At 43.5% G+C, this 122,775-nt stretch overlaps 4 protein-coding genes across 6 annotated transcripts; 3 read left to right on the plus strand and 1 right to left on the minus strand.

Annotated features, from left to right (window-relative positions):
* Positions 1-9,114: 9,114 nt before the first annotated feature.
* Positions 9,115-25,506, minus strand: LOC115794630 (NACHT, LRR and PYD domains-containing protein 12-like). Its single transcript, XM_030750239.1, has 9 exons — positions 25,457-25,506; positions 14,470-14,803; positions 14,198-14,365; positions 13,856-14,011; positions 11,815-13,672; positions 11,457-11,630; positions 10,795-10,968; positions 9,924-9,970; positions 9,115-9,734 (listed from the first exon to the last, which is right to left on the minus strand). The coding sequence occupies exons 2-9, from the start codon at positions 14,759-14,761 to the stop codon at positions 9,187-9,189; spliced, it is 3,417 nt and encodes a 1,138-aa protein (XP_030606099.1). The 5' UTR covers positions 14,762-14,803; positions 25,457-25,506; the 3' UTR covers positions 9,115-9,186.
* Positions 25,507-56,481: 30,975 nt separating this feature from the next.
* Positions 56,482-87,936, plus strand: adam15 (ADAM metallopeptidase domain 15). Of its 3 annotated transcripts, XM_030750187.1 has the most exons (26): positions 56,482-57,087; positions 59,240-59,331; positions 69,402-69,478; positions 70,019-70,097; positions 70,189-70,265; positions 73,361-73,637; positions 74,584-74,649; positions 75,131-75,202; positions 75,292-75,461; positions 75,538-75,622; positions 75,985-76,133; positions 76,588-76,765; positions 76,953-77,045; positions 77,142-77,337; positions 77,679-77,787; positions 77,908-78,103; positions 78,386-78,463; positions 79,357-79,468; positions 79,554-79,707; positions 79,903-79,956; positions 81,169-81,277; positions 82,165-82,233; positions 83,707-83,775; positions 85,242-85,307; positions 85,793-85,947; positions 87,282-87,936. In XM_030750187.1, exons 1-26 carry the CDS (start codon positions 56,919-56,921, stop codon positions 87,346-87,348), a joined length of 3,018 nt encoding a protein of 1,005 aa, XP_030606047.1. In that variant the 5' UTR covers positions 56,482-56,918; the 3' UTR covers positions 87,349-87,936. The 3 variants fall into 3 exon arrangements, with proteins under 3 accessions (XP_030606047.1, XP_030606048.1, XP_030606050.1); XM_030750188.1 differs by lacking the exon at positions 79,903-79,956; XM_030750190.1 differs by lacking the exons at positions 79,903-79,956; positions 82,165-82,233; positions 83,707-83,775; positions 85,242-85,307.
* A 4,961-nt stretch (positions 87,937-92,897) lies between these two features.
* LOC115794500 (semaphorin-4B-like) lies at positions 92,898-110,971 on the plus strand. Its single transcript, XM_030750046.1, has 14 exons — positions 92,898-93,079; positions 100,729-100,889; positions 100,992-101,054; positions 101,328-101,426; positions 101,642-101,732; positions 102,898-103,017; positions 104,394-104,521; positions 104,608-104,786; positions 106,815-106,950; positions 107,266-107,455; positions 107,701-107,816; positions 108,109-108,272; positions 109,132-109,202; positions 109,337-110,971. The coding sequence occupies exons 1-14, from the start codon at positions 92,989-92,991 to the stop codon at positions 110,065-110,067; spliced, it is 2,340 nt and encodes a 779-aa protein (XP_030605906.1). The 5' UTR covers positions 92,898-92,988; the 3' UTR covers positions 110,068-110,971.
* A 5,474-nt stretch (positions 110,972-116,445) lies between these two features.
* Positions 116,446-121,205, plus strand: LOC115794470 (membrane-spanning 4-domains subfamily A member 4A). Its single transcript, XM_030750000.1, has 7 exons — positions 116,446-116,541; positions 118,241-118,481; positions 118,778-118,879; positions 118,972-119,028; positions 119,725-119,910; positions 120,032-120,151; positions 120,561-121,205. The coding sequence occupies exons 2-7, from the start codon at positions 118,278-118,280 to the stop codon at positions 120,645-120,647; spliced, it is 756 nt and encodes a 251-aa protein (XP_030605860.1). The 5' UTR covers positions 116,446-116,541; positions 118,241-118,277; the 3' UTR covers positions 120,648-121,205.
* The last annotated feature ends 1,570 nt before the right edge of the window (positions 121,206-122,775 follow it).

Here is a 122,775-nt window from a genome sequence, read left to right on the forward strand (position 1 = left end):
GTTGAAATCATACACAATCATACTGTTTTATTTTATTTTGTTATTCCGGCTGCAGAGAGGATCCTGCCAGTCCACAGCAAACACCTGATGACTAATGGGGGTCCTCAAGTAGAAGTGGTGACACTACAATTACATATTTTTCCCCAAAGCATGTCTAAATGCAAAAGGGATTTATATTTTAACAATGTCTTTGTTTGCAATGGGCTTTATATGTTATTTTCTCTGTAATTAACCATGGGCAGTTGGTTGTAAAATCTTAGCCACTGTTGTTCCATTTTTTTCTTTTTTTTAAGGGGGGGGGGGTGAAGTTCTGGCAACAACAGCTGCCACTGTTTGAATGCAATGTTGATTTTTACAATAAGATACCGTTATGTATCACACAGTTGTATTCTGTTTGTCATCAACGACTGTAATTAGGTTTAAAGTATATCATTTGTATTTGGAATTGTTTACCATAAATGGTTTTAAATTGTCACCATATTATATACAGTAAAATACAGGCAACCACAGCAGCCAGTATTTTACCGCGAACCCAGTTTACAGTGTTTTACTGTGAACCTGATTTACGGTATTTTGCCGTGAACCTGTTAACGGTATTTACTGTAGAACAGTTTACAGTTAAGTAAACTGGGGGACTGCGACGACTCCTGTCGTTTTTCTTTTTTTTTTTATAATTGTTGAAAATTTTAATAAATATATATATATTAAAAATAATAATAAAAAAAGAATCCAGAACACCAGGAAGTTATCACAGCCTTTACCACTCACACTGAAAATACAGGGCTGTTCTGGGCAGGTGAGCTGGCTCACCTCTGGCCTCGATGTCCTCCGTCACCTGCTGGTGCACCTGATCCAGAATCCAGAACACCAGGAAGTCCAGCGCCACCAGCAGGCTGCCTACAGTCAGGTGACTGAAGACTGAAACCAAGCCCACCATCACCGCCTGCCGCTCTGTCTGTCAGCTGAAATGACACTGCAGGAGAGGCGCTTCAGTTAACTTCAATTACCTTTAGATCACTTTGTTACTAATGGTTACATTAATTGATCCACAAATCACTACTAAATCACTACACGCCGACATAACAGTCATCATCACGGAGTGAAGATCATATGAGATACTCAGCAAACATCTGGATGTTTGTAATTCATGATTTCAGTGGCAAATGACCCCTTGACCCCCTAAAAATGCTTTCTGCTTTACATGTGCAGAAAACCTGAGAGGAAATCTTCATGAAACACAACCAAGCCATTAAAATGCAGTGGTTTTATAAATGAAAATAAATGAGCTCATCACTGACGTGAACAGGTGCCACGTGCACATTTAAAGGTTATTTCACCAAATAAAACAGACGGGACAGTTTTATTCAGTGCAGTGGATCATAGTGAGTGACACTAAGAAAGTAAATGACCAGTAATGCAGCATCGTGGACGCCTCACAATATCCAAATGACACAAACACAAACCTATCAGAATATCTTTAATCTCACATCGTGTGACTTCCACGTGTTCCTGACCAACAGACGCAGTGATGGACAGTAATGCCAGGATTACCTCACGAGTGCTCACAGTGGGTTTACCTGAACAGTGCGGGGCATCACAGGTGACCGTGTTCAACTTTTTGTGATTGTGTGAGTGCAGACTGCAGACTGGTCATCAGCCTCATTTCTAACATGTGGGTGAAGTTGAGTCTATTTGAACCCACAGACTGTATTTACAAAAGATGGACACAGCCACCATCATCCCCAATGCACTGCTGGGATTCTTGTTTTTGTGGGGAACACTGAGAAAGGCTGGTGAAAAACAAAGTTCTCTTAAATGAAACTGAATGCTGTTTCTCTCTGCACGTTCTAAGTGTCTGACTTGTTTGTTTGCTGCTGTTTGTTTCAGGATTTATCAGGTTATTTTAGCTTCTGCTCAGGTCCAGGTCACTTTTCATTGTCACTAATTCAGGTCTCTGTGAGGAGTTCAGACCTGCCTCCTCATTCCTCCTCTCACGCTTTCATTCTGCAGATTCTTCAGATGCCTCTCTGCTCCGTGACCTTTCACCCGCAGCAGAAGCTGTTCTTCCTCTTTGCCCATCTCACCGAAACAGCACGCCTTCACTCTGAGAGCAGGAGTGGGCGGGTAAAAACACCCTGCCCTCGGGCACAGGGCTCCTGATCCTCGTGTTGTCAGAGTTTACATCATCTTTACGAGGCTGGCTGTTGCTTGTCTGTGTGTGTGTGTGTGTGTGTGTGTGTGTGTGTGTGTGTGTGTGTGTGTGTGTGTGTGTGTGTGTGTGTGTGTGTGTGTGTGTGTGTGTGTGTGTGTGTGTGTGTGACTGAATACAAAAATGCTGCAAGAGGCAGAACTCACCAAAATACATAAAGATAAAGATGGTGATGATGAATCTGTGCTTTCAGTGGCTTGGTTCTTGTTTGTTCCTTACTGCTGATTGGCTGTTTTCAGCTTACTCTGCAGGCTGAGTGCCTGCTGATACCAGAGCTGCAGGATGACTGACAGCCAGAAAAGTGAAGGTGCTGCACCTTTAAGGCCTTTTCAGAGGGGATACTCAATGCTGCCCTTCCCAGCTTCCTCACCATTTCACAGTAATGATATTTGCCATGTGTGAAGCTGCACAGAGCACCACATGGTGTGTACAATTCAATTCAAGTAAATTCAGTTTTATTTATATAGCACCAAATCACAAATAACAGTCACCTCAAGGTGCTTTATGTTGTAGGTAAAGACCCTACAATAATTACAGAGAAAACCCAACAGTCAAAATGACCCCCTATAAGCAAGCATTTGGCAACAGTGGGAAGGAAAAACTCCCTTTTACCAGGAAGAAACCTCCAGCAGAGCCAGGATCAGGGAGGGGCAGCCACCTGCTGTGACCGGTTGGGGCTGAGGGGAGAGAGACAGGACAAAAGCAACACTGTGGAAGAGAGCCAGAGATTAATAATAACTGATGAGAGTGGGGTATAAACAGAGTGAAAAAGAAATGAATGAAGAAAAAACACAGTGGGAACTTCCCAGCCACCTAGACCCACTGCAGCGTAAGTAAGGGAGGGTTCAGGGTTAGGCCACTTGATTCTTTGGGCTGGACTCACCCAAGTGAATCAAATAATCCTCCTTTGTCAGACTCCACCTGCATCTCACAGCCACCAATAGATTCCAGTCCCATTTTAAAGATCCACAGTCCAATTAGGAGCTTGGAGGGGTGGTGCTGGCATAAGGCAAATGTTTTGGTTTGTTCTTATTCACAGGCTTTGTCTCAATCATCCAGAACTACTGGACTCTGAAGCAGACTCAGAAACCAAGAAGGGGTCAGAGATTCCTGAAAGAGGAGGAGGAAAGGGCTGGAGGAGGTTTCCAGGAAGCTTTGAACAGAGAAACAATGACAGGACACGTGGATGAAGAGCTGAAGCTAAATGACGCAAGGCAAGGGCAGGAAATCTGAAACTCACTGTGTTACTGAGTGGACGACTGAACCAGTCCTTAAACACGCAGGTGATGATGAGATGGGGGGAAGTCACCCAGAGAAGACCCGCTTCCAGAGAAGGTGAGACCGGCCCATTCACTCGAAGAGGAGACAGAAAAGGAGGGGTAGATCAGGAGAGAGGAGGAAGGAGGAAAGGCAGGTGATGCTGTGGCAGGTTTATCAGTCAGCTATCAGCAAGTAAAATGTCAGGAACATGCTTCAACTCAAACTCAGTGTTTCATAGAAGTTTATTTCTGTTTCAGATGGACTTCTATCATCTCTCAGCTTTGTCCTTTTTGGATATTTCTTCATATGCATTTTCTTCCAAATGTTACCAAACGTGGAGCTCTTTCTCTTTGCATTGCATGCTGCTGCATTATGACTGCATTTGTGATATAATAAGAGCTGGTAGTGACAGGCAGACGGGGCACAGGCTGTTCAGTACTTCAGGCTCAGTGTGACCTTCAGACAGCCTGCAGAGTTACACTCATCAAACCCGCTCACTCTGTTATTGGTGTTCAGCAGCTGGAAGCACATCCTCTGCGCTCCTGCCTTTTTCCTTTTAGATTAGTCACATTCAGATCATAACAATTTAAACACAACAGCCTTAATTTAACTTGAGTGCTGCAGCTCCAAACTGCTGCGTGTTTATTCACTTCATTTCTTCATGTTTCATTGAGCTGCAGGAAATGTTAGAAGTAATTATCTGATCTTATATTTGCTTGATCATTTTTACAAAATGACATGCGGACATCCTTCCAATAAAAATTCAACTTGAAGAAAAAAAAAGACTTCCAGGTTGCTGAAAAACTGAGCGTACTGTACAATATGCAGATCACATGGACTCATCCAGCCATCCAGTATAGCTACAGAGCTACAGCTTTATAAAGAGACAGTTTAAGGCAGTACCTACAGAAACTCTCCAACACACCACCGCAGGAACATTTTCATATTGCAGTAAATGTTGGAAGTAGTTTCTCCTTTTTTCTGTCCTCTCTCCAGAAAAATGGGACCTGTAGTTCAAAGAACTCGGGTTCTTTAGGGTTCTATCAGCTCCTATGAAAAAGCTGCTTTTCCAGCATAAGAGGAACTTACGAGAGTAAGTGTAAGCTTATTGCTCAAAGACGTGAAAGCAGTTTCAGCGGTGACTGAAGACAATGTTTACATGAGGGCCTTGTAATTGTAAAGAATGGCTTCACCTTTAACGATCTCTTCCAGGTCTTTCTTGGGGGAAAAAAAGTTTTGCAAACGTCTGTCATGCAAGTACTCGAGCTGCAGTTTGAGCTCCTCCCTCAGCGGGTCACATACAGTTTCATGGAAACCTTCACTTTACTGCACATTATCTCTCAGTCCTGATGCAGTTTTCCAGTTTTCCATAACATTAACCGTACCTTTATCCATCCATTTTCTTCCACTTATCTTTGTCAGGTTGGAGCCCCCCGAGAGTTGTGATACACACTTGCAGACTGAGATACGCACACACAAAGAGTTTTGCTACAATAACTGCCCCACATTCATCTATCACAGCCACAGGACAGAATGCGCCCTCTGGTGTGCACACAGATACAGTACAGTGTTTTTCACTGCACACATTAAACCCCAGATCAGAAGATGGTTTGGCAGCAAACTGGAGAAAGACATTAATGTAGTGCTGATAAGAAGCTGTGAGCACCAGCAGAAGCTTCTCACCAGATGCTCACAGAACAGTGATCTGACCATTGGTGGTCGTGAGGATTTCAGAGTTACTAATAATGGACAGAAATGCTAATTATCAACTAGTAAAAATTACCTTGTAGGAAAGTATATCAGCATAATACTCTGTACTCACTGAGTGGAACTGTTACACATACAGTTCAGATCATCAAACAATTTTAATATTAGACAAATATGACCTGAGTAAATACAAAATGCAGGTTTTAAATAATGATTTCATTTATTAGTCCCCCTTGGGACTCCAGAGAATCACAATGAGAGCCGTCATCCACACATGGAGAATACCTGGAACACAGGGGAACCTTCCTAGGAGTGGCCAGCTACCAAAATGACTCCAAGAGCGTATCAACAACTCATCCAGGAGGTCACAGAAGAACCCAGAACAACATTTAAAGAACTGAAGGCCTGGCTTATTTAAGGTCAGAGTTCATGAGTTAACAATAAGAAAGAGACTGGGCAAAAATGGCCTCCATGGGAGAGTCCAAAGGAGAAAACCACTCCTGACCAACAAGAACACAAGGGCTCGTCTCACATTTGCCAACAAACATCTGGATGATCCCCAAAACATTGGGAAAGTAATCTGTGGACTGACGAGACAAAAGCTGAATTCTCTGAAAGGTTTGAGTCCCGTTACATCTGCATAAACTAACACAGCATTTCACGAAAACATCATCACACCAACAGTCAAACATGGTGCTGGTAGTGTGATGGTCTGGGGCTGCTGTGCTGCTTTAGCACGACTTGCTGTAACTGATGGAACCATGAACTCTGCTCTCCACCAGAAAATCCTGAAGGAGAACGACTCACCATCAGTTCGTGTCCTGAAGCTCACTTGGGTTACGCAGCAGGACAAAGATCCAAAACACATCAGCAGGTCCACCTCTGAAAGGCTCAGAAAAACAAACTGAAGGTTTTGGAGCGGCCAAGTCAAAGTCCAAAAACAAGAAAACAATCCACCCACATCCTCACCAGTATGTGGGGGAGGTGCAGAGCTGAAAAAATATAAACCTGTAAAAAAAGAATTAACGGTTTTCACACTGCAGAACTTCAATATTCATATTTATTGCATCTAATAGTATATGACGTTTCAAGCATACCTGCTTTTCACCAGATAATGAAACACAGCGCCATCTGAAGTCAAAGTCCGGACTTAAATCAGACTGAGATGTTTTGGCATGATCTTAAACAGGCCGTTCATGCTGGAAAATGCTGCAATGTGGCGGAATTCAAACAATTCTGTAAAGAAGAGACAAAATTCCTCCACAGTGGCTTGAAAGTCTCACTGCCATTTACTGCAAATGCTTGATCACAGTTCTTGTTGCCAGTGGCGGCGCTCAGGTTATCACCTAATATTAAAATTTGTTTGAGGATCTGAAACATCTAAGCGTGAAAAAACAGTTAAAAAAAGACATCAGGAAGGGGCCAGAGACTTGGACCAGCTGTGTAACTAATACACAGTGAGACAAAAAAAAAAAAAACAGCTTGGCACAATAATAATGTAGCCACACAGTCACAGTGACTGGAGACCAAAATGATTGCGACTGAGCCATAACACAGTGTCAGTCTACAAAAGGAGCACTGTTGGTTTGAATGAGCAGAATGGCCTGGGGTAAGAATAAAAATAACTTTGCTGATTCCAGCTGGAAATTCATATGTTTGACAAAGCTCATCTGCTATTTGTACAAGAACTGAAAAGCCTGATGGCTGTGGGTCTCTCTCTGTTTTAAAGCAGAGACAGGAGTCGTCCAGCACTGATGTTTTTCTGCTCCATAAGGATGTTCTAAAGTGGGAGATCAGAGTTATTCAGGATGGCTTCCAGTCAGGTGGCAGGAGACAGAAACATGATTGAAATCTCCTGAAATTGTGAAGCGTGCTCTGGATGTTTGGTCTGTATCCTAGTTCACTTTCATGAGAATTTCACATGGAGTTTCGGCTGTTGCCTTGGGTGGAATGTAAACAAGTATTATTATGATATGACTGAATTCTCTTATTACATAATATGGTCACAAACAAACTGCCAGTAATTCAGTATCAGGGCAACACATCTTCTCCTTAACAGTGGTTTAAAAACAAAGCCAGATCCCCACCTTTTTTCTTGGCACTAGCTTTAGCATCTCTTTCTGACTGTATGAGGGTGAAACCAGGTAGAGCCACATTAGAGTCTGAGCTGTTTGGATTCAACCATGTTTCAGTAATACATGTGTACTGCACTCATTCTTCACCAACATCTCCAGCTCATCACTTTTGTTGGGCAGAGAGTTGATGACTGTTGGCAGAAAGTTCTTATATCTCCACTTCCAAGCTTTCATCTTTGCACCAGCACTGCAACCGCAAAACACCTCTTTATTTCACCTGGAATCGAGTGGGATCTTCCAAATTTGCTCCATTTCAGTGAAAAAAAGCTCTTCTCTTGACTAAACTCTTCTCCCCACAGAAGTATCCATCAGTACTTGATAAAAACAATACCAACAAAAGGTGAAAATACAACATAAATAAGGTTTAATCAAGTCCACACTCATTAATTAATTCAACCTAAGTTTACATTCACACAAAGTTTTTAGAAGCAACTATTTTCTTGCACCCTTTATCACCGTTATCTGTATAACAAAGGGAACACTGTCACTGTTGCCCAGTGTCTCAGTTTTTCCAGTTTCTTAGCAGCCCTAAAATTATTGGTGATTCAGGTGCACGTTTTTCTGTCATGTGGTCAAATAATAAATGATTTTAGGTTTAGTTTTAGATTTTAGTTTTGGCTTTGTTTTTGTTGAAACCAAAGTGCATGTGATTGTGTATAAAATTACATTTCTGCAAAGTACATTTATGACACACATGCTACCAATTAGCAATAGCCAGCTTAACACCAGTTGATCAGCAGCATTGTGAGTAGTAAGTCCACAAAAAGAGACACTCATGCAGTATTGTGCAGTACATTTATTTCTCTTCTGTGATGGCAGCAAAGAAAATCTGTGAGAACAACATGGGGATCAGCAACATTCATCACGAGGGCTTGGAAACATCCAATTAGCACAAGGAGATTAAAACTAAAATGATCCACAAACTGTAATAATATCAGAAACTGTATATACAAGAAAACACTCACTTCAGAAAATAAAATAATTTCAGAGCACGCATCACATTTGATCCTTGTTACGATCATGCATCCATCATAGAGTGTGCATGTAATAGTTAGAAACCACTTACAGGCATAGCATAATATACATATATATATATTATTACCTTAAACATACATTTTTGTAGTTAAAAAGCTCTCTGAATCCTCAGAGGAGAACTGTACTATATATGTACCAGTCTATTTATCATTTACCATAAACCCTGATTCAATAGATTAGCTAACGGCTAATACAGACAGAACTGACTTCAGCATGGATCCACAGGTTCTTCTACACTTTCTGAGCAGAACAGCACAAACTCACGATGCTGGAGTTGCATCCAAACTCTTGGCAAACACTTCATTACAACCCTTCTTACACTTAACATTGCCTGTTAATGCTGTCATGCAATGATGACATCATAACAGGCAACCTACTGGAGGATGAGCTCATCACTGAGTCTGAGAGTAGGACCACCAGGGCAGAGGTCAAATGTGGTTCCTGGAGTCCCCCAGGCAGATGGTACTCACAATCAGCGTGAAAAAGTCCACACTGGTCTCCATGGTAACACCAGAGTCCACAAGTACATCGGTCAATGCTGCTGCTCATGAGAACGAAGACAGACTGTGTCCAGAAGTTAAGCAGGAAGTTATTTATCAGCTTGATGCGGCTTTTTTCAAGAGTCTGATGTACAAAAACAAACACACCCACAAGTAAAAAAAAAAAAAAGCACATGTTCACAGACACCTCATTAAGAAATAAAGAAAAGAACAAACCTATACATTCAGCTATACATACATGTACTGATATGATGTCAAAGTGGGAAGTCAAACATCAGCCTTAATGCATGAAAAACAGTTGATTTTCAGTGTTTTTCTACATAAGGGGAGACGCTTCCTTCTACAGAGAACTCAGAAACACAGAAGAACCATATGACAATGTACAGAATCCAAATCCAGGATAAAGGGGCTCAGTGAACGTGGTTTTGAAGGTGTGGAGGAGAGTCTTTGAGCCAGAGCAGATTCTGTAGTAGGACAGAGTGCCAGCAGGCCAGTCCAAATACACTCCTGCTCTGTTTGAGACAGAGGAGAAGGAGGAGGAGGAGATGTCTTTTCCTATGTTGTTGTGCCACACAGAGTAATGATCAACATCAGAGCACATCAGACTCCATGACTGATTATTGCATCCAAACTTGCAGTCAACACTATCTCCTCTCCTTCTGATTCCTCTGTAACTCACTGCTAAATCAACCACTCCTCTCCACTCAACCTCCCAGTAAACGCGACCAGTCAGACCATATTTACAGAGCAGCTGAAGACAGGTATCAAACCTGTCTGCATGAGTGGGATATGGCTGCTGCAATGCCAGTGCTGTCACCTTCCTGTTGTTGTCAGTCAGTTTGAGGTTTCTGTTTGCTGTGTTTGTGTCCACTGTGAGTTCACAGAAATCTGATGGTGAGAAGAAACAACATCTGATGATTTATTGACAGACTGAAGAAAAACTTCACAACGATTTATTGTTGTCTTTAGTCAAATTCAGAATTACCTGCAGAAACACAAGCGAGTTAGAGTTAGAGTTAAACTACTTTAACATCTGTTGCCTTGTTTTCATGAATCAAAGTGAACACACACACTTACACTTCTTCAGACCAGGTTTCAGCCTCTGTTCTCCACCATGTTCCAGCCTGGAGGAAGAAACAGTCTGAATCAACCTTCAGAAGCTTTTTTCATCCTTCAATCATATCCACTGTTCAGGTTGGTTATATATCATCATATAAATGAGGAGTCTTCTTCACACACTAAGGTTAATTATGGAGTTCCACAGGGTTCTGTGCTAGGACTAATTCTATTTACACTATACATGCTTCCCTTATGCAGTATTATTAGAAAGCATTACATCAATTTTCATTGTTATGCAGATGATACCCAGCTTTATCTATCCATGAAGCCAGATGACACACAAATTAGCTGAACTGCAAGAATGTCTTAAAGACATAAAGGCCTGGATGACTTCTAATTTCCTGCTTCTAAATTCAGATAAAGCTGAACTTATTGTACTTGACCCTACAAACCTTAGAAACATGGTGTCTAAAAAGCACATATTAAACAAATATGTAGTATGACTGCTTTCTTGCATTTGTGCAAGAAAAATTAATGAAAAAATTAGAAAAAACAATTTTTGTCTCAGAGTGATGCTGGAAAGCTAATTCATCCATTTATTACTTCTGGACTGGACTATTGTAATTAATTACTATCAGGCTGTCCTAAAAGCTGCTTACAGCTTACATTAAATAGTCACAAACAATACATTAAAATCTCAGATCTTAATCAAACCTGATAGCAAGATCGAACATATGATTTGTCTTTGATCCAAGAGTTGCCAAAGACTCGATCTAAAGCTTCACTGTTAGAGACAGTAACTATTAGCAGCAGTGCTGCTGGAACAGACTGTGAACCAACAGTCAGTGTGACACAGAAACAGTATGTGAGCCTCGTTGTATGCTCTTACCTGAGAGTTTTAAGTTTCCAGTGTTGATGCTCCACTCCAGCAGAAAGCAGCTTGGTTCCTGTGTCTCCTGGATGGTTGTAGCTCAGGTCCAGCTCACTCAGATGGTAGGGGTTGGCTCTCAAAGCTGAGGCCAGAGAAGTACAGCCCTTTCCTGAGACCATACAGCCTGACAGACTGGGCAGGTGCACACAGACACATACAAACACACATGCAGAAAGAGAGAGAGAGAAATGTACAATAGGAATCAAGTGTTCAGACTGAGGGGTTTACCACCTGTTCTAGAGCAGGATATGTTCAGTGTTTCACAATAAAGTAATAAAGACTTTCTCCTGAAGGAATGTATGTTATGTAAACTGTTGCATTTTACATTAAACATATGAACAAAGCTATCCATGATGCTCAAACTGTATGAATCATGTTGTCACTGGAACTTGTATGTATTCATTTGGGGATGCAGAAAAATAAGAAACAATCTGTTTCATGTTTAGTTCTAATTTACTGGCAAATCTCCTCATGTCGGTGATTTTGTGTGTGTGTGTGTGTGTGTGTGTGTGTGTGTGTGTGTGTGTGTGTGTGTGTGTGTGTGTGTGTGTGTGTGTGTGTGTGATGGTGATGGATGGGGGTGGGGTGGGGGTGGGGGGTGTCAAATGATCTGGGCTTACTTGAGTCTTTCCAGTCTACAGTGTGGAGTCCCCAGCCCAACAGACAGCAGCCTCACTCCTGAATCCTGCAGGTCATTGTTACTCAGGTCCAGCTCTGTCAACATGGATGACTGAGAGCTGAGAACTGAGGACAGAGCACTACAGCTTCTCTTTGACAGATTACAGCCACTCAGCCTAGAGGGGAGTAGGTGATAAGCACAGTGATCCACATGGAGCAATGATAGCAGCAACTACTGTACAATTTTTTTTTTTTAACCAACTTATCAATATGGTGATAACTCATATGACTATCTAAAGACTGAGAATGAGTTAGTTGAAAAAATTCCTACATGTGTGATACAGTTATCTGTGCACCTACAGAGTTTTACTGGCTTCTTTCATTATTGGCACCAGCCTCAGAAAGGCATCCTCTGAAGCAAAAACTGAGTACTTCTTCAGGTCAAACACATCCAGATCTTCTTCAGATGAAAGTAAGATGAAGACCAAAGCTGACCAATGAGCAGGAGACAGTTTATCTGTGGAGAGACTTCCTGATCTCAGGGACTGTTGGATCTCCTCCACTAGAGAACAGTCATTTAGTTCATTCAGACAGTGGAACAGATTGACGCTTCTCTCTGGAGACAGATTCTCACTGATCTTCTTCTTGATGTACTGGGTTGTTTTCTGATTGGCCAGTAAGTTGCTGTCTGTCTTGATCAATAGGTTGTGTAGTTTGTACTGGTTGGTCTGCACTGAAAGACCCAGGAGGAAGCGAAGGAACAAGTCCAGGTGTCCATTTGGACTCTGTAAGGCCCTGTCAATGGAGATCCTGTGGATCTTCTTAGAAGATGTTTTGCTTAAAAGCAGTCGAAGGTTTTTCAGTGACAGTGGTGGTGAAGGCATCACATTTTTGTTGCTGTTAATAAATGACATCCTTACATAAAGAGCAGCCAGAAACTCCTGAACACTCAGATGGACAAAGCTGAACATCTTATCTTTCCCTTTCCTTCCTCGTTCTTCTCTGAAGATCTTTGTGAACACTCCTGAGCACACTGAGGCATCATTGAAATCAATGTTGCTCTCACTCAGATCTTTCTCATAGAAGATCAGGTTGCCCTTTTCTAGCTGATGAAAAGCCAGTTTTGCTAATGACTTAATGTATTGAATGCTGTTCTCTGGGCCATCGTTCTCTTTTGTCTGATCAATATGAGACACCAGGAACTCTGTGTACATCTCAGTGAGGGTCTTAGGCAGCTCTCCACCCTCTCTGGTTTTCAGCACATCCTCAAGAACTGAAGCAGTGATCCAGCAGAAGACTGGGATGTTGCACATGATGAAGAGACTTCGTGATGTCTTGATGTGGGAGACAATCCTGTTGGCCTGTTCCTCATCTTTGAATCTTTTCTTGAAATACTCCTCCTTCCAGGGGTCAGTGAACCCTCTGACCTCTGTTATATTGCTGACAAACTCTCGAGGAATCTGATTGGCTGCTGCAGGCCGTGTGGTTATCCAGATGTGAGCAGAGTGTAGCAGATTTCCATTGATGAGTTCCCTCAGCAGGACAACCGTTTCTGTTGACTTTGTTACATCAGCAGAACGATTGTCGTCAGCATAAAAGTCGAGATGAAGACGGCTCTCATCCAGTCCATCAAACACAAACAGAAGTTTGAATTTGCTCTTGTCATAGTCGGTGTTTTCTGATGACTCCAAAGCTGTAAAGATGTAATTAAGAGCCTCCTCTGTGATGCCTGCAGTTTCTGGGATACATTCATGAATGAGCGCTGCCAAACTGAACTTTTCTCCCTTCAGCGGATTCAGCTGACGGAAGGTGAACGGGAAAATCAGATGCACATCTTGGTTGGATCTTTTTTCGGCCCAGTCCAACACAAACTTCTGGACAAGGAAGGTTTTTCCAATTCCTGCGATTCCATTGGTCAGCACCGTTTTAATGTTTTTGTCTTCTTCAGAAGGATGTTTGAACAAGTCTGTGGGTTGGATGGGTTTCTCTGCTCCTGTTGGCTTCCATGCCTTCTCAAATGTTTGGACCTCGTGCTGTGTGTGGATGTGTATGTCACTCCTGGCTGTGATGTACAGCTCTGTGTAGATATCAGCCAGATGCTGTGTATCTTTTGCCCACTCTTCTTCTTCTGCACCCAAAAACTTATCCTGGAAGTTTGATTGAAGCATCTGTTGGTAAAATGTGATAGGATGCGGCTCTGGTACTGGAACTGTAAGATCTATGTCAAAATTGAAGGATAAAAAGACAAAAATGTGAAGTGTATGTCTACAGATATCAAAAGTATACAACTGGAACCAAAATTACTCAGTCTCCTTTACATATTCAATTTACTGGCATAAATTACTATGATTCAGCTGTTTGTAGCCAATCATAAAGCTAGCAATCCTGACAAAAGTTTTACCGTCAGTCTCAGAAGTAGGAGCCTCAGTCTTAGAGAAGAAAAGTCCTTTCTTTTTTTTAATCTTCCCAATACTGCCGTCATCCCCTTTCTTCTTCTTAGTCTTCTCACCATCGTCATCTTCCCCTTTCTTCTTCTTAGTCTTCTCACCATCATCATCTTCCCCTTTCTTTTTCTTAGTCTTCTCACCATCGTCATCTTCCCCTTTCTTTTTCTTAGTCTTCTCACCAACGTCATCTTCCCCTTTCTTTTTCTTAGTCTTCTCACCATTGTCATCTTCCCCTCTCTTCTTCTTAGTCTGCTCACCATCGTCATCTTCCCCTTTCTTTTTCTTAGTATTCTCACCATCGTCATCATTCCCTCTCTTCTTTGAAGTCTTCCCATCATCGTCATCATCCTCTCTCTTCTTCTTAGTCTTCTCCCTATCATCATCATCCCCTCTCTTCTCCAAAGTCTTGCCACCATCGTCATTATCCCCTCTCTTCTTTGGAGTCTTCCCACCATTGCCATGCACTGATAGACAAGCAGAGATTATGGGTGTTAAAGTGATAAAACCTGCACTCTGTTAGACTTTGTCATACTGCGATACCCTCATGTTTGTCTCTTCTGTGACTGACCTTCTGTTATTGAATTTTTGGCAGGCAAACTCTGAAGCAGGTCATTTCTGTTGATCTTCTCTAAAATCACCTTGGTGACCTCCACAGCTCCTGCAACTTCGTAGGTTTGCATCATCAGGTCCACAGTTTCCAGTCGCTTTGACATTTCCAGTCGGCTCTTCCTGATGACAGGTCGGCCCCGAAGGACATCGCCCTGGTGCAGGAACCACTTGAATTTACTAAAATCTTCATCTCCCAAATCTTCTAGGGTGTTTAACAGGTCCCCAGACATCATGTCAGAGAATATTGTCATCTGTTGCGGAGTAGCTGTGTTATTGGTCTCTTATTGGCTTACCTGTCAAATATGAAATTAGTTTGTAAATTATCAGTTGTTCATGTTTAACACAACTAAGTTCATTCTTTACATTGTTTGTTATCATTCCTGAAACTCTTTTGTATTTATTTCCTCCATTTTACAGAGGCCTGCATATATATTCATTCCTGTGAAATATTTTGCCTATAAAAGTATCTTAATTTATTTTCATTTTATTTCATTTGGAATAAAACGGCATTATGATGTTATAGCTATCTGTGTGTATTGGAATGAGTTGATGGAGAGTCTGTTGGCTCTGTTGTTTCTTTCGCCAGAAACTCGCATACCCAAGATGGTCACCATGAACTCCTAATTATATCATCAGTGTGGTCCTTCATGCAGATGTTTGATGGCAGTTCACCAGTGAAACTGATAATGTCCACATGGTTTGGCTTGAGGAGAAAAGATTGGGGTTGCTATGGTGCTGAAGGGTGTCCGTTCAATCCCCAACTCCTCCAGTCTCACATCAAAGTAACCTTGGGCAGGATACTGAACCCCAAGTTGCCCCAAATGTGAAGGCTTATTTAACACTAGGATGTCAGACCCACAGCTTTTGCAGCTGGCACAAGCTGGCTCAGATGGTGGCAGAGCAGCGAAAGCATCTTGAGGCATTGCAGGCCCAGGCCGAGTGGCACACTCAGGTATTAGAAAACTTGGTGGATCTGGCTGGGTCCATGGCTCAACAGCCACCACTGCCCCTGACCCATCTATCACACTGCACAAGATGGGGAAGGCAGATGTCCTGCAGCCCTTCTTGGACATGTTCAAGGCCACTTCAGAGGAGACCAAGTGGGCACTGTGGCTGCTGCCCCTGTTGTCCAGCGAGGCTCAGAAAGTAGCACTAAGCTTACTTGTGGGGCAGCTTCAGCCACATCTGCCCAGCAGTGTTAGATGCATGGGTTTCTTCCTGGAGGACTACTGCCGGTTCCCATATGGAGACAGGAGATCGGCCATTTGCCTACACCCAGAGGCTCAAAGACTGAGCCTCTGGTCCAGCCAGATGGCTACAGCTGAGGCTGTCAGAGATGCGGATGCTGGAGCTGGTGGTTCTGGAGTAATTTGTTGAGGGGTTCCCACTGAGAATGATGGAGTGGGTTTGCTGCCAATGGCTGGTGAGCCTAAAGGAAGCAGTCATGTTTGCAGAGGACCATCTGGTGGCACGGCTAAAGGAACTGCTGGCGAGCTCCCAGCAGGTGGCGGGAAGCTGGTGTTCTGGTAAGATGCCAAGGGGGTACATACCAGGCTATGCAGAGGCCTTGGTCCACCAAACCTTGGTTTGGCAGAATGGGTGGAGATTTTGTGTGTACATGGTGACATTTACAAATATTCCATGGTGCCACTTGAAATTAAACATAAGGACAAAACATACAGATTTAAGACTGCAAGTAGCCCCGCATTTCACACCACTTAATTCTTGGGATAGATTGCCCTGGGTTCCACAGCATGTAGCAGTAGCAGTGTGTATGGGTATGTGAGCAGTAGTTTATGGGCGCAGCTGACTTTTTAACATGATTTTTAACGTAACTTAATTGATTTTTAATGTAATCTTAAGTAACTTAATTTTTTTATTTATTTATTTATTTTTAATCGTGATTCTAAATTTTAACATGTGGGAATTTTTGCATCAATATGGCTTATATTAGGCCGATAGTCCTTCTTCTCCTCATCTTGATGATGACCTGTCACTTTTTGAGAGGTCTCTGTGGACATTCTCAGTTTCGTCAGTATAGTCGAAAGTCCCTTTTGGTTTTCTGGAACCCCGATGTCGGAGATGTTAAGCTCATGGCGGCCTTACCTGAAAAAATTCTTCGGCATGATTTCACCACGATGAACAAGAACTGGAGATCTAAACCAACAGCGGTTATATTAATAAGAACTGGTGTTGTAACACGGTGGTAAGGGAATCGCTGTGTTCTCCTGATGTTGAACTTTTATTTGTCTCTAGGTGTCCTTTTTATTTACCAAGAGAATTCCCACAGATATTTGTTTTTCTTGTGTACCCGAGGGCTAATATGGAAGTCACCAATGGGAGCATAGTGGAGACGGTACACAGACTGCAAAAAATTAGGCTTTTCAGGGAGCTTTTAGGACAGCATGATAATGAATTACAATACCAAATTTCATAATTCTAGGAGTAACTAAATTATTTGAGCTCCATGAAAATTTTCGTTTGATTATGTAGGGGGCGCTATTGCAGGAATTGCCATTGTTTCTCTATTTATGGATGCAGACTGGGACTCTACATGACTTATTAAAGTTTGTGACAAATCGGGCAAAGCATGCAGGAGTGATGACAGAAAAGGTGAGGGTAAATTAGGCCAAAACGAAGGCCCTTCTGAGAATACCGTTTAATATTCTATAAAACCATGAATAACTTTTGATGCCCTACTTGTGTAGATCATGCTGAGTGATTTTGGTGTCTGTAGGTATAACGCTCTAGGAGGAGACGTTTCAAAAACAGTGTGCATAATCGCCGACTTGACAAAGGGCAAAGTTTGGGCGAAGATGGCTGACTTCCTGTTTGTTGTGTGGGGGTGCTCCAAGAGGATTTTTTGTTTGTCTTGACATGATCTGTGTGTGACGTCAATTTTGTGGTTCTACCACAAAATTTACCTTGGCTTCTCCCATAGGAGGCCGAAAAATTGGCTTATCAAAAGCTGCACTGACGTCCAGCACAGAGATGAGTCTGTATTATCTTCCTGGCGGCTGGTCACATGGGATAAGGGAAAATTCTGGATTGAATTATATTCGGGTATACAGGGGATGTAAACTAGTGCTGTGCGTCCTGTCTGGAATGTCAGTTACTAAAACAGCCGGACAAACCAAGAGTGTCTTTGCACCTGTTACCAGGCAGGTGCGCAGACATTTTGGGGGGGCGGGTGCTCAAGCCAAAAAAAAAAGGGCCAAAATTATTCATAAAATAAACACACACACACACACAGTATGATATTTAATTTATATATTTATTTTTGTTAACACAGTCAATACACATCTAATCAAGAAACTCAAATTATCAAATTGCATAAATAAATGAAAACTACCTGACATTGTCCTGCAAAATGTTTGTGGTCATGTTTTCATCAGGCTTTCTTCAGACTAGTGAACTTGTCTAATTTGTAAAACAGTAAAACTGTCTTTAAATTCTCTGTCTGCTGCAGTTTGCCCCCCTTCATTACAAACGTCAGTAAACAGCTGAACAAGGCTTTGAAATCGCGTATTTTATGACCCATGAGTACAAAACATGTATTTAATTTTGCACCAAACAACGTGAGGGATTGCACAAACACTGTCATTACCTGTCTCATGTTTATTTTGAAATATTGATGAATGAAGGGGGGGCGAAAGGGCTCCAGCAGAAAGGGCACTTTTCTCAAAAGGTCAGGCGCTTGAGTACCACTAGGGGTCTATCTAGATAGATAGATAGTGTTTTATTTGTCACATGCACAGTTATACACAGTACAATGCACAGTGAAATGTATTTTGTACCTGCAACCATATATACACACACATATAAATAAGAAGAATAAAAATAAAAAAAGTAATTCACACTATACACTATACTCTATATACTATACACTATACACACTTTTATAAAATATAATATTTACATTGTGCAATAATGGTCCAGTTAGGGCTCAGAGTTGAGCAGACGGATGGCTTGTGGGTAAAAACTCTTCTTCAACCTTTCAGTCTTAGTCCTCAGGCAGCGGTAACGCCGGCCTGATGGGAGCAGGGAGAAGAGAGAGTGTCTGGGGTGGCTGGGCTGTTTTAGGATCTTCATGGCCCTCAGCCTGCACTGCTTGGTGTAAATGTCCTGCAGGTTGGGGAGGGTGGTTCTGATGGTCCGTTCAGCTGAACGAACCACCCTTTTTAGGGCCATGAAGTCCTGCTTGGTGCAGTTTCCCATCCAGGTGGTGATGCTCCCACGCATGATGCTCTCGATGGTGCAGGTGTAAAAGTTCCTGAGCACCTTGAGTGGGAGCTTGAAGTCTCTCAGCCGCCTGAGGAGGTAGAGACGCTGTCTGGCCTTCTTCACAGTGATGTTTATGTGATGAGTCCAGGACAGGTCCTGTGAGATGGTCACTCCCAGGTATTTGAAAGTGTCTACTCTTTCCACCTCAGCACCACTGATGACAAGTGGATGGTAGTCCCTCTGCTGCTTCCTGCTGAAGTCCACGATCAGTTCCTTCGTTTTGCTGACGTTGAGCAGGAGGTGGTTCTCCTGGCACCAGTTCTCCAGGCGGGAGACCTCTCTCCTGTAGGCTGTCTCCTCATTGTGAGAGATTAGTCCCACAACAGCAGTGTCGTCAGCAAACTTGATGATGACGTTGGACTCTGACGTGGCCTCGCAGTCATGGGTGTACAGTGAGTACAGCAGAGGGCTGAGCACACAGCCTTGGGGGGATCCAGTGTTGAGGGTGAGGGAGGATGAGGTGAGGTGACCCACTCGTACCACCTGTGGTCTGCTGGTCAGGAAGCTGTGAACCCACCTGCACAGGGATGGGCCCAGGCCCAGGTCCAGCAGCTTAGAGACCAGCCTGGAGGGAACTATGGTGTTGAATGCTGAGCTGTAATCTACAAACAGCACTCTCACATAGTTCCCCTTACCAGTGTCTATGTGTGAAAGGGACTTGTGGAGGAGGAAGGATATGGTGTCATCTGTGGATCTGTCTGGCCGGTATGCAAACTGTAGTGGGTCGAGGGTGGTGGGCAGTGAGGAGGTGATGAATGTCTTGATGAGTCTCTCAAAACACTTCATCACCACAGAGGTGAGCGCTATGGGCCTGAAGTCATTGGGGCTGCTGGGGTGTGGTTTCTTTGGGACAGGGACTATGATGGACTTTTTAAAGCAGGTGGGAATCACACACAGTTTCAGTGAGAGGTTGAATATCAGTGTAAACACAGGTGCCAGCTGGTCAGCGCAGGTCTTAAGGACACGTCCACTAATACCGTCTGGTCCAGCCGCTTTCCTGGTGTTTACACGTCTAAACGCCCTCCTCACGTCGCGCTCCGTCACAGTGAGTGTCTCCGCCCCTCCGGCCGGGAGCGCAGCGGGCTGTCGGCTTCCCGACTCAAAGCGCGCAAAGAAGATGTTGAGTTGTCTGTGTAGATTCTCAGTTGTGCTGAATTCATCGGATTACCACAACAAAATTACTACACTCCTCAGTGACAACAATACTTATGAGGTCTTGAGACGTGATCCCACAAGCAACTACAAGAAAAAAGTTGTTTGCTGCCTGCAACAACTTGAAAAGGAAAAAGCCATTGACCGCCCCACTTACTACCGCCTGTACCCTGGAGAAGCCACTCCATGCATTTATGGACTCCCAAAGATCCACAAAGAAGGAGTCCCACTTCGACCCATTATCAGCAGTATAAACTCGGTCACCTACAACATTTCCAAACACCTCGCCACCATCTTATCACCACTTGTTGGCATCACACCCCACCACATTGAAAACTCTACAGATTTTACTAACAAGGTCCAGAATCTTGTACTGGATCCAGATGAAACCATGGTGTCCTTTGATGTGGTTTCACTTTTCACTTGCATACCTACAACTGAGGCAGTGGAGACCGTCAGAAGACGACTACAGGAAGACGATTCCTTACTGAACAGAACCAGCTTCACCCCAGATCAGATTTGTGCACTTTTAGATCTCTGCCTTACCACAACATATTTTAAATACAATGATGGATTCTACAGACAGAAGCATGGATGTGCCATGGGCTCCCCAGTGTCTCCCATTGTAGCCAACCTTTACATGGAGGAAGTGGAAAGTAAAGCTCTTGGTTCTTTCAAAGGGACGGCACCTAGCCACTGGTACAGATATGTAGATGACACCTGGGTCAAAATCAAAACCCGAGAAGTAGAAGCCTTCACTCGTCACATTAACTCAGTGGATAAATACATACGTTTTACCAGGGAGGACACCAGAGATAACAAGTTACCATTCCTGGACTGTGCGGTGCTTATCGAGGAAGATGGAAGCCTCAACATTGAAGTTTACCGGAAGCCCACACACACAGACCAGTATCTCCTCTTTGACTCCCACCACCCTCTGGAACACAAACTTGGGGTGATCAGGACCCTACAACACCGTGCGGAAAGTGTTCCCTCTAAGGCAGAAGGGAAGCATAAGGAACACACACACATTGAGAAAGCCCTCAAAACATGCGGTTACCCCAACTGGGCCTTCATCAAATCAGCTAAGATGCACAGGAATGAAGGCCAAACACAAACTACAGAGAATGGGAAGGACAAGAGGAACAACATTGTCATCCCATATGTGTCAGGCTTGTCAGAGAAACTCAGAAGAATTTTCTCCAAGCATGACATCTCAGTATACTTCAAACCAAGTCACACCCTAAGACAAAAACTGGTTCATCCCAAGGACAAACCCGCCAAACACAAGATCAGCGATGTAGTGTATGCTGTTCAGTGCAGTGAAGAGTGCTCGGACCTCTACATTGGTGAAACCAAACAGCCTCTTCACAAACGAATGGCACAACATAGAAGAGCCACTTCGACAGGACAAGATTCAGCAGTACATCTGCATCTGAAGGAAAAAGGGCACTCTTTTGAGGATGCCAATGTCCACATTTTGGACAGGGAAAACAGATGGTTTGAAAGAGGAGTGAAAGAAGCCATCTATGTCCACTGTGAACAACCATCATTGAACAGAGGAGGTGGATTACGTCACCAACTTTCCCCCGCTTACAGTGCTGTCCTGAGCTCCCTTCCCAGACGTCTCAACCCCCATTCACACCTTTGTTCCAGTGACCTCAATAGGCCACAGGAAACAATGGAGCGGAGTCCTAAGTTGGTTTCAACTGAAACCACTGATTAAATATGACCCACGCCCCCTTCACACCTGGGCACATGTGTTCAAGCACATGATCAATAGAGGGTCATAACCACCTCCAGGGGACTACGCCCACAGGGGTTTAAATACCTGGGTCTCTCCACCATTTGGTTGAGAACTGAAGAAGCCTTTCGGATGAGAGGTGAAACGTCTTCAAGAAACAAAAAGAAGTCCAGTCGCCTTTTTTCAAGCTCCAGAGACCAAGATGTTGAGTTCATCAGCCAGAGAAGCGTCGGCACTCACCGGGTGTGTGTGTGGTGCTTTGTAGTCCGTGATGGTGCGTAGTCCCTGCCACAGTCCCCTGGGGTCAGACTGTTGTAGTTGCTGTTCCAGTCTGCGGCCGTAGCGATGTTTTGCCTCTTTCACCGCTCTGCGGACGTTGTATGATGCAACCTTGTAGTCCTCCATGTTCCCAGAGGCGAGGCCGGAGTTGTAGGCAACGGTGCGGGACCTCAGGCGTCGCGGACAGATTTATCCACCCACGGCTTCTGGTTGGGAAAAGTCCTGATGGTCCTCCTAAGTGAAGTGTCTTCAACAACTTTCCCAATAAATCCCACAACAGTTTCCGTAAACTCCTCGATGTCTCCGCCCGCGCTGCTGCGAAACATGTCCCAGTCGGTTGAATCCAACGCACCCTGCAGAGCGGCCTCTGTTTGATCAGACCACCGTGTCACTTCTCTCACAGCAGGGGGTTCCTGCCTGAGCCGTTGTTTGTATTTCGGCATGAGAAGGACAGCGGTGTGGTCAGACTTCCCAAAAGGCGGAAGAGGCTTTGCTTTGTAGCCCTCTTTGAATGGAGAATAGCAGTGGTCTAGGGTCCTCTCTCCTCTGGTGGGGCAGTCGATGTGTTGAATCAATTCCGGTATCACCTTTTTCAAGTTTGCACTGTTAAAGTCCCCGGCTACGATGAGAGCCGCATCACGCTGGTTAGCCTGATAGGTGGAAATAGCCTCATGTAGCTCGGATAGTGCAGTGTTTGTGTCCGCCTGAGGTGGAATATAGACGGCACTGAAGATGACCGACGTAAACTCGCGGGGCAGGTAGTGGGGACGGCATTTCAGGGTTAGGAGCTCCAGGTTAGGTGAACATGATTGTTTCAGAGGGACAACATTCCTACTGTCACACCAGTTGTTATTAATCATTAGGCACACACCTCCTCCTCTTGATTTTCCAGACTCACTCGTTCTGTCCGTGCGATGAACACTGAAGAACTCCGACGGCTGTACGGCGTGGTCCGGTATGAGGGGAGTCAGCCATGTCTCCGTGAGACAGATGATGTTGCAGTCCCTTATGTCCCTCTGAAACTGTATCCTGGCCCTGAGTTCGTCCAGCTTGTTATCCAGTGACTGGACATTAGCCAACAGGATGCTCGGCAGTGGCGTTTGGTGTGCTCTGCGCCTCAGCCTCTCTCTTACGCCGGCTCTTTTCCCTCGGGGCCTTGTCCGTGACCTGGGGGCACCGCGCCGTCCTTTGTTTGAGCTGGCCCACTGGAAACGCTGGATCTCCTGAGGCCAAGTCGGGTCGGGAGAAAAAGGTGTCAGAATACAGCCAGAGTGCTGTATTCTGATATTAAAAAGAGTCTGTCTGTCATACGTGATATGACACAGAGCAGGCGGAATTATAAAGTCCAAAATTAGAGCTAAACCTAATATATACAAACAAAGCGTAGGAGCAGGTACGACGGCTGCTGACCTCACCGGCGCCATCTTGAAAAGATGTGCACGTGCACGTGCCTGCCTGATAACATTAATTGAGGTCCCATTTAAGCGCATTGGCATGGACCTAATCGGTTCATTTGATATCATTTTGTTTTAGCATTAGTGGATTATGTAACATGAAGCAGTGCATTTCTGCAAAGATTGTGGCGCAGGAACTTTTTCAGGTCATCTACAGAACCGGTGTCCTGAAAGAGCTGCAGACTGATCAGGGAACTATGTTCATACCTCGCACATTAAAGGAGCTGCATGAATTATTGGGCGTTAATTCTATTCGAACGAGCGTATACCGCCCCCAGACCGACGGGCTGGTGGAGCGCCTGCGGTTATCATGGGAGACTCAGACATTCCTGTATACCTTCCTTGGTCCAGCTCAAAACTGTGCATCAAGTGGCAAGGACCATTTGTGGTCACACGATGAGTTGATTATGATACACTGATAGTGTAATAAAAGACAAACTTTATGACGGAATCATAACTTTGCCATACTTCACAAAACAGCTTTTTCTGCTTCTAGCCATAACTGTTCCCGTTTCTGCAGCACGGCTCTGTTAAATATTGTGTTTATATTATTCTGCATTTTAACTTCTGCCGAGTTGGATTTAAAGAACAAAGCATATTATGATATTGCAATCAATCCAGCCCCAACAATCTATCTTACATGGTAAAATATCTTTCTGTGGTTCATTTTTTATGATGTGAAAAACGGCTCATTTATGAAGTTTCTAAAAGTATTCAATAATAACTACACCATGTGAAGGCCTATTCTTCCTTATTAAACATCTGGTAAAATGTTGCATTTCAGTGATTTTCACTTTCTGTAAAATAAAGAAATTTAAATTTAATTGTCCTCCGACTGCCCATCGGGAGCGCCGGATCTCACGGTGGTCTGAGGGTCGTCTTAGCCTCCCGTGAAAATTCAAGCTGGTCAGCAAACAGTTCACGGACCGCGCAAAATCCAGGCGCGACTCTGAGTCCCACACTGTGCGCTCCTCTTCAGTGCGCACGCCAAACACGAACAGAAATGCGCGCATGCTGCCTCTCTCCAGGCAAGGCGGGCAGCATGAGGCAGGTAATATTGGACATGTCAGGAGTGTAAAAACTGCAGACTTTGAACTCAGAAAAACTCATAATATTTGAAAATTTAAATTTGCTGTTCACACATTAGAATAGAATAGAATAGAATAGAATGCCTTTATTGTCATTATACAGGATGTACAAGTACAGCCGTGGTTACAGATGCTCTCCTCCTTCCTGCACCTGCATTTTCAGTGTGACTCACTTGTTAATTCCAAATTAATTTGATAAATAGTAATATTTGTTTCTTTACAAAATCTCTGCATCACTATAATAAAATTACATTGAATGACTTGCTTGCTGATTTGGTTCTGTGCAGTGGGACAGCTCCAGCCAGCAGCTGGGGTTAGTCTGCAGAGCCCTGCCCTGATCTACTGTCTGAGTTTCTGCAGTGGCTCTGTGGCTAAATGAGCACATTTCTATTGAAACAATGTGACTGTTTCCATCACAGAGCGTCACACTGATGTGCTGCACTCTTTCACACAGAAATGAAATAAAACCACAACACACAGCAGATCCAAAACTGCAATAAATTCACATCAACTGAGAGAAAAAAACAGAAACTATAGTTAGAAAATCATAATATAATGAATTAAAATGGCTGCAGCCCTGATATGCATTTAGCCAGCCTTTGAAAATTCTAATATCACTTTGATTTCAGGTCCATAAATGATAACGCTTTAATGAGAATGCTGATGTGAGTCTATGATGTGGTGCTTCACAGACTGACTGTCTATAGAAGGAGGCTCTGGGGCCAGACTGCTAATACATCTGCAGCTAATTTAAGAAAATACAAATGAATGAAACACTCAAAGTGAAGCATATGATTGTTTTTTAAGATGTAATGATGATGCCGTTATGTTCAGAGCCTGGATGTATGAAGACACGGTGAACAGAGTGAAGCACGTCAACGTCCACAGTTCATTCTTTAAAACCAGCTTCAGCAGCATTGACAGTTCACAAACATCTGTACTCACCAGTGTTTGCAGCAACACCTGATGGACACCTGAATCTCTGCCTCTCCTTGCAGGTGTGTCAGCGTTTCAGGGCCTGAGATCAGAGAGGAAAGGTTTCCACTGTAAACTTCCTTTTCTCTGTCCAACAAATGCAGTCTGATCAGAGCTGCTGTCGAATCAGCAGTTAAGTGTAATTTCATCCATCCTATTATCTTCCATCTGCACTCACCCGCATTCCTGAGAAAGGAGGGATCAGTTTAAAGTCCCTCTCAACGTGTCCCATTATTGTCAACTGAAAATCTGCTGTGACATATTTCATACGAAAAACGTTGGAAGTTTGTATCTGGTTTCCGCCTCTCGCTGCACCGTCCTCAGACACACTCGTGCTGCTCTGTTTGTGATGTAGTTACTTACAGGCTCGGGTTCCCACACGTGGATCGAGCCACAAAGCCTTAGACTTTGAATTTTTCTTAATATAGGACTCCATATCCATATCAGAGAAACCAGCTGCTAATGTGAAGGTGGAGGATCTGAATCCAATATTTAGTGTGTGCTGCGTTGATCTGAAATGGTTCCACAGCCAAAGAGCAAAGGTTAGGACCCAGTCGCAGCTCAAGACTCACATTCTGGTTTCTTACTGCATTTCCTGTCAGATTTCTGCATGCAGAAGAGTTAGAAACAGGTGTTTTTTAGTGTGTGTCGTTTGGTGCCTGTAAACCTTTATTATTCTAGAGGGACTGATGGGAACAGGTCCTTTACCTCATTATGAGAGTCTAAATCCCTCTGATCAGCTTCCACAGGGCCTGAAAATAACCAAAGCATTTCCACTAACCCAGACTCGTTACGCTCCATGTGACAATAAACTCATTCACAAACCACATGTTCACACAAATCTGTGCTTTACGTACACATTTTCAGTTCAGAGTCAGTTTAGAAACCAGAGAAACATTGCGCCCACTGGACCCCCCCAGGTAAGTTATTGGCAGATTTTATATTAGTTTTCATTTTTATATGAAGTCTAAAAGCTTCTTTCAGCTGCTCCTCTTATTCATAATATTTATATTAAGTTTAACACTGTATAGAAGTGAGATAAATACAGCCTGTAAATGCAGAGTGCAGCCTCTCAGCTCCCTGTATATCACAGCTATCAGAGAGAAAACTGGCAAAGTTTCAGAGAAATGTGCCAACCTTGCAACGAACACTTTCCCTGGAAGCAGACAGACGGGTCAGAACCGGTTTACAGCCGGGAGGCAGGAGTGGCCAGAAGACGTTGTTCCTCAGGCTTAAAGCTGTGGATAAGGTGCTTTGGTAGCAGGTTTTACTGCCCAGACAATTAATACGAAAACAATAATGACTGTTGTCAGCTTTAGGCCCCGTTTACACGAAGCCGTTTTCACTGGAAATGGTGTCGTTTTGATGCGTTTCAGCCTTTCGTTTACACGATAGCATTTCAGAAACAATCCGCGTTTACACGATGACACGTGAAACGATGAAAACGATGTAGTTCCCATGTCAGGCCACAAGTTGGCGTTGGTTTTCTCTTTGCAAAGTTTGTTTATGCAAGATGCGCATGCGTGGAGTGACAGTAGGTAGAGCGGCAAATTGTTCTTTACTTACAAAACGACTAATGTGAGGGGTTTTGTGTGGACTGACGATGAGGTTGGATCGCTGGTGCACACAACGCTGAATTACAAAACGGTAAAAACACAAGAAAAGCATAAGAAGCACTCGTGAATCCGCGAGTACTGTTTATCAATTTGCGCGTGCGCGAAGAACTGTGGCCGTTGCAACCATAGTGCGCATGTGCGAGTCGAGCGTTTTCAAATCACCCCAGTTTCAAGTGTTTACACGAGAACGCAAGCCGGTGTGTTTCTGAAACGCTCCACTCTGGACCCCGTTTCCGAAACACATCATTTTCACTCCGTTGTCGTGTAAACGCAAGGCCGAAACGCATCAAAAAGACGCCGTTTCAAAATGAAAAAGGTCTCGTGTAAACGGCACCTCAAAAACACGTTTCACCTCTGACACACATGAAAAACATGCAGCTCAACATTAAATTACAACTCAAAATGTACAACACCCATTCCCTTTCAAAAGACTTGCCACCTTCTGATTTTACTGGGAAAAAAATTCCAGGTTAAGGATCCACTATTTAACAGGATTTATGCAAAATTTCAGGTCCCTGCTGTGATCAGTTTACAACAAAAAAAGGGATGAAGGTAGAGTTGTATTTAGACGTGTTTCTGGCATTTTCTGAGGGTCCGCTGTGTATAAAAGTGGTGGAGCTCGATGTGCTCCTGTGGCTCAGTGAGCATGGACTCTGAGGAGTGGAGCTCAGACTGATGAATGCTGAAGGAGGTGTGATCCGTGGCAGCAGCTTTGGTGGAGTTTGCAGATCAGGGCTGAGATCTGATCTCACGACTATTGTTGAAATCCGTCCTGAATGTTGTAACGGCACCGTGCATACATCCGATCTTCTAGGCCAGAAAAATGTCTCACTGGGCTTTGGTTCAGTCTGAAATGAATGAAAGCAGATGCTGTAGATACAGTGACTTGCAAAAGTATTCATACCCCTTGAACTTTTCCATATTTTGTCACATTACAACCACAAACATAAATATATTTCACTGGAATTTAATGTGAAAGACCAACACAAAGTGGTATACAGTTGTGAAGTGGAACGAAAATTATACATGATTCAAAACATTTTTTACAAATAAAAAACTGAAAAGTGCGGTGTGCAAAAGTATTCAGCTGTAGCAGTCCCTCATACCCAAGAAAACATGGAGAGCTTTGACGGGTGCAGTGGATTCACATTTACCGTATTTTTCGGACTATACGTCGCTCCGGAGTATAGGTCGCACCAGCCAAAAAATGCATAATAAAGAAGAAAAAAACATATATAGGTCGCACTGGACTATAAGTCGCACTTTTTATGGGGGGGGGGGGTTGATAGAATCCGAGACCCAGAGCAGAAATTCCATCTTGAACGGCAATTTAAAATAATAATTAAAGAACAGGACGAACACGGTTACGCCTACGTTATGCTAACGTAACACATTCAGCTACATGACGCACAACGAAAACGTGTTCGGTATGTTAACGTAACGTTAAGTTATTCAGATAACCATAGCATAAAGAACATACTAACAAGTTAACCAAACCATCAATCCATTGAATTCTTCATCCTCGGTGTCACTTCTAAACAATTCCGTACACTCCGTAGACGAAGCGCCGCTTCCTCTTCTGTGTCGCGTTAGTCAGACTCGTCGTCAGCTGCAGTTCCAATTATTCCAGCCTTTCTGAATCCCAACAGGATGGTTTGTCACTGAAGCCCATGTTTTCTTGATCCATCCAATGACTTCCAGGAAAGTTGGGTGGCGCATTCTCCCAGTTGCCGTTAAGCTGTGCTCTCCATCCATCATCCACTGCGCCCACAGGTTACGCAAGACTGCCTTAAAGCTGCAGTTCACGGAGATGTCAAGTGGCTGGAGTATTTTGGTTCATGTGTTATAAATGTCACATATACGTCGCTCCGGAGTATAGGTCGCACCCCCAGCCAAACTATGAAAAAAAGTGCAACTTATACTCCGGAAAATACGGTACTTCATTCAAAACCAAATACTGCTGGAGTGCACCAAATACACCGTGAAAACTAAAAGAAAACATAAAATACATTTAATTAGGTGCCTTTGATTGACTCAGAAAATGAATACATTAAGTGCAAACTTTGTGAACTAATACAACTCTAAACATGTACCTCGCTCCGCTGTCCAAGGGCTGCAAGGTGATCAAGCTAAAGTTCCTGCTGTGCTGCTACGAGTCCTCCTTGAGCTGCTTTCTGACAAATGTGCGCTACCAGTTCCGATTCACAAACGCTCAAGATCAGACATTTAAACCATGTAGGTACACAAATCAGCAACCACATCTTGACTTTAAATACTGCTGTTATACCACAAGTTACTTTGGAAGATAAATGACCCATACAATTTAAGGAATAGCATTTACCTGCAAATGGGACTTTTTATGGTTTTCTTTAAACAATGGCTTTCTTTCTTCACATTTGTGCAGTGCATGACTAATAGTTGTCCTGTGCACAGATTCCCCCACCTGAGCTGTGGATCTCTGCATTTGGTCCAGAGTCACCATGGGCCTCTTGGCTGCATCTCTGATCAGTGCTCTCCTTGTTCGGCCTGTAAGTTTAGGTGGACGGCCTTGTCTTGGTAGGTTTACAGTTGTGCCATACTCTTTCCATTTCTGGATAATGGATTGAACAGTGCTCCATGAGATCTTCAAAGCTTGGGAAATCTTTTTATAGCTTAAGCCTACTTTAAACCTCTGAATGCAATTGGTTGCACTCAGAGAAAAGGGGGCTGAATACTTTTGCACACCGCACTTTTCAGTTTTTTATTTGTAAAAAATGTTTTGAATCATGTATAATTTTCTTTCCACTTCACAATGGTATGCCACTTTGTGTTAGTCTTTCACATTGAATTCCAGTGAAATATATTGATGTTTGTGGTTGTAATGTGACAAAATATGGAAAAATTCAAGAGGTATGAATACTTTTGCAAGCCACTTTGTGTGGGTATACACACATACATACACACACACACACACACACACACACACACACACACACACACACACACACACACACACTGCTCAAAAAATAAAGGGAACACTCAAATAACACATCCTAGATCTGAATGAATGAAATATTCTCATTGAATTCTTTGTTCTGTACAAAGTTGAATGTGCTGACAACAAAATCACACAAAAATCATCAATGGAAATCAAATTTATTAACCAATGGAGGCTTGGATTTGGAGTCACACAGAAAATTAAAGTGGAAAAACACACTACAGGCTGATCCAACTTTGATGTAATGTCCTTAAAACAAGTCAAAATGAGGCTCAGTATTGTGTGTGGCCTCCACGTGCCTGTATGACCTCCTTACAATGCCTGGGCATGCTCCTGATGAGGTGGCGGATGGTCTCCCGAGGGATCTCCTCCCAGACCTGGACTAAAGCATCCGCCAACTCCTGGACAGTCTGTGGTGCAACGTGACGTTTGTGGATGGAGCGAGACATGATGTCCCAGATGTGCTCAATCGGATTCAGGTCTGGGGAACGGGTGGGCCAGTGCATAGCTTCAATGCCTTCATCTTGCAGGAACTGCTGACACACTCCAGCCACATGAGGTCTAGCATTGTCCTGCATTAGGAGGAACCCAGGGCCAACCGCACCAGCATATGGACCATGCGGCCCTCCAAAGAAATGCCACCCCACACCATTACTGACCCACTGCCAAACCGGTCGTGCTGAAGGATGTTGCAGGTAGCAGATGGCTCTCCATGCCATCTCCAGACTCTGTCACGTCTGTCACATGTGCTCAGTGTGAACCTGCTTTCATCTGTGAAGAGCACAGGGCGCCAGTGGCGAATTTACCAATCCTGGTGTTCTCTGGCAAATGCCAAGCATCCTGCACGGTGTTGGGCTGTGAGCACAACCCCCATCTGTGGACGTCAGGCCCTCATACCATCCTCACGGAGTCGGTTTCTAACCGTTTGTGCAGACACATGCACATTCGTGGCCTGCTGGAGGTCATTTTACAGGGCTCTGGCAGTGCTCCTCCTGTTCTTCCTTGCACAAAGGCGGAGGTAGCGGTCCTGCTGTTGGGTTGTTGCCCTCCTACGGCCTCCTCCATGTCTCCTGGTGTACTGGCCTGTCTCCTGGTACTGCCTCCAGCCTCTGGACACTACGCTGACAGACACAGCAAACCTTCTTGCCACAGCTCGCATTGATGTGCCATCCTGGATGAGCTGCACTACCTGAGCCACTTGTGTGGGTTGTAGAGTTCGTCTCATGCTACCACGAGTGTGAAAGCACCACCAACATTCAAAAGTGACCAAAACATCAGCCAGAAAGCATAGGTACTGAGAAGTGGTCTGTGGTGCCCACCTGCAGAACCACTCCTTTATTGCGTGTGTCTTGCTAATTGCCAATAATTTCCACCTGTTGTCTATTCCATTTGCACAACAGCATGTGAAATTGATTGTCAATCAGTGTTGCTTCCTAAGTGGACAGTTTGATTTCACAGAAGTTTGATTTACTTGGAGTTATATTGTGTTGTTTAAGTGTTCCCTTTATTTTTTTGAGCAGTGTATTAAACTACAGTTTGAAGTGATGTAGAAATGGTGTTTGGTAATACAGTGTTTTGTCCACCAGAGAGCACTCGCTGGTTGATTCTGTCAGAATTGGGGTCAGAAATGAAATATTGGCTGCCTTGCTAATTATGATTAGCAAGTCAACAAGTAGGTTAAAAACTGAAAGTGATGTTTAAAACATTTAGCAGTTTTAAAAAAATTCTAAATTATCTAAAACCAGAGGTGGGAAGTAACGAAGTACAAATACTTCGTTACTGTACTTAAGTAGATTTTTCAGGTATCTGTACTTTACTTGAGTATTTATTTTTCTGACTACTTTTTACTTTTACTCCCTACATTTTTACACAAGTATCTGTACTTTTTACTTCTTACATTTTCAAACAGACTCGTTACTTTTTAACGTCAGAGAGATGTGGGGATATTCGCCATCCCTGCGCAGCAGCACTTGCGTTTTACTTAGGTTACACAGTGAACTTTATACGACTAACTTAGCATAAGAGAAACACTCGACAACATTTTCTCCATTGGCTGGCATTCTTCACACACACTATGGACTCAGCCGTTTATTCAAAAAAAAAAAAAAAAAACATATGTAAAACTAGTGGTGCGCATGGGGAACTGCAAGGACACTGACGTCATCACGTCTTGCATGTCTAATTGGATGCTGATAAACATGGCTTTGCCCTATTAACAAAATATGCCTAACACTCCCACTCAAAAACATGTTTACAGCTCTCTCTACTGTAAAGTGGAAAACAAAACATTTCACATACTGACAGTTCAAAAAAAAACTAATTAAAAGAAAAAACATTCTTCTTCATTACGTTATTTGCACTGTCAGCTTCCATTACTTTCCAAACAAATAACCCATGAATTTTTCAAATTTGACCTTTGACACTGGTTTGGTAAATACATCAGCTATCATATCTGCAGTAGGACAGTAAACAACATTGATTTTCCCCTCTGTGTGTGCAGACCGTACAAAGTGATATTTTATATCCACATGTTTGCTTCTCTGCCTGCATACTGGGTTCTTCGATAATGCTATTGCCCCCTGGTTATCCTTATAAATTTTGACTGGTAGATGTTTGTTATTACCATCCATCCCTTTCAGTAATTGAACAAGGTACATGCTCTCCTGAGTAGCGGCTGCTAGAGCCATGTACTCTGCTTCACAGCTAGATAGCGCCACTGTTGGCTGCTTCCTGCTTTTCCATGAGATTACTGCACCGGTCTCAGCTAAGCTGAAACAATATCCAGTGGTGCTTCTCCTGTCATTTTTGTCAGCTGCCCAATCAGCGTCACTATACGCCTCAAGCTGTAGGTTTTTGTCACATTTCCTGTAGTGTAATTCCTGATCCATAGTACCCTTTAAGTACCTCAGTAAATGTTTTGCAGCAGTCCAATGCTGTTGCTTTGGCTCTGCCAAGTGTTGTGATAGTTTGCTAACTATCCAACTTAAGTCGGGCCTAGTACATGTCATAATGTATACCAAGCTACCCACTATCTCTCTGTAGCCTGATGAATCAATTACATCACCATCATTGTCAAAATGTAATTTTTGCTCAGATGGGGTGGCTCTCGGTTTGCATTCACACATTCCAAATCTGGCTAACATTTTCTCAATGTGTCTCTTCTGTGTCATTTTGATTTCTCCATCACTGTAGTTAAAATCAATACCTAGGAAGTGTTTAAGTGGACCCATATCTTTCATCTTAAACCTTCTCTTCAGCATTTCTTTCACATCTCTCAATATGGTGTTGTCACTGGCTGCTATGATTAAGTCATCAACCCACACTAACAGCATGACTTTCTCATTCCCAGATTCCCTGGTGTAGACACAATGATCAGCATCATTTTGCACAAAACCATTCCCTGTAAGGTGATCATGCACTAACATATTCCAGTTGCGACCGGACTGTTTTAACCCATACAATGACTTGTTGAGTTTACACACAAGATTTTCTCCTGTTTTTGACTTGACCTCAAAACCTTCGGGTTGCTCCATATATACCTCACAGTCCATGGGAGCATGCAAGTAAGCAGTCTTTACATCCATTTGGTGAAGGATAAGATCCTCCTGCACGGCAACCTGCATCAATGCTCGGACTGAGGTCATATTGGCAGTGGGTGAAAATGTCTCTTTGTAGTCAATCCCTTCCACCTGACCGTACCCCTTTGCCACATATCTGGCTTTACAAGTCTCAGACCCATCTGGACTTTCTTTTACTGCATATACCCAGCGACCTCCCACTGCTTGTTTACCCCGTGGCAGTGGTGTCAATGTGAAAGTTTTATTCTCAGTTAAGGATTGCATCTCTTCTTTCATCGCATCGCTCCACAGTTTTGATTTTCCTGAATTCATTGCCTCACTAAACGTTTTAGGTACACCATAGGTCACTCTGTAGAAATAATCCAAATTTTCTGTTTCATCACACTCTGCCTTACATTGATACTCTTTTAGGTAATCAGGAGCCTTTCTCTCCCTCACAGGATACCTCTGTTCTACCTGCTCATTCTCTGTACCATCTGTCTGGGTTGGACCTGCCTCAGTTGTCTCCACACTAGGCTCTCTAGTCTCCTCAGACTGTCCCTGATCCTGACTCTCTACCTTTGGTGTTGCATCTCCATAGCTCTCTGTATCATCCTCCAAATCATAACTGGTCTGTGTCTGGCTATCTGCACTGCTTTTAGTGATTGCTTTCACCAGTCTATGTTTTAGGACTTTTCCTGTGTCCGGATAGTAGATGTTGTAAGCTGGGCTATACTTATCGTAGCCTACAAAGATTCCTTTGTCACTCCTAGCATCCAGCTTCTTTTTATCCTGCTTATACGCGTAACATTCAGATCCGAATACCTTCATGTTAGACAGGTTGGGTGCTTTCCCTGTAAAAACATAGTAAGGTGTCTGCTCTAGACGCTTACTGTAACACCTGTTGCGAATCTGAGCTGCTGTTTGCACTGCGTATGTCCACAACTGCTTTGGGAGTTTACTCTCCAACAGCATGCATCTTGCCATCTCGAATAAGGTTCTCCATCCTCTTTCGGCCGTTCCGTTCTGATGGGGTGAGTAGGGTGCACTTGTCTCGTGCCTTATCCGATTACTCCTAAGTAAGGACTGGAACTCTTGCCCTGTAAATTCCGTTCCGTTATCACTCCTTATACACTTAATCTTTCCATATGGAGCTACATCAGCCATGAATTTTTCTGTAGCTTGCGCTGCATAGCTTTTTGCCTTCAGAAAGTATGGAAAAATCATCCCACTGTAATCGTCTGTAAATGCTATTGCATACTTGTACCCATCTTTATCTGCTGGTTCTATTGGGCCGCACAAGTCTGTGTGCACTAGCTCAAGTATGGATGTTGCCTTTGCATCTGCCTGTCTGTTTCTGCTTTGTGTGAATTTGCCCTGCGTGCATATTTCACAATTTTGGTTTGACTTATTTTTGCCCTTAATAGACATCCCTTCAACAACACTCTCTAACTTTACAATGTCATCAAAATTACAATGACCTAGTATTTTGTGCCACGTTTGCATATCATGACAACCATACACTTCATCAATGTTTTCACTTTCAACTGTGCTAAGGTAATACAGCCTACCATACACATCCATTTTGAACTTTGTACCGTCCCTGTTTACCAGCCAGTCATCGCCGTCTTTGAATCGGATCTCTGCGCCGTTGCCTGTCGCTGCCTTGACGGAAAAGATGTTCTGCGGGAACGATGGGATGTAGAGCGCCCGCTTGAGTCTCGTTCTCACTCGTCGCCCCTCGCTGTCCAGCAAGTAGACCTCGGCGTCTCCCCTCATCTTCGCCATGCCGCTCACCTTGGTTCCGTCGGCCAGCTCGATCATGTGGTCCTCTGGTCTGAAGCTCTTGTCCACCGTTTTGAACTTGGTGGCGTCGTTGATCATGTGCGATGTGGCTCCGCAGTCGACCATGAGCCCTTTCTTGTTTTCTCCTTGCACTCGACAGTCACTCATCTTAAAGAAAAATGACGACTGTGCATCTGTCGGTTCATCCGCTTTCTTGAGTTGGTCACGGCCTCGGCCGCGTCCGCGCCTTTTTCCACGCTGTGGTGTGTCCCATGCTCGATCCTCTCTCCTCTGTTGCACGTCGTTGGGGCATGCTCGGGCCATGTGTCCTCGTTTCCCGCACGCGTAGCACTCCACCTCGGCCATGTCCACCTTCTTTCCTCGGCCTCTGCCGCGCGCTTTCGTTGCCCCGCTTGTTCTCATCACATTGTCCTCGGTCACGTCTCCTATTCCATATTTCTCTGTACTTTCATAACTGCGTAGTTTACTTTTAAACTCGCCAAAAGTCACGGCTTCATCTGACTGTGTCACGTGCACAACGAATGGTTTGTAGGACTCTGGTAGCCCTTTCACCACCATTGCAATCATAAGTCCATCACTAATTTGTTCGTCTGCTCTCCTTAATGACGTGAAAATAGTCTCTGCTCGAATTATGTATTCGGTAATTGTCTCATCGCTAACTTTACAGAGTGAGGACAGTTCACAGTAAAGACTCACGACCCGTGGTTTGTCTTTGCCAACGTAATGCTTTCGCAGAATCTCCAGCGCCTTTCTTCCGTCTCGTTCAGCCTCTCTCATGACTAACGATAAACTTTTGTTGTCCAATACTTGCACAAGTTCGGCGTAAGCCTCACCATTCTTTGCCTCGTCCTCGGCGAGAGCTACTTCGTCCTCCTCGTCGATTTCAGGCGTCTCTGTAATGGTTTCCCTGAGATTACGAAGCTCCATGTGCGCGAGGAACCTTGCTTCCCAAAGTTCGTAACTTTTCTCTTCGCCGTCGAACAAAAGTCTGCTCCACCTGTGCCCCAAGTGACTGGGCCCATAACCTGTGGGGATATTCGCCATCCCTGCGCAGCAGCACTTGCGTTTTACTTAGGTTACACAGTGAACTTTATACGACTAACTTAGCATAAGAGAAACACTCGACAACATTTTCTCAGTTGGCTGGCATTCTTCACACACACTATGGACTCAGCCGTTTATTCAAAAAAAAAAAAAACATATGTAAAACTAGTGGTGCGCATGGGGAACTGCAAGGACACTGACGTCATCACGTCTTGCATGTCTAATTGGATGCTGATAAACATGGCTTTGCCCTATTAACAAAATATGCCTAACAAGAGAAGTTTGCATTTCCGGTCAGTGCACCGTCAAACATAAAAAGATCTGAGCCTAAATGGAGGAATAATAACATTTAAGAGACAATCGTACTGCATATCCTCCATCACAGGGGCTTATCTCGTACAACGGGATTAAATACGCAAACCCATATAATTAATGTATCATTTATAGCGCTATAATCGGGCCGGACCGAGTCCGTAAGTTGCGCTGCGGCACATAAACAGCTTAGCTAGCGCTACTGAAGAGGAGCGAGCATGAAGGGAGTAACATGTGGCAGGTAAATGCAACGTTTCTAAATGCTCAACAAATATCAGCAAACACACAAAGTGTGTGCAGTTTGTCACACAGTGTGTCTACTAGCTAAAAGAAGAGCTGCTGTATTTCAGGGAGAGCAAAGAGAGAGAAGTTCACTCAGAGATGGAGAAAGAGGACAGGAGAGGAAGAAGAGAGGTTAGAATTAAAGGTAAGGACTGGAAAACAAACTGAAGTATGCTGACTTTGTGTAATTCAAAGATTCTATGAAAATGCTGCAGTTTAGTGTTTAATAAATAGGTTAGTTTGTTGTACTGTATTTACAGTAAAGCTCTGTGTTGGTGCACAGAGGCTGTGTTGATGGTCAGAGTTACAGGTTACATCAGTGCAGCAAAGATAAGTTTGAATCAAAGCTGCTGATGCTGAGATTCATTCACTGAATCCAGCATTTCTGCAGCCTGTATGCTGTCAGTGTAGGGGATGGAGATCAGCTCAGATAGCTGTGAAATACTGGGTTACATCTTTGTGAGTTCACTTCATCCACACAGAGCAGTAAACCTCAGAGCAGCAGCAGCAGGTCAGCTGATCACAGCCTGCACACCAACATCATTTACTGCAGCTACAATAGAAAGCTGTGATTCTTCTCCCCATGCAGAGCCACTACAGCTGATCTTAGGGTTCCTCCACCTTCTGAATCCCACTGTAACCCCTGAGTATCCTCATGTTTGTGTTTAGGTGGAGGCACAGTCACCCTCTACTATGAAGGACACAGAGAATAGAGCTGTGTTTAAATTCCCTTTAACAGTTTGTGTCCTACATAACAGATTCAAGCTGAGTGCATTCATTAGAATTAAAATTTAGATTGGAATAACATTTGTATTCTCATGTACTATTTTATATTATTACAATAATATATAACGAGGTTCGGTTTGTTTTACACAAAAATAGCAGGTAGAAACATCCTCCAAAGAACTACTTTTACTTTCTTACTTTGAGTACATTTCAGAGCCTGTACTTTTTTACTTTTACTTAAGTAGAGAAGTTGAACCAGTACTTCGACTTTTACTAAAGTATTTTTTAACATAAGTACTTGTACTTCTACTTAAGTACAGAATGTCAGTACTTTTGCCACCTCTGTCTAAAACTATCAGGGTGAATATGAAGAAACAACAGCTATGATGCTATGTTGTGTTGTTACAATGAAACTGAAGTAGGGTTGGGCTGTACTTTGGCGTAATACCACTTTGAACCACAAGGTGACAGTGAGTCAGCGTACAACACATTTATCAGTTACTGTTGTTAGCTTGGCTTTAGTTTGACATTTTTATTGACTTCCTCTTAATATAATGCTCAGCTGACTTATTCTGGTAGCATGAACAGCAAAAACTGTGCAGTAATTTTTCTAATGAAAACATCAGATTGGTTGAAAGATGTCTTTCAAGATAAAGTTTAGAAATACGAAACAGTTTCGGAATCCCCGGAATCACACGGGGAGAACATGCAAACTGCACAGAGAGAGGCCCGGGCAGTTTGGCCCAGACCTTCTAGATGTAATTGTAGCTGTGAGGCAGTAGTGCCAACCACCACACCACTGTGCTGCCTGTTTGTTTTTCACAAAACGTCAATTTAATTTTGATGAGATTTAAACATCAGTACTCTGAATGGGAAAGTGTGCTAACAGGCTAAAAGATGAAATTTCCTTACACATGAAAGACAGATTATTCAGTGTTTCAGGGTAGTTAATCCTGCTGTTATGGAACTTAGAGTCTTTTTTTTTTTTTTTAACTGAATCCCACAAAATGATATCATATGATATGTTGAATCCATCCATCCATCCATCCATTTTCTTCCGCTTATCCGGGGCCGGGTCGCGGGGGCAGAAGCCTAAGCAGAGAAGCCCAAGCTTCCCTCTCCCCAGCCACCTCCTCCAGCTCATCCGGAGGGACCCCAAGGCGTTCCCAGGCCAGCCGAGATACATAATCTCTCCAGCGTGTCCTGGGTCTACCACGGGGCCTCTTCCCGGTGGGACATGCCCGGAACACCTCACCCAGGAGGCGGCCAGGAGGCATCCTAATCAGATGCCCGAGCCACCTCAACTGGCTCCTTTCGATGTGGAGGAGCAGCGGCTCTACTCTGAGCCCCTCCCGGATGGCCGCACTCCTTACCTTATCTCTAAGGGAGAGGCCAGCCACCCTTCGAAGGAAACTCATTTCTGCCGTTTGTATTCGCGATCTTATTCTTTCGGTCACTACCCAAAGCTCGTGACCATAGGTGAGGGTAGGAACGTAGATCGACCGGTAAATCGAGAGCTTCGCTTTTACGCTAAGCTCCCTCTTCACCACGACGGACCGGTGCAGCGTCCGCATCACTGCAGAAGCAGCCCCAATCCGCCTGTCGATCTCCCGTTCCCTTCGCCCATCACTCGTGAACAAGACCCCGAGATACTTAAACTCCTCCACTTGAGGCAAGAACTCGTTCCTGAGCCGGAGATGGCACTCCACCCTTTTCCGGCTGAGGACCATGGCCTCAGACTTAGAGGTGCTGATTCTCATGCCAGCCGCTTCACACTCGGCTGCGAACCGTTCCACTGCGAGCTGGAGGCCCCCCCCTGATGAAGCCAACAGAACCGCATCATCTGCAAAAAGCAGAGATGAGACTCTGAGGCCACCAAGGAAGAAGCCTTCCGCCACCTGGCTACGCCTAGAAATTCTGTCCATAAAAATTATGAACAGAATCGGTGACAAAGGGCAGCCCTGACGGAGTCCAACACCCACAGGAAACAAATCCGACTTATTACCGGCTATACGGACCAAGCTCTCACTGTGGTTGTACAAGGACTGAATGGCCCGCAACAATGGGCCAGACACCCCATACTCCCGCAGAACCTCCCAAAGAACACCCCGAGGAACACGGTCGAATGCCTTCTCCAAGTCCACAAAGCACATGTAGACTGGTTGGGCAAACTCCCACGCACACTCGAATATCCTTGAGAGGATAAAGAGCTGGTCCAGCGTTCCACGACCAGGACGAAAACCGCATTGTTCCTCCTGAATCCGAGGTTCGACTAACGGACGCACCCTCCTTTCCAGCACCCTGGCATAGACCTTACCGGGGAGGCTGAGGAGTGTGATCCCCCGAAAGTTGGAGCACACCCTCCGGTCTCCCTTCTTAAAGATGGGGACCACCACCCCGGTCTGCCAATCCAATGGCACTGCCCCAGATCTCCACGCGATGTTGCAGAGGCGTGTCAACCAAGACAGCCCTACAACATCCAGAGCCTTCAGGAACTCAGGGCGAATCTCGTCCACCCCAGGGGCTCTGCCACCAAGGAGTTGTTTAACTACCTCAGTGACCTCACCCCCAGTGATGGTCAAGTCATCCCCGTCATCCCCAGACTCTGCTTCCACTACAGAAGGCGTGTCAGTGGGATTCAGAAGGTCCTCGAAGTATTCCTTCCACCGTCCGACTATAGCCTCAGTTGAAGTCAGCAGCACCCCCCCCGCACTATAAACAGTGTGAGTGAAGCACTGCTTTCCCCTCCTGAGTCGCCTGACGGTTTGCCAGAATCGCTTCGATGCCGTCCGAAAGTCTTTTTCCATAGCCTCACCGAACTCCTCCCACACCCGAGTTTTTGCTTTGGCCACTACCCGAGCTGCATTCCGCTTGGCCTGTCGATACCTGTCAGCTGCCTCCGGAGTCCCACAGGCTAACCAAGCCCGATAGGACTCTTTCTTCAGCTTGATGGCTCCCTTCACCTCCGGTGACCACCATCTGGTTCGGGGGTTACCACCACGACAGGCACCAACCACCTTGCAGCCACAGCTCTGAGCAGCAGCCTCAACAATGGAGGTGCGGAACATGGTCCATTCGGACTCAATGTCCTCAGCCTCCCTCGGAATGCTGTCGAAGTTCTGCCGGAGGTGGGAGTTGAAGATCTCCCGGACTGGGGCTTCTGCCAGGCGTTCCCAGCGCACCCTCACAATACGTTTAGGTGTGCCAGGTCTGTCCAGCATCTTCCCCCGCCACCTGATCCAACTCACCACCAGGTGGTGATCAGTTGACAGCTCAGCTCCTCTCTTCACCCGAGTGTCCAGAACATACGGCCGCAGATCTGATGATACGATTACAAAATCGATCATCGACCTGCGACCTAGGGTGTCCTGGTGCCATGTGCACTTATGGACATCCTTGTGTTCGAACACGGTGTTTGTTATGGACAAACTGTGGTTTGCACAGAAGTCCAATAACAAAACACCATTCGGGTTCAGATCGGGCAGGCCGTTCCTCCCAATCACGCCCCTCCAGGTCTCACTGTCATTGCCCACGTGAGCGTTGAAGTCTCCCAGCAAGACTATGGAGTCACCAGATGGAGCACTCTCCAGCACCCCACCCAGCAACTCCAAAAAGGGTGGGTACGCTGAACTGTCATTCGGCGCATAAGCGCAAACAACAGTCAGGACCCATTCCCCAGCCCGAAGGCGCAGGGAAACTACCCTCTCGTCCACCGGTGAAAACTCCGACGTACAGGCAGCAAGCCGGGGGGATACAAGAATACCCACCCCAGCTCGCCGCCTCTCACCGAGGGCAACTCCAGACTGGAACAGAGTCCAGCCCTTCTCCAGGAGACTGGTTCCAGAGCCCAGGCCATGCGTTGAGGTGAGCCCAACTATGTCTAGCTGGTATCTCTCAACCTCACGCACTCACACACATCGAATATGTTGAATCTTCTATGGTAAATATACTGCAAAGGCAGCTGTTGTGATGCCGAGCTTCAGTTCTGCTTCTCCTCTTGTCAGTGATGACTCCATGGTGCAGGGAGAACATTCCCATGGAGGGAAACTTCGAGCAGTTCTTTGATCAGCTGAACGTTTCTGTCGACCAGCTGTCCAGAGTTTAGAGCAGGGGTAGGGAACTCCAGGCCTCGAGAGCCGGTGTCCTGCAGGTTTTAGATGTGTCCCTGATCCAGCACACCTGACTCAAATGACTGAATTACCTCCTCAGTCTGCAGTCAAGTTCTCCAGAGTCCTGCTAATGACTTCTATATGTGGCTCTATAGGCTCTCGAGGCCTGGAGTTCCCTACCCCTGGTTTAGAGCCAAGCTCGCTGTAGAGGTCAGACCTACACCTCCCATCCTCTAACACCACCCACAGGACAAACTCAGAGTTCGGTAAAATGTCACCTGTGTAACATCTCGCAGGAGGAGGAGTAGCAGCTGGTGCTGGGCGGAGCTCCGCTGGACCAGAAGTTCACCGACGCTTTTAAAACATCCTTCCAGAAACTGACGTCAACCTTGGGGTGGGTGCTGGATATCCTGCAGCTGCTCCTCTCCTTTATCTTCATCACCATCTTCACCCAGTAAGCACCTCACATTCATCAATATCTTTGTCACATTGGGAGTCACGCCTTTATCTCCACCTTCTTGTCTCCTCTGCAGGGCGTTTGGGTACCTCAGACAGTACAGGAGGGACATTTTCTTTGACGTCTACATCACCACCTACTTCAGACAGATTGATGCCCGCAGACGGAAAGCGGTATCATCCTCATCCACATCATCCTCATCATCCTCACTTTTATACATTTCACGGTCTGACCATCTCATGATATCCTGCGTTGCGTTTAGGGGAAGCGCTTCCTGCTGCCTCTGAAGAAATCAGAGAGAAACGAGCTGATCGACCCCCGCAGTCTGAAAATGTACCCCGAAGAGGTCACACAAGTGGTGCGTTCAAGAGCAATGTGGAGAATCTTGGTTCATGTTAGCAGTATTTATTCATGTATTCAGATTGAAGTCACACAGTGCTTTAGAGAAAATAATCCCAGATATGTTTAGAATTGGTCCAATAAGAGCGCTGCACTCTCAGAAACAGGGGCACAGTAACAGCTGATTTCTGTCCCTACAGGTGCAATCTGCTGGGGCTAATTATTGGACCTTGAGGTCAGGGGCATAGGAATGAGTTTCCTATTGGGGGGACACATATCGGAAACCTGACAGATCCATAAATACTCTGAGAAAAGCATTAAAAAATGCTATTTGATCTTTACTTTCTTTTTTTCAAATGTTTCTTAGAAAAATAGTGTTGTGTACACTTATATGATTGGATGTATAATTTACATATGTATATGTAATTGTAGGACGTGGGCAAACTGGCTTGAGCACAGATAAATGTTACCAATGCACAGATAATTCTTACCAGTGCATACTGACCAATGCACAGATAAATGTCACCAGTGCAACAGATAAATGTCACCAGTGCAACAGATAAATGTTACCAGTGCACAGAGAAATGTTACCAATACACAGATAAATCTTACCAGTGCATACTGACCAATGCACAGATAAATGTCACCAGTGCACAGATAAATGTCACCAGTGCAACAGATAAATGTTACCAGTGCAACAGATAAATGTTACCAATGCACAGATAATTCTTACCAGTGCATACTGACCAATGCACAGATAAATGTCACCAGTGCACAGATAAATGTCACCAGTGCAACAGATAAATGTTACCAGTACACAGATAAATGTTACCAGTACACAGATAAATCGTCCCCTTAGAATTATAAGGTTCTGACATTTTTGACGAAACTGAGTTATTGTCATATACTTATTTGCTGACCACTTATGAACAATATGTAAGAGATTTTTTTTCAAATATATATATTTTTGGGCATTTTATTCACAAAATAATAAGGTTCTATCTGCAAAATCAAGCTTTATCTTGGTACTATAAGGTTCTATCTGTGAACCAATAGGCACTTGAAATGATCACAAGAGAGCCAATCAGGCTGCTTCTTTTTTGTAATGTTGGTGCCCAATGTCAAGCAAAGGAGCAGAGGAGATGCTAGAGAAAATGTTTCATGGTAAGCTGGGGCTGTTTAGATGTAAGGTGCAGTTTCAGGACACAGTCCGTGTGTGTGTGTGTGTGTGTTGGCAGATGTCAGGTGTGTTTCAGGTGTTGACAGTCTCTCTGCTGTCCGCTGTTCTGCTGACTGTCGACTTCTCTCTGTTCCCCGTCCTGGACATCATCAGCAGACACACCTTCACCCAGTTCAATGTCACCCGTAAACACACACACACGCACACTCGTATACACCGCTCCAGTCTTAAATCCCATTCACAGGACATCTGTGATTTCAGCATTAGCTCTGAGTGAGTTTGGAGCTGCTGCTGAACCAGCAGTTAAAGCAGGGTGATGCCTGTAAAGTGTGTTGATTATGTGTGATGTGAGCTACACACAGATTCTGCTGTGGGAGGATTTTTTCAAAATGAAAGAGCTGAAAAAATAAGCAAATTACAAAAAAGCACGTATGTTACTTATGAAGGCACTGACCTGTATTAAGTCAAAGTATGTTATCAGTGGAATTGTTGACAACATTTTCAGACTCTGTGAAATCACATAATTGGAACAGAACATATTCTGTTTTATTTTTGTCATCAGACTGGAAAATGGGCATTATTTCTGATTTTGAATATATATTTTTAAACCCTCAAAGCAACCACACCTCAAAGGAAGAGATGATAGTGGTGGTGACATTTCATAAAATGTGTGAGGCGAATAAAGTAAAACATCAGTTTGACATCAGAGTGTATGTACCCCCCCTCCAAGCTCTATGCTGAGGTCTACGTGAGCTGTGTGTGTTTTGTTCTGCTGATGGTGCTCAGCTCCCTTCAGGTTTACGCCAGCCGCCTCTGACGGGTCATCGTGGCCTTCTACAACCCCGAGGTACACACACGTGCACTGCAACACAAAAATACATTCATACAATCCATCTTTTCTGAGAATAAATCAAATGTGTCATATAAATGAAGTAACATGTCATCTGCAAACAATGAGGAATATTTACATTTTTATATGGTTAAATATGAGGAAACTTTATCACAACAGTGTACTAATATTTTATATATGGATGTTATAATGTTAGAGCAAAGCAACAGATGTGTAGTATGTTTAAGGCAGCATCATCCAGGTTTCTGGGTAATTCCTCTCGAGTTTGTCCACATACGTTTGACCCTGAGAGGGTGTTTGCCGCCCCCACCCTCCTCCTTCACTGCCACACTCACATAAATACACTCTTTCTTCTGTGATATTAAGTCAAATACATCGTGTAGATGTAGTAAAATGCCATCTGCATGCAAAGACATGAAATGAACCAGCGGTGAATATCAAAGCTCTTCCCTTGTCTTTGTGTGTGCGTCCATTTCCTCGCCTCTTTTGTTCCAGCTTTATTATTTCCTTCTGTCGTCACCGCTCTGCTTGTTGCGTTTGGTCATAACTGATCACAGAAAAACAAACAGACAGAGATTCAACTCGAGCGTGTGCACCAGCCGGCTCTTTGTCACAATAGTACTGTTTGTAGTGACAATACCAGTACTTGTAGTGTTTAATAGTAAACAGAGGAACACACAACGAGTCTTTGTTTTGGTTTGAGCCCACATTGGTCGCTGTGATGTCACTTCCTCTCCTGAACTGATGAAGAAGGAAACGGCTCAAACTCATTAGCACACACACACACACACAAACATTGTTTAAACCTGGAGAGCTGCTGTAAATCTGATCTGAGAGCAGATTAGTGTAAGAGCATTACAGCTGAGCAGCACTGACAGGCTGAGCTGTGGCCGAGAGACCTTACGGCAGGCAGAGAGAGAGAGAGTGAATGAATGAAAGAGGAGGTTTAGATACACACGTGTTCATATTCAGCACTCTGCAGTCCAGCATTAGCTGCTGATGGGGACAAATTTATAATGGTAACTCACTCAGCACCTGATCAGCCTGTGAGAAGGTATTCACCCTGTTAATCCAAGGAAGATACAGCTGTGATTTGGGGGGGGGGGGGGGGGGGGGCACGGGTCCATAAAAATGAAAAGCTTTATTTGATTTAAATTTGGCTCTCTTCCCATTTGAGTTTGTCCTCTCAGGCTGCTCCAGACAGCTTCCAGGGAGCTGCTAGTTTTTACTTTGCTTCCTGGAGGTCTTCTGACCACAGACCTCAAACCTGTATATACCTAGGTTAAAGAAGCTAACTGCACTCCACGAGCACCTGGCAACACAAAAGAAAAATTAGCTGCTAAAGCCTAGGACACACCCTGAATGACCAACTGACCAACCTGTGCACCACCTGGATTGAAAGCCTGGAATTCCTACAATTGCACAAGATCAACTAGGAATGTGGGCGATTAGACAACTAATTGTCACTATTCAGTAACAGAAGTACTAGTCGGTTAGCCTAATTATTAAGGTTTTAATTGATATCCAGTACCGGTAAATGTCCTGACTGTTATACAGCTCTTTGCCATCAGGTGGAGCTGCAGCCCTGACATCATTATAGAAAAATGCAATAACTCTGTTAATCTTGGCCTGATATCATCATTAGGTCTAATATTGTTGAAACACCCTTCCTTCCCTGCATTTCCAGCTACTTCCCCCAAGTTTGTACAAAAAAGTGAAAAAACTAGAGTGACAAATGTGTTTGCACATCTTAAAAAAACTAAACAAAAAAACTGACCACAGCAAAGAGTAGGATCCAGGAGGGGAAAAAAATCCCAGCATTTCATGTTTCCGTTGGCCTGCACCACATGTAAACCACCGGGACATGACCGAAAGGTAATTAATACACGCAATGCACCTGCACAAGCATAAACACCATCAACAACATCGGCCACTTACGTAGGTTACATCCTAGCTGTACAAAGACGCAGCATTGAAGTCTGAATCAGCCCTGTATAAGTGGAAGAAAATGGATGATGATTTTAATTTTTGTTTCTTCGTTGTTTGGAGTATAAGGTACGGTGTTCATAATGTTTGGTGCCGCGCAGTTAAGCAGCATTTAAGGTGCGATTCATTATAGAAGAACATGATTAATGGTTTCGAATGCCTTTGTTTAGACAGTTTTTGACATTGAACGTTAAACAGGCATCAAATTTAATTTGATTTAATGTGAGTGTTTCTTAGTTTTAGACTAGTCGGTTAGTCTAATACTTTTGCCTTGTTCAGTCGACTAATAAATTAGTCACCAGGAACATCCCTAAGATCAACAGGACCCTCAGAGCCTTCATCAGGAACTCAGTGGGGATGTGGAGAACAACACTAGAGGCCAACTTCAAGCCCATTGCACAAGTCACCATCAAGTGCAGGATTTACCAAGGAGATGCTCTGTCCCCACTGTTGTTCTGCATACAGTAGGCCTGAATCCCCTCAGCCAGATCATCAACAAGACTGCCAACGAATACAGACTACGGAATGGAGCAAACATCAGCCACCCTAAGGCAAGTCCTGAAGAGTCAGCTGAATGGAAAGTCGTCAGATACTCTGCTGGGATAATAAGCTGGCCAAAGGAGGAAATCGAAGCCACTGAAAACAAGACAAGAAAGCTCCTTCCCATGCATGGAGGGTTTCACCCCAAATCAAGCACCCTGAGACTGTACACTAAGCAGAAGGAAGGAGGCTGAGTGAGTGAGTGTCAGAACCACTGTCCTAGATGAAACAACAAAGATCCATGAATACATCAGGAAGATGGCCACAAAGGATCATGTGCTTAGTGAGTACCTCAGGCATCAGAAACCTGAGGAAGAGGAGCAAGAACATGAATCATCATGGAAAGACAGGCCTCTGCACGGCATGTACTACCAGCAGATAGAAGAAGTGGCTGATATAGAAAAATTCTACCAATGGTTGGACAAAGCTGGACTGAAAGATGGCACAGAGGCACTAATCGTGGCAGCACAGGAACAAGCTCTGAGCGCAAGATCGATAGAGGCTGGGGTGTACCACACCAGGCAAGACCCCAGGTACAGGCTGTGCAGAGATGCCCCTGAGACAATCCAGCAGATAACAGCAGGGTGCAAGATGCTAGCAGGCATGGAACACATGGCATACATGGAACACCATAACCAAATGGCTGGCATAATATACAGGAACATCTGTGCTGAGTATGACCTGGAAGTCCAGAGGTCAAAATCGGATACGCCAAAAGTCAGGACTCTCTGAGTCCAGCGATGCCTCACCCGTAAATAGCCACACTACAGTTTAAAAGCCAAATAGTCTACCAGCTAATACTGTTTACGCTAGATACCTGACATCCCGGTATAAACAAGGGAAGATAAATAACTTGACCTGATATAAAATGGGCGCTTCAAACGTGAGCATTTTTGATCCTCTCCTCAGTCCTGATCGTGTCCTCAGTCCAATTTTTATCAATACATTTGATGGCTTGCAACCACAGACGCCCCCGTTTTCTCTTAAACAGCCGTGATCCCGTGGGATCTGGTACAACTTCAGTCCACTTTTGGTAGAGTAGAAATTCTCACAGCCAAACAGGCAACAGCCAGACATTTTGATGCTGATATCTCTGTTAAATCATGTTTAAATGCTGCGCGGTCTCCTCGTTCTTATTGATTTGAATGGAGTAGCAGTTCAATTCAATTCAATTCAATTAAATTTTATTTATATAGTGCCAAATCACAACAAACAGTCGCCTCAAGGCGCTTCGTATTGTGGGTAAAGACCCTACAATAATACAGAGAAAACCCAACAGTCAAAATGACCCCCTATGAGCAGCACTTGGCGACAGTGGGAAGGAAAAACTCCCTTTTAACAGGAAGAAACCTCCAGCAGAACCAGGCTCAGGGAGGGGCAGTCATCTGCTGTGACCAGTTGGGACTGAGAGGAGAGAAAAGACATGCTGTGGAAGAGAGCCAGAGATTAATATCAATTAATGATTAAATGCAGAGTGGAGTATAAACAAAGTAAATAAGCTGAATGAAAAGAAACAGTGCATTATGGGACCCCCCCTGCCCAGCAGCCTAGGCCTATAGCAGCATAACTAAGGGATGGTTCAGGGTCACCTGATCCAGCCCTAACTGTAAGCTTGATCATAAAGGAAGGTTTTAAGCCTAATCTTAAAAATAGAGAGGGTGTCTGTCTCCCGAATCCAAGCTGGAAGCTGGTTCCACAGAAGAGGGGCCTGAAAGCAACAGCCAGCATTTTGGCAACTTCCACTGCCAAAATGCATGCGCATCCTTTGATGACATAGGCTGTAAAAGGGTCTATACCAAGCAAAAGTAACATCAAGAAGAAGGAACACAAGAAGCTTCACAAATACCACAGGCTGAAAGAAGAGCTAGAGAGATTGTGGAAGCTGAAGGTAACAGTGGTCCCTGTGGTAATCGGAACACTTGGCGCTCCAGCAGGTTCCTGGAATGACATCTGAGATCTCTGTCCAGACCTGGGAACAGCTAAGATACTGCACAGGACCTTCAAACTCCCAGGCCTCTAGTAGAGGACCCGAGCTTGGAGGGCAAAGGCCTCCACAGCATGAATGAGGATTTAAAAATTTTTTTTTTATCCACACACCATACATGCCGACACCGATGTGAGCATAATATACAGAGGTGGTCAGGTGGCTGTCATTTTAATGCAACACTGGCAAGAAGAGATCATTTAAGCTAAAGCAGTGACATTAAAAAGGTGCATCGTTGCACATACAGAGAATAAATGAGGTTTCTGCTGCAGATCGAGCAGTATGAGTGAAGTGTAGCCTCCTGACAACAGGTGAAAAAAAAAACTACCGGCGGTGCAAAGCAGGCTGGTCCTGAAATCTTTGTCAGCTTTGAGCTGAGAGATTGAAGCGTCTCAAAGTGTCAGAGGCAAAGCGACGCGTGATGAGTGAATGGCTTCCTGCAGAACTGTAGTCTGGTCTTCAGACTGCTTTGCAGGTCTTAGCGGACTGGTTCTGCGGTGTGTAAGTGTGGTTTAGTGTTCTGAGGTTTTATGCTTCTTTCACTTTATTTCAGTGGATTTCAGGTCAGCTCTGCTTCATGTGACAATTTTAGGGAGAAATTTAAATCACTTGCGTAGATTTTCCTGAAGCTCTTATTCTCTCTGAGAACTGAGAAGAACGAGACCATGTTTCACTGAAGTCCAGTATCAGACGTCTTTTATTATCATTTATTTAGAGAAGAAACAGAAGCTTCACACATGGATTTCCTCCATAAATATGAAGCATAAAAATACTTTAAAATGCCTTTTTGCAGCTCCCACATCTTCTATAAACACTGCAACAAACAGCATGATTGCTTAAAATTGTTTGAAAATATGGAAGCAAATTAAAGTATACTGTAGGCTACCTGAGAAGTCAGTTTATGCCACAATTTATTGTAATCATGCCTTCGCTCCCTGGCAGATGGCTCCCTGTCACATTTGTTCTGGTCCTGCCCTAAACTCTACCAGTGTAAGTAGTGTAAGTATAAGGTTGCTCCAAATGCACAGCTGGTTTCTTAGTATGCCGCCCATGTCTTTTTAGGCAGATACCACCATCATATAATATAAATGGAAATGTGAGTAGTGTTGAGTAGTGACTGGTTATGTAGTTATCTGTCCTGACATGGCTGTTAGTGTTTGTTGTCGGTTTTTTTTTTGGTTTGTTTGCTGGTTTGTTTTGTTGGTTTGTTTTATTGAAGGTTAAACAGGTTGTTACTGATTTAATATGTACGATCTTGTATGTACCCTTTTCTTTTTTTCTTTCTCTTGAAAAATTAATAAATCCATCCATCCATCCATCCATTCACTTCCGCTTATCCTGTTCAGGGTCGCGGGGGGGCTGGAGCCTATCCCAGCTGTCATAGGGCGAGAGGCAGGGTACACCCTGTACAGGTCGCCAGCCTGTCGCAGGGCCAACACAGAGAGACAAACAACCTTTACACACTCACATTCATACCGATGGGCAATTTAGATTAGCCAATTAACCTAACCCCAGAAAGTGCATGTCTTTGGAATGTGGGAGGAAACCGGAGTACCCGGAGGAAACCCACGCAAGCACGGGGAGAACATGCAAACTCCACACAGAGAGAGGGAGAGGCCTGGGCCAAGGTGGAATCGAACCCAGGCCTTCCAGATGGTATTCTAACTGTGAGGCAGCAGTGCTAACCACTGCGCCACCGTGCTGCATATATATTTTTTTAAAAATGCCTTTAAAATATGATCTCCTCTGTCTGTCTGCCAGAGGGAGAAGGTGAGAATCCTGTTTCTTTACCACCTTCAGCTTCATGTACGGATTTCCTCCATTGGCCGAAAAGCATCATCAGCCGAGGACAGAGGAGCAGGATGGTGAGTGGCTTTCTGGTTAACAGCCCAATTCCTATATGCAGATTTTCCTGAAGCTCTTATTCTGAGAACTGAGAAGAACGAGACCATATTTCACTGAAGTCCAGTATCAGACGTCTTCATTTATTTAGAGATTTTTTAATACATCTGTTTGATGAAGTCTCGCTAATTTTTAAGGAGGCCTGAAATAGGGTTGGTGCGTTTGGAGCCTTCAGGAGTACGATGGCCTCACCATCTGCTGATGGGTGTTTTGCCTCTATGAGGACAGCTGAGCTGCCTTACTCAGAGCTGTAGGAAGATCTTTGAGGTTAGAACTTAGGACCTAAGCTCTGAGTACTGAATTTGAGTTCAGTTTCATGAGTGGTTTCCTGTTTCAACTAAAAGTTGTTCTCTCTGTGTGCAGGGGAGGACGGGTGGGTCTGACTGGAAAACTTGTCAGTCATTAGTCATTAGCAATGAGCATATCATGGATAATCTTCCTTTCTGATTCTTAAAATGACAGAAATTTACAAACAGGACTGAATATTTTATTCAAAATGCACAAATATTCAGCCTATAAACTCATCAGTATGCAACAATAAGATAACATAAGACAGATGTTACACATTATAAATGAAGCCAAAAAAACAAAAATGCCCACGTTATTAATCAGCCTGGATGTGGAGAAGGCTTTTGACAGGGTCAGCTGGCCCTTCCTTTTTGCAGTTCTGGAAAGAATGGGATTCAATGATCAGATTATCACGTGCCTCCAAACCCTTTATCATAAACTAACAGCCAGAATTAAACTTAATGGTGACTTGACAGATAGTTTTGAGGAACAAGACAGGGTTGTTGCCTTAGCCCCTCCCTCTTTGCAATGTATATTGGACCCTTTGGCTCAATATATCAGACAAAGCACTGAGCTGGAAGGCATAATAGTAGCACGGGAAGAACAACGAATTGGGCTTTTTGCGGACAACATTATTATATATCTGCAAGATCCGAACAATACATTTCCTAAACTCCTAAAAATCTTGCAGGATTTCGGAGGAAAATCGGGATACAAATGAAATATAACAAAGATCCAATTACTCTGTTTGAATTATGAACCTGACAATCTAATAAGACATAAATACAAACTTAACTGGTGCGCAAATAAGCTCAAATATCTGGGGGTATATTTAACGAAACAACCAAGTACTCTATATGAAACTAATTACAGCGGAATTAATCACACAATACAGAAAGACCTGACAAGATGGTCAACTCTAAGCTCAAGAATAGAGGTGATAAAGATGAACCTTCTACCAAGATTCAATTATTTATTTCTTTCAATACCAGTAGACATCCCAGAGCCTCAGTTCTTAAAATGGGATAGACAAATTTTCAATTTCATCTGGAAGAAAACAAAAGGCTAAAATTAAAAACCCTCCAACTAGAGAAGGGGAGAGGAGGTCTAGCTCTCTCAAATAATAAAGACTACTTCTTAGCGGCTCAGCTGAGATACATTGTTTATTGGTGTTCCTCAGAATATCCACAGTATTCCTGACTTCGCACCATTACCCATAATTCATAGCAGAAGCCGGTATTTTACTTCCGTTTGCGCTGTTGTTCACGGTTGCGGGCTTACACACTTACTGTTCATTTAAACAGTTTGACACTGCAGTTTCTTTTACCTGGCCTAAATGGTACCACATCGGAGGTGGATACATTGCAAGGATGTTTTAAAAAGCAGCGAGGTAACAGTGCCTCACCCGTCACTTGTGTAAATGACATGAAATTATGGCTCGAAGTCAGCTACATCGACATTATCAGTTACCTTGTTTTTTCGGAAGGTGTTGATGGCGAGGAATCATGCAATTATAAGAGCACCAGATTACCTTCAAAGCAATAAAATCAATAAAATAATGCTGAACAAACAAGGCAACGTTGTTTTCCTGAAAGCAGCTGTAGAGCCGAGCCAGCGCATCGGCCAAGCTAAGTGCTAAGCATGGGTCATAAGGAAAAAAATACAGTAATAGGATGTGCAACTGGGTAGTATAATTTTGGGGAAAAGAACGAATTTACACAATAAAATAATTTGAAAAAATGTACTGACTGATGTAGTGACAACCGACAACAGCACAAGTTGAATCCGAGCTCATGTTCCAACTAATGAAGCCGCCTGTTACAGCACAAAGTAACCAAATTTTGTCATTAACTCTGGCTCTGACTTTGGGTAACCAGAAGTATAAAACCGTGCAGCGGAAGTAGCAGTCTGTCATGGCAGCCTACGTGTGCTCTTACAGAAACCCGTGGATGATGCTAAATGGAAATGTATAGAAGTGAGTTACAGCATGTGCCAACCACAGATGAGACTAGGAGAGAAAACCAAACCTCATCCTTTGGAACAAAATAACATTGTGGATTTCACGGTTAGAATATGGTGGGATGTAGTGCATAAATATAAAATGGACTGTAAAATACTGATATGGCCATCACAGTCCAAAAAATTTAGAGCAAGTCAAACAGACAGTACATTTACAAAATGGAGAGACAGGGGAATTACAGCTGTATGCACCCTAGTGAAGGGAAAAAAATGTAAAATTTTTGAAAAGCTCAAAGAAGGATTTGAATTGGATAATTCTGACTCATTCAGATACCTGCAATTAAGGCATTTTTATGATTTAGAGATTAGAAAATACCTCTCACAGGAGAGCAATGCGTTGATAGAAATGTTGATGCCTATCAAAAATTACCCGCAAAAATTGTATCTAAACTGTACAAATGTTTACAAAAACAAAACGGAGATTCATTGTATATAAAACAAAAGTGGGAATCAGAATTAGACATTGTATTGTCAGAGGATGACTGGCACTCGATTTGCTGCACGCCTCCACTAGCTCCAGGAACTGGAGAGAATTTGGCTGGAAAAATCTGTCAAGGTTTTTTTTTATCACACCTCAAATTAAAAGCAAGTATTTTAAAACCCCACAACAATGTTGGAGGCTCTGTGGTCAAATTGGTGCCAACCACTCTCATGTGTTCTGGACATGTGGAAAAGTTCGCCCATTTTGGGACTCTATTGTTACGACATTTGAGCAGGTTCTGAGATATAAGATTCCTAATCAACCCCAGATTTTATATTTAGGTTTGTTACCTGATAATGTGATCAGAGTGGAGGATCTATATCTGTTTAAGGTGATGATACTGGCATGCAAGACAGTCATAACAAGGAACTGGCTGAGCAGTGATACCCCGAAACAGACTCAATGGAGGGACATTATGGAGGAAATCTACGAGATGGAAAAAAATGACGCTCAGCCTGAGACTGAAAGCGAAATTTGAAAAACGATGGAAGAAATGGATTTTTTTCACTACTCATTCAACTACCCTGATGGACAACCCAGATATTGTTGCATATTAGTACCCCACTGACTGTTCTGTTGTATTAGCGTTGAGCTATCCAATGTTGTTTTAAAATGGATAAATAAAAATTATTAAAAAAAAAATTTTTTCTTCACCAGTTTGAATACCTGTATCCTGCTGCCATGGTAACCTACTGCTGAATGTATTTACCTCACATAAAACCCTTTAAAAGCATCAGCAGGGTCAAACTGAGCTCCTAATGAAAGAACAATCCAGTCATTAACTAAACTGTACAGTAAGTACAGTTGTTATACAGTTATACTCATCCGATTACTCGCTGTATGTACAGAGGAGTTATGTAATCAGCTGATCGCTGCAGCAGGAGCAGCACGTGCTGCGTTCGCTTTGCTCACGGTTTCAGTCTGACTCAGGATCAGTTTACATCTGTGCTCCTCTGAGGGGCTCCGTGAACTGTTTCTGACCCCAGTGACCCATAATCCTCCTGAACACACCGATTATTCAGCTGTCAGCCTGCCATGTGGACCGCGGGAACACCATTAAAAGCTGATTTGAAACTAGTCCCTGTAAGGAACACGTTTCGCATCATTTGGTTTCTTTGGTTTTCTTCTGCTGTCTGTACATGGCATCAACCTGTAAGGACCTGCACATGAATATTAGCCTGTGGCCAAAGAGCCAGTGTGATTTAATGTGCATTGTCCCATAGTCTAAGCAGAGACCAGACTTCAGCTTGTCCTGGGTCTGCAACGAGGGTCTCCTTACATCTCCTCCAAACACCTCAGCTGGGAGGTGTCCTGGCAGCATCCTAGTCAGATGCTGAACTCAGCTGGCTCTTCTGTCAAAGAACACTGCCTGTATGATGGATGGATAACAATGGAAAAACAAACAAGCAAAACAAAGTAAAAGGAACCTCTGTGATTCTCTGATAGCACAACCATATATATTTTTACGCTGGCTTTGGTAAATGAGTGAATGTCAGTATGAAGTTTGGGTAACAGGTGATGGAAGTCTGCAGAGAATGAATATGTGTCTAAAGTGTGCATCAGAGAGATCGTAGCAGCTGAAAAGCTTGTGGGCCATTCAGAGGGGTAAATTCTGCTTCCTGTTATGATTCTCAAAGTAAAGGCTTTTTTTAGTGCAAGAGATTTTTCTGTAACTTTCTTTCATTAGTACCCGTTGTGTTAGCTCATGTTGCAATTTTACTCATGTTGCTTGTTGTGACAGCAAATAAAGTAATTTTAAAGGCAATTTTCTGTTTGTCTCAATTTGTTTTCACTGATCTAATACATGCACAAATTCTGATGCACATGTGATTGAAAATGATTCATAATATATATATATATATATATATATATATATATATTCTTTACTGTCTACCTTAAATGAATTCAAATTGCCTGGCAGTAAGTACACTACAAATACTGTAGTGACTGCACAATGCCACCACCATGATAGAAACATGCTATTTTTATTTAATTTTTTACACAAAAAGCATTTTCTCATTTTTATTATTAAAACAAGAAAGTAGTATCTTGCTCATTGGAAAGGTAAGTTATAAAACAAAAACTTTCCCGTGAGCAATGTTTTTTTTTTAATTGTTTAATCTGAAGTTTTCTGTAAGAATATAAAGCTATACATTCAAATTCAATATTTGCCTGGTTAATACTAGATACTTTCTTTCCATTTTCACACAAAAACATTGGGTTATAAAATATATTATTTACTTTACTGTCCGTCTAGATAGATCTAGATAGATAGATAGGTAGGTAGGTAGTAATGTCAAATCTTTCATAACCCAATTTGATAAGCCATTTGATGAGGAACTTATAGTTATTAATTTCATTAAAATATTTTTATTTTAAAACTGAAATAAAGTATCTAGAATTAACCAGAAAAGTATTGAATTTGAATGTACTGCTTTATATTCTTGTATGATCCGTGTTAGAAATGAGCGTCTATGCAGCGTGTATAAACATGTACTTTGACATTGTTTTATTTTGAAGGCTGTGTCGGTGCGTTTCCGGTCCTGTCGGTCAGCCTGATGACGCCTCCGTCGGTCCCGGTATAAACGCGGGCGGTCCCGGGCGCGCTCTGTGAATGAGCTGCTTCAGGCCTTTCTGGACGGTTGGACTGATCTACGCTGACGGAGTCTTCCCGGTGCTGACGGTCATTTTTGGGCTTTAGGAATAAATTTGGCTGGAGCTTCACCGATAGCGGTCCGAACCTGACCGCTGATTCCCCGGCACACTCCTACTACTAACGGACACTGATCCGCCCGGGGTTCGGGACAGCTCACGGTCCCTCATGTGGGTGTTACATGGAATAGAAGCGGCATGGAGTTTCAGCGGGTCCTCTCCCAGTGCTTGGACACGGTGAGGTAACGGGAGCGGGACGGGGTTGCCTCATACACACACACAGGACAGCAGCAACCTGTTGCGGGTTGCCGGTGACGCAGTGAGGATGAGCGGAGCTGCCGGGCTGCTGCCGCCGCCGCTGCTGCTGCTGCTGCTGCTCAGTGGCCGTGCTGCGTTCATCGGCTGCCGGTCCCTGAACGCACCGCAGGATGTACGGGTTCTGCCTCTGGACGGACAGACGGACGGTACCGACAGTCTGACCGCCACGGTGACAGGTAACGGTTGGCGACTGAGGAGAAAGCAGTCATGAATATACCTCGTGGAGCTTTAAAAAAAAAAAGTAAATTTATTTACTCCCGTCTTTTTAAAAAAAACTTTATTGAAAATAATGAAAAGAAAACAAGAAAAGGAAGCTCTTTAGATTAAAATAAACTACAATCAGTAATGATCAAGAAAATAACCATAAAGCTGCACACACTATACTTAATACAGTAATATGGATTTTTAAAAACTATATTTTGCATGTTTGAATATCCAAAACCCCAAATGTGCGGGCTTTTCCCCCAAAGGAACATCACGAAATTGAAGTGGGTCAGTGGATGGAAATGACTTTATTTATTTATTTATTGGAGTTTCATTATACATAAATTTTTTTTTTATTTTGGTGTATCAAATGAACAGGAAAATACATAGACCTGTAAATAACATAGCACAGTGCCTTCCACTGTATGGAGAGCAGTGTTGCTTGTGTGCATAGTGATCCTCCTCAGGGCCAATTTTAGTTCAGGACAAGCCCAAAAATATAGATTAAAAAAAAAACCTGTTGCACAATATAATGCACTAAAACAGTCAGTAAAGGATTGTTTCATGCTCTGTAGTCTTGTTGGTGGAAACAGTCTGCCAGCCTGTTCATGTGTGTGTGTGTAACAGTGTCTGTAACTCTGCCTTTGCGGGTACCAATGTGGTTCTTCACCTCTGGGTGTGAGGGCCTCGGGGCCAGTGAGGTCCTGCCTTTGTGCAGTCAGAGCTGTGATGGCCGCGTTCACCGTTTGTCTGACACGATGGGCGGTGTCAGAGGGCCAGGAGCCCAGCAGGTGGATTAACCTTTCACCTGGATTAAACTGTTGACCATTTGTCGCCATCCTGGATTTTTTGCTTCTTTCAAACAGTTTTTGGATTGGTTGCCATAGCAACACATCTGTGAGGTGAGACCCACTTGGAGGCATTTTTATTCAGCATTTCCAAGATTAGGTGACGGTGACCTTAATCTTTGCCAGCACTGAGATCATGAATAATGAATCCACTATTTTCCCAAAGCTGGGGTAGACTTAAAAGAGTAATTGATTCATTATTGAATTGAATTTCTCTGAACTTTAACTAAAATTAAACTGGGAAAAATACTGAAAAGTAAAATCTAAAATAAACTAAACATGACACAGTTTGGTTTGTTATAAATTTGGACTTTGGAGGTGCAGAAGTAAAGCAGAGGGCTGTGCTGGAAGGCAAAACGAGAATATTTCCAAAACATAATCATCTTTTTATCTCTGTCTTGTTTTAATTATCACTGGAAGCCTAAATTTTAGTTGGAATTAAAATCGGACTAATTGCACGGTCCTAGTTTCAGCTCTGTTTACCTAAAATGATGAATAAGAGAGAAAAGTTAAATTGGAATGTCATTAATGTCCGTGTCAGCTGCCTTCTCCATTTTAGAGCTCATTAATCAGAGTCCATTCAGAGCACTTGGTTAACAAGGACTGCAGGGGTTCTAACAAAATGATTGGTGGGTATATCTGGATGGATGTCAGCTGATTTTTCTGGTTCTTCAGTCCCTTTTTAAACTCCGTTTAGCTGTTTATTTATGGGTTAAACAGTTCGTGTTAATAAGCTACATCGGCAAACATGCCCAGTGTAGGGTGTGCATGATGAAGGTTGTCTGAAGCACTACAGGAGGGAACAGCGTATGCTAATGAGGGTGGTTACAAAGATAGTGCAAATGGGCGTAACCCTTGACATCCTTCTAATTTAATGCCTGGCATGTTGCCATGGTAGCTAATCTGACTGCCTCCCTGTAACCTGCTGTAATGTACACATGACTTTGCGTCCTGCGGCGATCAGCCCGTCTGAGCAACACCCAGAAACCAAAACCAGACTGCTGAATTCACACGAGCTGGTGCTGAAGTGTCCGTCTGCACGCTCCACCTTGATTGTGCGTCCTCTGTTACAGAGACTTTGTCCTCAGAGAGATCAGACTGCCTTTGACTGGCTCACAGATGGCAGACCTCAGTGGTGTTCTCAGATTGATTTTTAGTAATTGCTAAGTATAAAATTTAGCCATAAAAACAAAATGATACTGGTGTATGTGCTGGCCTCTGTCTAGAACCCTGTGTTTCCAGTTCTCCCAGTAAGAAGCTGTCTTTGTGTTCTCAGGTGTGGACAGAGGGCAGCACCCACTGCTGGCGAAAACTCGCCCCTTCGTTCTGGTGGACGGACAGAGACAGAGCCTCGCAGAAGCTTTGCAGGTCAGTGGAATGAAAATGGCATTTCAAACTGGTTTTAGTGGTTTGTTATTGGAGTTGTTGTGGACTTTAATGGCTCACAGTTTTATATTGGATTATTAGTGGTACTAAATGTTCATTATTTCTCTCTGAGTGGTGGTTCACTGGTCCTGAGCTCAGCCTGGTTTCCAGCTGGAACTCAGTGTTTGGGATGGGTGGGAAACACACACTCAAACACAAACCTCCCTTCCTTATTTAAGAAAACAAAAGCTGATTTAACCCTCCCATCTGTTATCGTGGTTACCTGATGCGGGTATTTTGGGCATGACATGAAGGGCGTACCGCCTCATGGGAGCCGGTCCTGGAGCTCTGACTGTTGATATAAACACAGCTTTTTTTTGTGTTAAAACTTTATTAAACTTTGATGACAGGTACTGGTGACTGCATTAAAACTACAGAGACAGTCTGAATAGGAAAAGTCTCCTACAATAATTTTTTATTTTTTTTTAAAGAATATTTTTGTTTTAGAAAGAATATCATTTATTCCATGTGCTGCGCTGGGTGGGCTTTAGGGGTGCACCTGTCCTAAAAATGAGACCACCTCGGTACGAGCTCAGTTCAGTTCCACTGTATCTGCTCCTGAGCTCTTACTTGGGCGTGTGACTCAGGTATGTTGCAGAGTTCATCCTGCATAAAGAAACGTTTGGTGACCTTTAAAAAGAAAAATCATCTGCATTGGAATTTGCACAAGCACAATAAACAGTTTGTTCTTCAGATGGTGATATAACACAAGAAAAGAAGGGATTTCTGTCAACGATTATGCAGACTGAGGGCCCTTACAGCGCAGGGACCAGCTTGTGTGTGTAGTCCTCCTCCAAAGATCCACTCTGAGCCACAATAAAAAACAAAATCTATTAACAACTGCCAGCATTGTAGACTCTCACTTTTTAAAAAATGTTAGTATCCTTCTGAGACTGCGATGCTGTCCACAGTCAGTTGCCCCAGAGAGGAGCTCCTCCTGTAGGTGAACACGTTCCAAGTCCACTGTGTTGGACTGCAGTCAGCGGCTGCAGACCTCCGTCTCTGGAGGTCTCCTGCAAATTGGAGGGTTACTGTAACTGGAATCTACAGCGGTTAGAGGATTGATTGGTTCATGTGGCGCTACACCAAACTCACTGAGGCTGCAGAGCAAGGACTACCAACTGAAGTCCAGCATGGAGGAGGTGGAGTTCATCTGCAGGCCAAGAGACTCCTTGGAAATACAGCTGATTAATCTGTTTATTTACTTTGTAAAGGAGAAACTTAGAAGCATAAATATCTGGTAATTCATTCAGCCTCCTTTAGCATGCACGCACACCCCACACCTTCACATAAAGAGCCTAAATCTGTGGGAAACACTGGAAAAGTGTGTGAGACAAAGTAAACGGAGACAGGCGGTCAGACGAGGAGGATGATGTGACAGAGCCACATCAGGATTAGATGACAGCCGCGGGAGGAAGACCGATTGTTTCATCGCTGCAGCTGACTGTAGGGACGCCACATGTGGTCAGACTTTGTGGTGAAATACAAAGTTTAACCAAGAGTCTGTAAAAGTTTTTATTTTTTCCCAAAAGTCACCCAGTAAGTGTGGGGTCAGTGCATCTGATAGAAGAGAACTAACAAAACATGAAGTCTTTGACTGTGTGATCGCACCAAAGTACTGGACAGCTGTGAGACGCCTCTCTGTTTCCCTGCAGCGTTTTGCAGCACAGAGTTTTGCCACTGTAGAAAAATAGGTGTGTGAAGGCCTTTGTTACTCAGTGTGACACGTTCTCAGCCAGATGGAATGGGATTGTGTTGGTGATGATGACACACAGCAGGTCCACTTTTATGGTCTTCACAGTGGATGTTGGACAATTCACACCAGCAACCATTGCAGTGTTTTTCTTGACCTTTCTTTATATTGCAGTTTGTGATGCGTTTTCAGGCAGTTGAAATAGTTGTGTTGCTTTGCAGCGCAGACACAACTCTGCAGCAGTCTACAACATTTGTTCTTAGTTAACATCACTTGGCTGAAATCTGAAGCAGCAGATGATGATCAGCTTTGTGTATGTTGCAGCCTTATTTTGGAAAACACCCTGTTTATTTTTCCGCAACAGTGATTTATTGATAATGTAGCTAATGCTGGATAAAGTCTGTTTGAACTGAACAGGAACCCTCAAACTTATTTTAGCTTGTCACAAAGACTGATGACAGAGCTGCTGAGTTTATTCTGCAGGGAGAGGAGCAGGAATTCATCGCTTTGTGTTCTCCTGTCCGTCATCTCAGTTTCCTCCTGGCGTTCAGGCTGACATGGGGTGGCTGTGGCTCAGGAGGTAGAGCAGGTTATCTACTCAGGATCTGTGTGCCAAAGTATCCTTGGGCAGGATACTCCCAATGTGTTTGTCGGAGTGTGAACATGTGTGAATGTTAGATAGAAAACAGTTAGATGTAGAAGGACATGTTGAGACATGCTTTGTGCTTTGAGGGCTCAGGTGCAGTAGAACAGCGCTACATAGGAACCAGTCCATTCACCGTTTACTTCAGAGTTACGACTGTTTGAGAGAGGAAGGAAGGCCGGAGCGTTTTCACCAGAAGCTTCCTGTAGGAACGCTGAGACCTCACTGCAGGAGGGATGAAGCGGAGGCCGGGGAAGGAGCGGCGTTAGGGGACGGACACTTCCTGTGCTGCTGACAGAAGCTCTGAAATCATTTCCTGTAGAAACCCCCACCCAGCCCAACTCCACCCAGCCATGAGGAACTGGGGATTTCAGGAGGAGAAAGCAGAAGCAGGGCTAAAGGACGAAAACCTCAAACCGTCTGACCAGCTAACCATCGCCAACGGTCTCAGCAAGAGTGTGTCTGACTCATCACCTGTGCAGCTCTGAGTGAACAGTTTGAGTCATATTGAAGACAGAAATCTAGTTCTGCTTACATGATGAATACCTGTGCCTAGCTGCTGCTGGCTGCATGTGCAGAGATCTAATGAACTTAAGATAATTATAATTAAGGAAATGACCTTTTACTTTATTTCAGCTACAATGCTCTTATGTTATCAGACACACCTTTCCTTTTTCATAGCTGTGTGGGGTGTTTGCCCCTTTCTAAAAGGGCAAAAATGACTGAAAGAGGGCAAATGGCCAACAAGATATATATAGAGGAAGTGACAGCTATCAAAGGTTTCCATAGGTGACCCTTTGAAAGGATCATCAGGGGTCATCTCCTGAACTCTGAGGGTCTGTCACCTGGCCCTCTTTTGGTTTTGGTTGGTTATTGGATCTTCACCGCTCTCCCAGTGGCTACTGTGCAAGCCTCTGAAGGCATGTGAGCCCGCTGCATCTCAGCCTGTTGTTGTGCACACACCCACAAGACTCATCTTAGGCTGGACCCATACAACTGCACATTGTGATGGGGGGTGGAAGAACTACCATCCTCAGGGAGGGGCAACTATCTGCCTTGACTTTCTGGAAGGTGAGGGGAGGGAGGTGAGACCATGATGAGCTGAGGAGAACTGCTCACTGTTGTCCACCAGTTTCCCCCACGGTCAGATGCTCAGTCTTTTAGGACCGTCCTTTACTCTGGGGTGATCACTCTTGCTAAGGGATGATCTTTGTACTCCATTTTCAAAGATATTTCAGTATTCTGGATATTGTGTAGTGAGACCATTGTAATTGTATGCCAGAGCCCATCAGCTTTGAGAAAAACACCTGTTGGAGTGAAAACTGTTAGCAATAAAGCTGCTTTCTTTCATGTGACTCATGCTTCAGGTTTCATAAAGCTGGAACAATCATGAAGGTGAACTCTGCGCTCTTGTTTCTGTTCGTTTTGTCGAGGTTGTTTTGTTAGTTGTCACTGGAGGTGCCTCACGTTATGCTTCTCCTGTATCTTCCTGACATCTCGCCACTGTGAACTTGATGGAGACATAAAACAGGCCCCAGCTTTCTCTCTGTTATTGCCATTTCACTTCCCTCCTCCTCCTCCTTGTTTTTCTGCTTTTCTCCCTCCTCTGTTGTGGTCGGCAGCTCTGAGCCTCACCCAGATTTTCTGCAGCTCTGACATCATCTGGAGGCCGGGCGAGAGACATGACCTCACTGCGTGGAGAGCGAGTTTAGGGGCGAAGAGGGAAAAACATATGAGGAAGGGAGGGTGTTAACAGATGGTGAGAGAGGCTGAGAAACACAGTGAGAGGTAAAAGAGAGAGAGTGAAAACAGAGGAGAGGTCATAATTAGGTTTGTACTGTTTGAGTCAGCTGTGTTTATGCACTGATTTCTGATTGGTCGGGCAGTGAAAGGTGTGACTGCTGGCTGACTGGAAATTTGATGCTTTAAAACCCCGACCCCGCCCACCTGCAGGTAATACCTTTATTCGTTTGTTTTCATCCTTAATGCCAGTTTGCATTCAGCTCTTTTAACAGAAATCACTTCTTTGACTAAAAGCAGCTTAAAATTTGACAACAATAAAAGAAAAAATGATAAAGTGAAACCCGTGAAGCGTCTTTGAAGTATTAAAACACATTTTTGGGTTCACTGATAATTTGAGACACAGGACGACAGATATTAAAAGGGTGAGAGGTGGGAAACAGCACGAGGCTGTCTGCTATAGATTTTATCCTGATTGTTTTGGTTTCATTTCAATGGTTCGCAGGCCGGAGAAGATTACGATGGTTTGTCGCTCTTGGGCTGTATTTTTCTCACGTTAGAGCTCGGGACGTGCACAACTTTTTAACGAGATATTTAAACGCTGCTGCCCTTGCTGGATGGTTAAAGGAATTATCTAAGATGTTAAGCCTGCAGCTCTGACAGATGCAGCCTCGTCCATCACACTGCTCAGTTTTGAATGCTTTATCAGTGTTTTCTTACTTCTAGACTAGTCGACCAGTCCTAATTTTTTCTTTTTTTCTCTGCTTGTTTAAATGCTCTGTAAATTAGTCATTAAGGACATCCCTAGTTTGGGTTGAATCATTCATTGCACAGCATAGAAAGGAGGTTAACAGTGTGTTAATAGTGCTACCTCAGGTTTCTCACCCAGATTCTTGAGGAACAGCACCGTCTCACCAGTGGGGCCCACTGAATGCTTTACAATTTGTAAAAACTCATGAATATTTCAAAATTTTAAAGAAATTGCTCTGCTGTTCCATAAGGATGCAAAATAGTGTAAATGTGAAGATTATGCGCCGTTGAAGAGTCGCTGTACACCATAATGCACGTGTAAACAGAGAAGTCTTTAACTCTTGTGGCTGAAAGCTCGGTGTGAGTTGAGCTGGCAGGCGAGCAGACAGATGACTGATGGGGAAGGCAGAGTGAGCGTGGTGTGGCAGACAAGTGCTCAGTGGAGCTGAAGGTGAGCCGAGGAGAAGGAGAAGGGTGGAGCTGGCAGGCAGTTGACAGTGACTCTAAGCACAAGAGAATCCAATTAGCACCAAGGGGGAGGAAAAAAACAAAAAACGCAAGGAGCAAATTTAGCAAAACCAATCGCAAAGGTCTTAGCGTCTCAACCACATTAACATTCAGAGCGACCTGGCAGAGAAGGAGCGGTGAGCTGAGGTCGATGACTGCAAGGGGACGTGAACCTCAGTCAGGATCTCTAACCTTCTGGAAGATGTCGATAGAAATGTAGAGTTTCTGATTTCCACTGAAGAAATCTTGTTAGATCACATGAATTTCAGCAGGTTTTAGCTCTAGTTTTGTGTTTCACACTGATCTGATTACAGGCAAATTTGGCCGACTCCACACTATAAAAGCCACTCAGCAGGAACACTGACAGACACATTTCTGCCTCATTTGCACAGATTATTTATTTATTTATTCATTTATTTTGTCTTGGTAACTCCGCTGCAGTCAGTCTCTGAACCATTTTACACCTATCATTATACTTGTTTCTTTAATGACAAGATCCTTGTATTTGAGTTGTATAATTGCAATAACTAATATGTTCTCCATTTTAATTTTGATTAGTAATAAACTGTGCTGGATTGTCTGCCAGCTGCTTCCTTGCTTTCATGTAATTATATGGAGGACTTTGGGGGGGCTAGACTTGTAAAAGCAAGTAAAGTCCCAGCTGATTCTTTCAGCAGTAATAAAATGAACTTTAGGGGCGCTGTCATGCTTTTCTGGGTGGACCAATCGGAGGTCCAGCTTGCAGAGTTTAGTTTGCTGTGATTCAGTTTCCTCTTTGCTGCCCGTCCTCAAAGTCAGACCCTCCCAGCTGAAACGAACATGACTCAGCCAACAAACGCACTCCCACCCCTCCATCCTGCTGCACAATGATCTGACCCCGCCGCAGTACAAAGTACAGATGGGTGGGGAAAACAAACACGCCTCAGAGGGGAATTCTGCTCATTTTTAAAGGACTACTCCACCCAAAATCTGCTTTCAGATATTAAAGCATAAACCCTGCAGGACTGGAGGTGAAGTCCACAAATGATTCATTCCATCTCAGTCAGTCCATCTTTCCAGAACTTCTGTCCCATCCTTCTTGTGCAAAAATAAGGCTGAACATTGTTAATTATTGGTTAGGAGGAGTGGTGGTCCTGTTCTGCAGTTGGCTTTGAGTTGTACAGCTGCTCCTTTTTCAAGTGCATATTTTAGCTGTGAGCAGTTTATGCACTTGTGCAAGAAAATAAAGTTTGACTGCCAGGAGCGCTGTGTGCTTCGAGAGGGGAGCTGTATTAATTTCCCACAAGTTCTATTTGTCTCAAGTCATATTATTTAAGATTGAATATGCACTTCAACAGGGCAAACATTTCAGCATGCAGTAATTTGTGAAACATGAACTATTTGTAATACTAATTTGCAAGGATGAAGAAAAGAGAGCAGAACTGTGTCTGCGGCTTTTAAACCATCATTTCTGCTAGTGATGCTTCTGCACTCGACCATCGCTGTGGGTGGGTCTGAACTAGGGTTTAATCCCGGGATCCGGGATTCCCGGGAAATGCGATCAGAACCATTTCCCGTTTCCCGGGAAACGTTAGACGGGAAACCGGGAAAAAAGTCGCGCGCGTCGATTTGACTTTCAGAAAGAAAAGAAAGCTTCAGAAAGTTAAATTTAAGGAAATATTGAGAGAAGGGTTCGTTTAATGCGAAAAGCATTACTCTTCATTTCAGGCACGTTCAGCCTCCGTTTAAGGCTTCAGCCTTCATCTCAAGGGTTTTAATAGAGGTATTACACAGTTGTACTTTTTTCCTCTTTAATTTGTTGAAATCGTAGGCAATGTGTTTACCCTAAGGTATTTTGTATTATATAATTTTATACTATTATATATTGTTATATTGCATTATATAGCCTATAAAATATGCCTGTCCTGAACAATAAAGAAATATCTGTTTAACTTCGAGTGTTTCTTTTCCTCGTTTGCAGCCGCTTACTAACAATCATGAATTAGGATACGGGCCTAATGTGTGAAGAAATTATCATGAAATAGATTGCTTTAACATATTTCGCTTTTAAAGTGGAGTTGAGTAAAATGTATATTTTTTAGGCTATAAGGATCGGCCAGTTTTTCAAAAGACGATTCACAGCGAACCTACTTTAACCCTCAGACACGGTGTTATAAATTTGTTGTTGCCAGAATGGCAATGACCAAGTCGTAGTGCATTACTCAAGGCCCTGTGTTATGCCATATTATAGTGTAGTACGGTAGTTAACTTTTCAATGACTATTACAGCGTTCCACTGGTGGAGATATAGCGCAACAGATGTCGCCACGACAGCGTGGCTGAGCCTTTATCAATGCTGTGGAGATGAACCGTATTGTTTTGCACCAGCAATTGTAAAATAGCTTGGTATAATTCCATGTACAATGGAGGAATATTCTAATTATATTTGTTAAGGGAGTGTTGAGGAACGATACAACACCGCATAGCTCGAGCACTCCAATCTCGAGATGTAGGTTTTATTGCGTTAATCAAGCCGACGTTACCCCCTACTGGGCATAACAGGACATAGCTGGAAAGCTACCTCTACAATATCACAATAGGTTAAGGCCGACACAGGCTACAGAAGGCCTAATTAAAATAAAAAAATAAATAAACTTTTTCCCGGGATTCCCGGGAAATGGCTCGTCATTTCCCGGGATTTGATTCATGTCATTTTCGGGAACAACCGCTTGCTAGCAAACTGTGATGATAGCAATCCGTTCTGGTAGCTAACAGCTGAAATTCTCAGCCTGGCGCAGCGCCGGGCGATCATCCGCTTACTAGAACCCCGAGATGAATGAATAATTGTAAACCTAAAAGCTCACCTAAAGGCAGAAATGCATAAATAATATTATTTATAATACCATAATATACTGTGAAATTACCATAGTCCTATACAAATTTACAAATCATACTGACCAGCACTGTTTTTAAGCAAGTTATCTGTCCAATGATGGGCAAAAGTGTTTCATTGTGTGTAGGAAACCTGACTCACAATCCTCATCTACCTGATGTTAGAACCATGTGGGTGGAGGGGATTTCAAAGCCATGTGGTATTCAGTTCTAATAGGACATAAATAACTTGTGGGCTTGGTCGAGACCTGTGTGTACCTCCACCTCAGTGTCCAGTGAGGGTTTTATCAGGAAAATCGGGAGTCATCAGCATAGCGGTAGGCGAAGCCATGAGAGTGTATGATGGACTGACTGTAAAAGAAAAAACTGCCACGTGGCTGCTCACCATGTAGGGCGGTTTAACAGGAAAACTGCTGTTCCACCCAGTAACGCGCACTCCTTCACTTCCTCCGGAGCTGAGAGGAGAAAGCGCGAAGCTGTTGCACAGGAAGTACACCCACTTCAAAGAGCAGCTCCATTAAGCCAGGAAGACATACTGATTGGAGAGCGGATGTACTCTGCAGTGCCAGAGAAAAGGAAGTCACTAGGACAAAGGAAAAATGGAACGACCAGAGCGGGTTAATGTTTCCAAGCTTCACTGAATTATAAGACTTAATACTTTAAATTGATGATGATGATGATGATGATGAATAATGCAGTAATCATTTTATTTACAAAAGTTCAGATGAAACAATTCAGCATATTTTTAAATCCCATCAATTATAAAAGTTCCTTCCATCCACCACTGCTATGTCCGGTTGGTTAGCCATCACCAGCTTGTCTGTGTGTATCTGGAAGTCCCACAGGATCTTAGCTCAGTCACTTTCTACCACCCATGGGAGCGTATCCCATTTTAACCTGGAGACTTCCAGGTCATACTTGGCACAGATGTTCCTGTATACTATGCTGGCTACTTGGTTATGGCGTTGCATGTATGCCCTGCCTGCTAGCATCTTGCACCCTGCTGTTATGTGCTGATCATCGTGGGGTTTGCCTGTTGATCTTGTACAGAGAGATAGACCTATAGCCACCTGTGCTCGCCTGTCGCTCAAAAGCCCCCCCCCCCCCCCCCCCCCCCCCCCCCCGCCCCCCACAGTGGAACAGAACTGAGACTGTGCCGAGGTGCACCCCCCCCAAATGCTTTTTTAATTTGCAATACATATTTAAAAAGAAAAATCCATTTTTTTGTATCAGGCTGTAAGCATGTTTATTTCTGCTGCAAAGTTGGACCTTTTAACATGGGGGGGGGGGGGGGGGGGGGGGTGTATGGAGGCTGACTCACTTTTGGAACCAGCTTCATGTGGACATCAGACAAACTGCACTTTTTGATGCTTGGAAGTGTTTTAGCCCCCGGGTCACTGCTCGGTGCAGACACACATCAAGCCCCTGACAGGAGTGCTCTCGCTGTGTCGGCTGATGCCTGGAAAAGTTCAGACTTCCACTGCATGTGTGAAAATGCCAGAACTGGCAGAGCTGCGGGTGATTTGACACAGAGGAGAGAAAATATCAGTGAGGAACTGTGCCCCCCCCCACCCCCCCCCACCCCACAGCTGCATGTGTCACTGTATTTGTTTCAGTTATCTTACCCGGTCATTTATTCCCCATTGTTTACCTCTGCAGGTGCCCCAGTAGCATTTTGAATTTGCAAATCCGTCTTGTTGGTCTCGGGTATTTGTGTGGTTTGGAAGGGCTCCATCCTGTTCTTTTCTTTCCTGCCTCCAGAGTTTAATCGGCTCAGTAAATGCAGGAACTGTTCTTCCTGTGTTCTCAGGATGGTCACCCTGACAGGCTGCAGTGTGGGCTGGAGGTGGGAGGAAGACTCTTCCTGCTGGACCTGGAGAAGAACCAGTGAGTCTGATGAATAGTGTGATATTTAAACACCACATGTACAGAACCTCCTGCTAGGCCTGTGATGTTAATATTTTAGAAATGAAAGACACAATGAGCTGATAAAATGTAATGATATCATACGCTATAATCTGTAAAATGTTACAGATAACACTGTACAGCCATCACGGGGGATATTTGCTTTTAATGCTGCCGTCTGATTCTGAATACTCCCTCAGTCGTCATCCTTATCATTTACACTCCATGTTTCCGACTGATGAATCATGTCCTTTTTGAAATTTGCTTACAGTTGATTTAGTTTTCCCTGAGTTTGTCTTTAAGACAGCATTCTCAGAGACTTTATGCCACCTTAAAGAGTCTAGTGTGGGAAGTAAAGTCCATCTGCAGTAAATATAGAAGGTCCGTCCACTCAAACCTTGGAGTTTCTCCACAGAGAAATCACTTTGTTATATGAAAGGATGTAACATGAGGGAACGTAGCCTCGCTTGTTTTAATGTGATGATACGTCTCTCATACACTTTGACCTTTGCCACTCTTCAGCGACCTGCTGCCCAAACCACCAAACGTCTTCTACTACCTCCCCAATGGTACTGGAGTGTCTGTAACAGCCAACCCTGTGGTGAGTCAGCAAACACTCTACAGCCTGTCAGACCTTCCCTGTAGAACCTCTCCAGCTGTGACAGATGTTGTTGTGTTTGTGTCGTCTGCAGACTCACTGTTATTACCACGGCACCGTCAGAGGATTCCCTCAGTCCAGAGTGGCTCTGAGCACCTGCTCTGGACTCCGGTCAGTAAACCCCCACAGGAAGGACAGCCTGTCTACTCACTTCAACCGTCAGGCCTCATCATAGTGTCATTGTCTCAGCAGAGAACTTCTCTCAGACTGCTGGCTTATTTCTGGTTCCTAGATTTTCTAAAAGTAGAATCGGAGGCAGAGCCTTCAGCTATCAGGCCCCTCTCCTGTGGAACCAGCTCCCAGCTTGGATCAGGAGACACCCTCTCTATTTTTACCACTAAGCTTCAAACCTTCCTTTTAGATAAAGTTTATGATTAGATCTGGATTAGGTGACCCTGAACTGTTCTTCTTTCTGAAAAAAAGAACATAGAGAGACCCTGAGCAATGAGCAAGACAAAACACAACGCAGAGGAGAGAGAAGATAAAACTTAATGACACGCGGCAGTGACACAGGGCGTGGACGAGAAAGGCTTAGTGCATCATGGGAAGGCTAGCAGCCTGAGCCTTTAGCAGCATAACTACCGGATAGCTGAAGATCACCTGATCAGTTAGGGCTGCTAACTGTAGTGCTCAAAAAAAAATAAAGGAACACTGAAAACAAAATCAGATCTCAATGGGAATAAATCATGCTGGATATACTGATAGGGACCTAATGTGTTAGGAATGAAAGGATGCCACATCATTTAATGGAAATGAAAAGATCAACCTACAGAGGGAAAATTCAGAACTAGTGAAAAACAGTCAGAAAAGATGAGGAGGGAAAAATGTGAGTGGCCTCCACCTGTAACCAACCACCTGTTTGGGGGGTTGTCTCATTGTTGCCCCTCTAGTGCTCCTGTTGTTAATTTCATTAACACCAAAGCAGCTGAAACTAATTAACAACCCCCTCTAATGCTTAACTGACCAGATCAATATCCCAGAAGGTAAACTGACTTGATGCTAAACTCTGATTTAAAAAGTGTTGCTTTAATATTTTTTTATTAATATGCTTTATCAGAAAGGTTTGAAGCCTAATGGTAAACATGGAGAGTGTCTGTCTTTCTAATTTTGTAGGGTCATTACAATACGACCCTAAAAGAAGCTGCTGTTGTGAAACGGTTCTGTATATATTAAATATGATTACAGTCTGTGAGCAGAAGGACGCGAATGTCTCTTTTCTGAAGAAAAAGACCAGAAACAGTTTACAGAGTTTAGTTTCTGTCCTCTGAGGTGGACCTCTCCATTAAACACTCAAACAGAAATAAAGTCAGACAAACAGAGGCGCACAGCTCAGCTCAGGAGGAAGTACTCCTGTTTAGACAGCGCTGGTTTCCAAATGCTCATCCTGTTCTGGAAAAACAGAAGCTGCAGATATCTGCTGATGGGAAAAGAGCTGTAGAATCATCTTCAGCGTCAGGCAGACAGCTGCTCGGTTATGTTAAATCTGCCGAGGCTCCTCTGACCTCATTTGAATACAGAAATATGAATATTTACAGTATGAACAGACAGATTGCTGACAGCTGTCTGTGCGTTGAGACTGCAAGATGTTCAGGTTCAGTGAGCCAAAACCATGTGAAATTTACTGCTGTATCACTTCCTGTTTATCCATGGGCAAAACAAGTACATTTTCTTCAGTGAAAATCAGAAGCTCTTTAGACCTGAAAACCTCCAATCTGCTCAGTCCAGAGTCCAGGACTTACTGTTGCAGGTCTTGGCAGAAAATGAAGCATCAGCATTCCAGTGCAGCCTAAACTGATCCGGATCAATGGCCGTGACCTCCGACCTGCAAAGGAAAATGTGCGAGCTGCACAACCATTATTAGGGTCATTTATCAGCTCACGTGAAGATAAAGGGTCCACTCCTTTATGGTCAGAGGATTGGCCTGGCAGCCTTCAGAGAGTCTTTACACAGTAATCTGTGAGCTCAGAACAGATTATACTCATGATTTAGACCTTTTAATAACTTTTAATAACATGTTCTTATTGAGAACAGCTGAGAACACAAACGTTTAAAACATGGAAAAACAAAACTAACTGAACAAAGATTTCCTCCATCTCTGCAGCTTAGTGAGCTTTGTGGTGTATTACCTCAGTCTTAAACAGAACAGAGCATGAAGTCTGAATTATGAAATGCAGCTTCTCAAATGTTTTTTCTAAGAAAACCTGAGTCATCATTTATCTGTAACTGGTTTCAAAATCCCAATGGCCATCTTACTTCCTCTGGTAAAAAATATTTTATCTATGAAGTCATCATCTTATGTTAAAGTCCATTCTGTTCAGTTTTCCTTCATTATTTGGTATCAATATTTACAGTGAAGCTTAGCTGCTCTAAATACTCAGTTTCAGACTGTTTTTTTTTTTTTTTTCAACTCTTGGCTCTGTATGATGTCAGTGAGAGTAAATATAGCAGTCCCACCCAACGGCTTGCTTAAAGTGGGAGGAGCCAAACCAGCTTGTTTCATACAGAGGATGAGCTGAAAGGCAGCACTGTGGTCCAGAATAAGGCAAAGAAGGATTATTTTGAGCCGTGAATCACACAAAGCTACTCCAGTAGAATATGGAGCAGGAAATAAGATGAAACTATCCATCCATTCTCTTCTGCTTATCCTGTTCAGGGTTGTTGATAGCCCCCCAGCTATCATAGGGCGAGAAGAAGGGTGCACCCTGTACAGGTCACCAGCCTGTCTCTCTGTGGGCTAACACAGAGAGACAGACAACCATGCACGCCTATGAGCAATCTAGAATCACCAATTAACCTAACCGCAGTAACTGTGGGAGGAAACACAAAGAGGCCCAGACCAAGGGAGATTCAAACCCTTCTAGCTGTCAGGCAGCAGTGCTAACCACCACGCCACCGGGCTGGGGCTAAATCTAACTGAACTTTTAATATAGGCTTTATAATAAAAACAAAAAGTAAAACTGAATAAAATATGAATTTACTGAAATCAATTTGTAAAAAAAAAAATTACTAAACTGGTTTTGAGGCTCTGTGCCTATTGTGTGTGTGTGTGTGTGTGTGTGTAAATGATCTTTTGCTTCAAACTTTATGAAATTAGAGGCTCTGATCTGTAATAGATGTGGACATTCAGTTTGATGAACTGAAACACAGAGCAAATGCATTTGTCCTTAGAAATGTGAATACCATTAAACCACTGTTTCCTCCTGCAGAGGCATCATTGCCCTCAACTCCACCCTGAGCTTCGAGCTACAGCCGCAGGAGGACCATCACCACCACCATCAGGGGGAGGAAGAGGCGGAGGAGGGTGCAGGAGGGGAGAGTGGAGGAGGAGGCAGAAATGGAGGAAGTGGTGGAGGAGGAGGAGGTGATGATGAAGGGGTCCACCTGCTGTTCTCCACCAGCCCCCTGGAGGGTGACGGTGCAGGAGGCTGCGGAGTGTCTCACACTGCCGTGCCCCCCATCCACAGCTCCACACACCCGCACAGGGTGAGCCAGACTTTACCACCATGTTTTATAGAGAGCTGATCCCGATTGAGGCAGCACATCAGTAAGTTATAGTCGCACAGCATAAGACATGCTTTCAGTAGAACAAAGATTCACATGTCAGAAAAACTCCAGATCAAACTATCAGGGAACAGAAACAGACTGTTACAGGTGCTGCTTTGGAAAGGTGAGCGTTATAATATCTCAGGAGACCCAGTAGTTCAGTTCTGAAGAGGAGTTGTCTAAGGTTCTGATCCACAGTCAGTGACAGTAGACTACACCCACTACAGTAACTGTCGCCTCATCACTTTTAAAATCATCACGTTTAAAAAACCCAACAGTCAAAACGACCCCCTATGAGCAGCACTTGGTGACAGTGGGAAGAAAAAACTCCCTTTAACAGGAAGAAACCTGCAGCAGAACCAGGCTCAGGGAGGGGCAGTCATCTGTGACCTTTTAGAAATGAGGGGAGAGAGAGAAACAGGACATGGACCTTCAAACTGTGAGGCAGTGAGGCGTGTCCTCCGTGCTGCAGGAAAACCTTCATAATGAGATTAAAGTACAGCGAGAGCTGCGTGCACCGCTTTGAGTAACACAACAAATCATATTAGGATAAACATTTTTGTCCTGTTCTGTCTTATTAAAATTATGTGGATATATTTTAAAAACTTAGAATGTCAACCAGTTTTAATGAAGGTGTTTAAGTGCAATTAATCAAGAAAAGGTATTAAAAGTGATATCATGTAATGTATTATTTATTACATCATTAGTTTTATTGCTTTTGCGTTCGTGTATAAACAGTATTTCACTGCTGTAGTTGTTGAAAGTCATTAAAATCAACTGTAACTGCAAATGTCTGATAAACTCCAAGTACATCAAACTTTCTGCTCACTAAAGATGCTCCTCATTGTCCTGTTTGACCTCTGACCTTTGTCTGTTATGTCTGCAGACGAAGAGAGACATCCTGTCTGAGACCAAATACATTGAACTGGTGCTGGTGGCTGATCATCAGGAGGTCAGTGTGTGTGTGTGTGTGTGTGTGTGTGTGTGTGTGTGTGTGTGTGTGTGTGTGTGTGTGTGTGCGCTGACTTGCTTCTTGTTTAACTCACTAAAGGAGGATTTCACAGATTAGTCAGTTTTATTTTTTAAGGGAATCAGACAGATGCAGCAGTGAGCCACAGAGCAGCTCAGTTCCTCGTAGTTGCTCATGGGATTTGGGAACTCCTGTAGCCCGGAGCTTGGATCAGACATGAGGGGTGTTTGGCAGCAAGTCCAAGAAATTAATTTTCTACAGGATCAGTTTTTTATTTTACCTGCATTACTAGATTTTTGACACAGGGTGGCAGCAGTTTGTTTCATCAGAATTAGCAAAATGAATCCCAAAATCTGCTGATTTACCTTCTTTATATTTCTTATTTTATTTGCAGTTTAAATCTTTATTAAATCATGATGTAAAATAGCAGATTGTGTAACTAAAGGTGAAATCTGCTCCACAGTTTCTGAATTACCAGAAGAACAATAACACGATCATCTACCGCATGCTGGACGTGGCCAACCAGGTGGACTGGGTGAGATCTGACTTCCTGTCACAGCCGGCCTCTCTAACTCTGTAACAGCAGCAGCAGCGTACCTGAACCGCCTCTTCTTCCTGTTTCAGTTCTACCGTCCTCTGAATGTCCGCGTGGCGCTCACCGGTCTGGAGATCTGGAGCGACCGCAACAAGATCCGGGTGGAGAAGAGTCCGACTGACACGCTAAACAACTTCCTGCAGTGGAGAACCAGAGATCTGCTGCCACGTCTTCGCCATGACAACGCCCAGCTCGTCATGTAGGCGCATTTACCAAATGAAAAGTCTCAGATTGCTCCTGATCCGGATTGTCATGGGTTCACTTGTACTTCACAGGGGCGGGTCTTTTGATGGCACCACGGTGGGGATGGCATCTCAGTCATCCATGTGCTCCAGAGACAGGTCGGGCGGAGTCAACGTGGTGAGTAGGCCTTTATTTTGAGCTCAGGTTACTTTACTTCCTGTATCACAAGGCCAGTCTGTTCCAGTGCCATGACACGGGCTTCCTGACCGAGCTCTGAGCAGATTCATGACAGTTCAGACAGCTGCTGGTTTAAATCGGGGTTTATTTAGGATTCATTGATTATTCTTAGTTTCATTTTTTTAACCACATTATCAACCACGGCAAGATTTAAAAAAAATATATAAAATTAGGGCCAAAGATTTTGATAATCTGGAAGAAAATATACAAAAATATTTCATTTATCTTTTCTTTTACAATTTAGTGGCTAAATATTTGTATTCAAAGTTTGAAGTTTTAGAAAACCCCTCTTTTCCTCTCAGGATCACCTGGTCAGTGTTTTGGGCGTGGCTTCAACTGTTGCTCATGAGCTGGGCCACAACCTCGGGATGAGCCACGACACCGCCGAGCGCCGCTGCTCCTGCCAGAACGAGCCGCGGCTCGGGGGATGCATCATGGAGCCCTCAACTGGGTCAGTACCAGACTATTTTACCTGTTTAGCATCCTTAGCAATGACTGCAGGTTTTCTGACCTGTGCTTCCTTAAACTTCTACACTTCTTTTTAGTCCTGCCCCCATTTCCCTAAGTGGCTTCACCTTCACCCAAAGAATGTTCTCTTAAAGCCGTCTCTGCTTAAATAAAGGTTAAACATTAGTACATTTAAACTACTGTTCAACACATAAATGAGACTGAAGTGTGAGACTGAAGAAATCCTAAATTTTTACTCACCAAATTGGAGCACAGACTTCTTGGATGGTCTGCTAGTATAATTAACTGTATCAGTGCCATATTTTTATGCAGGTAAGTCCATTAAAAATGCTCCAGCAGGCACCAGCAGCACAAACAGTCCTTTGGCTCCAGGTAGCTTACTTACCTAGTTAGGTTCTAGCTTTATAATACCACTCTCCTGTGACCTCTGACCTCAGGTTCATGCCGGGCCAGCAGTTCAGCAGCTGCAGCGCCGCAGATCTGTCTGTCAGCCTGCTGCATGGCGGCGGTATGTGTCTGTTCAACGTGCCGCAGCCGGAGCATCTGCTGGGAGGACCTCGCTGTGGAAACCTGTACGTGGAGAAAGGAGAGGAGTGTGACTGCGGCCTGCTGGAGGTACTCACCTGTATACCTGCTTCTATAATTTCAAGTGGACTTGAAATTATAGAAGCAGGTTTTTACTGAGTTAAGTCAGTGCAGAGAGTCAGTTACTCTTCATCTCTTTTCCTAGCAGAGGATTAAAGGTCACACACGTTACTTTTGTTTGTTCTTCTTCTTGATGATGTGTGCTCTGACTGGTCAGGAGTGTGAGGACCCCTGCTGTAACGCCTCCACCTGTCAGCTGGTTCCTGGAGCTCAGTGCTCATCTGATGGCATCTGCTGCCAGGACTGCAAGGTCAGGCTGATACTAATGCCCACAAATCAAAGTGGAAATGTTTCACATGACAGTATTTCAGTTTAACCCCTCCTCCTCCTCCTCATCGCCCATCAGCTGCGAGCGGCGGGTTCGGTGTGTCGTGATCCTCTGGGGGAGTGTGACCTCCCCGAGTATTGCACAGGCTCCTCCCCCTACTGCCCCCCCAACGTATTCCTGCAGAATGGGGAACCCTGTGAGGAGGGCGCCTCGTACTGCTATGGTGGAGTCTGCGCCAGCATGCACACCCAGTGCCAGATGCTGTGGGGACCCAGTAAGACACCAGTTTGTACTCATCCACTTAGTTCAGACTGAATCTGCTCTGCTTTTCCTCGTTTCCTGCCCTGCATCCTGTTCCAGTGGCGGATGTTCATATTAAACATGGAAAAACTCATTTCTGTGAGCCAAAAATTCAGGCTTCAGTCTCCTGTAAGCACTCAGTTTCACACATTCAGCAGAGTCCAAGAATAAATCTGGAAATAAGCAGAATAGGTCAACTTTCAATCTGAGTCAGTCACTGTGTTTAAAGTTAATTTTCAGCCAAAATCTTATTATTTTAGCTGACTCTCTTCATTCTGGTTTCTCTGTTTGACTGGTTTATATCTTTGCCTTCAGATGCCACCAGCGCTCCGACCGTCTGTTTCTCATCTGTGAACAAAAAGGGAAACAAATATGGAAACTGCGGTCAGCTCACCAACGGCTCCTACGTCCCCTGTGGGAACTCGTGAGTACACAAAGTTACTGCTGCGTTTTTGCACTGAAGGCCTACAGATCCCATGATGCCTCTGTATGTGTGTGCCGTTTTCTCCCTTCACCTCCGGTCATGTTTCTTTGTCTTTTTCAGTGACGTTCACTGCGGCAGGATCCAGTGTCAGGGTGGGAGGGACCGCCCCCTGCTGGGCACCAACGCGGAGATCCTCACCACCAGGGTCCACTTTAACAACAGCGACCTGGTCTGCAGAGGCACCTTCTTCCACCTGGGTGACGACGTCTCCGACCCCGCCACCGTGGCCCAGGGCACCGCATGCGGCCCCAGCAAGGTTGCAGGAGAATCTGGGTTTAAATAGATGAGACCATTTTTCTGACGTTTATGAAACACAGGCTAGCCTGCTCATGAGTTGCAGTGGTTAATTAGTAAATAAGCAAAAATAAAAAGCATAAAAATATGAAGATCATAAAGTCATAAGTATAATATTTGTACTGTAATTAATAAAAAAAATTTCCTCTGAAATTAGATTAGATGCTGCAAATATTCTGGAAGAATTTCTCAATGAAACTTTTGTTAAAATGCTATTTTATAGTTTTTTTTTTTGCTGTTTTAGGCTTGTTTGAACCAGAAGTGTCAGGATGTGTCAGTGTTCGGTGTAGACGAGTGTCGCAGGAAATGCAACGGTCACGGGGTGAGTGGAAAACAGCCCATCGCATCCTGAAGCTCCTGTTCTGTGCTTCAGTGTGTGAGAATGGGACCACGGTTTCCCAAATGGACTTCACTTTATTTGCAGTAAGACTTGAAAGTAGAGACTAAGGCTACGTTCACACTGCAGCCTGAAGTGACCCAATTCCGATTTTTTTGCCCTCACGCGACCTGTATCCGATCTTTTCATGACAGTCTGAACAACACAGATCCAGTTTTTTCAAATGTGACCCAGGCCACTGGGATATGTGGTCCTAAATCCGATACGTATCCGATCTTTTCAAATGCGGCCTGTGTCTGTACGGCAGGTTGCGTTTATCTGATCTGCACGTCATTGATACTCAACAAACGTCAGTATTCTGTGTCCCGTTACGTGGACGCGGGAAGGAAAACATGTGACTTCCACAAACATTGAGCACACTCGCTACGTGACGTTATTGCATCCTCTACTGCGTGTGCGGGACACTCTTAGGTTTGTCTGCTGTTCACACTCAGATCACATCCAAGTCGCATATATTTGGAAATGTGAACGACCACGCAAAAAAAAAAAAAATCAGATTTCACAAAAAATTGGAATTGGGTCACTTGAGGCTGCAGTGTGAACGTAGCCTAAGACAGTAAACTCATCAGCCCAGTGTTTCCCGAGGTCATAAAGCAAATGAGTAGTGGGCTCTTTTGGCTTTATGACCTCAGACTTCTTTTAATAACTAGAGTCGCCCCCTGCTGGTCATTAGAAAGAACGCAGGTTTAGGGCACTTCAACCTTTGCTGCGTCCAGCTTTTTGAGTGCGCTCTCTCGCTTTATTGTTTCTTTTCTTTAAAGCAGAATTACACTAGAAGCAGTCTGTGTTGTTCTTTATATTCTGTGTTTGTGTTTCAGGTGTGTAACAGCAACAGGAACTGTCATTGTGATGTGGGCTGGGCTCCACCGGACTGCAAGTACTCGGGTTACGGGGGCAGCGTGGACAGCGGACCGGCCCGAACTGCTCGAGGTGCTTCTGAAAAAACATTTAAAAAATGAGACCAACCTTCATCTTTGCTGCAACAGCAGTTAATCCTTCATCGTTCTGTGTTTAGAATCAGATCCAGTCCGAGTCGCCCTGCTTGTCATCTTCCTCTTCATCCTACCCGTGGTCCTCCTCTTCCTCGCTCTCCGGTTCCCTCGTTTTCGTCAGTGGCTTTTGTGCCTGGGACCAAACAGCCCGTTTCACAAAGCTCGCCAGCACAACCGGTAAACCTGACTGTGTGTGTGTGTGTGTGTGTGTGTGTGTGTGTGTGTGTGTGTGTGTGTTTTACTGATCAGTAAACCCAATTAAATCTCTTTCATCATCTGAAGCAGGAGTCAGCTTCATCTGTCAGCTGTATCTCCTCTATTTGTTCATCTTCAGCCTGGTTCTGATGTGTGTTTTTCTTACCCACAATGCAGTGTGGCTGACTGTGAGATGTGGGATTTGGAGTTAGCCCCCACCCACGTCTCCAGGTACTGCTGGACCTGCTGGGTCCTGGTCTGTAGTTTGTCCTTTTAGAGTCACAGAGGTGAGGTGGTGGGACTGATGGGTGATGAATGAGGCTGCTGGTTTGCATTTTTCAAACTTTAAAGTGTTTTGACTGTCATTAAATCCTCATTCACATCCTTCACCTCACTGACTGTCTGCTCAGACCTGCAGAGCAAAACCTCTTCAGGACTTAAAGCTGCACTGATCCACATCTTCTCCTCCTCCTCCTGCACATCCAGAAACCAGAGGAGCACAGTTTCCTGGTGCAGCTTTGAGTCTTAACTGGGTTCTTCCAAAAATGCAAAGTTCCCACCTGACTCTCTCAGAATCAGCTGTTTCTTTTTCTCTATGATGATTTTAGTATATTTAATAAGGCCATGCAAAATGTGACCTTCACACTGTGCTAACATCTCTTGACAAAAAAACCTGAACTTAGAGGGCTGTTCAATATCACATTTTTATCGCCTGAGGAGAGATTTCTATCTTTAAGAAATACAATGGGAAATAGTGCAGTTACACACACACACACACGCATCTTGATTGTCCACTTTGTCTCTATTACAGGTGTAAATCACTCAGCAGACAGACAGCCGCCTGGCAGTGCTGTTTTATATAATATATCATAAATATTTGCTGGCAACTGTCATGGGAAAACCTGTTAAAACACATGATGAGCATTTAGCAGCAGCAACATACAGGCAACAGTTGTGATTTCTACAGCCAGTAATCAAATATAAAGCACAGTAATAGATATTATTCTAACTTCTTTAGGTGCTAATCGGATGTGTTCATAAAAAATATATTTATAAAACATAACTGTGGTTTTAGAGCAGTTCAGAGTGACTCTATTAGTTTATCAACACAAACAGATGCTTCCTGCTGCTGACCTCCTCGTGTTCACCCTCCACCACCCGCTGACTAACCTGCAGCAGCTTTAACTGTGGTGGCTGTTGTTGTTGTGTGTACGTGACCTGTAGGCAGGTAGATATGTGCGGTGGTGGTTTAGATGCTGGTATCCCTTTTTTGAAGAGTTCATCCATGAAGGGTGAAAAACACATAAACTCCAATAAAATGCAAAGAGCTGAAATGCATCAGAGCAGAGAATATAAGGACATGTAAGCTAATGATCAGCATCAGAGTTCAGACAGGACGAAAAGCTGCCCGGGTCTCTTTGATTTATTCGCCTTTCCGTCCAGGACTCCGGTGATGGAGCGGGTGGACGGCAGGAACGGAGAGCAGGTCCGACCTCTCAGATACCACTTGAACCACCAGACGGACATCCCACTGACCCCGCCCCAAAAAGAGGTAACCAGAGTGACCTCACAAACACGCCAGCAGCAAATGACGCTTGTTTTTAAATGTTTCCACTGGGAGAGGTGCAGCACGCTACGGCTAACACACTGAGCAACATTCAGGCTGGGGGGGGGGGGGGGGGGTATGTTTGGTTTTTTTCTGGTCAAAAGTTGCTCAAAAATGGTCCTTTTAGTATTAAAGAGTGCCGACCCCTCATTTTATCAGAAACTTCAAAATAACCCTCTTTGTTGTATTTGTTGATCTTCTGTGGATGAAGCTGTGAGGTTTTGGATTTTGAAAAGCAAAAATGATGACACCCTGCTAAAGAGCAGATGTGCAGAGTCTCCTGTGACTTGCTGCACTTTCCCTCAAACGAGCAGCGTTTGAGGGTATTTAGCAGGAAACCACATTGTGATTTCCTGCTAAATACCACATGATTTCCCACTAATTTCTTAAAAAGGTTTCTCGTAAGTTCCACTAACCTATCTCCATATGACCGCATCACGTAACATCACAGTTAAATATCTCATACACTTCTGCTTTGACCATATGTGACATTACTGCATACAGTATGTGTTAGTTAGCTTTTCCCTGATGATGTCCTTCCTGAGTAGACTTCCTGAGCATGACGCGTCTGCAGTGAGTAAAATAAATACAGAGAATAGAAGCAGCCGAGGCTTCACAGAAACATGAAGTGAAACACTGCTGATGGCTCACAGGCAGTGATTATAAAATGATGCTGGGAGGAAGTGGCACGCTATGACACCTGCAGTTTATTGCTTTTCCTCTTAAGTCTCATATTAACGCACTTGCTGGTTTGACCTTTGACCTTCCTGTTTGATTCTGTTCTCCTGTTCAGCTGTCACTTTGCTTCTGCTTCCTGTTTTCTCTCCAATCAGGTTCATGACAGACCTGCTCCTCCCACTAAGCCACTCCCCCCTGACCCCGCACTAAAACCCCCACCGCAGGTAACCGCTCACCTGGAGGTGTTCACATCTGTGTTCAGGTGTCCTGAGTGTGTCTGTGGGTCTCGTTGTCCTCCTCTGACTCCAGTCGTGCATGATGTGTTTGTTGTGTCGTCTTAATAATTAGAGCAGATTTGTGTGTGATCAGTGTCCAGACATACAGGAAAAGTTCATCATTTTGAAAGATCCTCAGTTTCTCTCTCGCTCCCTGAGACAAAGGAAAATGTTACCTCAAAAAAAAGTGTGTAATTTGGTCCTCGGCTATTTAACTCATCACTCTGGACTTTAAACTTTGGTTTGGTGTATTTCTTTCCTGCTGAATGTTACAAAGTCAGTGAGTGTCAGCGTGTTTCAGCAGGACATTTGAAATGATTTATTCCAGCAGCAGAATGCAGTGAGAGTTAGAGCCGCCATGCTGGGGCTGGTGGAAAGCAGCAGGCAGAGCTGCAGACGTGACGGGTTTAAATACAGTTACATTTGGAGAGTGTGTTTGGAATATGATGTGAAGAGTGTGACTCAGTGCAGCTGGTTAAAAGGAGCTCACAAATGCCACATTTTCCTGAAATATGACAGCAATTCAGCAACAGTTTTATTGGCATTTGTACACAGTAGCAGGCTTAAAGCAGGACCAGCCCGAGAAGCTGCATTTCCTGCCTGTTGCAGGCTCTATCACACACCTGCAGATATAGCAGCCAGCCCGCAGATCAGGCTGATCTCTGGTTTTCAGCTGAAATGAATCTGATTCTGGACAAACCAGAGAGACCATAATGTTGTGTCTCCATAATCTTCTCGAGGCTTCTCTTTCCTTTTTGCAGCCGTGGGTACAGCAGCTAAATGACGACACTTTCCAGGAAATGTGCAGTTAAAAACAACTTGTATGCTTTTTAGCAGCAGGATAAAAGGGTTTTGGGTGTGAGCTACCATCAGCGCATTCGGAAAATGCCACATTATTAGCACCAGTTCTTTCTTTTAATAGCTGAAATAGAAAAGGGAACCTCACCAGGCTCAGGCAGACCTTCACCTACCTGAGTGTCATGACTCTCGGCCATCATGAAAACCCAGAGAATCAGAAAATGTTTCTCTTCCTGTGCACATGCACCAGAGAGTCAGACACACTAATGGAGACAGCACTCCCCCTACAGGGCTAGTACAACATTATTTTTATCCACTTTAAGGTTATTAAAAAAAACTTATTGCAAACATACTGTATCATATACAGGCTGTAGACATAAAAATAAAAAAACAGCGCTTTCAGATATTTTGCAGAAACAGTTCAATGGGGTGTAAAATGGCCCCTGGCTGCTAGCGAGGCCTTCAGAGTTTGGACAGAGTCAGAAACATTAATATGAATATTGAGGATTTCCTTGAATGTTGAACTCTTCCTTTAAGGCGACGGTCGCTGACTCAGGTCAGGGTCATCTCGTCCTTCCAAACACTGACTCCGTGTTCTTCTGACTTTCATTTCTGCTGCTTCAGTTGGTTAAACAGAGACCAGCTCCCCCCACCAAGCCTCTGCCCCCCGACCCCCCCGCCCCCTCCAACCAGGTACGCTACCTGTAGTGTGTAGTGTTACTGTCTGTCCTGTGTTTGTCTGCGGTACATGTGTGTTAGACACAAGGACTCACGGCTGTGAGTCTGTTTTCACGTTTTGTCAGTGGTGGAATTTAACACAATAATCTGATGTTACAACTTCCCCATCTTTGATATGAGGACACAGAGGCTGACGGATGCTGCAGGGTGGATTTCTTTTCTGGGCCATTTCTGCTCCACTCAACACATAAGATGATATTAGTGCTTTGACTGCTGCCATGTTCACTTTTTGAGACAGAATCGAGCATATTTAGACAAAAGGCACAGACACAGATACCTGTCGATTGATTTTAAGATAACTTCAGTTCCATTGAATTATATTTGTATAAGGCCAAATCACAACAAACATTTGCCTCAAAGCACACAGCAGCCATATTGGTTAAAAATACTCCAAAAGGCTCCAACAGCACAAACACGGTCCTGAGGTCCAGTTCAGGGACTCCAGTTAGCTGAGGTGAAGCCTAGCAGACAGCTAGCAGCTACCAATTTCATCACTAACCACCTGTCATTCAAACAGGCCACGCCCACAATAATGTAAACTTTAATACAATTTAAACTAAATTCACTCCTGATACAGTTATTATAAAGGTGGAAATTAGCTGCAGGGCGAGGAGTGCAGTCATCCAGGAGGGGCTCAGAGTAGAACCTCCACACCGAAAGGAGCCACCTGACTAGGCTGCCTCCTGAGGGCCTCTTGGGTGAGGTGTTCCGAGCATGTTCTACTGGGAGGAGGCCCCGATAGAGACCCAGTTAGCTGGGTGGGGTCTAGCAGACATCTAGCAGCTACAGCCGCCTGTGTTGCCATCCTTAAATACAGATTGAGCAAATTTCACCCTCCATACAGTTGTTATAGAGGCAGAAATTAGCTACAGAGACCAATTCCTTTCTTTGTATCAGGCTGTAAAGTTGGACATTTTAACATAGGTGTGACTGACGTGTGGGGAAGAAGCATTTTAAATAAAAAAAAATTTTCCGAAGGGAGCAGGAAATAGTTTGAAGCGGTGACACCACCTCAAACTATTTCCCACCACAACAGGTCTTAAATTTAACCAGAAATGATAGAAGGCGGCTGAGGCTGTGCAGCAGGTTGGAGATCTGCCTGCAGTCAGACGGTCAGTGAGCTTTAGGTGTTTGTGACACCGGCTTCAGGGCTGACAGCTCAGTTTGTCTGAACGCATGACTTCTGCTTTTATGGTTTCTGTTTCTTTGTTATTAAATCTCTTTCTGTCTGCATGCTGCATTATTAATATGTTGTTTCATAAAATCTTTTAAATGTGTCAGACCGCTTGGTTTCACATCAGACAGCAGAGAATTTCAAAGTAAAGCTAAAAAAAAACTCAGGTCGTCCCCACCTGCTGTCCTCTGTTTCCTCCTCATCTTTGTCGCTGAAGCTTCACTCTTCTTCCTCACTAACCTTACAGCAGCTGGTGAGTCGACCAGCTCCGCCCAACAAGCCTCTGCCCCCTGACCCCGTCACACCTGGACAGGTACGCCCTACCTGCATGCTGCTAGCTGTTAGCACATAGAAGCATTTAGTAGCGCTGCGAACAGAAGTGGTGATTGGGTGGATCGATCACTGTGATTACTGATGGTCAAACTGGTTGTGTGCCGAGTTGGTTTGAGGAGATCATAGTGGTGGAGGTGATTGATTGGTTGGAATCAGACAATCATGAGGCGTTCAGGAACACAAATGAGCTTCGGGCGTGCAGGCTCCTGGCTTGACATTAACAGTTAACAGAATCAGCTGTTCTATAATTTCTGACCTGGTAAGTTTCAAAACGGCAATTATTAGTTGATTGATTCATTAAGAAGAAACTAATCAACTTTTTGATAAAATAAATTGTAATTCTTTTTGTGCTACAGACCTAATTATGTGTTAGTAACAGTTCCTCAGAGATGTCAGATTTTCTCTCTTATATATCAGTAAATTGGACACAGCAACCTTTAACCTTTAACTTTCTTTTTTCTTCAGGTTTCTGTTCCACTCAAACCTGTAGTCCCTAAAAAGCCCTGCCCTCCGGCCCTGCCGCGCAACCCTTACCTCCCACCACACCTCGGCTACAGCTCCAGCAGCAAACCACCCCCACATGGAGCAGTCACACCTGCTGCTGCTGGCGGACCCCACAGGTACAGCTGACACCCCGACACAGGACTTTACAAAGTGAAGACATGTTGTCTCTTTCTTAAAGCTTTCTAATGTAAGCTGATGACATAAGTGAGCTTCCTCACTTCCACAGAGGTCAAAGGTTTGCTGTAATGTGAAAATGACAGGAAGAGACGCACACTCATTAGCGAAGCTGCTTCAGTCTGTTTGTGAGCACTTGTTTGGAAACACTTTCACAGCAGTTGGCCATTCGATCGTCCAGCACACTTTCTCTGACCCGCGACAGCTGGGCCATCATCTATGGTGAGCGCAGCAGATGATCAGCCAGCGAAACCTCTTTGATGATGCACAGCGGTGACCTTTTAACAGGAAGTTGCTATTTTGTAAAGCGTTGCCAGGGCGTGGTAACCAGTCAGGGTGTGAGCGGCGGTTTCCTGCCGCTGGTGCGCAGCAAAGCTCAACCCAGAGGTATCTGTGCAAAATCAGATTTTTATTCAGCATCAAACCTCTTGGGACTTCACTGCGATACCCAAAGTTTTTCTTCAAACACTCACAAAACAAATGAAACTAAAAAAAGAGTCGAGCATGAAGAATCTAACAAGAAACCAGAGTCACAGAATACAGACATTAAAATAAGTCAACCAGGTTAAAAAACTAAAGGCAACACTCAATCATCACAGTGTAACACAACGCCAGTGAAACTTCAGGGATGTCAGTCGGTCCAGTTCAGAAGCAGAAACCATTTCAGCTGCTTTGGTGCAACTCAGAGGAGCAACAGCTGCACTGCAGAGGCAACAAGCTCTGGGATTTATGAATTACAAGCCAAAAATAGTTAAGAGATGACTCCTTGTTTGTCCTTTAAGATGCATTCATATAATTTGTGATTGGTGATGCTGCGTGTTGCTCATTGAAATGTAATTTATATTTGATAAATGTTGTGGGGAAAAAACAAGTTGGAAGGTTCGTGTTGGAGGAAGATCCGTGGAAAACCGTTTCCATGAAATCTGTTCAGCATGCGTAAGTTTGTACGCTGAAATGCTTTGAAGATTTTTAGTATTGAATATGACCACGAGCATAAAGGCACTTTAAATGTTATTTAAAAGAGCGCCTTGTGTTTGTGATTTTTGAGCCTGTAAATATGCCTTCAGTTTGAGTCCACACATTCATTCCTCCTGATGGAGCTTTGAAATGTGTGCAGCTTATTTACAGTCCGTACTTCAGCAGGAACTCTGATCATAATTCTCTTTGTTTGTCTGAAGGCCGTTTTTGATGTCAGTAATTTTTCATAAAAATGAAATGTTTGAGTGTGTGTTTGAGTGTGAACCATGAGGAGTAACGGTCTCTCTCCTCTGTGCAGACGGCCTCCTCTTCCTCCGGTGCGACCCGGCGTCCCTCCGAAGTTCGAGTCCTCTCCTCCGCTTTGACCTTCGGAGAAACCTTTGGAAACCCCCTCAGAGAGCAGCTGAAAGTGGAGACGATGAAGATGATGGTGACTCGTTATCGGATTTCATCCTCATAAGTGTAAATAAGCATCGATGTATCTCCGGAGTTCAGTGCCTTGCTCAGCAGCACCTCGGCAGTGGTTAATGTGGACATTTGAGTCACATTAAAGCTTCTTGGTGCAACCCCTGGGGTAGGTGGGGGGGGTTCAGTGCCTTGCTTAAAGACTCTTGGACCGACCTGTGATTAAAGAGCAGTGGTTTCCAAACTGTGGTCCGAGGCCCATCTCCAGACGTTAGAAATAACAAAACGAGTTCAGTGGGACTAAAATCATCACGAGGCGCGTGAATCATCGTCAGCTCAGACTGTTATCAGGTGACTTCATGGACGGCTCCTGGAACTTCTCAGTAAAGAGACTGGATGAAGGTTTGAGTGGACAGTGGGAGATGAATCAGAGTTATAAAGTTTTTTTATTTTGTGCTATAGAAAAAAAAATCTGAGATTTTTACAATTTGGTTGAAAGATTTTCAGCAAAGAAATAAAATCTGATATGCGCCGGTGTTTCACACACAGATTTGACTCCAGCGGTCCAATCAGTTTACTGTTAGACAGCGTCCGTGCTCTTATTTTGAAAGTTAAGTTGCTGTTAAGCAGCTAGCGTCGGCCCTTCCAGCTCATGTTTCCCTACAGGCACGTCCATCAGGTCAGCTCGACATCATTCAGCTGGATCTCGTCTGGAGATCAGATGGGCTGCAGGTGGTGATGGCAGTCCTCCTGCTCTGGAGATCCACAATGAGGCGGAGGAACGACTAATGAGAAACTGGTGCCACGACTCCGTAGCTCACCACAACAGGAAGTGAGGTCCAGGGCAGTGAAGATGATACTGAAAATATCAATATCATCTTCCCCAATTATTTTTTTTAAATGTCACTTTTGTGACTTTCAGAGCCACTTTTTTCCCAGGAAAATGTAACAGCAGGTTTATAGTTGTCATGAATTCTCAGAAGCTTAAGCTTTTATTTCCAAAATATCACAATAAATTATCACAACTTAATTATCACACTGTTCACTTTGTTTTTCCCCCCTCAAAATCATACTACTTTCACTGCTGCAGACACTCTGAACATGTTACTTTTCCTAACTTGTTAAAGCTTTTTTCTCCAAATTCACTCCTTCCTCACAGGTTTTATTTTACATGCGTACTTTGACTTTACTGTGAAAATCTCAGACATTTTTTATGTTTCCTGCTCCTGGACTGATAATTTTTTAAAATGTTCACCAAATCTCGCCTTCACCGACGCACACCTGCTGGAACCCTGACCTTCACATGCTGGGGTTTAGTTGGACTAACAGCCTTTCTGGTGGACCTGGATCTGATCCAGTCACTGTTTTAAATTTGCTGGATTGTGTTTTTGTTTTCTGAACCTGCCTTGAGATTCCTGTCAGCCAGCCAGGAATGCACGCTGGGAGTTTGTAACATGACGCCAAAGAAAAGCTGGAAGAATAAACTGATGTGAATTTGAAAGCTGATCGTCTCTGATCAGCTGTGATGTTGAGCTCAGTCTAACAAACCTTTTCTTTGCCTTCTCACTCGCAGCTGCTTTAAGAGCTCGTTCTGTGAATTTAAATAAATATGGAAAAACCTGATTGTTGTCTCTTGTAGTTTCTGTCTTCAGATCCTGGAGGAGGACCTCCAGTCACCCTGAGAGGGTTGTAGGTTTGATTCCTCTGCCTGTGTCTGAGCATTAGATGAAACCATGCAGTAATGTTAATGAACAATTATAGAGATGGAAAATTAGTTTTGTGTAAATGTAAAGATCCCACAGCAGACCTTCAGTTACATTAATCTTTTGAGAAATACTTTCAGGCCAAAAAAAAAAAAGCCAACATATTTTAAAATTCTCTGGATAATCCTCCTTTCTGACTAGAACGAGCATAATTTACAGAATGACCTTCATGTTTTATTCAGTTTGCCCTGAAACCAGCGCCTGAGACCATAAACTCATCAGGAAAGTGTTTTCTGAGGTCACCGAGTGGGCGAGCTGAGGGCCATTTTCCCTCAAACATCTGTGAAAGCGGAAGTCTTCTTACAACCGCAGGATCCGGACTGTACTGTCCATGGATAGAAGACATGGATGCAGCCACCATGATGTCATCCACCGGCTTCTGCACTCTGCATTTGAAGCTTCACTGTTGGTTTTTGGAGGCCATATTTAGACTTCTTGGATGGTCTGTTAGCACAATTAACTGCACAGCTGTTATATTATTGGTCAGATCATTGCATTAAAAAGGCTCCAACAGCCCAGAGGTCCGGTTCAGGGACTCCAGTTGGCTGAGGTGAAGCTGAGCAGACAGCTAGCAGCTACATTATCATCCACCTGTTAAAGAGGCCACGCCCCTAAAATGCAAACTTTAAACCTTAACACAAAATACACTTATTATAAAGGTGGAAATTAGTGGCAGAAATGAGCTTCCTCTGAAGGGTGGCTGGTCTCTCCCTTAGAGAGAGGGTGAGGAGTGCAGCCATCCAGGAGGGGCTCAGAGCAGAGCTGCTGCTCCTCCAGCTAATTACTAATAGCTAATTACTATAGTAATAGTAATAGTAATATTACTATTACTATAGTAATAGTAATATTAATAATAGGAACTGCAGTTTAGCATAAAGCGTAAAGGTCATGCTTTATGAAATCCTGGTTCTTGTTTATAAAATAGAGCCAAATTTCATGAAGAAGAGGTGGACCAACTGCAGAGCAGGAGGCCTTTTTGATCATTTCATTAAAATTGTGGGGGGAAAGTAAAATGTCTTCAGAAATACTGCAGTTACAGAAAAACAACCACACATCCAAAAACAGAAAAAGTGAAGTTCAGCCACAAACCATGACAAGCTTCTCCTTTCTCAGTTTCTGGATCACATGTTGAAGAATTGGCCTGTTCTTCTTCTTCTTCTGTACTTTTTCCTGTGAGTTTCTCGCAGTTTGACTCCAGAGGGCTGCTGTCCGTCTGGCTCCATTGTAGAAGTGAATCTGAATGATGTGGGGAACAAAAGTGCTCTTCTCTTACCGACACCAGACGAATTATGAACTCGAGACTGTAGACAAACAGTCCGATAGAGGATGTGAAACAGGATGAAGGGAATGAAAAAAAAAAAATCAGATTCACTCTCTCTTCTATCAAAATAAAAACAACTTTGATGCTCAGACATTAGCAGACTTCCTGCAGATGTTAGATTAGCTGTTTGGCTGCAGACTGAATCCTCACTGATTGAGAGCATTTGTGGATGATGTCTTTTCCCGATGCTGTAATTCTGTTAGTGTGAAGCAATTAATGGGAAAAAAATCCCGAACAAACTGATTTTATAAATCAGATTTATTCTTATCAGAGTTATTTGTCTTCACGGCAACACTGAAACTTTGTTAAGCCCTACAGTCATCACTGCGGGTTTCTTGCAGTTCAGCTCCACATCATGCAGGAATCTCCATGAAGGCAGCTCCTCCGAGTGAGACGACATCTCCCGCTCTGACTGAAAGCATCGATCTGTCACCACGTGATGCATCGACCCATTTTTCAAACCCATTAAAGACCCCAGCAGACTGTTAAAGTCTCTCTCTCTCCTCAGGCTGTAGAAAAACCAAACAAGCAGCACTTAGAGTCATCTCAGATCCCCCCAGAGACTTCTGTCCCTGAGCAGCTACGCATCACTGCCATCCAACACAAACCAACTCACAAACAGGAATTTCCTTCCTGTATTGCAGACCTCCTCAGCAGGTCTGTGTCTCAGTGCAGCTTTGAGCTGTGTTTGTCACCGACATGTCACCCCTTCAACGCCTACAGACCTTCAGCTGCTCACAGGTCTCCTGTCAGCTCAGCTGTGCTGCGTCCAAACCCGACAAACTGTAGAAAAGTATTCATGGTGAAGCTAGAACATCCGGCTGATCCACTGTGCGCACCGCCTCTTCAGTCTGACAGGGTTTATACACATGTTGTTTCTCACTGGCTAGCCCACTAAATAAGAGAAAACATACTACAAAGCCGAGCAGCATCCTCCACCGCTGACACCAGTGAGGTCAGCGTTAACGTAGATGGTGTAGTTTCAGTGTCTGGAAGGTCTGAATGTCAATTTTATCAGATGGTGAATGCAAGGCTTCATGCAGACGACCACACCCACCAGTCACCTTGTTGAGTACACCTGTGTGAAGCAAATATCTAATTAGCCAATCACATGACAGCAACTCAGTGCATTTAGGCGGGCATCAGGATGGAGAAGAAAGATGATGTGACATGGTTTGTGGTGCCAGATGGGCTGATCTGAGAATTTTCCCACATGGCTATCTCTACAGTTTACAGACAGGTTCAAAAAATAGAGAAAATATCCAGCAGCTCTCTGGAAAAAATACCTAGTGGATGTCAGAGGTCAGAGGAGAAAGACCAGACTCCTTCAAGCTGATAGGCAGGCAGAAGTAACCCAAATAACCCCTCATGACAGCCAAGGTAAGCAGAAGAGCATCTCTGAATGCAAACCTCAAAGCAGACGGGTTACAGCAGCAGAGGACCACACCATATCCATCCCTTTATGACCACACTGCACCCATCGCTTTGATGGCTGCTTTCTGCAGGTCCTGTAGTGTCCACTTGTGGATGGCTCACTTTTATTTCACACCAGTTCACAACAGTTCTGTGTTGTAAAGACTATATCAGAGAGAGGACTCCAACAATCAGTCCGCTGATTACCTGAGCAGCTTTATCTAACATAGTACCACATTATTTGTTAGTATATTTTGAACCTACAAAATAAAAGATATGAAAAAACAAATCTTGTATCTACAAGTACAAGAAGTAGAAACCATACTTCAATAAAGTACTTTTGTAAATGCAGCAATTTACATTCCCCCACGCTGTCATCCAGTGCAGAGGCAGAACAGGGGTCCAGTTATAAATCACAAGGGCACCTCATAACACCCCCCCCCCCCCCCCCCCCCACACACACACACACACCCGCCCCTGGAGGAGACCCTGAAAGAGGCATCTTTTTAAAAGTCATGACTAAACCACGACTGGTGCTCGTAGCTTCTTTACATTAAATCAGAAACAAGTTAAAGTCATCTTGAGTTTCTGTCCTCACCACACTGAATGAGCAGTTTTTGGGTCAGAGGCTTTCGTTCCACTCATCTTGTGCCCGTTGTTGTGAAATGTGAAACCAGTGGGTTGGTGAGGGAGGATGCGAAACAAGGGGCCTCAGAGGAGCATGAGGAACAAACAAAAAAAAAACCAGAGAAAAGGGCAGGCTCCCGTTTCTGATCATCTTTCAGAGAAACAAACAGGCGCTTACAGGCTGCTCCGAGAGCAGAAGACCATCTGCACATTTTGGTGTGTTTAGTGAACTTGGAATCAAACTGTTATCTGCACATGAGTCAGCTGCAGCCTGAGGCCTGAGCCCCTCTCACCCTCCTTCCTCACCAGATCCCTCCTCCCTCCGACCTCGAACCGCTGTGAGGAGGAAGCTGTGGTTAAGTGTTGCTCAGCGTTGAGACTTCAGAGCCACACGGTCTCAGTGCGCTGCAGAGGCATACGCTGAGCTGCAGGTTCAACACAGCTCCAGTCATCCTTCCTTCGTCGGCTCCTCCACCATGGCTCGGTCAGCCGTCCTCCTCGTCCTCCTCAGCCTCCTCCTGAGCTCCAACTGCTCTCTGTCTCCTCCACGGATCTCCTTCCTCCTCGGTAAGTCCAAAGTTTTGGTTTAATAATCAATATGGGATGTTTTTCTGACAGGATGGATGTGCATGTGTGTGAGTCTGTGGAAGACTGAGAAGAGAACACAAATCAAAACGTAATGTTAGTTCAGGAGAACACATCTATTTTATATTTAAATGCTCCTTTTTTAAATACATCTTTTGGGTGTGATTTTTTTTTTGTACTTAAAGAAAAACCATCCTCATGTTGTTAATTACTGCAATCAAAGATAAACGGAGTATAAGGTGAGACAGATAGTTCCTCAATACAAGGTTGATAATGACCATGCTGACCTGAGAAACCTCAGAGCTGATGTTTTCACATCTGTTTGTCTTGTTGAAAAAAAATATCTAAAATAAAAAAGATCTGAAGTTTTCTATCACAGAAGAAAAGAAACATCTGCAGAAATCTCTGTGTCATCTGATGGTGCTTTAAATGAGTCATCTTTACTGCATTTATAATATATTATTCTGTTTTGTAACTAATACGAGTTTGTTTCCCTCGGGTAGCGTCCTCATCCTGAGCTCAGTCACACGTTCAGATTGAGATTGAATTTGACAAGTTAGTCTGAAAACAGGAAAATTATGTAACAGGAAATATTACGATGAGCTGATCTCACACATATCTGAATGTTGCAAACATTAAAGTGTGACATTAGTCTGCATGTGCGCCCGGCTCCAGCAACAGTTCAAAATAATCCTTCTTTGTCCTATCGCGCCCTCAGTTCATCCCGTGTGAAACAAGCTAACAAATAGTTTCACTGCTGTTTCTGTAACTGACGCCATCTGAACCCAAATCAGCCACATGGTGCAGCCTGCTTAATGCACAAAAGTCCGCTGTTGTGTGTTTGGGCGTGGGTGTACAGCGGAATAATCCCAAATGATTTTATGGGAGTTTTTTCAGCTGGAGCTGTTTTTGATTCTGGACAATCGAAAAACTTTCAGAGCCTCCATCACTTTCTGGAAGTCGCAGCTCCTCTTTGCCTTTCTGCAGCTGTCGACACAAGTTTTCCAGAGAAACTTTGTGCAATCTTTGGCTTCAGATGCCGGAAATGTGTCCTTTTAAACTGATCGTGTGTTTATAGCAGTGAGGTCAAACCAGCTGAGATTAATCATCGGTTCTGACTCTCATGGGGGGACGCTGCAGTTCTCGTCTCTCCCACCCAAAACTATCATCTGAGCGAGCTTCATCATTTTTCATTCTCTGCTTCTGAGTCATGCATAAATGATGCAAAACTCCATCGTGGACAGCCTCCGCCGGGCCCACGGCACATTAAAACCCTCACCTTTAGCAGCTCTAGCTCACTGGAGGGTCACATGAAGGTCAACCCTACTGTAGCCACACTGTGCTAACAGAACAGATAACTTCAGCTGATCAAACTATGAAGTGACAGCATCCTGTCAGGGTCTTATTTGTGTGAATCCTCCCGACCGTTTTGATTTGGAAACAGGAGCTCCAGAACTGGAGACGGGGGCAGTTTGGATGCAGAGAAAGCATCAGGCTAGCCAGCACACGACAGCATCTTCTTACCAGAGCAGTCATCATGTATATGAAATGACCACCAACACACTCGGGACTGAATTCAAAGCTTGGTGCAACAATTATTTTTGCATTTCAAGGGAGAAGTTGACCCTTTATTGAATTGGGGTTAGTTGCACACACATTGCCATTGTTGAGCAATGGCTTCAGCCTCAGTAAACCACTGGGTTTGTTTCATTAGTTTATGCGTTAATTAAAATCATATCAAAGTTCCTCGAAAACAGTGGTTCCCAAAGGTCGCGAAGGCACTGTGGGGGCGGGGGGGGGGGGGGGGGGGGGTGCCTTTAGATCAGGGACTTTGGGAAACACTGATCTAGAAGCAAGTGCTGGCACTGAGCAGCCATTTAGAGACCAGAGTCTAGGTGAATGAGGAGAGCGCGTCAACGTTAACTTAAATCATCCCGGGGACGCTTAAAAGCCTGACTAACATGTAAACAGAAGACAGCGAAAACACTTTCACAAACCATCTTTTCACAAAGCCTGGGGTGAAGGCATGATGGAATTATCCAGCATCTCCGGCCACATCACTGAACAAACAGCTAATTAAAGTAAGCTGAGGAACAGTTCCTGAGTAAGCTTATCTACATCTGTTCTGGTCCCTGAAACCACGGCTCGAAGGAACCTCACATATTTGTGCTGCTGCAGTTCAAGGAACTTTCTTATAAAGATCAAACACCAATTAGAGACCAACCACACATCAGGCCGCTGGATTCAAACACAAACACAACTGAGAACTAATTCTGACTGATGGAGGGAGAGTGGAGAGCGTGAGCCTCACGCGCTCCTTCTTCACTGGCTTCATATGTGTGCAGCCAATCAGCACAAGGGATGAATCAGAGGAGAGCAGGTTAATAAGGATGACAGGAAAACAATAACTGGATGGGAGATGTGCCGGCACACTGATGCAGATAGTACATCGTTACTATGATAACAAGCAGATGTCTCTGCCAATGCACAGCTGATCCTGTGTGCATGTGCAGTAACGCAGCAACACTATTGGCTCGTAAGTTTTCAGTGGAGGCTACTGATTGGTTCCTTGGGGGCGTGCGTCTTCTCCAATTTTCTACCCAGGACTCTTTGAGTGTCTTTTTCTTTCAGATCTCTGATTAAATCAGGCGCTGTTAATCAGTCTGTTCTGAATGAGGAGGTCCAGCCTCACATTTTCAGACGGTGTTTGCTGGAGGACTCTCAGGGCTGATCATCACTGTAATGGGTGACGTAGCTGTGTAAGGAACATAAGAGCTCTAGCAGAACGTGCTGCCTGCTGAGTGCACTAAAGCTTTGCTGCACTGACTAAATCCTGAATCCCTCCTTTGTCAGTTTTGGCTTCACGAGGTGCAAAATTTCTGTCCACATGTGGTGAAGTGAAGCTGTGAGCTTCCACACCGAACTGTTTACGTTAGTGTTTTGGGGACTTTTGTGGCCGTCACATTGTTGTTCTTGCAGCCGCTCAATGACACATAAAAAACCCAGAAAAACCAGTCTGAGTCAGCGTAACCATGGTAACAGACGTTCATTCATGCCTCTGCTGAGATTGGAAAGCAGAAGTTAAATGTGATGAAACCAGAACTACATGCACTACATTTAACAAGATTTAGGGAAGATTTTGCTGCAAAGCGTTATTGTTTAAAACTGTGACATTGTATCATGCTGTGCTATCATGGCTTCACACTGATAATATTCTCCAAGTTACAAACCCTCAAAGTACACAGGCATGGGTCCATGTTCATTTATTTATTTTGCCTCATTTTCCCACCAACGTTTAGAGTATTTCTCAGCTCTCGAGCTGCATGGATTTCACCACTTCAACCTAATTTTTTCCGGTATGGACCAACAAGTCTCCAAAGAGCTTCGCGTCGTGTCAGGAAGGTTTTCATAAAGGTTTGGTGGGGCTGAGGTTATGCGACTGTGGAGGAGAGTTCATTACAATCAGCACTCCTTTGAGGTGTATTTGGACTCATTATCCTGCCAGGCCTCAAAGATCAGAGATCAGCCAGAAGATCTGAGGTCAGCTCACCTTGGTAACCTGAGAAAAGTAGACTGGCCGAGTCAGATTGAGCCTGAGATGGTTGCCTGTTCTTGTGGTCACTGACTTAGGGAAGCGTGTTGATGTTAGAAATCATTATCAGCGGCTCTGTTAGCAGACTGGCAGCATGCAGAGTTTCACAGTCCCAACGATTTCTGTTAGAGAGGTACGAGTCATTTTACACACAAAAAGCTGATTTACTAAAGCAGTTTAACCCCTTCTGTCACCATGTACACAACTGTGCGCGTCACTTTCTGTAGTTGCATTCTGTAATATTCATAATCTCCTACCTAAAATGATTATGTAGGGACAAGATTCAATTTTTTCCACCAAAATTCCTGCATCATGATCGAAGGCGGTAAAGAAGAAAGAAGGTGATGGAAAATGTAAAGAATAAATAAAAAATAGGGCATCTCAGAAATCATAATCAATATGTAAAGAAAAATTAAAGCCATACAAAAGTATTTTCTCCTTATATTCTCCCTGTTGTCACAAATCTCTAGGAATCATCAGTGAATGTGACTTTTCTCCATCACTCACTGTGAATCAGAATCAGAATCAGAATCAGAAGGTTTTTATTGCCATATGGGTGAACAGGTTCACAGCATTAGGAAATTGCTGCGGTACTTCGTGCGTACAGAAAAAAACAAATAAGTATAAAAACTATAAGACAATATACAAGTATACAAATTGCAAATATACAGAGATATTAGAGCTATAACTATAGCACAATATTACAAAATTACAAAATATACAGTGCAGAGACTAATTAAAAGATAAAAGAATGTAGACTATATTCCACTAATATGTACATCAGTGCAGTCAGACAGGTGCATAGACATAGGGTCATCAGCGTTTGTGGAGGGTGGTGGTAACAGTCTTAGGGTAATTGTTCATGAGTCCAACAGCAGAGGGGAAGAAACTGTTCTTATGGCGGGAGGTTCTGGTCCGTATGGACCGTAGCCTCCTGCCTGAGGGGAGAGGGTCAAAAAGTCTGTGCCCAGGGTGAGAGTGGTCGGCTGTGATCCGACCTGCACACCCCAGTGTCCTGGAGGTGTACAGGTCCTGGAGAGATGGGAGGTTACAGCCAATCACCTTCTCAGCAGAGTGCACAACGCGCTGTAGTCTCTGTTTGTCCCTAGTGGTGGCTCCAGCGTACCACACAGTGATGGAGGAGGTGAGGATGGACTCAATGATGGCAGTATAGAACTGCACCATGGTCCTTGCTGGCAAGTTGAATTTCTTCAACCGCCGCAGGAAGTACATCCTCTGCTGGGCCTTTTTGATGACAGAGGTGATGGTGGGCTCCCACTTGAGGTCCTGGGTGATGGTAGTTCCCAGGAAGCGAAAAGAGTCCACTGTGGTGATGGGGGTGTCAGTCAGGATGATGGAGGGTAGAGGGGCTGTGTGCTTCCTAAAGTCCACTATAATCTCCACTGTCTTCTGGGCGTTCAGTACCAGGTTATTGTGGCTGCACCAGGACACCAGACGCCAGACGAAATGTGGCGGTCTGACCGACCTGGAGTGCTGCTCCTTATTTCTGCTGCTCAGCCTCTGAGACCTGAAGGACTTCCTCTGACAGGACTTGTGCTGACTGGAGTTTTGTGTTTTCATTAGCAGATTCTGTTTCTCTGACATACTGATGTTCAGAGGATATGCTTTCATCGGTCTTTACGGTCCTGCTTTGGATTCGACTGATCTCATTTACACAAAGTGGTTTTAAAGCTCCAGGAACTTCCTGAACCTCCTCCCTCAGAGGTCCTCGATCCAGCCTTGATCTGACTCTGAGAAGGACTCTTTATGATCAGAATATCTGACCTTATTTCTGATGCCTGTTTCCTGCTATCAGCTCCAAACAGCAACAAAAACAGCAAGAAGCAGGCGTGCTCCACTCAAAGTAAAAGCTCATCAAGTGCAGTGGGTGATGACCCCTTAGAACAAAGAAATCATCGGCGCTCACAAATACCTACAGTACTGTGCAAAAGTCTTTGTGCCACCCCTCATTTCTTTAGATTTTGCTTCCAAGCAGCCAGACTTGTTTGTAGAGCGACGGTTCTCCAGCTTTCTGAAGAGCTTTCAAAGGTGTTTGGACATCGGCTGCTTTTTCACTCATTTTCAGCCCAGGCTTTCTACCTGATCACTTTCAGAGGAAATTTTTGTTGTGTTTGTTAAACCATTTCACTCTGACCCGTTAATCATTCAGGCATTAAGCTCCTAACTCATGGGATGAATCAGTGCTCTGCCAACACATTAAAATGGCTCTTTGAGCACTTTGTTACTAACAGCCTGTCACAAAACCACATCAGTTATTCACATTTCTTCATAACTGTTGAAATTGCCAGGAAACAGGAAAAAAAAGTGAGATGACACATGCATGTCATTCCTGAGTGCAGAGTAAGCAGGTTGTGCTTCTGGAAAGAACAAAAAAAGTTTTTTAATTTTTCTTTGTTTCTGATGAGTTCATGAAGATGATCTGGGAGTCCAGCATGTGCTGGTGTTGCAGGTAAGGTTGATATCATAGCATATCAGCCACGTGTAAGGTGAACGGTGGCTGCTGACCTCGCCTCAAATCCGCCTGAAGGTCGTTCCAGTGGAAGGACGCATCGCTTTTTTACTGTGGTCGCTGCTTCAGTTTGACTGCAGGCTGAAATATTTCTTCCTGATTTTATCTGTCAGACATTCTTTGTTCTCTAATCATCAAACTTTAATTTTCAGGTTTTATGAATTTCAGTGATGTTGCCTACAGGTTGCTGTTCAGTTATTTTGGGAGTTGTTGGTCTCAGGCTAGTCTCTGTTAACAGATGTAAACATGTCAAACCTGCAGGTCAGATTTCTGGTACTTGAATGTTTCTGCTGCTGCAGGTTTTGGCTGCACACAGGCAAACAGTCTGTGTGGGATCGCATCACCTGAACCATCATCTGAGAGTAACTTTTTATTATCGTCTTGAAAAATATATCTGAATTCATAAGAGCTGATACATACACAGAAAAGGAAGAAGTGACACAGATATCCAGACCTCCACAAACGCACAATCAGTAACAAAGGTCATTTTTACTTAAGGGTAGCTCCCACCCACAGTTTAGTCAACCTGAATAAAATATGTGTCAAGTATTTGCAAATCATAGAATATTATGTAAATAATAACAGCATAAATAAATGAGTATGTTGAGCCTCTCAGACACATCATTACACGATAATCTGGCAGACAAAACTGAGAAATCTGCAGTTGACACGTTTCTGTGTTAAGTTCTTATTTTTAGCTCTTATCAGATGTTCATATACGGAGAGCTTCTCTGCAGCTCTGAACCACATCCTCTCCAAACATAGCCACACAGCATCAGAAACAGGAAACAGCCCGATCTCTGTGCCGGTCAGCTGACGAGTGAAGCATACAGCACACTGTTGATGCTGTTATTTACTGATCTGTATCATCTCACCTCTTCTTTTAGCCTCCGTCTGGTTTTGCAGCTCTAAAAGTAAGCAGGGCAAAAGTCTGATAGGCCTTTCTGAAGGGTCAGACGTGACAGAACACACACAGAAGAGCGCTGAGAAAAGCTGCCAGATAAACCATCAAAAGTAATCTTGGCTTGGAGAAACTCAACACTCAGTTACCCTCATCTTTTTAAAGGCAGTAAAGCTCTTTGATGGCACCACGCTGACCTGCTTCACAGTACAAAGTCTTTGTCTTTACTTAATGTTTCCTTTGCTCGTCTTTTTCTCCACCTGTCTTCAAGTGTTTTCTCTCATGCTGTATTTAAATTTCTCCATCCATCCATCCATCCATCCATCCATCCATCCATCCATCCATCCATCCATCCATCCATCCATCCATCCATCCATCCATCCATCACCAGTGTTTTTGTTTGTTTGTGTTTGCACAAAAACAAAGAAATCTGCATTATGAAAAATATAACTGATCTTATTTTGCTCTTCATCACACTGTCTTCAACCATGCACATAAACTGATGTGACACCGCAGATAAGCATCAGCATCAGCCGGTGTTCGGCTGTTTTTCGGCACACCTGCGCTCCATCGGTAACGATACCACATGCTTGTGTGTTTGTGTGCAGATTCTGGAGACAGACCTCTGGTCCGCTTCAGCCTCCCCGACCTCCACAACACCACCACACTGCTGCTAAGCAACGACGGCTCCACCCTTTTCGTCGGGGCACAAAACACCATCCTGTCACTGAATGTTAATCAGAGCGATGTCATCAGCCTGAAGAAGAAGGTGGCCCAGAGAGTCCAAATTAATTTTACTGAATTTTACTTATTATTACCCACAAGGCCGTCTGATGCTGTTGTGCTGAAGAGTTGTCTGTGTTTTATTCAGGTGCAGTGGAGTCCCTCTGACAAGGACATTAAGGATTGCAGCACTAAAGGGAAAGATGCAGTGGTAAATATAAACCAGCCCGAATGCTAAACAACCAGATTTAATCCCAACACAGCAGAAATATTAGGGATTTTCCCAGGAAATTTGAAAGGAAAAAAAAACATGAATGAATGAATATTTATGGGAGAGGAAGAAGAGGAAGGCATCGTCACCTTTCTTTTCCAAACTCTACTGATGAATACAGTGAGATGATGTCAAATCTTCATCGTGGTTCAGTCATCCTGACACATTTCTGTCTCTATGTTTTTTTGGGGGCACCTTTCTGTTGGTCTGCAGGTTGACTGTCCAAACTTTATCCATGTGTTGCAACCTCTGAACTCCACCCATCTGTACACCTGTGGCAGCTACGCCTACAGCCCCCAAGAAGCCTACATCGTAAGATCACTTGCACGCTGACCTAAGATCTGCTTTTTTAAAGTCAGGCTGTTGACAAGATGAGAAAAATGTTACTTCTGATATGAACGATTTAACGCTCGAGTTCACTCAATCCAAAACATTTAAGACCGGCTCTCCTGTAAGGACTGTGATCATGATGCTGATGATGTGACAGTTCAGACACAGTTGGCTGAGCTTTTGTTCGTCTTCATCAGGACACTGAAAGCTTCTCCATTGTCCAACAAAACGGTGCCAAAGGTCGATGTCCATTCATCCCCTTCGAGAGGAGCGCCGCCGTCATCATAGGTTAGTATGCTGAGTTTCAGCTTTCAGCCGCACTCTGTTATAAACCTCAAGCTCTGCACATGCAACTCGGTATGAATTTCTGCAGAGTTGATATTTTGGAGATGATGATCGTTTTAAAACCTTAAACAGTATTAGAATTTTTTTTTATTAGTTTCCATTTTTTTTCCTAAAGGTTTCATTTCAGTTCATTTCCAGAGTGTTTGTTCATTTCACTTTAGTTTTAAACTAAACTGGGAGTTAATGTTCAGCTTTTATTAAGTTTCACATCAGTTTTTCTGTTTTTAATAAAAACTGATATTTGTTTCTGAAAAATTCCAGTTTTTACTTCATTTAAATAAAAGGATTCACACCTAGTTTTAGTTTTTTTGTTCAGCTGTAGTGGACTGTTTGGTTTTGGTGTGACGAGAGCCGGTTTAGGACAAACCAAGGGGAGGAAAGTTTTAGCTGAAGATACAGAAAACTACATTTTCCAGCAATTCTGTCTCTGATCCAAGCGGGACTTGAGGTGCAATCAACAACTTCCATCATTTATTTTCTCGGTTGCACAAACAGCAGTTGCATGAGAGTTTGTGCCCATTTGCAATTTTGCTGTGAAGCAGCGGAGCCAGGGGGGGGGGGGGGGGGGCAAGGCATCTGTGGCCATGACCCAGAAACCAAACAGCAGCATCTGGATGAGCTGCTGTTTGGTTCCACGGTCACGTTTACAGGCCATTTACAGTGAATTTGAGATTCAGTGCCGAACTGTGCTGTAAACAGTTTGAGCCGTTCCTCGTGCATCATCCCGGAGCCACACACACACACACACACACACACACACACACACACACCTGCTCTGCACCTTTCACTGCCTCTGACCTCCTCCTCCTGCTTTCTCAAAAATAATTTTGAAGGCTATTTTTTTTTATAGCTGCAGTTTTTGAACTTTTTGAGAACAGCCGTAGATTTCTGTACATGTCATAAAACTGCAGCAAAGGCACGCCTGCTTTGATGACTGAAGTTTTCTCTGTTCTGTCTCAGAGGCCGGTTCCTCAGATCGGTAACACAAGGAATGTTAATACTGATCTTAATGATCATAGAAATACATTTGTGCTCCATCATATGTTCTCGTGTTAATGTGCGCTTTAAAGCACAAACACCCTGAGCTCTCATGTTTATCCGTGCGCAGACAGTGAGCTCTTCACAGCCACCACAACCGACTTCAGAGGACTCAAACCCCAGATCTCTCGATACTTCACCAAGGATGGCCCAGACGTCAGCCTGGAGACGTCCATCAGCTTACTGGAGGGTGAGCAAACACATAATCATCATTTAAGTCATAACTGTAGGAAGTGCAGCTTCGTGAGGACGGTTTGACTGAATGTGCAGAAATGAACAGAATGGAAAAAGAGAACAAAGAGCTGCGGCAGGTTAGAGACAGAGAAAAAGGGAAGGAAAAATGAATGTGTCAGAAAGAGAGACAGAAACTGCAAAAACAAACTGAACTTCAGAACAGGTTTTTTTTAACTTTCCACCTGAATGTAAGACAGCATCACAAAGTAAAGGCATATATATATGTGGTTGTCTTTGCAAATTGTTGCATGAAGACTTGCAGGGAGATTTAATTCTCCTTGAATGAGTTTCTTGACCTTTACTGGAAGGATGAGCAGCTTTCAAAAACTGTTTCTTCATTTGGAGCTTTGATCACTGTGGTGAACAGTGACGTGCTGCCACTTTGGTCCATAAATGTGCATCAGCGTCATCAGATGTGGGCTGCTGACCACAATTAGTCATGCTGATAACTCACACCTGTCTCACAGTTATGAATGCAGTACTCCTGTCTCACCAATGAAACTTACTAATTTACAGTTGTCACATAAGCATGGGTGGTGCGACACCTCCACGCCACTAACCCACACTCACTCCTGTAAAAAAGAATTTCAAAATTTATTTTTGGTTTAACTATTTATTTGGGTTAATATGTGCTATTAAATGATTAACATGCAGAACTACTGTTCTTAAAAATGCTGATATCAAAAAGCCATAAAAACCTCATAAAAACATGTAACACACGAATGCTTGTGTTTGTTTCCTCTTTGTGTTCTGAGACGGCCCCGTCGTGTCCTGATGATCCTCACTGAAACACAAAGTTTCAACCTCAGAGTGTTACTGGAGGACATGAGACTTAATTACTTTTTTCAAAATGTTTTATTTTTGTGTAGAAAATCAAAGTTACGTGTCTGGTTCCTCGTCTGTAAGTGGCAAAAAAAAAATAATAAAATTAAAAATTCCAGGTGTACAAGAAAAACAAGTATGGTGAAAGGAGGGTGTAGTTTAGAAAAATTACAACAGAGTCATTACAACATACACATTATGACTTATGAAGGCCATTTCTTCATGACCACATGCTTGTTTATCGTCGCTGTGGCAGAGGATGGCCGTCAGATATAAAGTGTGTGGAAATTACCAGAAGTAGTCACCTGCCCTATAAAGGGTTAAAACATAATGTGTCGAGTTTGATCCCAAAGAAGGATTTGGAGGTTTGCCTTTAAATAAATAAAGTATGTCATCTTCTGAATCTCTCAGCTCAGTACTGTGTACACTCTCAGATCCCTTTCCCCTACATTCAGACCACATGGCACAACACCCTGTTCTGTAATCGCTTCCTGTATTTCTGTATTTCAGAGCCCACATTTGTAAGCTCGTCCCTGGACCCGGCTGAGGGGAAACTCTACTTCTTCTTTAGTGAAGTTGGGAAAGAGTTCAGCTATGTAGATGAGCTGAAAACTGCTCGGGTGGCTCAAGTCTGCAAGGTGAGAGCAAACGCAGAGAGTGCATCATGTGAATGTGCTTATTAACATTAATGTAACATCAAAGGTTGTTCTGCCTGTGTTTGCAGGATGATGTTGGTGGACAGAGGACTCTGCAGAAAAAGTGGACATCCTTTGCCAAAGCCGCTCTGCTCTGTCAGTCTCAGAAACAGCTTCCCTTCAATATTCTCCAGGATGTGTTCACCCTCCAGCCACCAGAGGGCAGCGCCACTGACACTCTGTTCTACGGAGTCTTCACTGCTCAGTGGTAGGAAGCAAAGACCTTTAAAAATAGTTTTTCTGTCCTCGCATGTGACATCTGATTTTTATTAAAGCCATTTGTATTAATAAGGACAAACCTGAAGTTAAAATGATAACAGGCACGGTGGTGCAGCGGTTAGCACTGTTGCCTCATGGCAGAAAGGTCCTGGGTTTGACTCCACCCCAGGTACTCCGGCTTACTCCCACAATTCAAAATGTAAAGGTTAGGTTAAGTGGAGACAGCAGATGCACAACAAAAGTGACTTGGTGAGAAGTTTCACTGTGCTGTGGACACTTTGGCCCCTCACTGATTTAGCCACATGCAGGATTACAGCAGTAATGCCCAGTACGTAGTGACTGATTACAAATAGGTACTCATAAATGATGTGCGTACACTTTTCCCCACTCGTAAACTTGTTGGCAGGAGTCCCGGGGTGCGTCACAGAAAACAGTCTGAAACTGGACAAAAAGGAGCAGCAGGAGATAAAAGAATAAGAGCACACAAGAGTTATACAATTTACATTTAAACTAAAAAAAATAAAAAATGCACCAAAATTAAAACAGGCTTATAACCACAAAAATGAAAGAGAATAAATGTACGGTGCATAAAAGCTTAGCGTGCACGTTATTCCAGGTTAAATGTTTAGCGAGTGGTTTGTGAGTTTTCGGTTCCTCTCTGGGAAACAATACCCGAAGTGAAATTTGATGTGATTTCATCAGGTTTTACCGCTGTCACAGAGCCGTGCTTTGCTGCCGCAACTTGTGTGTGTTGAAATATTGCACACACTAAGATAAGATAAGATAAAACTTTAATGATCCCACGACGGGGAAATTTGTGCATTACAGCAGCTCAGTACAGAGAAAAATGAAAAGGATGAGTAAAAACAAATGAACTAGAATAGAATAGAATACACAGTTCTAGATCATATCCAATAAAAAACAATCATGTTTTCCTGACACAAATTAAAGAATGGCAACATCACAGTTAACTGAGGACAGCAAAACACGTCTGGCTGAAATTTGGAAGAAGAGCTGGTGATGTGTGTGTGGCTGACACGAGCTGCCTGGAAATCAGCTCCCAGCCTGAGCTGAAGTTCTCAGTACGTCAGGCTGGAAATCAGGACTGCAGTAAGTCAAGCTGGCCCTGAGGCAGTGCAAGAATCCCAACTAGAGGAGCAGGAAATGCTACCGGGAGGCTATAGAGAAAAGTAGAGGATAACCCAGAAAAGAAGAAACAGGAAGTTTTAGACTGATCGCGATTCCAGAAAGTCATGAATTCCTTAAAGTACAATGTAAGCCAGGGTGGCATGGCTTCTGTCATCATCCTAATGTGTGGAGAGCAAAGCAGGACCCAAATGCAGCACTCTGGGGGACAGGGCATAAACTCAAACTCAGCTTTATTTGAGCTAGACTGGAGCCAGAAATCTCTGATTTAAGACTCGGACAATAAGTACACACATGAGGCAATCAGGGAGACGTACACCAGGAAGCACAGCTGAAAACAATCACTGAAGACAAGACAAGAGAAGTAAAACTAAATAGAAGACATGAGCGACACGAAGCTATCAGAATAAAGCAGGAAGTGACAAACACCGAGAACAGAACAGGACTTACAAGATCAAAGTCCAAAACTGAAAACGCTGGGTCAGAGACCCAAACAAACAGAAATAGTCCTCTTCATGCTCTCATTCAGTGGTGTTTGGCATTGTAAATTTAGCCCAATGACTGTAGTCCATTGGAATTGGTTGGGGGTGCCAGGGGGCCCCATTCCCCATAGATGAAATCCACATTTTCATTTTGGTGTAGAACTGAAGACCACCCTGTTGCACAAACCATGTCACAGGAAGGTGTGAGTGAACAGATATGGCTTTAGCTGACATTTAAGAGAGAGCACAGCATCAGCAGACCTCAGAGGGTCCGACCACAGCTTCAGTGTTGGCTCCAACTTTGGCTTTGTTGCTAAGAAACTTGTTCAAGTCAGGCCATCTGAAATTTGTCCTGAAGAGCTTCAAGGTTACAATGGGATGTCTTACAGGTCCAGAGTTCCAGAGTCTGCAGTGTGTGTCTTTAAGCTGCAAGACATTAAAAAAGTGTTCATGGGGAGCTACAGGACCTTCATCATGGAGAGTCACCAGTGGAGTCTGATTCAGGAATCATCCTCCCTGGGAAAGGTAGGGGGGCCAGTATTGTTGGACCTGCTGAATCCTTAAAGTATAACTGCAAAGAGACTTTCTCACAAGTATCAGACATCAGTGCTTTTTAAAAAGCTGATGGTTTGAAGTTTCCACTGAAAGTAGTTTTTTCTGCACTTCACTAAAACAGTTCTTCATGAAACTTCTCAAACAAACATAAATGCTGAGTGTTCGGTTTGACTTGAGGCTCAGTTTCATTCACACTCATCACCACTTTTAGCTCCTTGACTTAAATAGTTTTAAACACTGTGCTTAGAAGTTACTGCATGAACCTCCCTCATGTTCTCCTGACAGTGCGGACTACACAATTCCACGGATGCTGTGTTGGGGGAGGTGAAGAGGAGTTTCCTGACCAGGAACCCTGTGACACCTGTCGGAGGCGGTCCGGTTGTTGTTTCATCGGGGCAGCAGTACAGTCGTGTGGCTGTGATGACAGCACAGGCGGCCGATGGCAAACAGTATACCATCCTGTTCCTTATTACAGGTGAGACACAGAACAGCACAGTCAGTCAGTTTATGGAGAAAAATCTGAATGTGATCAAAGTGCATGAGTGCATGCAGCCTTTGCTCTGATTTGGGCTGATTAGAGCCGATTGTTTCCCAGTGTTGAAGATTTTCTTTAACGTGTGCAGAACAGACCAGAAACTGCTTCTTGGTTTGTGCATCCTGTTCTCCTGCAAGTCTTTATTTTGCATTAAAAATGATTCATCCTTCCTCTCTGCTGTCCAGAGTCTGGATTCCTCCACAAGGTGGCGTTGTTTGATCAGGGTCCTTGGGTCATTGAAGAGATTCAGGTCTTCGCCCGGCCTCAGCCAGTCAAAAGCATCGTCCTCTCCTCCTCCAAGGTAAGCCTCACAATTCAGTGACTGACTGATGCAAAAAAAAAAAAAAATGTATCCAGTTCATATTTTTTTTTCTTTTGTCTGAATCACTATTTAAAAAATATCTAAGATAAAAAAAAAACTGTTAGATAACAGAAGCCTTCACAGTGGACGTGGTGCAGGTGCAGTGATGTACATGAGGACTGCATAATCTTACAGATGTTTAACATCATCACGCCTACTCTGAAACCTAAAAACCTGACAGATCTGCTGGATGTATATGAATGTGGTTAACTGTGCTTTTCTGCTCCATCAGGGAGTCCTTTATGTGGGGACATCTGAGGGCGTGACTGCTGTACCTGTGGCCCGCTGCTCCACCTACAGAACCTGCAGTCAGTGTCTTCTGGCCAGAGATCCTCTCTGTGGATGGAGCCGGACCGACAGGGTCTGTAGCCGTGCGGATGGCAGTCACGAGGACATGTGAGTAAAACTTTGTTACTCTGTAAGAGTCCAGATAATCAGCTGTGACCTGCATTTGTAACCTAAACCAACTGGTTTGATTTAAGGGGACTGATTGCTCTGATAACTGTGACTTTTTAAGAGATGTGTCTGGAATTTATTAGACCATATAAATGACATCATCGAGGGTTTTTCCAAACAAAACATGTTTAAAGGAAATTCCAGATTTATGACACCAGAAAAACCCAGAGTACAGTTTGTGTTCCTTCAGCACAGACGGCAGGATTTTTGTAACCTTTCAGTCTGGACTTCAGGACTTTTGTTTGGGTCTCTTTCAACCACTTGTTAACACTTGCATATTTTTGACTAACCACGTTCCCGTGATGTCAGATACAGCAAATATTCTCTGCTGTTTATGAGACTTGCACCATGTAAATTTACACCCAGCTTTTCTAACAGTGTCTGCAGCTTGAACGTGATCACATGTTTATTTTAAGCAATGCTTTTTCTTATTTCAGAAAAGCTGCAACCAGCTGAGAAACAACAGGGCTTAGAGCTATTTAATGTGAGGGGATTAACATTAAGACAATGAATGGGTTAGATGGAGTTTTTAGTGTGCTTAAAACTGCAGTAGATCTCAAATGAATGTAAGCATGTACTGCTCTGCAACTGAAGGATAGTCTGCAAACAATGCAGATATCAAAAAATGTTTTACTTTGTTTTTATGTGAGAAACTAAGCTCTTGTTTCTTTGGCTTCTTCCCTGCATGGTATAACTGGACTAATATAACCATCATTAACCAGAACTTCAACATTTTTTAAAATGTTGGTAGAAATAAATTGGCCCTGTGCGACTGACAGGTTGTTGTTTTACTTCTCAGGGTTCAAAACCTGAAAGACGGTGATGTGGAAGAGAAATGTCGGGGGCAAACCGAGGCTGATGTGATCACAGGTAACATCTTCCTCACTAAATATAATTCATCTTCTGGCAGATATGAAGACCTTCAGAAATGATCTTCAACATATTCTGGAAACATGAGAGAAGTTCAGAGTTTAACCTCAATGCTGTAACATTTCTGCCTGCAGAGGTCCGTGCTCATCTGAATGAAGCGGTGACCCTTTCATGCCTGAAACCTTCCAACCTGGCAACTCTGACCTGGACTTCGACTCAGTTCAAAAGCCTGCCAGAGAATCGCTTCATTCAGTCAGCTGACGGCAGCCTTAGGTTCCTCGTCACCGACGACACTCTCGGGACCTACCGCTGTGAGGCAGAGGAAGGCGGGTACAAGGAAGAAGTCAAAAGTTATGACGTGCAATTGAAACGCGCCAGAAATTTCTCACCAAGAACCCATGAATCCGTGAGCACAGAGGAGCCCGACGAGAACATCGCTACCGAAGATCCAACATTGTTTCTGTCGCAATATGTACACACCAACACACACACCACCAAAGACAGAAACAATGGATTTACAACCAGTTTTAAAGATGAGAAGATCTCCAATGAACAAGTTCCTGAAACAAAAGTCGACCAAACCCTGACCTCAGTGAAGGACCACCAGCGCTCGCCAGAGCCCAGCGATATCCCTCTGAAAGAGAAGAGTTACTACAGTGAGCTTGTGGCTGTTTCCCTCCTTCTGGCCGTGTGCATCTGTATCCTGATTCTGGGATCGATCCACATGTGGCGACAGGGGAAAGTTAGCCTCAAGCAGGATCCACTGGTCACTCCTGACGAGGGCAGCAACACAAACAAAGCTATGGAGAGTTGCTCTCTGAGCAGCCCGGAGGAACCAGAGCCTGAGGTGAAGGTGATGGAGTAACTGAAGATGCCTTAACTTACATTTTGCAGCTAGTTTATCCCAGCAGGTAACACTTATCACCACAGACATCGTGAAAGTAGGAAACTTCAAAGAATCTTTGGAAACCGAAGATTAAGAGCAGTTTGAGCTTTTTAATGTTTACCTCATTGTTTGGTTTGCAAAGTCCCATTTTTACCATTGTCTAAACCAGACGTCATGAGGCAGAACCAAGGGACCCCCCCCCACAGTCATATGGTAGCACCTTGTCAGTCACAGTATTCAAGCTAAAGGCCCGAGTAAAGCGTACTGTGCTTTATCGCCCATCGGGACATTTATAGGACCAGTGTCCTCATGTTTGTACAAGAGGAGGTGCCTCCCCCTTCTGGCCAATTGGAAGAACTGCTGCATGAGCTTCATAAACTACATCTGTCTTTTGTATACAGTTGATGTTGTGCTATAATAATAATAATAATAATAACTGTAACTCTGCATATCTTAAGTCTCAGGTCTCTTAGGGCCTGTAGCCCAAGGCTAGTGCTGTGAAACTAGCACAGTTTGAAAGCTGCATCTCTTTGAAATTGAATTGGTTAATTTTGGTTGCATGCTGAACTAAAAACTGGACCTTAAAGCAGCCGTGTGAAGCTTTAGGCCTTAATACAGGGCTGATTTAAACACAGTTACCCTAATGGGGACCGACTCAAACAGCTGTTACAGCACCTGCAGCTGTTTTTAGCTCTGCTCAGATTTGAGGAGAATCATGAGGACTGTTCATGAATCTGCTCCAAGATCTGAGATTATTGGAAACAGAAGATCAGCGATGTAGTGTATGCTGTTCAGTGCAGTGAAGAGTGCTCGGACCTCTACATTGGTGAAACCAAACAGCCTCTTCACAAACGAATGGCACAACATAGAAGAGCCACCTCGACAGGACAAGATTCAGCAGTACATCTGCATCTGAAGAAAAAAGGGCACTCTTTTGAGGATGCCAATGTCCACATTTTGGACAGGGAAAACAGATGGTTTGAAAGAGGAGTGAAAGAAGCCATCTATGTCCACTGTGAACAACCATCATTGAACAGAGGAGGTGGATTACGTCACCAACTTTCCCCCGCTTACAGTGCTGTCCTGAGCTCCCTTCCCAGACGTCTCAACCCCCATTCACACCTTTGTTCCAGTGACCTCAATAGGCCACAGGAAACAATGGAGCGGAGTCCTAAATTGGTTTCAACTGAAACCACTGATTAAATATGACCCACGCCCCCTTCACACCTGGGCACATGTGTTCAAGCACATGATCAATAGAGGGTCATAACCACCTCCAGGGGACTACGCCCACAGGGGTTTAAATACCTGGGTCTCTCCACCATTTGGTTGAGAACTGAAGAAGCCTTTCGGATGAGAGGTGAAACGTCTTCAAGAAACAAAAAGAAGTCCAGTCGCCTTTTTCAAGCTCCAGAGATTGGAAACAGTGGAAACATTTTGTTAATGCTCACGTTTCAGAGTCCTTTCAGTTCACTGTCTGGCTTAAACTCAGGTTTTTGAAAACAATGATGAGACATATTAATAATGTTTTCATCTGCGTGCATGCCCTTATTTTTTATTTTTTTAATTTATCTCTTTCTTATTTACAACATGGCAGGTCAGCTCACCTATGCCAACAAAAGACAAACTTTGTTTTTGATGAAATTATTCAGTTTTTATCAGAATCGTGTCTCATGCCAAGAAAAGCTCACCTTATTCTGTTTAACTGGTCAGTTCTTGACAGCAGTTTGTAAAATACATGCTTGTGTTTATTTTTATGATTTTGTAGTCGGACTCGTTCATTATAGACTGTCTCAGACGTCGTGTCTGTTTCTCAGGTAAAACTTTAGTGGATTTATGTAACGTTTAAATGCTGTGATGTTCACATGCACGTCGAATGACTGGTGTCTTTATGTGTGAATACATTTGATAAATTATCTGTATGCATTTTAAAAATATTGTAAGTAATATATTTGTATGCAATGAATATGCAGAGTTGTCAATCACTGTATGTGAATGAATGTATGTAAACAGTTAAATGTGAAACCTGCTTTGAATGTAACGAGGGCTAAAATTTATACTGTTATTAATAACAGTCAATAAACTCATGCTTAATAATTATAGGTATGAATGAGTTCGTTTTTTAAGGAAGTCTGGAGAATTCCTTCTTGTTTAATAGCGACCTGTCGCCCCCTTGTGGTGCAAATGAACTACAAGCTCAAACATGAACTGAATGGTTTCATCCTGATACTTTGATGTTGCTCCGGCCTAAAGTGGAATTCTGAATGTGCTTCATGAGTTCAAGTGATGATGAAGATGATCTTAATTCCAAAATGTGAACACATGAGTGATGAATCATGAGCATGGAGAACTTTCCTGAACTTACTCTCTGCTCTTTCTGACTCTCACAGAGTGCTCCCTCTGTTCTCTTTCTACAGGTAAATAAACTGCTGCTTTGCATCTTCTATTAATGATCCTCAAACATTTTCATTGTGAGCTCTGTGTATGAGAGAGCTCCCACACTGTTGGTCAAATAAGTGTAATAAAGATGTGTTAAACACGTGCAAACATTGTGGAACTCCCACTATAGAAATGCTGCATGACTTTAAACCCCTATACCCCACCCACCCCCACTAATGAAATTGTCACTGTTTTTGCAATGTAATATATATATATATATATATATATATATATATATATATATATATATATATATATATATATATATATATATATATATATACACTGCTCAAAAAGATAAAGGGAACACTTAAACAACACAATATAACTCCAAGTAAATCAAACTGTCCACTTAGGAAGCAACACTGATTGACAATCAATTTCACATGCTGTTGTGCAAATGGAATAGACAACAGGTGGAAATTATTGGCAATTAGTAATACACACTCAATAAAGGAGTGGTTCTGCAGGTGGGGACCACAGACCACTTCTTAGTACCTATGCTTTCTGGCTGATGTTTTGGTCACTTTTGAATGTTGGTGGTGCTTTCACACTCGTGGTAGCATGAGACGGACTCTACAACCCACACAAGTGGCTCAGGTAGTGCAGCTCATCCAGGATGGCACATCAATGCGAGCTGTGGAAAGAAGGTTTGCTGTGTCTGTCAGCGTAGTGTCCAAAGGCTGGAGGCACTACTAGGAGACAGGCCAGTACACCAGGAGATGTGGAGGAGGCCGTAGGAGGGCAACAACCCAGCAGCAGGACCGCTACCTCCGCCTTTGTGCAAGGAGGAACAGGAGGAGCACTGCCAGAGCCCTGCAAAATGACCTCCAGCAGGCCACAAATGTGCATGTGTCTGCACAAATGGTTAGAAACCGACTCCATGAGGATTGTATGAAGGCCCGACGTCCACAGATGGGGGTTGTGCTCACAGTCCAACACCGTGCAGGATGCTTGGCATTTGCCAGAGAACACCACGATTGGCAAATTCGCCACTGGCGCCCTGTGCTCTTCACAGATGAAAGCAGGTTCACACTGAGCACATGTGACAGATGTGACAGAGTCTGGAGACCGTGAAGAGCAATCTGCTGCCTGCAGCATCCTTCAGCATGACCGGTTTGGCAGTGGGTCAGTAATGGTATGGGGTGGCACTCCATGTGCTCGCCAGAGGTAGCATGACTGCCATTAGGTACCGAGGTAAGGTCCTCAGACCCCTTGTGAGCCCATATGCTGGTGCGGTTGGCCCTGGGTTCCTCCTAATGCAGGACAACGCTAGACCTCATGTGGCTGGAGTGTGTCAGCAGTTCCTGCAAGATGAAGGCATTGAAGCTATGGACTGGCCCGCCCGTTCCCCAGACCTGAATCCGATTGAGCACATCTGGGACATCATGTCTCGATCCATCCACCAACGTCGAGTTGCACCACAGACTGTCCAGGAGTTAGCGGATGCTTTAGTCCAGGTCTGGGAGGAGGTCCCTCGGGAGACCATCTGCCACCTCATCAGGAGCATGCCCAGGAGTTGTAGGGAGGTCATACAGGCACATGGAGGCCACACACAATACTGAGCCTCATTTTGACTTGTTTTAAGGACATTACATCAAAGTTGGATCAGGCTGTAGTGTGTTTTTCCACTTTAATTTTGTGTGTGACTCCAAATCCAGGCCTCCATTGGTTAATAAATTTGATGTACATTGATTATTTTATTTTATTTTTTTTGGGTGATTTTTGTTGTCAGCACATTCAACTTTGTACAGAACAAAGTATTCAATGACTTCAATACTTCTGGGTTTATTTGAAATGGAATGATTCATATTTTTCCCACTAACATGTTTCAGATCAAGCAAATTTTAACATTAGATAAACAAGATATAAGATAACCTGAGTAAATACAAAATGAAGGTTTTAAATGATGATTTCATTCATTCATTAAGGGAACAAAGCTCTCCACACCTTCCTGCCCTGTGTGAGAAACTCATTCCCCCCCTAATCCTGATAACTGGCTGTGCCGCCCTGAGCAGAAAGAACTGCAGTCAGGAGTTTGTGATAACTGGCTGTGAGTCACTGTGGAGGAACTTTGGTCCACTGTGCTTTGCAGAATAGTTTGAATTCAGCCACAGTGGAGGGTTTTCCAGCATGAACGGCCTGTTTAAGGTCATTCCAAAGCATTTTAATCTGTTTTAAGTCCAGACTTTGTTGAGGCTGCTCCAAAATCTTCATTTATTTTTTCTGAGCCATTCAGAGGTGGACCTGCTGCTCTGTTTCAGACCATTGTCCTGATGGCTGAACATCCTCCTGCAGGATTTTATGTTTATGCAGATGTAATGAGACTCAAAGCTTCCAGAAAGTTTTTGTCTCTTCAGTCCTCAGAATATTTTCCCTAAAGTTTTGGGGATCATCAGGATGTTTGTTGGTAAATGTGAGACGAGTCTTTGTGTTCTTGTTGCTCAGCAGTGGTTTTCTCCTTGGAGCTCTCCCATGGAGGCCATTTTTGCCCAGTCTCTTTCTTATTGTTGAATCATGAACTCTGACCTTAACTGATCCAAGTGAGGCCTGCAGTTCTTTAGATGTTGTTCTGGGTTCTCCTGTGACCTCCTGGATGAGTAGTCAATGCGCTCTTGGAGTCATTTTGGTAGGCCGGCCGCTGCTGTGAAGGTTCCCCACTGTTCCAGGTTTTCTCCCTGTGTGGATAACGGCTCTCACTGTGGTTCTCTGGAGTCCCAAAGCCTTAAAATGTCTTTGTAACCCTTTCCAGACTAATAGATGTGACTTTGTTTCTCAGCTGGTTCTTTAGATTATAAAGCTTCACTTTGTCAGACAGCGTCTGTTTAAGGGATTTCTTCACTCAGCAGGTCTGCAGTGAGCAGGTGTGGGTGTGGCCGTGACACTGAAGTCAGCTTTTCAAAAACGTGATTAATCAGTTAATTCATGAAGGGGGAAATTTTCAGACAGGGCCGGGTAAGTGTGGATAGCTTTTCTCCCTTAATAAATTTCCCCTCTGTGGGACAATAAAGGCTGTTTCTTCTTCTTCTTAAATGATATCATGGATTTAAAAACTGCATTTTTGTATTTAATCTGGATATTTTGTTTTGTCTCATAATAAAATTTGTTCGATCTGAAACATGTAAGTGTGACAAATATGAAAAAACTGGGAAGGGGGGCAAATACTGTTTCACTGCTCTGTACCCCAAACTGGTTTCTTGAACCTGACCGTAAGTATTCAAATGACCTTCACAGTCAGCAGATCTCAGATCAGTGGAGCACCTTTGGGATGTGGCGAAACGGGAGATTCTCGTCATGGATGAACAGCAGCTGTGTGATGTTGTCATGTCCACACGGACCAAAATCACTGAGGAGTTTCCAGCACCGCGATAAATCTGAGCTGTGAAGAAGTAAAGCAGCTTTGAAGGCAGCAGGGTGTAACTAATAAAGTGGCAGGTGCGTGTATATGGTAAAAGGTGACAGGTCCCTTTTAAAGGCGGCAGGGTGGGAGTTACTGGTTTCCGTCGCTGGTTCTGGGAAACAACGCTGTGGGCTTTCGTGGTGTTGCTTTCAGGTGTTGTTGGAATTGTGTTGTCAGAACTGCCATCGGACCAAGCAACGAAAAATGCAAACACACAAAAATAGACATTTATTTAAAAGTGTTCAATTTTATGTTTTATTATTAGACCAAAAAAGAAAACAGTTGGAAAACATTCTTTAGTATTTGCAGTGATGAGAGACTGAGTATTTGAACAAATCCCCTTTCTTAAGTTAAAAAAAAAAAAATCCAGTGATGCACTTTTTAAACTTAAACTATTTGTGCATGTTTTCAATATTTGATGGAAGATTTCCGTGTTTAATAAATTTGGACTGAAACTTTGTCAGAGCAGACTTCCTAAAAATTCTTTGGTAAATAAATGATGTTTCCGAGTTTACAGCGGACTGTGAAGGCGGCATCATTTGATCCTGAGCTGAAGTTGAAATTTGGACAAGAAACTTCCGGATCTCTATTGAAGAACAGTCACTTACCTGCAGGTAAACGACTCCAGCGAGGTCAGATAATTCATGCACATCTCAGAACATATTTTAATATATTCAGAAGAGCAGCTCAGACTGTGAATGGGGATTATTAATCGATATAATCGATCCAACGCGCAGACACATATTTCCTGTTTGTTTGTCTGGCAGCGATTTGTTTGTACGACTCTGACCTTCAATAATAAGAATTAGAAGACGAATAAAAAGAATCAAACTTTTCTGTACTGATCACTGCGGGATTTCAAAAACATTTGATCGTCGAACTAAAACAAACAGCGTTTTCCGGTAAGCCGCACTTCCTCATCACGCAGTAGAAAACCCCAAACCAAAATCCGTGTAAAATTCAGGGTTTTCAAGGTTTATTTGCTTATCAAAGATTTTACAGCAACGTTTGCAGGATTGTATAACTCGGAAACATTCACCGATAAATTCGGCGCTCTTATCTTCTAACATCAACCAATGTATTATTCTAAAATCCCAAACACGGGTCTAAAGAGAGAGAAATGCAGGACAGGGTGTGTGGCAGAAACCCGCGGCAGACGCACAGGATTCACGAAACTCTTATTCTAGTTTAATTTGATTACGGGACTGTCTGACATTTTTCCATTTTTCTAACTTGTTTAGTTTTCTGTATCTCTTACGTCTTGAAAACACGCTGCCAATGCGCGCTGATTGGTCGGTGAAGTAACCTCCACACGGTAACTAGAAGAAGCAGAAACGTCCGCGTGTGAGACAGCTGGCTGCAGGACTGCTCACCTGTGGCAAAAATCATAATCGCACTTGTTGTGGTAAATACTGGAATTATGAATATTTACGTGATCACTCTCAGACATGCATTCATTGAACATTTGAAAAAAAGAATAAACTTGTTCTTTTTAAGGAAATATGCATTTAATTAATTTTGACTATAATTGGACTGAATAAACAATAAATAAATGGGTTGCTCAATCGCAATTTAAAAAAAAAAAAAAAAAAAAAAAAAAAAAAAAATATATATATATATATATATATATATATATATATATATATATATATATATATATATATATATATATTAATAAAAATAATCCCAGATTTTCCTGAAACCGTTCCAGGGAATGATCCACTTCTTAATAGGAATTATGCTAAATTTTAGGAGCCTGTTGTTAGCTTTAGAGGGATGAAGGCAGGCCCGTTTTAGATGTTTTCTATTGTATAATTTTTTTGAAGAACTGTTTTAAAATCCCATTATCTAGAAAACTACATAAACTTGGCCCCTCATATGTTTGCGTCATTATTTCAAGTTCACACAGCATGATGGATGCTTGAAATCTATAAAATATTTGGCTGTCTGATTTGGTGGCCTGTAGAAACCACAGTTTGCAGGTAGGGGACTCATACTTTATTTACATATTACAGCTACATAAATGTAGCTATTTTAAAAATTCATATTGGGAAAATGAGAGAGAACAGCCTCACAATTTTTGGATATAATATTAACAGATACTTTACCCAGATTTAAGAAAAAAAAAGGAACTGTATTGTCTCATCCGCTTCTATAAACTACTAAAATTTACAGAAACTAAATAGTTCCTCCTCCATTACATTCATGTTTTGGGCCACGACTTCATTCTGGACCATTAGGAAATCAAAACCATTATTCCAAAGAGTGAACTTCTTTATTATATTAGAAGTTCTGTTGCTGTTTGTTTTCCAGAATTCCCTCTGAATTCCTGTGACCTCTGACCTTTATTATGGCATCCACATCTGTCACCACCATCGGTGGAGTGGTGGTTGTGACTCAAGTCATCCCCAAGGATGAGGCCTCCATCCCGCTCCAGAACGCCGGCAGAGCTACCACACCTGCCCCGCCCCCTCCCACAAAGACCCCGCCTTCCCCGGTGAAAATGGACGAAATGACCACCACCTTCATGCGGGGACAGCCGCACGCTCTGGGGGTGAGATTCTGCCTCTAACTAACAGATTCTGTAAAACGAGACTAAAATCTGCTGTATGCTTCGAGTTGTAAACAATATATAATATGATATTAATAGAAACACATATTTTCACGTTCAGTGTGACTTACACTTCACAATGATGTCATTACTTCTGACAAACCAGAATACGCCTCATCTTTAACACGCCTTTGTCCTGAGGATTAAACATTCACTCAAATCCTCAGAAGAGCTGCTGGAACTTCTTAAATCAAAATATTTTTTTAATTGTTGCTCATAATGTCTCTCTGTGTTCTCAGGTTGTTCAGATCATAATTGGCCTGCTGTGCATCCTGTTCAGTCTGACTGCCGCCTACTCATGGAGCATGATCGCCTACTCCCCGTTTGCCCTCGGCGCCGCTGTACGTGCACACAAACCTGTTTTATAAGCACTGTAAACTCAAACTGTCAGATGTCACGGTTTATATAAACGTGTGTCTCTGCTGTCGTGCAGTTTGTGGTCTCTGGCTCTGTGTCTGTGGCAGCTGGGAGACGGACTTCCATCACGCTGGTGAGTTTCTGAGAAATCAAAAAGAGAACTTGTGATTGACAGTTCGCTGGCCAGTGAGCGTATCCTGGATAATCCTTTCTGGCTGTGCTAAAGACCATCGTTTACAAAAAGGACTCAATAGTCTGTGTCGTATGACCTCAGACTAGCGCTTGAGCCCATGAAGTCATCATGAAAGTGTTTGCTGAGGTCACAGAGCATGGGAGTCATAGGAGACTCTTTTTGTCAGCAGTGCCTCCTGCTGGCTGTTAGAAAGAATGCAGGTTTAAGGCACTTCCACAGTAGCTTCAGTTTTCAGCTGCACACATCTTTTATATACAGTCCATGCCACAGGCTGAAGTCTGGTGCCAGAGAGAAAGAAGTGGACCAAAAATGAAACCAATGCAAACAAATGCTCGGAAATGATGTAAACAGACTATATTATACTTTATTATTTGTAATTTTTACATTTTTTACTGTTTATGGTTTCTTGGTGGTATGGTGTTAACACTGCTGCCTCACAGCAAGAAGGTCCTGGGTTCAAATCCATCATCTGGTCTTTCTGTGTGGAGTCTGCATGTCAGATAATTGCATTAAAAAGGCTCAAACAGCACAAACACGGTCCAGTTCAGGGACTCCAGTTAGCTAATCAGACATGTAGCGTTTCACTTATTTATTAGGAACCTAATAAATCAGTCTCTGTGTTCGGTGTTTGTGCAGGTTTGGGGGTCTCTGGTGTCCAACATTGTAAGTGTTTTGATTGGTCTGGCTGGTGTGAGCTACACCTGCTGGCTGCTTGCCGAATGCCCCCCCTCCTATCGCTTCTGTGACTACCAAAGCTTCAACCAGTTCGCGGAAACTGAACACCTGAGGAGCAGATGCAGCCAAAAGTTGTGGGCGCTGGATGTAAGTTTCTCTCTCAAGGCCAAACTCTCCGTACAGCTCAGATCTGATGCAGGGGTCTTAACTGAAGACAAGAGCATGTTGTTCTTTCTGTTTATTCCCTGTCTCATTTTTCCTGTTTCAGGTGGTTCTTTACGGGATTATCGGCCTCTTCCTGGTTCTGCTCGTGCTGCAGACGTGTGTCACTATTGTTGTCTGTGTTTTCTCTGCCAAAGCCATCAGACTCCACAAACCGTGTGTCATGGTGAGACTCATTCTGCCTCAGATCGGCGCAGGTTCGAGTCTCGGCCTGTCGCCAGTTTACCTGCGTGTCTTCCCCCATTTCCTGTCTCTGTGCTGTGGATAAAAGCTGCTGTGGCCAAAGATGGAAAAAAAAAAATCTGGTTGAATTCACTCAAGCTTAAAACACAAGATTACTTATCAAATAAGATAAAACGAGATAAAAGAGGAGCACAGGCCAGTCTTGCATGCTTTGTCACCTTCCCAGAGATTGTGCACAAAACAGAAAATATCAGATTACAGTCAAATATTTACTAGAAAAAAAAAAAAGAGAAAAATTTTTTTCTCCCTTGTAAATGCACAACTTTAGTCTCATTACATTTCAGAAGAGCAGTTGATGTTGATGACATTCTGATTTCACCTTTGACCTACAGGTGGACCATGATGATTACAGAGGTCTGCTGACCGCTGCAGCGTTGGAGCACAACAGCGATGACGCCCTGTTGGACGTGTCGTCCTGAGAGGGGAGGAGAAATCCTCTGAAGACCACTACAGATACTACAGCAGTACTGCAGTAAAACTGAAGACGACCCTGTATCTCTTTTCTTACACTTAATCACTTTTCACTGTGTCACTGGCACCTCTTCTGCCTTATTATACTGCATATTGATAAAGGCACATCAGAATGGTCAAACAGCATTGATCAGGTGATTACTGACACTGACTTTAAATCCCACTTTTTTTTCCCTGTAATGCAGAATTCAGCAGTAAATATTAAAAGAATGAATGTTTCTTTCTCAGCAAAGCATGATTAAAATGATACTTTTTAAAGGGAGCCTGGGGAGTTGGTGAAAGTTGCCCAAAGTGAAAATGTTTACATGTCAGTGTGATGTTTCTGTGCCGTCTGGCCTTAAATATGAATGTGAGACAGAGCCGAGCCTCCTCCATAACGAGGACAAACATGTCCTCTGATTCTTTGTGATTGCCAAGAATTAAAGATCTATCAGCTACAACAGCTGTCCAAAATGATTTATACTGAATGTTGTTTTTTGTCTGTCAATAAAGCTTTCAGGAAGCCTTAAAAACACTGGTTTCTTCAGCTGTGATAGATACACACTCTATGGAGATGTTGAGGCCAAATACCAAGCAAGAAGAAATAAAAATAATGCTCTAATAAAAACTTGCCCAAGATCGTATTTCCATCTTTTAACAAAGATTTGACTGACAATATTTGAAAAACCAGCACATTTTTATAGGTATGCTGTTTCATAATCTTCAGGTACACAAATGAAACAAAGATAACACACACACACACACACACACACACACACACACACACACACACACACAAATGATTAACATTTGAGGGAGATGTAGTGATCTGGTTGACAACATGTTACCTATAGGGCAAAAAAATAAATACATTAATTTTCTTTATGAAACAATGATGGAGGAAGTACTTCATCATTGTTTCATTGAGATGGACAGTTCGATTAAATTGTTTTATATTGAAGATGAAGCTGTTGAGCTGGCACTGCAAAGAGTGCCGTCCACCATTCCACCATTCCACCATTCCCCGGAACCATGGAATAATCCTTTCCATAGACGAAACCAGCGTTCAAGTCAAATGCACGCACCATGCTGGGATAACCAAAACCAGATTCTTTTGGCCTCTACAAGAGGATGTACTGTGGTATCCTTTCAATGAGGTTCTTGAGCTCATCCCGCCTCCTCAACCCGTGACAGGAGGTGATTCACGTCACATGCAAATTCAGTTCCCATTTTTAAGAGCTGACAACAATGTACTGTTTTTTAAATTTTACTGCCGATAGCACAGATGGCAGATTCAAGCACATATAAAATTATTTTAATATTAACATTTATAGTTAAGAGTGTAACTGTGTTGTGATGTCAGTAGTTAGATTGTTAAACTGATTACAGTGAAACAGCATTCAGTCTATGCTGTCCTTCATTTTTTCCTTCTCACAAGACAGATCTGTTCAATCTAAATGTGATGTTATTTTTAAACAATGTTTAATATTACATATCTAGTGTTATGTTTCTTTCCTCTTGTTTGTTTTAATGAATTAAAGTCAATTTTAACTTGATTAAATGTTGTCATTTATTCAACCCTGTAACTTGATACATTGTTATACATTTTTTGATAGTAATAACAAATATTAGACTAATGTTTGTGGAACTGTATGCAAAGTTTAGAGGACATGTAGAAAACGTAAAAAAGCCTGCTCTACTGTTTATGCTAAAGTGTATTTTCATGATTTATCAAGACTGCTTGTACATTAAGTTGCCATATTCTACTTGTCAGTCAAATTTTTATTATTTAGAATCAAATAAAATTACAATAAGTTAGTTTACACAAGGGACAGGTGACGACAAAGGAACTGGAAGAATTAGTTTGATTATGTTTTAGAGTTATACTCATACAAGAATGAAATTGTCCCGTTACGGGGTGGAATTTAAAACAACCTAAGGAACAAAGAAATAACTAATAATTTTTGGGATTTCATTTATACGGTGGGAAAACATCTTTTCTCAGAGGTTCAAATAGTTCTTCAGTAGTTGCAATGTTCAGAAACACTATTTTTTGAGGTTTATTTTTCAGTAACCTGAGAACCCAAAGTGCACGAA

This window comes from Archocentrus centrarchus, chromosome 16, assembly GCF_007364275.1.
Source record: "Archocentrus centrarchus isolate MPI-CPG fArcCen1 chromosome 16, fArcCen1, whole genome shotgun sequence".
NCBI lineage: Eukaryota > Metazoa > Chordata > Actinopteri > Cichliformes > Cichlidae > Archocentrus > Archocentrus centrarchus.

Excerpts from the sequence above, each read along its gene's own strand:
- LOC115794630 (XM_030750239.1), bottom strand. The coding sequence starts at position 14,761 with ATGACAATATTCTCTGACATGATGTCTGGGGACCTGTTAAACACCCTA. Across the intron at positions 11,631-11,814 it reads AAAGAAGCCAGTAAAACTCT|GCTGAGTGGCTGTAATCTGT; the intron begins GTAGGTGCACAG and ends ACTCCCCTCTAG. Across the intron at positions 9,735-9,923 it reads GAAACCTGGTCTGAAGAAGT|ATTTCTGTGAACTCACAGTG; the intron begins GTAAGTGTGTGT and ends TCTCACCATCAG.
- adam15 (XM_030750187.1), top strand. The coding sequence starts at position 56,919 with ATGAGCGGAGCTGCCGGGCTGCTGCCGCCGCCGCTGCTGCTGCTGCTG. Across the intron at positions 74,650-75,130 it reads TGGTGGCTGATCATCAGGAG|TTTCTGAATTACCAGAAGAA; the intron begins GTCAGTGTGTGT and ends TCTGCTCCACAG. Across the intron at positions 77,046-77,141 it reads TCTGCTGCCAGGACTGCAAG|CTGCGAGCGGCGGGTTCGGT; the intron begins GTCAGGCTGATA and ends ATCGCCCATCAG.
- LOC115794500 (XM_030750046.1), top strand. The coding sequence starts at position 92,989 with ATGGCTCGGTCAGCCGTCCTCCTCGTCCTCCTCAGCCTCCTCCTGAGC. Across the intron at positions 107,456-107,700 it reads CATCCTGTTCCTTATTACAG|AGTCTGGATTCCTCCACAAG; the intron begins GTGAGACACAGA and ends TCTGCTGTCCAG. Across the intron at positions 109,203-109,336 it reads CGAGGCTGATGTGATCACAG|AGGTCCGTGCTCATCTGAAT; the intron begins GTAACATCTTCC and ends TTCTGCCTGCAG.
- LOC115794470 (XM_030750000.1), top strand. The coding sequence starts at position 118,278 with ATGGCATCCACATCTGTCACCACCATCGGTGGAGTGGTGGTTGTGACT. Across the intron at positions 118,880-118,971 it reads CGTTTGCCCTCGGCGCCGCT|TTTGTGGTCTCTGGCTCTGT; the intron begins GTACGTGCACAC and ends GCTGTCGTGCAG. Across the intron at positions 119,911-120,031 it reads AAAAGTTGTGGGCGCTGGAT|GTGGTTCTTTACGGGATTAT; the intron begins GTAAGTTTCTCT and ends TTCCTGTTTCAG.